The sequence below is a fragment of the Momordica charantia genome, assembly GCF_013281855.1.
Source record: "Momordica charantia cultivar OHB3-1 chromosome 10 unlocalized genomic scaffold, Mcharantia_2.0 BLBB01000010.1, whole genome shotgun sequence".
In the NCBI taxonomy this organism is placed as follows: domain Eukaryota; kingdom Viridiplantae; phylum Streptophyta; class Magnoliopsida; order Cucurbitales; family Cucurbitaceae; genus Momordica; species Momordica charantia.
Genome location: NW_028275158.1, coordinates 5,300,592 through 5,415,334, shown reverse-complemented (window position 1 = coordinate 5,415,334; position 114,743 = coordinate 5,300,592). Strand labels below are relative to the sequence as shown.

General features: G+C 33.7%; 13 protein-coding genes and 1 long non-coding RNA gene across 20 annotated transcripts; 8 read left to right on the top strand and 6 right to left on the bottom strand.

Annotated features, from left to right (window-relative positions):
• The first annotated feature begins 6,150 nt into the window (after positions 1–6,150).
• Positions 6,151–8,590, top strand: LOC111008434 (mitogen-activated protein kinase homolog NTF3). Of its 2 annotated transcripts, none has more exons than XM_022281141.2 (3): positions 6,151–6,541; positions 6,635–7,155; positions 7,618–8,590. In XM_022281141.2, exons 2-3 carry the CDS (start codon positions 6,733–6,735, stop codon positions 8,299–8,301), a joined length of 1,107 nt encoding a protein of 368 aa, XP_022136833.1. In that variant the 5' UTR covers positions 6,151–6,541; positions 6,635–6,732; the 3' UTR covers positions 8,302–8,590. The 2 variants fall into 2 exon arrangements, with proteins under 2 accessions (XP_022136833.1, XP_022136832.1); XM_022281140.2 differs by having other exon boundaries at positions 6,152–6,541; positions 6,729–7,155.
• An 18,172-nt stretch (positions 8,591–26,762) lies between these two features.
• LOC111008436 (bZIP transcription factor 44) lies at positions 26,763–28,001 on the top strand. The gene has a single exon (XM_022281143.2). The coding sequence runs from the start codon at positions 27,397–27,399 to the stop codon at positions 27,853–27,855; it is 459 nt and encodes a 152-aa protein (XP_022136835.1). The 5' UTR covers positions 26,763–27,396; the 3' UTR covers positions 27,856–28,001.
• A 3,377-nt stretch (positions 28,002–31,378) lies between these two features.
• On the top strand, positions 31,379–31,930 carry LOC111008439 (uncharacterized). The gene has a single exon (XM_022281148.2). The coding sequence runs from the start codon at positions 31,420–31,422 to the stop codon at positions 31,783–31,785; it is 366 nt and encodes a 121-aa protein (XP_022136840.1). The 5' UTR covers positions 31,379–31,419; the 3' UTR covers positions 31,786–31,930.
• Positions 31,931–38,188: 6,258 nt separating this feature from the next.
• Positions 38,189–39,182, top strand: LOC111008435 (uncharacterized). The gene is made up of 2 exons (XM_022281142.2): positions 38,189–38,601; positions 38,740–39,182. The coding sequence occupies exons 1-2, from the start codon at positions 38,272–38,274 to the stop codon at positions 38,956–38,958; spliced, it is 549 nt and encodes a 182-aa protein (XP_022136834.1). The 5' UTR covers positions 38,189–38,271; the 3' UTR covers positions 38,959–39,182.
• A 62-nt stretch (positions 39,183–39,244) lies between these two features.
• LOC111008431 (Pentatricopeptide repeat (PPR) superfamily protein) lies at positions 39,245–42,223 on the bottom strand. The gene has a single exon (XM_022281133.2). It carries the CDS (start codon positions 41,772–41,774, stop codon positions 39,822–39,824), a length of 1,953 nt encoding a protein of 650 aa, XP_022136825.1. The 5' UTR covers positions 41,775–42,223; the 3' UTR covers positions 39,245–39,821.
• Positions 41,826–44,230, top strand: LOC111008437 (uncharacterized). Its single transcript, XM_022281145.2, has 3 exons — positions 41,826–41,841; positions 42,902–43,266; positions 43,889–44,230. Exons 2-3 carry the CDS (start codon positions 43,099–43,101, stop codon positions 44,087–44,089), a joined length of 369 nt encoding a protein of 122 aa, XP_022136837.1. The 5' UTR covers positions 41,826–41,841; positions 42,902–43,098; the 3' UTR covers positions 44,090–44,230.
• Positions 44,231–52,525: 8,295 nt separating this feature from the next.
• On the top strand, positions 52,526–54,289 carry LOC111008168 (peroxidase 72). The gene is made up of 4 exons (XM_022280770.2): positions 52,526–52,838; positions 53,054–53,245; positions 53,372–53,537; positions 53,640–54,289. The coding sequence occupies exons 1-4, from the start codon at positions 52,593–52,595 to the stop codon at positions 54,053–54,055; spliced, it is 1,020 nt and encodes a 339-aa protein (XP_022136462.1). The 5' UTR covers positions 52,526–52,592; the 3' UTR covers positions 54,056–54,289.
• Positions 54,290–55,979: 1,690 nt separating this feature from the next.
• LOC111008493 (putative ubiquitin-conjugating enzyme E2 16) lies at positions 55,980–59,146 on the bottom strand. Its single transcript, XM_022281225.2, has 6 exons — positions 58,988–59,146; positions 58,718–58,821; positions 58,407–58,509; positions 58,233–58,296; positions 56,633–56,721; positions 55,980–56,332 (listed from the first exon to the last, which is right to left on the bottom strand). The coding sequence occupies exons 1-6, from the start codon at positions 59,015–59,017 to the stop codon at positions 56,237–56,239; spliced, it is 486 nt and encodes a 161-aa protein (XP_022136917.1). The 5' UTR covers positions 59,018–59,146; the 3' UTR covers positions 55,980–56,236.
• A 4,356-nt stretch (positions 59,147–63,502) lies between these two features.
• On the bottom strand, positions 63,503–72,898 carry D2HGDH (FAD-linked oxidases family protein). Of its 4 annotated transcripts, none has more exons than XM_022280951.2 (15): positions 72,668–72,891; positions 72,203–72,549; positions 70,617–70,718; positions 70,232–70,291; positions 69,777–69,847; positions 68,835–68,953; positions 68,519–68,614; positions 68,313–68,422; positions 67,864–67,944; positions 65,714–65,811; positions 64,980–65,088; positions 64,655–64,760; positions 64,490–64,575; positions 64,277–64,402; positions 63,503–63,948 (listed from the first exon to the last, which is right to left on the bottom strand). In XM_022280951.2, the coding sequence occupies exons 1-15, from the start codon at positions 72,780–72,782 to the stop codon at positions 63,841–63,843; spliced, it is 1,734 nt and encodes a 577-aa protein (XP_022136643.1). In that variant the 5' UTR covers positions 72,783–72,891; the 3' UTR covers positions 63,503–63,840. The 4 variants fall into 4 exon arrangements, 3 of the variants coding, with proteins under 3 accessions (XP_022136643.1, XP_022136644.1, XP_087975074.1); XM_022280952.2 differs by having other exon boundaries at positions 70,232–70,279; positions 72,668–72,889; XM_088118948.1 differs by lacking the exon at positions 72,668–72,891 and having other exon boundaries at positions 70,232–70,279; positions 70,664–70,718; positions 72,203–72,433.
• Positions 72,899–81,194: 8,296 nt separating this feature from the next.
• On the top strand, positions 81,195–87,726 carry LOC111008278 (beta-galactosidase 3). Its single transcript, XM_022280925.2, is given in 20 exon segments — positions 81,195–81,765; positions 81,856–81,951; positions 82,040–82,152; positions 82,243–82,309; positions 82,401–82,493; positions 83,735–83,878; positions 83,984–84,072; positions 84,214–84,319; positions 84,396–84,483; positions 84,655–84,773; positions 84,868–85,032; positions 85,134–85,312; positions 85,455–85,564; positions 85,632–85,741; positions 85,882–85,992; positions 86,068–86,181; positions 86,268–86,470; positions 86,585–86,921; positions 87,090–87,211; positions 87,213–87,726. Coding segments are annotated over 20 exon segments (2,568 nt in total). The 5' UTR covers positions 81,195–81,585; the 3' UTR covers positions 87,235–87,726.
• Positions 83,953–85,513, bottom strand: LOC111008281 (uncharacterized). Its single transcript, XR_002601091.2, has 5 exons — positions 85,376–85,513; positions 85,103–85,248; positions 84,974–85,024; positions 84,845–84,889; positions 83,953–84,543 (listed from the first exon to the last, which is right to left on the bottom strand). It is a non-coding gene; the product is annotated as an uncharacterized LOC111008281 (long non-coding RNA).
• A 347-nt stretch (positions 87,727–88,073) lies between the features above and the next one.
• Positions 88,074–90,076, bottom strand: RTH (RTE1-homolog). The gene is made up of 3 exons (XM_022280928.2): positions 89,937–90,076; positions 89,369–89,660; positions 88,074–88,550 (listed from the first exon to the last, which is right to left on the bottom strand). Exons 2-3 carry the CDS (start codon positions 89,636–89,638, stop codon positions 88,140–88,142), a joined length of 681 nt encoding a protein of 226 aa, XP_022136620.1. The 5' UTR covers positions 89,639–89,660; positions 89,937–90,076; the 3' UTR covers positions 88,074–88,139.
• Positions 90,077–90,218: 142 nt separating this feature from the next.
• Positions 90,219–98,838, top strand: LOC111008279 (protein MICRORCHIDIA 2). 3 transcript variants are annotated; one of them, XM_022280927.2, is made up of 18 exons: positions 90,219–90,435; positions 90,531–90,605; positions 90,736–90,770; positions 91,304–91,382; positions 91,449–91,538; positions 92,069–92,144; positions 93,054–93,132; positions 93,245–93,373; positions 93,999–94,097; positions 94,643–94,750; positions 94,843–94,989; positions 95,956–96,048; positions 96,256–96,307; positions 96,406–96,517; positions 96,802–96,943; positions 97,206–97,303; positions 98,075–98,117; positions 98,283–98,838. In XM_022280927.2, the coding sequence occupies exons 1-18, from the start codon at positions 90,219–90,221 to the stop codon at positions 98,379–98,381; spliced, it is 1,773 nt and encodes a 590-aa protein (XP_022136619.1). In that variant the 3' UTR covers positions 98,382–98,838. The 3 variants fall into 3 exon arrangements, with proteins under 3 accessions (XP_022136619.1, XP_022136618.1, XP_087974959.1); XM_022280926.2 differs by having other exon boundaries at positions 90,528–90,605; XM_088118833.1 differs by lacking the exons at positions 98,075–98,117; positions 98,283–98,838 and having other exon boundaries at positions 90,528–90,605; positions 96,802–96,989.
• Positions 98,839–108,955: 10,117 nt separating this feature from the next.
• LOC148208434 (protein SHORT INTERNODES-like) lies at positions 108,956–110,803 on the bottom strand. Its single transcript, XM_088117621.1, has 2 exons — positions 109,582–110,803; positions 108,956–109,440 (listed from the first exon to the last, which is right to left on the bottom strand). Exons 1-2 carry the CDS (start codon positions 110,039–110,041, stop codon positions 109,109–109,111), a joined length of 792 nt encoding a protein of 263 aa, XP_087973747.1. The 5' UTR covers positions 110,042–110,803; the 3' UTR covers positions 108,956–109,108.
• Positions 110,804–114,743: the final 3,940 nt, after the last annotated feature.

Genomic DNA, 114,743 nt, shown 5'->3' with positions numbered 1-114,743 from the left:
ATGATAAAAAGAAAATCTGAGGAAAAAATTAAAGAAAAGTACTTATGTTTTATTTTTAATGTATACTAAAGATATTTGTTTATGTAATAAAATTAAGTCTCGGTCAAATCTAGACAGGTGTAATATATTGTTTGAACGTACAAATGAGGAATGACCTGCACAAAATATGCAAATACTCCGACGTTTAATTGAGTTTAAACTCGAACTTAATAGAGAGTTCGAAATAGAATACGATATGTGAAGGTGTGGCTCTCCTATTTATACGCTGGGGTACGACAGACAGTTAATTATATGTGTCAGTTCAAAGGTTGGATATGTCGGATGCCTAAGATCAAATTTGAATGATGTTCAGGCTACTAGTAGACATCTCCATTGCGTTTTGTGGTTGAGTATGACTAGTCGAATATGTACGAGATAGTTCTTAGGTAAGACCTAATCCGACACTTGCAGCTTTCTCTGTCTTCCACGTACAAAAGATAATTTTCTGCCCTAACAATATTAATACCTAATCTGATAACCTATGTTCAAGACCATCGGTTATATTTGCATTATTAATCATAAGTTTCGTAGGAAAGAAAAAAGGTAGTTATTGGCGGTGGCTTAAAATTCAAGTGCAATGGATTCCCCCATTCCCAATTCCATGAATTTAGGCTGACGGGAAAGTGACAAATCAAAGGAATTGAAATCGACCAAATCAAAATCAATCCATTGTCTTTACCACACGAAGGAATAAAATGGTACAAAAGCTGACCAGAGGAAAATAGCAATGAAAATTTTTAATTTCTTTTTTAAAGGGAAAAAAAAAGGGCAAGTGGGCAGGGGCTATTAGGGTTAGGGTTAGGGTTAGGCCATATAATCAACGGAGGAAAAAAAAACATTATTATAGGAGCATTTGTAGATATAGTAATTTCAAGAATTACAATAATTGAAAAAGTAGTCAATGTTTTATCTAAATTGAGTTAATCAATTATTAATCAATAATGTATAATAACAACAAATTAAAAATTCCCACCATCAAATTTCTCACCCATCTACCCCTAGTTTATTCGAACTTACCTACTTCTTCATTGTGTCGCAAAATCGCCACTTATTAATTCAATCAACATGCATATAAATATTTAGATATATTAATCATTTAGACTTGTTAGAATCAAACTCAAAAGTTCAAGACGTACATGGTACTTTTTAGTTTGGAAAATCAAATTAAATTTATACAACTATTAAAGTTGAGTGAGTAAATTTCCAGTTAAACTTTATCATTTTTTAAATATATATAGATTCAATATTACCCCGTCTTAACAAGCTCTATATACTTAGCTTTGATATGCCATTTAACTTAAATTATCATGTGTATCAACCATTAAGAATATATTTAAGTTACAAAATCTTTCAAGTTTTTATTTAATTGTTCTTTGAACTTTAAAAAGTATCTAATAAGCTTCTAAGGTTTCAATAAATCTTTTATACTTTAAAAAATATTACTATCCAAGAGTTCCTGAGCTTTCAATTTTATACTCCAATAAGTCTCTAAATTCTAAAAATGTTCAAAAGATCAAAAATCTATTCGACCCAAAATTAAAAGTTCAAGAACATATATCAAATACTTTTTTCTTTAATTTCAAAGAATCAATTAGATAAAACTCCAAAAATTCAGTTAACTAAATTTGTAATTTAATCTTTACAAAATCCAAGAAGAGTATAATGTTAACCGTCATAAGTGCCTCATTTGTTCAAACGAACCAACTAAGCTAATTAAATCAAAAGGATTTAGAGAGAATGTATTCAAATCCATGATGACCACCTATGAGATTAGTCTAAGTGTGTGCAAGTTGGGCCGAACACTCACGAAAATCGAAAAAAAAAAGAATAATATTTTGGACAAGGTTAACAGTTTTTGGTTTTGTGTGGAGGTGTAGTGTATAATGTATATGAGTGATTAGAAGGTAAGAAATATTCAAAGCAGGAGGAGGCGGCAAAGAGGCCACCTGTGGGCACGTTGAGAGGGAATTAGAGGCCTGCTTTTGCTTTTGCTTTGGCGCACCAAAAATACAAAAGACAAGAATTTTGTTGTTTTTGGGCTCAAAATTATATATATATATATCCATTTTACTATACATTGCATGCATTGCGGTGTAAGCAAAGCCAACAGAATCTGATTCCCCAAAATCTCTCCATTTTGTGACTTGGATTCGACTCTAGCCTCTGCCTCTGCCTCTGCCTCTGCCTAATTCACCTCCCTTTTTTTACTATTTCATTTTCTGTCACCTTTCTTTTACTTTTTGGTTTGCTTTTGGCGTAGCCATCACAAAAATGTGGATCAATTATTCATGACATCACTCTTGCTATCTCTCTTCACAATCACTTCGAGACCAAACCCGTATGATCAATTACGCTTTTGTTTCTTAAAATTTATGCTTGCTTACACATGATCATGCCATGCTCAAACTTATCATAGGCCAATTTTCACATTCTTTACTGACATGAAAAGTATGATTAGAAAATGTTATAAAATTGAAAATCGGGATAGTCGCTACCAATCTTCTTGGGCCTGGGGCGTTACATTTAGCTTGAAGTAGTCTCCACATTTTTATAATAGTTTGAAATACTGTCCAATTTGACATTAATCCCTTTTGAATACTCAAAAGACTTGTCGTATTAATAAAATGATATCGCTGACTTATATACACATAATCATTCTTTCCATCTACTCAATGTGGGACTTTAGTCCATTACAAATGAGATAAGTAGTTTTTATGTGTGGGTTTAATTTTTAGAAAGGGAGAACGAGAGATAACCGGTTGAGACCATATTAATTTATTTATTTAAATTTTGTGTGTTTTAAAGTTTATATTGTGGTTAAATTTTGACAAAGTTCATGTTTGGACTCATGTTTCCGATTTCATGAAAAATTATCTAATGTCTAATTTCGCTTTCGCTACATAAGAGTGGTTGTCTTATGAAACATCACAACATTATTAATTCATATGAATAACTCGTTAAACTCGATTAAGAAAAAGCGTTCTGTACTGTGACACGTGTTATTACTAACAAACTTCATAATTTTTAATACGGCTGGTTAATACTAACACTCTTAATATTATAACTATTTTCAAAACAAAAGAATATCTGAATATTATCAAATGTGTTTAACTTTTAAAAAGAAAAAATACAATCACAAGCCACGTGGTCAAATTAATTTATTACAAAAAGCAAAACCAAAAATCCACATAATATATGTAGAAATAAATTGATTCATGCACTCTCCAGAAAGTACATGATGCGCAAAACGCCACCGGAGGCCAGGAGGTCGAATCAGATAACGACACGTCAGCCATAGAAATTGATAATGACGAGTGAGTTCTTTTCAACTCTCTCGTCAAAATGGATATGATGAATATAATAGCAAATGACATTAATTATGGGTAGCTATAAAAACACCTTTTTTAATTTTTTCATTCGTGGAATATTTTTGAAATTTTCTTTACACGTGGACGATGGGACCCACATACTTTCCCTTTCAAATTTCAATTTGGTCTTTACCGGAAAAAGAGTGAAAAAAAAAGTGCCATCATTAAAATTAGTGATGGTAAGTTTGTTAGCAAAAAATGTCCATCGCAATCCGTGTTTCTGCCAAATAATTGGAAATCATTTTCAACTTCCATTAACATTATGGTGGGTATTTACCCAAGCAATTCCAATAATATTCTCTATTTTGTTTTAAATACTATTTTCGTATATTTTAATTGATTTGGGTCGCTTTTAATATTTTAGTTTTTGTATTTTTAAAAATGGACTATTTGATTATTTCATTTTTATTTTTATCTTACAATGACCAAAATAAAAATATTGTGAAAGTATAATGACTAAAACAAATAGAAAGTAATTGACCAAAATGAATCAAAGTCAAAATTAGAATGACCAATAAACTTTTTTTTTCTTTTCTCAAGATACACCCAATAATCACTAATTCTTTTAGGCAAATACTAATTTGGTCCTTAATTTAGTTTAAATTTTCAATTAAGCACTTTTGTAAAAAAAGTACATTAATAAAAAATCCTTGTTTTATTAGTATGTTTGAACATATGAACATAGCGGATATTATTGGACACATAAATTCAACTCGTCTACCTTTAAAATCCATAGATGTTCTAAATAATATGTTTATATGGCATGCATACATATCTAAATATGTTAATAAATTGAGTGAGACGCAAACTTTCTCTTAACATATTTTAAGAACCTAATTTAGAATTTTCAATACATTATCATGGAAAGTTTTAAAATACTGAAACACTAAATTGAGAATTACTCAAAATAGTATCAACTATTGTCATTTAGTTTTTTTTTTCCCTTTCCTGATAATGGTTTACAACAAATGACCGAACTTCTATACCCAAATGAGAACGTATGTATTAAAAAAAATGTATACTTCAAATAGTTTATGGCGCAGAATGCTTCATCTACAGTAAAAATAAGTATTATGGTTACTGTGAAATATTCTTGATGATGTAAGAGTTTCTTGTAAGATAAGAAGTTCATACTTTTCCAGCAATCAACATAATTACAACTCAAAAATAAAATCAAAACAATAAATAGTTATAGATATTGTGAAAACATCATCCAAATTTAGTTTTTATATTGTCGACATGAACATAACTCGATCCTAAAAATATATAAGCTATTCTCTCAATATTCGACATTCAAATCTCTATATTCCACATTTATTGTTATATCAACAAACAGCGAACCTGGTTTTTTTTAGTTTGGGTAAGTTATTGGTACGAAAAAGGAATTAGGTAAAAATAGAAGGAGAAATTAGAAAAATGGAAAAGAGGAGAAATTAAGAAAGGGTTTGTGGATAAGAAAAAGAAGAAAAAGGTGAATAATGGGTTCCTTTGAAGATACGGAAGATTTTAGTATTTGGAATCAATGAATGAAAGGATTGCTTGTAAAAGGGCAATTACTTGAAGCTTCATTAAATCATTAAAAAGCTTAAACAAACTTTCCTTTTGTGGCCTTCTTGCTCCAATTATCATTAAGCTTTAACTTAACTAAATTTTTGGCAACTTCAGCCTAACTCCATACTCTAAACTACTCTCATTCAGCCTGATGAACTGAGCCTTTATTATTTAGGTCCCATTATTCTTTTTTTACTTCTTTTATTTTTTAAATTGTGTTTTTTAATAATTTATTTGATTTGTTTTTTAATTTTATTATCAACACGTTTAAATCCTTACCCAAATTTTAACACCGAAAACAAAATTTAAAAGCTAATTTTTTTAGCTTTAAAGGGCTTATATTTTGAGCTTGTTTTTAAAATGTAGATATATAAAATGGAAGTTGCGTTGGATAGGTTTAATTTTAAAAATAGAAAACAAAAATCTAGTAACTCAAATGAATAGAATAAAGTAGCACGTGTAACGTATCTCATTTTGAAAGTAGATCTATTTTATGGGCTGCATGAACCTATTTGGTTCAAATAAAAATACTTTGATCATATTTTATACTTAAAAAAACAAAGAATATTTTAAAAAATTATCAATTTTTCAATTTTTTAATGGTAGTGAGAAGAGATAGATTCTCATCTGTCATCAATCACAACCTAAGTATTTTATTTTTCAAATTCCCATTTTTCCCATCATTTTTTTAGTCAATAATATCAAGAACAATATTTGAGTACCATCTTTCTCCTGATCACTACTAAAATTTTGACAACTTCTTATTATTTTGAAATATAGAAGAAAAAGCCTCACTTTATTTATTTCTCTTTTCTATTCATCGAGAACTTAATAGCAGTTGGCACAAGATAAATATTTATCGATAAACATACAAATATTTTTCTAATATTAATTAATAATAATAAAACATTTTATTTCTAAATACAGCTGACCTAACACTAATAACGAAGGAAATCAATATATTTCTTTTTTCAAATTTATGTAGGTTAACTTCAAGAATTAAAAAGGAAAAAAAATATTGTAATGCAAACATTCGAAATGTAAGAATTAATCAAACGTGATCATCAAAACTCAGTTAATTAAAAAACTTTCCTTTTCCTACTTCAAACTGGAAAAGGTAAAAACTTTCCTTGTAGAAGTGTGAGACGGAGTGCGCGCCAGAGTGGGGCGTGTAGTGTATAAAGCCCGCGTGGGCTTCGTAGCCATCAATTTCCCTCCCCCATTCTTCCAACTTTTTTCCCTTTTCTCCTCTCTCTCATCTTCCTCAACTTCAAATTTCTTCTGATTGATTGATTGATTCTTCTGTTTCTCAAACCCCAATGCTTCTCTTCTCCCACTGAGATTCTCAGCGCTTTCTTTCGCTTTCTTTGCCCCTTTCTGGTGGTGGGTGAGCTTTTTCTTTTTCTGGGTCGATCAATTTTCCCCGAATTTCGTTGCTTCATCAAGACCCCCTTTCTGACGAAAGCCACGAGCCTTGACATTTGGATGATCGGTGGGTGATCTCCAAAACGTGCACGGAATTGGGAAGAGATCGTCGTTGAGAGAATTTCTCTTTTCTGAAGGCTGAAGAATTGCGGCAACAAGTAAGGATCAGTTCTGAAACCCTTTTCTCTTCTGCAATTTCTCCTATTTTGTTATAAATTTTCCCCGATTTTTACTCCGTTTTCTTACTTCAGCGGATTTTTTAAAAACCCCTTTTCGCGTCGTTGTGATTAATGTGTGTGTTGCGGAATTAGCGATTGATCAATTACGTATCTGTGGGATTTGAAGGAATATGGCCACATTCGTGGAGGGACCGAGCGGAATCAGGGAAATGGGGAAGCATTATTTCACAATGTGGCAGACTCTGTTTGAAATCGATACGAAGTACGTTCCGATCAAGCCGATCGGGAGAGGAGCGTACGGCGTGGTGTGTTCTTCGATCAACCGAGAGACGAACGAGAAAGTGGCGATCAAGAAGATCAACAATGTGTTTGAGAATCGCATCGACGCCACGAGAACGCTGAGGGAACTGATGCTTCTCAGGCACATAAGGCACGATAACGTGATTGCTTTGAAGGATGTGATGATGCCGATCCATACAAAAAACTTTAAGGATGTTTATTTGGTTTACGAGCTCATGGATACGGATCTTCATCAGATTATCAAATCCTCTCAGCCCCTCTCCAATGACCATTGCAAGTATTTTATCTTTCAGGTTTGGATTACTCGTCTTCTCTTCTCTGGGTTCTCTCTTTTCATCTTAGTTTTTCTTCTCAATTTTACTCTGCTTTTTACTGATTAGAAAAGCTCATTCAAGATATGGTGTTTATGTATTTTATCAGACAATTGACATTTTGAAGAAGTATAAACTTGGAAATAGGAAAAAGAAAAAGCATGTTTGTGAATGATTTGTTTTCTTTTCCTTATACTAACACACTGTTTTTGAATATCATACTTGTTTCAGTGATTTTCATGAAAACTTCATAATCTTCTTTCACTCGCTTGAGCTGAATTTCTGAGGCTTGATGTAGCTCTACCCTTTCGGTTTCGATTCGAAACATGTCCGATGAAATGGATGTTTAAGATCAAGCTGATTTATATGTATATGTGTGTGTTAAATGTGATGCCTTACTAAGCTCTGAGGTCTGATTAAGACATTTCTTTTTATATATTACAGTTGCTTTGCGGCTTGGAGTATCTCCATTCAGCTAACATTCTTCACCGAGACTTGAAGCCCGGGAACCTCCTCGTTAATGCTAATTGCGATCTGAAGATATGTGATTTCGGGTTGGCACGAACAGGCATAGGCAGTGGCCAGTTCATGACTGAATACGTTGTTACTCGCTGGTATCGCGCACCAGAGCTTCTCCTATGCAGTGACAACTATGGGACCTCCATTGACGTCTGGTCTGTGGGATGCATCTTTGCTGAGATTCTGGGTCGGAAACCAATTTTCCCGGGGACAGAGTGCCTCAACCAACTCAAGTTAATCATCAACATCCTTGGTAGTCCACAGGAAGCGGATATTGAGTTCATCGACAATGTAAAGGCCAGAAAGTACATCAAGTCGCTGCCCTTTACAAGGGGAATACACCTTTCACATCTGTATCCACACGCTGATCCTTTAGCTATAGACTTGTTGCAGAAGATGCTTGTGTTCGATCCCACAAAGAGAATTACTGTTGTCGAAGCACTTCAACATCCATACATGTCGGGGCTGTACGACCCGAAGTTCATCCCTCCTGTCCAGGTGCCCCTCACTCTCGACATAGACGAAACACTCGGGGAGCAAAAGATCAGAGAGTTGATGTTGAATGAGATGCTCTACTACCATCCTGAAGCTGTCTCAGCCTATTCTTGAGGTATTCTTCTCTCCGAAGGCGCCTCCACTCCAAAAATGATTCAGTCCATTTCTATAGTTTTTGAGATGCTGGAATCTGATGTTATGAGTTCATCAGTGTAGCTTCGAGAGCTTTCGATAGCGGTATTAGCGCATTGAGACGATTTCGGCCTTTCTTCCAACTTGTAAATATAACTATGAATAGTATTTTGATGATCCAGAAAGGGTCTAAGGTATTTTTTTTTTGTACTGGTGATGAATGTTTGGCATTTTATTCATCAGAATCAAAAAAATATTTGAATTTGGAGAAGCCTTTCTTGGGTTCCAATATGTGGAATTTCGGTGATGTTCATAGTTTTGTTTTTGTGTAAGAAATTGTTGATCCCTCTTCTTCCTACCATCAACGTTTTTTGTTCAAATTTAATTCTGTTTCAATTTTGGGAGAGGTAAAGTCACTTAAATTAAAAGCTTAATTTTATGTTATAAAAATAAAGTTGACATTTTTTAAAAATAAATATTAAATGCATGCCATGCTTATTCCGTTAACATAATGAGCTTTTTCTTAACATTTATCTGAAATTGATGTTTTTTTTCAAAGTACAGCATGTAGGGGTGAGAGATCGAACTCACAACTTTTTATTTAGACATATATGTCAATTATCGCTAAATTATGCTCGCTTTGGCTGTTAATTGTTATTTTTGTCTTAATATATTGAATATTGTTAACTTAACATAACTCAAATACTTTCCTCCAATTATCTCTACTCTATATGTTGTACTTTTATATATATACACACACTTTATAGGTGAACATTAATTAAATTATATTCCTAATATGTAAATATTAAAATGTTACCATTGTGTGTCTTTTTAATTAGTATTATTATATAATGAAATCATTTAACAAAATGTTGTTGGTAATACCATACGGTAAATCATCGGTAACTAATAAAAATATGGTTTATAATATAATTCAAGTTCAAACTCATCATATCAACTTGAACTAAGATCAATTGGGTTATGTGTTTAGAAAAAAAAAAAAAAGTTCAAACTCATGAGATGACTAATTCGATTCGGCCCAAAAAGACTCAGCCTTAGACTTTGACCTATGTCCAACAAGCCTAAACACTGTTTGGAGTTAGGCTTGGGCTGGGCCTCCGATAGATAATAAGCCCATGAACTTTGCTAATTGAGTTATATTTTAGATCGGGATGAGTACATTTTGGCATCCCATCTTACAATGTCCCCAAAAGTGTTGGACAAAAATATTTTCACTTTTTCCAACGAAAACATTATGGGGAGCTTTTTCTAGATCTCGAAGCAGACTCCAAGTCTGGTGACCTCATCAACTACACGTCGTTCTGGCTCAACTGTTGTCGACCACTTCTCTCTTTGTTTTCTAGCCAGATTACCATCTTATCGAATATATTTTAGGTATATACTACAAATACTTTGTAATATTAAATAATATTCTAGGCAGTTTGCGGTGTTATGTTTGATCTGAATTTAATGATATCAAGTATATTTTAGGTATATGTTTAAATAATATCGATATTGTTTTGTGGACAACTTACACTGTTATGAATGATATAAAGTTACTCATATGGAGTATATTTTTGGTATAATGTTAAAGTCAACTTATAGTGTTATGAATGACTCGAAGTTATTGATATAAAGTGTATTTTGAGTATATGTTTTCTTTACAATGTTAAATAATACTTTAATAGGACTATTTTATGGATAGCTTATAGTATTGTAAATAATATGAAATTATTGATATGAAGTATTTTTTTTTATATGCTGTTTTAATATATTAAGTACTGCGTGCCGTCAGATAAAATGTCAAGAAAACCAATATTCCTTGTTGTCGATGAAAATGTTGAGCTATTGCGTGCCACAGGAAATAACGTTATTATATCGATTTTTTAGAAAATTAATAAAATTCAAGAAAGCTTCGAGGAGAAACGATGAAGAATTGAAACAAAAAACGATAAATGATAACAATTGAAAGCTACAATATAGATGGTCAAACTTCAAAATTTCATCAACCCTTGAATTTTAACCAAAAGTTTTTTTTCCCATTAAAATTGTATTTGCTAAATATTATAAATTTGATCATCATATTAAGTCATAATTTGTTTTGTTTTGTTTTTTTTTTTCTGTTGGTGCAATTTGTTGCAATTAGTCCGTATTCCCTAAGCATATCACGCGTGAGTGAAGCTGGGTTTGGGAGACAAGAATGCAACAAAGTCAAAAGGGCTAAGAATTATAAAAACATTAACTTTAGAAATCTTAGGAAATCTTCTCACATTGGAACCGACTTTTAAAACCATTCAATGAATGTGGCCATCCACAGCTTAGCCGCCAAATTTTACACACCATCTTTTAAATATTTGATATCAATCTTCAGCCATTAATGAAGACCGAAATGCTCAATTATGAGACTCATATGATTTGGCCAAAGATATGGACTTCAAATATCTGTTCCATACTCTATTAATTGAGGAGTATCTCCGATAAGAAAATGAAGGATGTTGTGACTTTGAAAAATGTATTTCGTGGACTGAATTTGATTCATATTTCTCGTTCTTTGAACATGTAAGTCGTTTTATTGGTCAAACTTGTCATTTTTGATCGTTTAACCATCTTTTGGAAAACTTATCTTCTTTCGCCAATTCTGAATCCAGTGCGTGGTCACAATTTTTCTGCGTAATTCTTGTTGGTCATCTTTTTTATTAATGTAATTTTTATGTGATATATATATATATATATATATAGAATACTAGCTCAATTGTTGACTAAAAATTGATTAAAAGATTGGAGGTTTTATGTGAGGTTTAAGAATTACAAAAGTAAGAGATCCAAATAAAAATGTTAGAATATTTTTAATTCCAAGTTGGTAGGTGTAGTTGTGCTAATATTATAAGTTTATTTAGTTTAGTATAGTGGGCCAAATTAGAAGTGTTTTAAATGTGGTAGGAGGCCGTAGATCCACAACTTCCTTCGTGCTATGTTGAACTAGTCAAATTGAGCCCTAGGAAAAAGGAAGCATCAACCGTTGTTTATCACTCTTAAATCTAAACAAAAAAGTACAAAGAAAAGATTTCAAGTATCAATTTGCAGCTGAATCCCACATGACTTTTCCCCGCCCATTCCCAATCCCATTGCCAACACACAAAAAGTTTTATACAATGAGGCAAAAGAAAAAGAAAAAAAGGTCTCCCTTTAGTTTTATACAGTGCCTATATGGAAATTAAGTTTAATTTTGTTTATGCAAGGTTATGCACAACCGTGTGTTTCTGATTGCAGCTCGAACTCGGACTCCGGACCGATCTGAATACTTGGGCGGACCTGCACAAAAAGGTGAGCATTCCGACGATCAAGTTAGTATAGGTCGGATTCTCAGTTTAGTTCGAGGTCCGAAAATCCTCGTACCCGATCGTGGAGTGAGGTCCTCTACTTATGGGTGGTAGTCCCGCTAATCTCGCGACGGTTACACCCGATAATCACACCGCTGACAGTCGCTCACATCGGCCCCCACCGAGCTTCCCGGTAGATCAGACCTTGGCCAGGTCGCACCTCGGCCCTCATACTTAGAATCTGTCAACGCTAGTGGTAATCTCGGCGGTTCGAGCTGGGGCATGACTCATAGGTCACCAGAGCACCAATGGCTGTCCTCCACGTGTCCAGGGTATTCTTTCCCCCAAACATTGGCCCCCTCTCTGTCTGGTCCGATCTCGACCTGGCGGAGAAGTTCATTCGATTCGCTTCGGACACGTGGCGACCTCCCATTCGAGGGAAAACATCACTGTTGCGGTGCATTTATTGTCGGAATATTCAAATATTCCGACGCTTCGGATTTTCGGGAGGATCCCAGCCGCTCGTTGATTACACGTGTACGGTGGGAAAATTTTTCCCATGAGCTATAAATACCCCCAATCCTTCAGGTCATACCTTACGTTTCCTGAATTCTTGGAGTTCGATCTGAAGGCAACTCGAACCCTTGGTAGGTCGGTCTCTTCCCTCACTTTCTCTATCGAACGTAGTTGCCATGTCGTCCTCTTTTAGCAGCGACTTAGGATCCGATGAGGATTTAGCTCGTAGGTTAGAGTTCGAGCTCGAGGAGATAGAAAACTTTAGGTTCTCCGATGACGGGGAGGATAGTGATGCCTCCACCTCGGGTCAGGGTTTGGAATACCCTTCTAGGATACCTGAGCACTACCTCGGATCCCTTCGTAGGGGGTTCGCTATCCCTGAGAACATCCTCCTTAGGATTCCGGAGGAGGGGGAGAGAGCTGACAATCCTCCAGAGGGATGAGTCACTCTCTACTTCACAATGTTTGAGTACGACCTCAGACTTCCCCTTCACCCTTTTGTCCAAGAATTTCTCTTCCGAACTGGGTTGGCTCCGGCTCAAGTGGCCCCCAATGAGTGGGGTGTCATTTTTGCTTCGGCCATCCTTTTTTGGCTACGAGCTCGGGATAGTGAAGAGGCTGAGCTGTTGGACGTAGACCAGCTCCTCGCGTGCTTCGAAGCGAAAAGGATAGCTAAGAAGCCTGGTTGGTTCTATATGTGCGCAAGGAAAGGCGCAGGCGGTATAGTTAAGGGGCCGACCTCCATCAAAGGATGGGTGAGGAAGTGGTTCTACGCTTCCGGGGAATGGCTTGCAAAGGACGAGTCGGGTCGTTCCTTCTTTGACGTTCCCACTAGGTTTGGGAACCTAGGTACGGAGTAGCTCTTTTATGATGACTTTCTTTCTTCTTATTCGGGTCTAACTCGGGTTTTGTCTTGTGCAGTATCGATCCGGCCAGTTCCCGAGCTTACTCAAGCCTCCTTCGACACGCTGAAATATTACAAGGAGCATTTTCCGAGGGGTAGGAAGGTCGGAACCTTGGTGACCGACAAGCTGCTGCTTGAGTCCGGGCTGCTAGATTACAACCCTGCAGTTCGTCCCATTGAATCTTCAAGGCCGAACTCCGAACTTGGTATGCCGAGCTTGCTCTCCCCCTTTTTCCTCTAACTTTGTGTTGACTCCTGTTTTTGTTTTGCAGCTATGGTTTGCGGATTTGCAAGCAACGTGAAACGCAAGTCCAAGGGCCGAGCCCATGCTCTCGAGGCCGCCCAGAGTTCGGAACCTGCCACTCCTGCTGTGGCAGGGCCAGCCTCGGAAGATCCAGCCCCAGTGATCGAGCTGGAGTCTTCTGGGGGCCTTCGAGGGAGAAGCGCCCCAGAGGTCAGACCGAGGCGGTGGACGTCTCGTCCTTGGGCGAGGAGGCGAGGGACAAGGTCCCTCTGAAGAGGAGGAAGAAGAAGAAGACCACCTCCTCCTTGGAGGTCGGAGCTCGTGGGGCCCTGCCTTTGAGCTTCGCAGATCGGGTGGACGATCCTGAGGCCAGGATGGGTGGGACGTCCGACGTGACAGCACGGTTCAGAGTTGAGCCGTCAAGTTCTGAGGTGAGGGACCATGTGTCCCGCATCTCGGCTGCAAGTTTGGACCGCTGCCTCAGAAGAGCTCCAAGTTTGTAAGTGACCCGGGGTCCGTCCTGCAGAGGACCATCGACTACGCCGCTGAGGTAAGATTGGTGTCTTCATTTTTGCTCAATTTACCTAACATGTAGCTCGGTCTAACTTTCTTCTTTGTACTTTTTCTCAGGCGTTTGTTGCTTCCATTCAATCGGCTCTGGCCGTGAAGGCCGAGCTGGATGGGAGGGAAGCTCTGGCAGCGAGGGAGAAAGAAGAGTTCTCTGCTGCCTTGGAGGCTGCTTCCTCCACCATGAAGGATGAGCTGTTGAAGGCTCACTCTGAGGTGGAAATTTTGAAGGCCGAGGTGGAGGCCAAGGCCGAGCTGCTGAAGAAAGAAGAGGACAGACGCAAGGCCCAGCTCCGAGCTGCCCATGCTATCACCAAGGGCTTGGAGAAGGAGAAGTTCCAACTCCTCAAGAAGAAGGACGACATGCTCCAGGCGCTTGAAGCGAAGGAGGAGGAAGTGAAGCATGCGACTGCCGAGCTGGAGACGGCGAAGGAGCGTCTCAGCAATGGAGCCCTATTGGAGGAATCGTTCAGGCAACATCCTTACTTCGATGGATTTGCCAAAGACTTCTCTGATGCGGGCTTCAAGTTTCTCATGAAGGGCATTGTTTCCGACATGCCTGACCTTCAGATCGATCTCGGTGGTCTGAAGAAGAGGTATGCTGAGCAGTGGGCGTCTGGGCCTAGCGGCACCCCTGGCCTCTAAGCGTTGGTGGATAAGTATGTCAGAGATCTGGACTCTGACTATTCCGACCTCGAAGAGGACCAGGTCGGCACCACTCAGAAGGGCGCTACTCCAAGCAGGCTCTTAGGTGATCACCCTTCATGAGGCCTTTCTCTGTCTTTCTTCTCTTCTTTTGTTTGTAAGTGTCAGGGCAGAGCTGCAAGATCTATAAGCCTTGGCTCTGCTCTCCATTCAATAAAGAGGCTTCTCATTTGTTTTTACTTTGTTGCCTTCTTTCTTCGCTTTTTCTTTAAGTTGAAGCCAATATCACCTCACGCCTCGTACCTTTGAGGTCGCGCCATTAATTAAAATACTTGAAATTTTGAATTCGAATCGCTGTCTAGTATTCAATGCATTGCACCAACTCTGGACTTTTTAACATCACACCTTTAACTTAAAAACGTTAAAAGGCTAAAATCCTAAGTCCATAACTATTCTTCATATCGCACCTCGTACCCTCAGGTTCAAAGGCTTGATCATTCTGAACTTTTCACATCGCCCCCTTGCCTTGAAGGTTTGAATTTTAAGTTCACCAACGGTTTTGGCATCGCACCTCGTACCCTTAGGTTTTGGAGGATTGAATTTTAACCGACTGCTGGAATGTGATCGTGTGGGAGTCCGTGGCCCCCATTTAATTTCTGGTCGAACTCGGAATCATGAAATTAAATCATCACATTTATTCCGATCATAATTCTATTGAAACAGTTTTTACAGATCCATTGAAAACCATTTTGGCATTTCAAGGTTAATAACGCTTCAGGTGCTCCGCGTTCCACGGGTGCGCGAGGACGTCTCCTTTCAGATCGGCCAATATGTACGTCCCAGGTCGGACTATTCCCTTGACCTCAAACGGCCCCTCCCAGGTCGGATCAAGGGCACCCACATGGGTTTGGACCTTCCTTAAGACCAGGTGTCCGACTTGGAAGGTCCGAGGTCGAACGCGGGCGTTGTAGTGTCTGGCCATTCTGCCCTGATATTCCACCAGGCGTAGCTGGGCCATTGCTCTTCTTTCTTCCAATAAGTCGAGGTTGAAGAGCAGCTCTTCCTCATTTGCTGTAGGCTCGTAATGCTCTACTCTGTCAGATGGCATGCCGATCTCAACCGGGACTACAGCTTCGGAGCCAAAGGCCAGGGAGAACGGGGTCTCACCCGTCGATTCTCTTTGGGTGGTTCGGTATGACCATAGAACCTCTAGTAGCTCCTCGGTCCACCTGCCTTTCTTGGAGTCTAGTCTAAGTTTGATGCCTCGCTTGATGATCTTGTTGACTGCCTCCACCTGCCCATTTGCTTGCGGATGTGCGGAGGACGAGCTAAGGTGACTTATGCCAAGCTTGCTGCAAAAGTCCTTGAACTTTGCATTGTCAAACTGCTTCCCATTATCTGTCACAATGGCCTTCGGTATACCAAAGCGACATATGATATTTGTCCATACGAAGGACGTGACTCTGGATTCCGTTATGTGGGAGAGTGCCTCGACCTCGGCCCACTTTGTGAAGTAGTCCACAGCAACCACAGAGAACTTGGTCTGGCCTTTGCCCAAAGGGAAAGGACCAATGATATCTACCCCCCACTGCGCGAATGGCCACGGGGCCGAGATGGGGGTGAGCAGCTCGGGAGGTTGGTGGATTATGTTTCCGTAGCGTTGGCAATTGTGGCAAGTTCTAACGAACTTCTTGGCGTCCTGGCTGAGGGTCGGCCAATAGTATCCTTGTCGGATCACCTTGGCTGACAGCGACCAGGTGCCTGAGTGATTGTCGCACACTCTTTTGTGGATTTCTCTGAGGACGTATAGGCCCTCTTCAGGGGTTAGGCATCTCAATAGAGGCAGGGAAAAGCCGCGTCGGTACAACGCTCCACCTCGGACCACGAACCGAGCTGCTTGCCTTGCCAACTTTCTGCGCTCCTTGGGGTCTTGTGGTGAATTGCCCTTAATGAAGTCCACAATCGGGTCCATCCATGAGGGCTCTGGAGCATCGATCTCCATCAGATCTGGCTCCGAGATCGAGGGATTATCTAAGATCTCGACGGGGACCGACCTGGCCAGGTCGGTCTCGTACGCTGATGCTAACTTGGCCAAGGCGTCAGCATTAGAATTTTCTGCTCGGGGAACCCGGCTTACTTCGTAAGTTCGAAACTGGGCGAGGTACGATCTGACCTTGCCCAAATACTTCTCCATTCGGGAGTCCCTGGCTTGGTATTCTTCCGTGATCTGGCTCACAACCAGCTGTGAGTCGCTGAAGATCTTAACACAAGAGGCCCCTAATGCTCTAGCGATTCGCAGACCGACAATAAATGCTTCATGCTCAGCCTCGTTATTAGAAGTCCGGAAGCCGAACCGCAAGGCATACTCAAATTGCTCGCCTCCTGGTCCGAGCAAGAGGACCCCGGCCCCACACCCCTTCTCATTGGAGGATCCGTCGACATAGATTGTCCACGGTAGGTCGGACTCGCTCGGCTCGGAAGGTGGTGTGAGCTCGGCTATGAAATATGCCACTGCTTGTCCTTTTAACGCAGTTCTGGGTTCGAACTGGATGTCGTACTCACTCAGCTCCATTGCCCATTTCATCAGGCGTCCAGAGGCTTCTGGCTTATGGAAGATGTTTTTTAGGGGCAAGTTAGTGAGCACCACCACGGTATGGGCTTGGAAGTACGGTCTAAGTCGTCGGGCCGAGGTGACTAAAGCGAAAGCCAACTTTTCCATTTGAGGGTATCTGGTCTCGGCTTCGGTCATGGCCTTGCTTGTGTAGTAGACCGGGTTTTGCCGCGCTTCCTCTTGCCTGATTAGAGCCGAGCTGACGGCACCATCAAACACTGCTAAATACAACTGGAGCTTGTCCCCTGGCAGGGGCTTGACGAGCAAAGGTGCCGAGCAGAGGTAGCTCTTCAACTGCTGAAATGCTTGTTCGCACTCCGCTGTCCATTCAAACGGCCTTTTCTTCCGTAGGACTTTGAAGAAAGGAAGGCACTTATCTGTTGATCTTGAAACAAACCGGTTCAGGGCAGCAATCCTGCCATTGAGGCACTGAAGCTGTTTCAGCGTCTTGGGTGCCTCCATCTCGAGCACGGCTTTGATCTTTTCGGGGTTGGCTTCGATCCCCCGGTGGTTCACCATGAAGCCAAGGAATTTTCCCAAAGAGACTCCAAAGGACATTTAGCTGGGTTGAGCTTCATTTGATATGTCCTCAGAACCTCGAAGGCTTCGGTCAGATCGGAGAGATGCGACTTAGACTGCTTGCTCTTGACAAGCATGTCGTCCACATACATTTCCATATTCCCCCCGATCTGCTTGGCGAACATTTTGTTCACCATTCTCTGGTAGGTCGCTCCTGCGTTCTTTAAACCGAAGGGCATGACCTTGTAACAGTACAGACCTTGGTCTGTTATGAATGCGGTATGATCTTGATCTGAGAAATGCATCTTATTTAGTTGTACCCAGAGTAGGCATCCATGAAAGTGAGCAGTTCGTGCCCGGCTGTGGCATCCACGAGCCGATCGATCCTCGGCAGTGGGAAGTAATCTTTCAGGCATGCCTTGTTTAGGTTTGTAAAGTCTACGCACATTCTCCACTTTCCGTCAGATTTTTTAACTAATACAACATTGGAAAGCCACTCGGGATACAAAATTTCTCTTATGTATTCAGCTTTCAATAGTTTGCTAACTTCGTCAACAATTACATCACTCCTCTCCTTGTTTATAGGTCTTCTTTTTTGTTTTACAGGTCGGAATGATGGATCTATGCTGAGGCGATGCGTCATAATCTTTGGGTCAATGCAAGGCATGTCCGCATGAGACCACGCAAAGACGTCCGAGTTGGATCTGAGGAAGTGGATTAGCTCCTCTCTGTCGGTGGCCCTCAGCTTGGTTCCTATGCTTACTTGTTTCTCGATACTAAGCAGAGGAACAAGCTCGAGCTCCTCAGTGGGTGCGGCAAACTTCCTCCTCGGCAGGTTGGCCTCGAACTCGAGCGTCCCATCCCCACTGGCGAGAGTTTCGAGGGCGCAGATCGATAAGCCTTTGAGTGCGGAGGCATAGCACTCCCTCGAAGCGGTCTGTTCTCCTCAGACCGTGCCCACGCCATTGGGGGTGGAATACTTCAAAACGTGATGAAGTGTTGAGGGAATGGCCCGAAATGAGTGGATGATGGGTCTCCCAAAGATGGCGTTATAGGCCGATCTACCGTCGATCACCACGAACTCGGCCATTTGGGTGACCTGAGTTTGGTCCTGCCCAAATGTGACCGGCAAGTCGATGCAACCCTCTGGGATGACTGATTCTCCAGAGAACCCAACTAGTGGTGTCGGGCTTTTCTTCAATTGAGACCTCGTCCATCCCAGGGCGAGGTAGGTCGGTAGGGATAGGATGTTAGCAGATGCGCCTCCGTCTACCAGCACCCTTCTAACCACCACATGATCAATCAAGGGAGCGATCACAAGTGCATCATTGTGGGGCAGGTGGACCTCCTCCAAGTCTGCACTGTCGAAGGTGATTGGGCAGGTCGGCCTCTGCTCCCTGATGATGCACACCTCGCGTCTGGCTGCACGAGCTAACTTCTTTCTTTTATGTCCGGACTGGCCCCCGCTTGGCCCTCCGAAAATGGTATTGATGACCGCAGGTCGGTCAGTGCGCCGGGGCGGCGTCCTCGAACGCTTCCGCTCTTCCTTTTTCTCTGCCGAGCTGGTCCTGGGCTTTCCCACGAATTTCTTGAAGTAGCCATCTTGAATTAGATCCTCAATTTGGCGCTTCAATTCCCAGCAATCCGACGTGTTATGGTCGTGCTCCCGATGGAAGCGGCAATACTTGTCCTTGCTGCGCCTCTCCGGGGCTCCCCGAAGCTTCTCAGGGCGTTTGAGGAGTTTTTCCATTCCGGACTCCTCGATGTTCATTAGGATCTCAGAAATTGGAATCGTGGTCGGGGTGAAGCGTTCGTAAGGTCGGCTCCTGGTAGGTCCGTTCTCCGCCCTTTGATACTCAGCTCGGCCACTGGAGAAAGATCCCTTGTCCTTGGACTTGGGATCCGCCTTTTCTATATCTTTTCCATTTCTGCCCCGGCCGATCTTTCGTTCTGGTCGGCCGATTTTGGTTCGGAGGAACTCCTGTCCATCGATGACTTTCTTCGTCTTCTGCAGCACTTCGACGAAGGTGGCCGGGGCCTCCTCTCCAAGCTTCACCGTGAGGGCTTCGTCGGCTAGACCGGTGAGAAAGTAGCACATGGCCGAGTCGTCGGAGCAGTGTGCGACCTTCAGTTGTTCCTCTTGGAACCTGGTGACATACCCCCGCAGCGTCTCACCTTGCTTCTGCCTGATGGTGGCGAGATGGGTCGCTGTCTTTTTGTCATAATGCCGAGAAGAGAACTGGGCGAGGAACTCCCTTCTCAGCTGAGAATAGGTCGAGATCGATCTGGCTGGCAGTCTCCGATACCACAAACGCGCGCTGCTAGTAAGCGCGATCTGAAAGGCGCGACATTTGATTGCGTCTGATGCCGCTTAAAAATCCATGAGGCCTTCAAAGACCTCAACATAATCCTTAGGGTCCTTCGACCCATCATAAGGTTTCACGGTAGAAGCTTTGAACTTCGGAGGGATCGGTGTTTCCAACACGTCCGAGGTGAAGGGCGATTCTCCCAAGTCTCCATCGTTCAGTGGACCTTCTTTCTGCTCACATTTGGCCTTCAAGGCCTCAACCTGAGCGTCGAGCTTGCCCCTCAGCTGGTCGAACTCCTCCCTTGTAATCACTCCTGCGGGAGTTGCTGGGTTGCGAGAGGATTCAGCCTGCTGGTTGGAGCTTCTGTGTGAGCGGGATGGTGACTGTCCTTTTCGGAGAGCTGAGCCTCGCTTTCTGTTGAGGTGTTCACGGAGGTCTTCTCTCTGGCGAGTGTGTCCCTCGCTCTCGTTGTCTTCGGGATGTTCCTCCTCGACTGGGCCGAGGTGGGAACCCCTTTGCTCGCGTATGCCAACGCGTGTCACTCGGTTCTCAGATCGGGACCCTGCGCCTGCAGCTAGTATCATTTCGTTATACATTTCCTCCATGGACCGCATTTGCATGCGCATTGCCTCCATTTCTCTCTGGAGTGCGTCCAAGTTCTCACTTGTTGGGGCCGGGGCTGGACCCCGAGCGCCCTTCTTAGAGGTCCCACCTCGGCCACGGGTGGCCTTGGATGTCCTTGGGTGGGCAGGTGGTAGAACAGGCGCGGTGATTCGGGCCGACCTGCGGAGGGGTTCTGTTGCTAGGTCGTCGTGACCTTGCCCCTCTACCACTACTGCTCCGACCTCCCTCTGGTGGGCATCGCTGGTAGCTAGGGTCCTTCGATCTGTCGTATTGGTCGAGTTTGCGGGTTGAACCATTTTCGCTTGCGTGTTGGTTTAAAAGAATTGGGATGACTTAGGTTGTCGAATTCCCACAGACGGCGCCAAATGTTTATGCAAGGTTATGCACAACAGTGTGTTTCTGATTGCAGCTCGAACTCGGACTCCGGACCGATCTGAATACTTGGGCGGACCTGCACAAAAGGGTGAGCACTCCGACGATCAAGTTAGTATAGGTCGGATTCTCAGTTTAGTTCGAGGTCCGAAAATCCTCGTACCTGATCGTGGAGTGAGGTCCTTTACTTATGGGTGGTAGTCCCGCTAATCTCGCGACGGTTACACCTGGTAATCTCGGGACCGTCGGTTATACCCGGTAATCTCGGGACCGACGGTTACACCCGATAATCACGCCGCTGACAGTCGCTCACATCGGCCCCCACCAAGCTTCCCGGTAGATCGGACCTTGGCCAGGTCGCACCTCGGCCCTCATACTTAGAATCTGTCAACGCTAGTGGTAATCTCGGCGGTTCGAGCTGGGGCATGATTCATGGGTCACCAGAGCACCAATGGCTGTCCTCTACGTGTCCAGGGTATTCTTTCCCCCAAACAAATTTCATGTTGTTTTTCTTGACAAATAAAAAACTAGAAAAAGGATAATGATAATTAATATCTTGGGAGCCTTACTTCGATTATTTCATGGTTCAACCCATTAATACTTGAACCTTGTTAAAGACAAGGATACCCAGAGTATCCCACGTATTTCCATAATTGTATGATATTGTCCGCTTTGGACATAACACTTACGATTTTACTTTTGGTTTCACCCAAAATGTCTCATACCAATGGAGATGATTGTTCTATCTTATATATCTATGATCACTTCCTTCTCTGGTCAATGTGAGACTTTATTGTTTGCATTTTCCTTATAAACCCAACAAATTATCTGATGCTTAACATTTAATCTTTTTCCTTGGACAAAAAATTAAAATATATAATATATATGAATATATATATATATATATATATATATATATATATATTCTTCCTTTACTTCATGTTGATGAATTTGACATCCTTGAAGCTTTTTCTCTTTTCTCCCGACAATTGAGTGTGTGAATACTCATCACAAGTGCACTAAATTTTAGTGAAAAGAAAATCATTCTTCCAAAAAAGTTTCTTTTTTTAAGTCAGGTTGTTTGGTTTAACATCAATAATATATGAGGTGTGAATTTAAATTTTTTTATTTTTTGATGAGTTGTATTCAAGTTAGTTTTTAATTTATTGTAGTTAAAAATAATAAACGGCGAAAATCTCATATAGACTAGAACTAAGAGAGAAAAATGTTTGTTAAATAAAAAAAAATTCAATGTAAACTTGGTCAAAAACTAAATGGGAGGTGGGTAGTTCTATGGTATCATTTACTTTCCAATTAATATTTATAGGTGAGAAAAAATATGAGGTATTAATTAAATTTTTTTATTTCTGATTTAAGAAAAGTATGAGCATATCTTGACACTGAAATCATTAATCTTTGATGATGTGGAAATTACCTTTGTCAAATCAATGGATGCAGTCATTTGGAGAATTAGAAAATAGAGTAAAAACATACTTGAAAAAAAAAGGAATTGGATTTTGAGATCTTGACCAAGTTGAAGAAAAGTTCTGATTGTCTAAATCCAATGGCCACCAGACAAACCCATGGGGGGCTCCTATTGGTCCACCATCTCCAACTTTATCCAACCCTCTCTCCCTTTTGCCCTTTTGGGGCCCATATTAATTAATTGTTTTCAAAATTAGTGAGCTTCTTAAAATTGACAGCTTGGCAACTCTAAATGGATAATGCTTTAAACATGTCCCAAACTTCAAATAAATATTTGGCAATATAAAGCTTTTCAATAATACCTCAAAATCTCACTTTCAAACTTTTTTTAAGAAAATTATTTTTCTTCTTTTTTACTTGGCGACTCAATTGAGGTGGTTTGGAATTATTGTTTTGGTTTAGTTTAACTTTTTACTTTAAAGATTCGTGACTATATGTGTGATTTTGTGACCAAGCGAGACAACTTTTAGGATGTTTTTCTAGAAGGTGAACGAAGGAGGAAGGAATTGGACGATCACCCACGGATTCATCTCAAATATCTTTTTAAAAAATTTTCTCCAATTTATCCATCTTTAAATTTGAAAATGCACAGATTATATATATAAAAAGTTAAAATGTAAAATATTGTTCCTCCCTGTGAAAATTTATGGCTCCACTTTTTGTTATTTTCTATTTTTTGTCTTGAGTGCAACAATTACAAGGTGGAAAATCTAACCATCTATCTAACCATCTACCTTTGGGATGATTGGTGTTGTTTTTCATGAATTTTTTTTAAGCATTACAAATAAAATATCCTATGATCAGGTCAATTTAGATATTTTTCTACTGTTGGATTTTAATGTTGGGTTTAAATATTTTAGATTAAATCCGGACATGATTTTGAAGTCATATTTTTTTAGTACAACATGTTGGAGAGGAAATTCGAACTCACGACTGGTTAGTCGGAAATAGATGCTTTAATAAGTTGAGCTATGCCCATGTTGGTATTTTATAACGAATTTTAGATCTTTTGTTGAATAGATATTGAGTCATTTATTAGTTAACTTTTAGTAAAGTTTCTAATTTTTGTCTTTAATCTTACCACTAAATTATAAAATTTTTATAACCTAGTTTATTGAAATTAAAATTTTAAGCTTCAACTTAATTCAATTCAATCAACTTAATTTTTTTGTATAAAATTATGTGGTGGGGGATTGAGTGTGTTGGAATTGGATTAAAAGTGAATTTTTAAAAATAACAAAAAGCGAATATTAGCATCTCCCATGAAGAATATTCCATTAATGAAATAAAATAAAAGGAGTTTGTGTATAGCACCAATAGTGAAATAAATATAAATCTACATTTTTTTCCGAGAAAAAATAAATCTAGAAGCTTAATTGTTCTTTTATAATATTTTAGATAAATAAGTTTACTTGTTATTTAAAATTAAAATCAATACAACTTAAATAAAATTGTTTATTCAACAGCAAGAATTTTCGCGTATTTTCGTTCAGATTGTTTACGAGCATTGCATTATTTTTACTACAATGCTAGTAACAAGTCTCTTATAAGAATTATTAAAAAAAAAAAAAAGAAAAAAAGAAGTCTCTTATAAGAAACCGTTTTAAAGGAACACTAGAATATTATAAAAAATAAATTATTTCTTGAACAACAATATTCAAAATGTTATATTAAAAAAACAAATTCAAAAGTTTAAATTATAAGTTTAGTTTCGAAACTTTTAGGTTTCGTGTCTAATAGGTTCTTCAACTTTAGCAAGTGTCTAATAAGTCCTTCAGCTTATAATTTTGTGTTTAATTGATTTTTGAATTTTAAAAAGTGTCTAATAAATCATTAAACTTTCAATTTTTTGTTTAATGTTGTTGATTTTGAAAAATTCAAATATATAAGAGATGTTAGAAACAAAATTGAAATTTTAGAGATTTATTAGATATTTTAAAATTTATAGACGTGTTAGACACTTTTTGAAGTTGAAGAACTTATTATATAAAAATCCAATACAAAAATTGTAATTTAAACCTTCAAAAAATCATCTCAATACTACAATAGTGGATAATACATCTTTTAGACTAACAGATAAAAGCCAAAAATATTTGGAGAGGACACTTTTTTTTTTTTTTAAATGGAAAGGGATAGAGGATTTGGTATGCATGCGTCAATTAGGTTGAAACTCAATCAGGAAAAGTTAAATGGATAGCTCTATTTTATAAAATATTTTTTATTGAGATATTATATTATATAGGGGCGGATCCAAAATTTGATGTCAGCCCAGATACAAATACATATAAATATAATACAAAATATCAATGTTAAGTGTGAATTTAGCAATGTGTATGTATCAATTTGTACATTGGATAATTGTTGTAATTTTTATCTCTCGAGACCAAGGACAGTACAAACTTTCACGGTGGGAAGAATGCCAATGGTCCATCTATGTTAAACAACATATACTATTTACTTATTTAGAGGATACTGATTCCTAGTAGATCCGCTCTTGATTACGTAAGTAATGACAAATATGATATTTTAAAAATATATATAGTACTTACTTTTAAAGTAATTATTAACCATTCATAAATTTATTGATAATAAATCAATTTATTTTATTTTACGTAACAATCATTAATTTATATATTCTTTTTGAAAAGGAAATCATTGATTTATGTAAAACAAAGAATAACCTTTATATTTATTAACTATAATAATAACAATCATTGATTTACCCTTATTTTAATTTTTAATATATTTACAATTATTTTTAAAATTATTATTATTATTTTGAAACCATTTTTACTATTGTAATATTTTTTTGTTAAAACTATACTCATATTTTATTACTTAAAAAAATGTTAGAAATCATCGTCTTGAAAAAAGTCAATTTCATTTAATCCACATTAAAAATAATTTTTCTCGAGAGATTATTTAAATTTTAATATTTAATTAACGTGGATGGGCTAATTTAATTTTGAAAGGATCTTTTTGTCTCTTAGAGACGTGAATTAATGAAATTCTCATTTGACATTTGACAACGAAATGTTATTGTCATACTAGCAAAAGCATTATAAAATTGGAATAAAGTTTTGCTTAGCACCTTAATCAAAGCTTAAGCAAGTTAAAAAAATTATGATACTTTATTTTATTATATTATATCATTTTTTTTTGTAAGAAAAAAAAAAGTCTTAAATGTAGGTCTGGCAATTTCAGTTCGTGAGCAGCATTTTGCGCGTGCTCGTGAACATGAGATGACTCCCATTTCCACTCCTAAACTTTTCCAACCACTTTTTTTTAATCAATTTCTGACCACCGAACCTTAGCTGTCAAATAGTTTTTTTTGAAGTGTAGCAACAAATTTAGCATAATTCAAATTATCAATTTAAATCTTTTTTAAGTTTGGATTTCAATTTAATCTATAGGATCCTAAAATTTCAATTTCATTCTAATAGTTTAGATATAGTTTTAATTTATTTTTTACACTTTAAAATTTTTAATATTATTGGGAGAGTTGAGGACAACGGTACCCTAAGTAACATCTATATTATTGGATCACTCAATTTTCTAGCCAATATGAGACTTTACTTTGTTAGTATGGATGAAACCCTCACGGATTTGTTTTTGGTTTCACCCAAAAAGCGTCACACTAATATAATTATCCTCATTTATATATCATACATCACTACCTCACCTAGCCAACGTGAAACCTTGTTTGCATTCCATTTACAAACCCAATAGGGAGGTAAGTCCAAGTGCAACTAGTGGCCCTCCCCTGCTAGGACATATGTATTATGGCTTCAACTTGGACCTACGGAAGAAGAGGATGAAAGGTCTATGTCTATTGAAGCTGAGGTTAGCCTGAATCGGTGAGTCTGTGATTGGTAGAAAATTCACTAACATTTGACAGAATGACGATTCTATCATTGAAAGATCTTCTAATTGCCATGAGAAAATCTATTAAATAACATATACGACCGTTGTTATGACAAAGACACAATTCCTAATGCTCATTTTGTAGGAACAACAGAGTCCTACATTCTCTAAGATATGCAACGAAATCCTATATTCTCAAAAGTATACAATCTCTTGCATTGTAGGTAATTTAGACACGAGAACACATCTTGGATTAAGTTCTAATGAAGAATCACACCACTGCAGATTTTATTTGCAGATAGCTCGATAGCCCATGTCATGTCAGATTCCCCTCCAAATTACCTAACGTATCACTTATCATGCATCAACAAATGGCCTCTATAATTTAGTAAAATTTCACCGATTGTCAAACTTGTGATGGCGTGATTCATATCTTTATTAATTAATTGTATCAAGATTTATGATGGGAGTACAAAATTATTAGGATGAGAATAAACTATTTACAATATTGTAGAATAAAATACAAAGCTATCCATTCAAAAATTTATTTCCTTTGTTTAATCTTTTGTGATGCAACGCAGCAGCTTCCTCCATTTTCCTGATTATTCTATCCATTTCCAATGGGCGTTTCTGGTCTATAAAAATCCACCACCATTTCTTCCCTAAACCTCTCCTCTCCGATTCCTCTTTCAATTTCCCTCTCTGTTCTTTTCTCTGTCTTTCCCACGTTTTCCCGAGAAAATTTTCAGGTGTTTTAATGCTTCCATTCTGTTTCTTTGATTCTTCGGATTCATGTCTCCAGTAGTCAGTGAGGTTCTTCTCTCTGGTTTCATCATAAACTCCGCTCTCCGCCGCCGTACCCATCTCGTCCAATCCTTCTCCGTCGTTTTCCTCTACTGGTTCTACGTTTTCTCATGAACTAGCCCGGCCCCCAGATCCCAATTTCTCATCTCCAGATCTTTCGATTCATCGCTGAAATCATCATCTGGGTTCCTCAATTCGTGCCATTTCGAGCAAAACCCATATCGAATTTCACCCCCTTCTTCACAAAAAAAATATTGCTCTGTTTCTCTCTGGCTGAGGCACGGCCGGTTTCCATGGCTTCTCCGGTAGGAAGTTCATTGGGATCTCCGAGCTCTGACGAAGATCTGCGGCAAATCGTGGATCAGAGGAAGAGGAAGAGAATGATATCGAATCGCGAATCGGCCCGCCGGTCGAGGATGCGGAAGCAGAAACAGCTGGACGATCTGACGGTTCAGGTGGCCCAAATCAGATCGGAGAATGAGCAAATCCCCGTCAACATCAATTTCACCACCCAGCTTTACCGGAATCTGGAGGCGGAGAACTCGGTTCTCCGGGCCCAGATGGCGGAGCTCCGCCACAGATTGGACTCGCTAAACGAAATCACGAGCTTCATAAACTCCAGCACCAGAAATCTGTTTGAAACTGAACAAGATCATGATGAAATTTGTGGCATTGATGGGTTTGTTGATTCGTGGGGATTCCCCTTTCTCAACCAGCCAATCATGGCGGCTGGTGACATGTTTATGTGCTGAAAGGGAGAGCAAACCAAAACCATGGTGGGGTTTCATCATATTATTATTATTATTGGTACTTGGTCTTTTGTGTAATGTGGATATCTACTCTTTTGAAATGTAATCAATGTACCTTTAATGATGATTAAGAAAAAAAGTATTTGAAAGATGGAGTGCCCATCCCTTCTCCCTTTACCCATTTGCTCAATTGAAAATTTTTAATTGATTCAGAGAAAATTAAGATCAAAATTGAGAGATTGCAACCATCTATCAGATATGAAGAATGGATAGATGATTGAATTGTGGTCAGTGGTAAAATGTAACCTGAATTTAAAAGTGGTGTGACCATGTTAAAAAAGACAATGTTGGATAAAAATAGGATATTATAAATAAGAGCTATTAATTTGATTAATAATTAGTAAGAATTTATTTTATTACCCTATAAAATAAAATAATATATGACAACTCGAATATAACTTAAGCGTGAAGACATCATTTATCCTTTGGAACAAATTATATATGAGGTGAAATTATAATATTTTAAAAAAGTTACTATTTTCTTTCTTTAAAAGATTTCTTTTTGAAAAGATAATTTCCCACTTTTAATTCTCAATGGTCCATTTTGTACCAAGAGGGAGAGACCTAAAAAAATGAGCATTATTGGAGGGAGAGAGGGAAGAAAAAGATAACATTGTTACTTGGTCATAATTGGTTGGCAAGGGATGCTCTTGGCTTGGATTTTTCATGGAAATATATATATTAAAACTTGAAAATTGTGTTTGTTTCCTGAGAAAATGAAAGGAATTCTGCCTGTACAAGTATTAGGTAAAGGAACAAACTGGAATAATTGGGCATGCCTAGTGGAGGAACAATAAAACAAAATCTGATTCCAATTATCAATTGTTTTTTTGACATTATTGAGAGGATGATGCAAAACCAAATTCTGATCATGGTCCTTTTCCTTGCCACTCATTTTTTTTCTCTCTCATTACAATAATGAACAAAACTTTATATTAAAAAAATTAGCGGTACTGTCTACTTGAGTATATGATTTACTTTTAAATTATGTTTAAAATGTCTCGTATGGATGGCATTGTTGAAAAAGTTTAGCAACATTGTCTATTTTAGGTATGTCTAAAATGTCCGAGGTACGTAGATGAAATCGTGGTTTTACTTAAATATTAAAAAATCTTCCCTATCTCTTAATCCATATGAGACATTGGGAATAGATTTACACGATGACCTCCTACCTTACCAATTAATTTTTATGTGTTTCTCGACATCTAATGTTATACGATCAAATTAAATCAATATATCTCAAAAGTATATCAATATTTTTGACGTACCTTTCTATTACAATTTTAAAGATGAGTAAAAAGTGATTTTAATTGAATTGAAAACACCTTTTGAAATTTCCGAAAAACAAAAAATAGTTTTTTCAAAAGACATCCCAAATTCATAATTGGGATTTTTAGTGAAATCAAAAACACTTTTATCATCCCTAAAAATAATCGACACTCATATATTGGATCACGTAACATGAAAATAATTTTTAAATTCAAAATCAAACTTAAACATTACGTGATAAAGTATTTGTTGAGTGCACTCTAATGACTGATCTTGAAGCATTTTTAAAGTATTAAAAAAGTAATAACAAACCTTTAGATTAGAGAAAATTAATAACAAAAATTGCTAAAAGCTTTTTGTTCAGCAACATCTTCCTTAAATAAAATTATGGGAAAAAGTAGTTGAAGGATTAAATATATAGTAATGTCAAACAATAGTGTTAAAATTAATATAGAAGAGGGATATTTAATTTTGCGTAGATCTGAATGTCAAACATTAATACTAAAAATAATGATATTATTGAATAACAGAGAGTGAGGGCCGGCTACCTGTCTCTCTCAAGTGATATTATTATTATTAACATCAAGTGTGATTAATTTTATAAAATTACAACATTGAAAAATTAATTTTATATTTTAACTTTCCACAAAGAGTCACCTCCTTTCCTACCTTTTTTTTTTTTTTGGTAATATTAAAAATTCAGGTTTTGCATGCTTAGGTCAGAAGTAAACAAACCTTTCACTCTCATGCTGTATTTGTATCATCTTTCTAGTTTTGTATTGTTCAACATATTCAAAATTGATATCCAAATGTGTGTGTATATATATATTAAAATTGGAACTGCTTTTTGTTTGGAGTATTTTTTTAAGTTAAAAATATGTGTTGGTAAAAATTTGAACCTTTAATATTTTAATTAAAAATATATATCTTAACCATTATGTCATGTCTTAATCAATTCAATGACAATAAAAAGATAGGGGATGATTTAATTGAATGTATAGTAATTTATTATTTTTCCTTTCAATTTTGTTTAATTCTCCCTCTTTTTTATTTGATCATGACTCGCGCCCAAAGTTTAGAGGGATGTTTATATTTACACTAAAGAAATGAAAAATGGCAAAAATTTTCATAAATTCAATATATGGCCAAACCGAATTTTAGGTAGATTCTATCATGTTTCTTTTTCCTTTTTCGCCCTCCATTTGCATACAAATATGAAAAACAAATGTTCCTAAATTTTCAATTTTCAAAATTTAAAGAGAAACTATATTTCTAATAATACAACTAACATTTTCCAAACTTAGGTATAAAAAAAACATTTTCAAACGTAGACATGATTTTTTTTTCTCTGTTTTTCTATTTTTGGTACATTTGTCAATCCTAGATTTGATTTGGAATTCGTTTTAATTTAAGCTTTTTCTCAATTTGTTTTTTGAATATTGAATTTGCACATTATTACATGTGATTTTTTTCAACCTTATATATGATTTTAGATCGTTTTAATTTAAGATTTGTTTGTTAAATTTTGAATTTAGTATGTAACATGTAATTGTAAATTTTTTTTTTATTTTAGTTTAGTACACTAATTTTTTTTTATTTCCTACTTTAAAGTTCCAATTTATGAAAAATATTTTACAATATATAATGTAATTAATCAATCCTTTAATCGGATTATCTTATCTTTTAGCATACACTCTATTGTTAGGTTTAATCACATCAAACGGTTCACAAAACTTAAAAATCGGACCAAGCCCAGTTTAAAATATGAATGTTGATGGGCTGGGCGGCCCATTATCTTTGATTCTCAAAATATTAATACTCGTAAAAATAGTCGGAAAAAAATTGTAAACTTCACCCCTCGAGGATATATCCATTATCCATTCCAATCCATTCCACAAGTTACCTAAGTAAAAAGTTTAAATTTTAAATCATGAAATGGAAATGAAGGTTAAAATTGAGTTAGTATGGGTAAAAATAGAATTTTGGAGTCCTGTTATTTTATCCCCGAGTAGGCTACGCCTAGTCATCATTGCCGTCATAAACAAATCTCACACGTGTCCCTTGCTCGTTGACGGCCACGTGGCGTTGTACGTGTCAAAATGAAGGCCTTCGTTTAGAACGTGTATTCCCCTAATTCCACACACGAATTTCCTCAAATATTATCCGCTAACAATTTCCCTCTATATTTATTCAACTAATTTCCTTTCAATTTTCACTTTCGGCAAAAGGGAAAAGAAAATGGCACATTACCAGAATCCGTACGGCGTGCAATCCGGAACCGACGAATACGGCAACCCGATTCGGCAGACCGACGAATACGGGAACGTGATCCCGGAGTCGGGCCAGTTCGTGGACCCGCTCCGCCGGACCGGCGAATTGCGCGACACCGATCCGTACGGCGTGGGAGACCCGGCCGGGCGAACCGCTGGGACCGGTGGACAGACGCAGCAGCATAGGGGGGGCGATCAGGGACAGGGAATGTTTCATCATGATAGCCAAAGGGCGGCGACGACGGGGTACACGGCGGCGGAGCAGGGCGGGGGTCGTGAGAAGAAGGGGATGATGGAGAAGATCAAGGAGAAGCTGCCGGGAGCGCACCACTGAGGCCATTTCGCTTTTCTTTTAATTATATAAATAATATGTGTGAGCTGAAGAATAAGCGAAAGGTGGTCGGTGTGCGTGTACCAGTCTGCATACAGTAATTTTTTGTTTCCTAGTTGGAGTACTAATGAATTTTCACTGTTGGTTACTTGTTTTTTATAATTTTGTTTTACTTTTTATTCCATTTTTGTGCTTAATTGTCAAATATTCAATAGTTTAACTTTAAGAAATCAAAGATTTTTTCCCATTTGTATAACCAACTTGAGCCTAAGCAGGCACCTATTTTGAATTCTCACAGATAAATCTATACCTTTTTTATTACTGTAATTTTTTTGGGACTATTATTTTGAATTCTCACACATGCCGCTTTTATTATTATTATATCTTTCATTTTAATAGTGTGTTTAAATTAAGAATATATTTCTTAATCAATTTGTTCATGAAAGACCTGCCATTCTTTTTTCTCTTTCTAGTAGAGGTATAGAAGATTAATTTGGTCTGTTTACACTGTTTTATTATTTATTTCTTCATGAAAACAATTTTTTTTCCGTTTTTATAATATATATTTTTTTTTCTTTTTAAATGTCTTGTTTATCCAGGTTTTGAAATATTAATTGATGAAATATTAATTGATGGAATATTAATGGAGGGAAATATCTGAAGAAATGTGTTAATTATTGAAATTAATATAAATTATTTAAATTAGTAAACCAGAGTTCAATAAGAAAATGCGGTAATTATGGAAATTAATATAAATTATTTAAATCAGTAAAGGAGAGTTGAATGAGTTAATTATGAAAATTAATATAAATTATTTAAATTAATTATAGAAATTAATATAAATTATCGTATAATTGGGTTAGTCATCATATCTTAAGTTATAATTGATATTTTTAATAGTAATATTTAAATTGAAATATCAATGCCAATTAATTGATATTTTTAATCATCATAGTAATATTTATTTAAATTGAAATACCAATGCCAATAAAAATTTTATTATAAAAACTGATGAAGATCATTTTTAATCATTATAGTAATATTTAAATTGAAATACCAATACCAATAAAAATAATTGATATTTTTAATCATCATAGTAATATTTAAATTGAAATACCAATGCCAATAAAAATTTTACTTTTATAAATAACTGATGAAAATTAGAGTTTAATCATGTGGTTTAATCTATTAATTAATTAGTAAATGATGGTTGAATGTGTTAGTAATTGGGTTAAGTCATTATAATTTTAATTGGGTTAGTCATTATGGGTTAGTCATCATATCTTAGGTTATAATTGATAATTTTTAATCATCATATCTAAACATATAAGTAATATTTAAATTGAAATACCAATGTCAATAAAAATTTTATTTTTATAAATAACCGATGAAAATTAGAGTTTAATCATGTGGTAAAATTTTACTTTTATAAATAACGGATGAAAATTAGAGTTTAACCATGTGGTTTAATCATGTTATAAGTTGAGTTATAATAAAAAATATATTTAAAATAAGATTTAAAATGTCGATATTATTTTTATAAATAACTGATGAAAATTAGAGTTTAATCATATGTTTTAATCATGTTATAAGTTGAATTATAATAAAAAATATATTTAAAGTAAGATTTAAAATGTCGGAAGAAAATATTGAGCTCCCAATTTTACAACGTACGTATTGATGTTGGCAAAAATTTTGTAAATATTTGTGGAAATCACGAACAATATAAACAGTTTAGGTAATAAATAAATGAAATTTTAAATAAAGCTTAACTAAACTAAAATTCAACCATATCAATCATGAAATAATTTTAGTATATAAATAGTTTAGGTAATAAATAAATGAAATTTTAAATAAAGCTTAACTAAACTAAAATTCAACCATATCAATCATGAAATAATTTTAGTATATAAATAGTTTAGTTAATAAATAAATGAAATTTTAAATAAAGCTAACTAAACTAAAATTCAACCATTTCAATCGAAATCATTTCATTATAAATATGAGTAGAAATATTTGAATATCTAGTAATTTAAAAACGAACTATACAAATTTAAAAGAATTTTTTTAAATTATTAACTTTAAAATAACAAATAATGCAAAAATTAAAATTGAGAAATAAGAAATATAAAATAATAGAAATGTTGAGGGAGATAGGGAAGAGTTAATTGAAACTAATCCCATGTAAGTCGTGAAGGATGAGAAGTAGAAATTCAAATTATGGTCGAAAAATATATAAATTAAAAAATGTAAATTTCAAAATGGATAGGTAGTGAATTTCTTCTTTCTACATTTCAAGGGAGTCCTAAGAAGACATGATCCCAAACAATCAAACAAATTTTCTACAAATTTAATTAGATTATATCCTATATTTAACCTTTTGCTAAATATAAATCATTGCTAAAAATAAGCCACGCTATCCAACCCTCTACCCCAAATACACGCTATTCAAACCCAGCCTACACAATACCCCGACATAAAAACCCCAAGCTTAACAAATCTAGGCTACTGATTTCGAAGGACCAACGCCCCTTTAGAGGGTTTCTCTGTGTTTTGTTCAGAAGCTGTTCTAAGAAGTAAGTAGCATGAATCTAAATATAATATAGACCTCTCTTACTCTTGTGGAGGCAGAAAGAAGGGTCCTTATTTGCTGGTTTTTGTGGTGGCCGACGGTGGTCGGATGTCGAAAATCTTTTGTTGGATGTTGATAGTGTTGTTGTGACTAAACCAAAAGGAACATTGTTATGTATGGTCCGTGGCTTCGTCATCTGGACGTTTTGAAGAGTTATCAGACATTTGGATGTTTTGAAGAGTTATCAAACACATCATTGTTCGCATTACATGCTATCTCTTGTTATGACTCTTTATCTCATTGCATCCTGGTTTAGAAACTTTCATGGTCCAATGCAAGTAAGATGGAGCAAAAGATGGACGACGACAGAGGTGTAGCGGTGATAAGCTCAAATATTGTTTTGGAATTTAAGGAGGTTATCGGCCTTAATTGTATTGATATCATTGACCAACATGATTTGGAAAATTTACCTAATCCTTCCTTATTTGTCATGGTGTCGAATAAGACAACATTGGCAATTATTTCCATAGGAGTGCGATAATTGACAAAATACCTTTATTAATTGAGGAGTCTCTCCAGACATCATTGAATATGGTTGATGATGTTGTGATTTTGGAGAAAATGTTTAGCGGGCTAAAATTTATTTATATACTAATTCTTTGAGCAGTCAAACTATTTTATTGGCCAAATGTGCCATTTTTAATTGTTTATCTGTCATTTGGGATGCGGATCACCGCTCTTTTGATGTAACATTTAGTCTTTTTATGCTCCAGTATTTTTTGGTTTCAAAGAAAAAAAAATTAATTACTACTAACTTTTAGGTGAGAAAGTAAATTAAAAAAAAATCTTACCTGAATCATTTTAATTTTTTTTTTCAATATTCAAATTGAGTTGGGTGAGACGAAAACGAGATTCATAAATTGAATTCTCTCAGATATATTGTCGTAATAAGAAAAATAAATCAATACGTTGTTTATTAAGAAAAATAAAATAAAATAAATAAATATATTGTTTTTTGAAGAAAAATAAATTAAATAAATAAAAAGAAGGGAAAGAGAGGAAAATAACCCAACATTTTAAAAAAATAAATAAATCTCAATCTATTTTAGAGTGATACTCAAATTTAGAAAAAAAAATACATTTTGTCTCTAAGATGGGAAGGATGTGTCTATTTGGTTCTTGAAATTTCAAAATCAACACCTTTAGTCACTGAAGTTTGAAATAAGTATCTATTTAGTCATTGAAATTATAAAATTGACTTTTTTGATCCCTAAAATTTAAGACCTACCTTAAGAATTAATAATTCCTATGTATTTCTCGACACCAAATATTATAGGGTCGGTTGTCCAGAAAAAAAAAGTTTGAAAAATGGTTCTAAATAGTCTTTAAACTTACTTTGATCATTACTTGACTAACCTTGAGATGATGTGGCGGTTAAATGGATGATTGGGTAAAAATATATTAATTTAATATTATAGTCGTGGTTTCTATTTTGCTTTGTCTTCCGCTCTCATTCTCCCCCATCCTCGGTGAAAGTTGCTGCCACACCCGGTCGTTCCTATCCTTGTCATGGGAACCGCTTTAAGAATGGAGAGAACTTTATCGTCAATTTCTTTTTCTTCAAGAGAGAAAAATGGGATTTTTTTTCCGATGGTTGGGTTATTTCTTCTGTGGGTTTTTTTCGTCATCTACAGATGCCGGAAAGGGATTGATTCCGGTGACATCAAATCCATGGTTTCCAACTTCTCCTTTGTTGCATTATCGATTTGGGGTTATAGCGGCGTTGATTTTCTAAGTAAGTTGGCTATTTTGATCATCCATGGTGTACCATTAAAACCTTCCTCAAAACTTGGAGCTCCCCGTAAAATTTCCTCTGTTTCTTCCAATTTCACGATTACCCATCAGAGTGTACCCACAGAAGATTCCAATTTCACCCAATTCATCTCCTACAAACCCCAAAATTACTTGAAGTCTGTCTTTATCGAACTTGGTTCCGCCGCACAAAATTCCATTAAATCTCGATGGAGTGAAGATGAAGCGGTGGATGATTTTGATGGGGTCTAGTTCTGATTGGTTTTCAGCTGAATTTGAGCGGAAATTTACCTCCAATTTACTCAGTTACTCTATGGATATGGCCCCGACGACGAGCCTTGCCGAGACCCCAAGACGGCGAAGATGACCATCACCGACATGGAAGGTCTGAAAAGGGTAAAGCTTTCCAGGGGGAAGAAGAGAGGAAGACAAAGCAGAGTAGAAACCACGATTATAATATTAAATTAATATATTTTTACCAAATCATCCCTTTAACCGTCACAACATCTCATTAGTCAACTTTAAATTTAAAGACTATTTAAAATTATTTTTTAAATTTTAGTGATATGTCAATATTATAATTTTAGAGATTAAATCGAAACAGCCAAAAATGTATTTTTCTCTAAATTTAAGAAGTATTTTATTTTCAAATTTAAAAATATCTTATTTTTTTAAAAAAAGCTACCTCGATAAGTGGTTATTATGGTGTAGAAATAGAAAAAGATTATCTTTCGTTCTCGCTTCATTTTTCATTCTATTTTCACTTTTGCTCTTCGTCTCTCCCTACTTCTTTGCTCTCCCCTTTTTCACTGGATTCCCACTCTCTCGCTTCCTACTCTCTCACTTTTTCTCGCGCACTCTTTTTCTTACTTACCCTCTAATTCTCGCTCATCTTATTGAGGAAAAATATAGGTAATAAATTTTCTCTCTCATTAATTAAGAGTGGATCTAAGAATGAGATGGAAGACATCATTGATCATTGGGTAGAATTTAGACTACCGCTAATCACCTACGGAGGAGGAATTTTGCGTGAAAGAATATCTTTTTACAAAAAATTGATTTGGAAAAATCCAAAGAGAGAAAGGGAGGGAGAGATCTATTTCCTGAATTATTCTAAATGAACTTGTCAGTTTTACAATTGATCCAATCTTCGATTTCTAGTCCGTATAACTTAATTTTAAAAATAAAAGATTCTTTTAGTCGTTGAAGAACGAATCACCTTATAACATTATTTATTTTAATTTTATCTAAACTTGTTTGAGCTAAATTACTACCTACCACATATCGATGTGAGAGATTATTTTCTCCATGATTATTAGAAGAGTCAAATGAACCTTTCAGATTGGCAGCGAAAGCAGAGCTAAACAACATATCACCATCTAGTCAACCTTCATAAGATATAAACCGACCTTTAAGAACACTCGTAGGCGCAAAAAGACAATGAGAATGTTTTTCGACAAGGTATCACGTTTTCCAAACAGTTCGAGAATCGTTAGCGTGCTGTTGAAAACTTATCGAGAATTTACTTCTATAAATAGAGATCCTCACTCTTCACTCAAAGTATGCAGAATATTGTCTCTTTCGAATATGGATCATATTGTATACTGACTATTCTATTTTACAAGTAATTGGAATATCAGTGTATCGACTACGAGCTTTGTGAATCCGAACTTGAACATTTCGTAATCAAACACAACTAGTTAAACTTTTAGTGGTGAGTTCATCCGATTTCCATTTTATATATCAAACAAACTTTCTTTCAGAAGTATAATCTCAAAACACATCACGGCCTAGCCTTCTAACATCCAATAAAATCAGTCCACTTGTCAAAGTGAGCCATCCCCAACATCGCACCAAAAGAAAAACCCTAATCTCCATTTGCCGACATAAACCCTCACACCTGTCCCCGCCATCACCCTCCACGTGGCATCCAAATCCACGTGTCAAATTAACGCCACGAGTTTCTCTAAGCTTGATCTTCTTTCGCTCTCTATTTAATCCACACTGTCTCCAACCTCCAACCTCACTAAGATTTCGAAACTTATCCATCTGTAGTTTTCTTGACTTCATCTCTGGGGTTTTTTTTTTTTTGGGTGTTTCAAAAAATGGCACATTACCAGAACCAGTACGGTGCACAATCTGGAACCGATCAGTACGGCAACCCGATTCGCCGGACTGATGAGTACGGCAACGTGATCTCCGACACGGGAGTGGGACAGTACGGCGACCCACTTCACCGGACTGATGAATTTCGCCAGACTGATCAGTATGGCAACCCGGTTCGCCGGACCGACGAGTTTGGTAACCCGATAGGCACCGGTGGGGCCACGTATGAGGCTGGTGGATATGGTGGCACCGGTTACGGCGGAGGACACCACCAACATAAGGAGCATCAAGGGGTACTTCGTCGATCTGGAAGCTCCAGTTCCAGCTCGGTAAGCCCGTCTTTATTTCTCCTTTCTCTTACTAATATTTACAGGTTTCCATCGAGGAATAAAAATAGAAATGAAAAGTGCAATGCAATGATGCATTATTTGATTTGATTTGGTTGTGGGTGGTTTGAAAAATTGCAGTCGGAAGATGATGGGCATGGAGGGAGGAGGAAGAAGGGGCTGAAAGAGAAAATAAAGGAGAAGCTGCCGGGTCATCACGACCCTCAGCAGCAGTCGCACGCAGCGTCAACCACCACACCCGGCGGTTACGGGTCGGCGGAGTACGGCAGCGGTGGGTATCAGGAGAAGAAGGGAATAATGGAGAAGATCAAGGAGAAGCTGCCAGGAGGACATCACTGAGCTGGCTGGCCTCCCATGTTTATATATATTATGTTTATGTAATGTATTAATAAAGTTTTAGCTTTCTGATCTTCGTATATGGCAGCTTACATAGAGCTCAGCTGCTGTGACTAAATAATAAGGGATGTTATGGCTGTATGGCCTGGGTGTGTGTATTAAGTAATTTATGGATTGTGGTTTTGACTTTCTTTTAGTAATTTATGTTATTACGAGCTTTATGGCAACTATGTCCCATCTTCCATATATGCCTGTCAACATTTAGTTAAGACTGCATTTGCATCTAATCTCCTTATGGAATTAAATTAGGCAACTCATGTATTGATGAAACAAAAAGAAAAATACTAAATGAGATGGATTCTACGTGTATGCGAGCATGAAGGATCAAAAAGAAGGAGAGAACTCGGATCCTCTAGCCTTGATGCTTCTTTGATGGCAGTCTTCTATCTTTGGATGTCCCATTTCTGAGTGCATAACATCGGGGCTATCTCCACACAACTAAATCAAAATAACCTTATTTTATACTTTATAATACACGATGATGGGCGTCACATTGCTGAAGCTTCCATTTTCATTCTCGGTTTCCAATCACTGTGCAAACTTACATGACCACAACGGTTTTTCAAATTTCTGCACCTTTTGCTGTCGATCCTTAACAAGTGAGAGTTACTCTTTCAGCTAAGAAAAAGCTCGCGACATTGTCATAGGTTTCTGAACAACAGAGTCAAAAGAAATGACCTGAGATAGCGACTCCAGTTCCCTTTCTGAGCAACTGTAACCATAGGTGTGAGAATTTGGACACGTCAGGATGTATGACATTGGTCCACAATGTGGCATTCGAAGGAATTCGGAGGATTTGGCTTGGATCACCAGAAGTTACCACAAGAACAAGTCCCGTTGTGGAAATGATGAAATCTCATGTTATCTCTGATAATGATCTCCCTTCCTGTGATCTCGGATGCAGCACACATGACAGTGTGGCAATCCTCGCATATCCTAAGGTTTTTCATTATCTTAATGGTGTCACCAGCATCAGTACTTAGTAGCCCATATGCCAATGCAAGCTTTTCACTATGACTCATTAGTATCCGTTTCTTTTCATCATCAGTCAAGTCATAAGGCACAGAACTCAAGTTTGGCTTGTATCCATGAGCTCTTAGTCTTTCCAGGAGATGCTCCAAGGCTTGTTTTATCTCATTTGACCGAGGATGAGTCGTATCACCTGCAAAGAACTCGTGAATTTCCCCCTTCTTACCTTCAAACCAGCTGCAGCCAGGATTCTTCTTTAGACCTTTTTCTCTCATTACTCTCCTCAGTTTTGAAACTTCTTCCCACCTTCCCGCCGATGCATATATGTTCGATAGCAAAATGTAGTTCCCAATACCATCTGGTTCGAGCTCAAATAATTGGCTGGCAGCTAACTGAGCAATGTCAGGATTCCCATGGATGCGGCATGCTCCAAGTAGTGCTCCCCATACACCTCCATGGGGATCCATTGGCATGGTTTCAATGAGTTCAAGAGCTTCTTCTAAACATCCAGCTCGACCGAGGAGATCTACCATACATGCATAGTGATCGGGTGAAGGAGCTACACTAAAATACTTCTCCATCTTAGCAAACAGCTGCCGACCTTGTTCAACCATACCGGCATGGCTGCAGGCTGTAAGCACCCCGATAAAGGTAACCTTATTCGGCCTAATCTCAGTCTTCAACATCTCATGAAACAATTGCAAAGCTGAATGAGCACGACCGTGCATAGCATATCCCACAATCATTGAACTATATGAAAATACGTTTCTTTCCTGCATTCCTTCAAAAACCTTATGCGCCTCATCAGGACTCCCACATTTTGAATACATATCAATAAGAGCAGATCCCACAACTACATTTTCAGAAGGCCCAAAACCTGATTTTTCAGCAATATCTCTAATCCAGTTGGCGTATTTAATTGCACCCAACTGTGCACAGGCGGAGACAACACCAACCAATGTAACTTCATCGGTCTCCATACCTACATCCTGCATTTTTTGAAAATACTCCAATGCCTCCTTTGGCCTAGCATTTTGGGCATAACCAGTGACCATTGCCGTCCACGCCACCATATCCTTCACAGGCAATCCATCAAACAGGCCACTGGCAGATTCCATATCCCCAAACTTAGCATACGCCACAATCAGCTCAGTCCAAGAAACCACATCTCTCTCAGACATTTCATCGAACACCTTCCGCCCACAACTCAAAAACCCACATTTCACATACATATCAATCATCGTATTCCCCACATACAAATCAGAAGCAAATCCCCCAATCAGAATCGTCTGGGCATGCACCTGCCTACCCAAACCCAAATCGAGAACAGCACCACAGGCCTTAAAAAGCGCCGAAAACGTAAACGAAACAGGACTGACGCCATCCCTCCTCATTCTAGTATACAAGTTAACAGACTCAGAGAAGGGTCCTTGAAGAGCGTACCCGCGAATCATAGCAGTCCAAAGGAACGGGTTGGGGTACTTAACCTGTTGAAAAACCAGACTGGGGAAGGAATCCATTGGCACATCTATCTTCGTGAGCATGCGAATGAGTTTGGTGAGGACGTAGCAGCATTGGCCCAAGCCGTTGCGGATGATATGGCCATGGACTTCCTTGATTTGAGAAAAGTGGGTGCAGTCGTGAAGAATGGCGATGAGTCGCCATTCTAGGAGTTTCCGCTGCTGTTGAAGCTGAGAAAAAGGAACAAAATTTGGCGTGGCCTGTGTTTGGAGCTGCTGTAAATGGCTGAGCTTGGAGACTGTGGAGAAGTTGCGGGAGAGACCGATCATTATAAAATTGCAGCACTGGGGGCGGACCCTCGGCCGTTCACTCCAGCGATTTCAAAAGCGCTAAACGGTGCGTTTTATTGCTACACAGCCCATAGGTAACAGTATATATATTATATACACTTTTAAATATTACTTACATAATTTTTACTAACCAAGATCTGAGGTTTTAAATATTGATATCGATAGAAATGTCGATGTCTCAATTTAATAAAATATCGATAAAATGTCGATATCCAGAGATATTTATGTAAAAATTACATAAAATAAAAAATTGTAAAAAATATTTAAATTAACAACTAATAAACATTTTCCTATTTCCTTTTAGTACGACACGTGAGAGAGATCAAATTCACAACCTCTTGGTTTTAGATATATGTCAATTACTTATAAGCTATACTAACTTTGGCAATATTTTTCTATTTCTAAATATGTTAAAAATAATTAATATTAATATTATGTATATATTTGTGACATTTTATTAACATTTTTTATATTTTGTCAAATTTTTTTATTATGATGTGAATATCGATTTATCTTACATGTTAATATAAAACATGTAAGATAATTAATATTAATATTATGGATGTAGGACATGTTACTAACATCAATAAAACATTAAAATAAAATAAATTAAAACATTAAAAATATTTTTTTTCCAAAAAAATAAAACATTAAAAACTACTGCAATTTATTAAAAATAATAGTAACAAAGAAGAAAATACTAGAGGTCCATAGATGATTAATGTAACTCAAATTTATTGGTAAATAATGGAGGAATAAAATTCTATTTTATAATTATTGTTTTCGAAAAGTTATAGAACTTTTGAAATTCAAATTAAAGTGATAGGACGTACGTTAATTCTAAATTTTGCAATGTGAACTCGATTTAAAATATTAATAGATGGTTTTTAAAATTATATTTTTAAAATGTTTATAAAAAGTTTTTTTTAAACAAAATGGTCGAGGGGAGTATTAAAACTTGTAAATTATAGTATTTTTGAAATATTGAAACTTGTAAATGGTAGTATTTTTGAAATATTGGATAAAGTTATGGGTATATATATATATTTTTTTCCTTTTTGTAATTTAACCCTTAAATTTGTAATTATTTACTCCGGAGGGTATAGGAATCGTATAGCAATTTCACCCTCCGCTTTGCAATTGAAATTCCCGAATCCGGCCAATAGTCATCGGAGCTCCCCGCCTGCGACCATTCTCCTCAATCCCAAACCCTACGGCAGGAATTTTCCGACAAACGAAGCACATACGAGAAGAATCAGCGGGATTATCGGTTCCGTCTGGTTTTCTGAGTAACAAAATCAGTATGTTTGGGACTGCAATAAGGTATTTCGCGACGAAGCCAAAGCCGAAGATGAAGCCGATAGAGCTAAATACTCCACCGGAGCAAACGCAGACGATTACTAGAGTCATCTTCGACATCGTTAAGGAGCATGGTCCGCTAACCATAGCCGAAACTTGGGACCGCGTTCAGGTAAGCTTTCCTAATAAGCCATTCTTGTTTCTGTGCCGCCTAGTTATGCCGTTTTCTTCAACTTCTTACCACGAATTGTAGAAATTTCTGATTAAATGTGAATTAGATAAATTGATTGATGGAATTCCGCTAGATACTTTGATCATTTCTATTGGGGTTTGGATGTGGCTGGAGAATAGTTGGGAATGTGGACTCTGTTTTGCATTCTTGTCGAATTATTGGTCTGGGGCATTTTCATCTTAGGCAAAACGTTGTCCCTCTATAGCATTTTTTGGCTTCGAAATTGAGGAAAAATAATGTTACATTTACTAAATCCTAAGGTCTTTAAAGAGGATACTTTCCATAGACTGTATTGAGTTGCTTAAATCCTAGTGGAATGACCACCGTTTTTCTCTCAACGCCTGTTAACAATAGGAAAGATTGATGAAAATGCTTTCAACTTTGAGTTGTCTATTATATTGAAGGAGGCAGATATAGTAGCATTGTAGCTCAACTAGAGTGAGAAATGCCACAATTCTGGATCCTTTTTGGTTTTTTGCTTGCTCTTGGTGCTATTTTGTTATAAAAAAGTTCTGTATGTAATTGGCTTGTAATTAGCTGATTAGTGTCTATTCCTTGCCAGGAGGTTGGTTTGAGAGGATTAACAAGCAAAAGGCACATGAAAATAGTAATGAGATGGATGAGGGAACGGCAGAAGTTAAGATTAATGTGCAATCACATAGGATCTCATAAGCAGTTTCTTTATACTACCTGGTTTACGAAATCCAACTTTGGGCAGTCAAAGCCACAGGGGCGTAATTCTTCCCCACCCAAAAGCCCTTGAACGCCTATAGATTACTTGTAAAAAATCTTGAACTGCGTTGTTTCTTTCTTTATTTTTCATGGAAGTTGTACTTTGATTCTTCCATTACTGATATGTAGAATGGATGAACATTATAGACAAGGATTTAACTGCTGCACTTTATTTGTTTAGTGTCAAATCCTTAATCTTAAAACTTTGGTTAGATAATATATTGAACCTTGATGTTGAAATTTATTGTCTATTTCCTGGTGACTTACAAACAGAAAAAGAAAAAGAATACTTGAAAAACTCAACAAAAATATTTGTGTGTTAATGCTTCATTGATGAAACAACTCCAATGCTCAAGTTAGTGTAGATGCTAAAAGAGCTCTATTGTTGGGTCGTTGATGGCTGACTTCAGCCTACGAAGCCTCGACTGTTAAGTTTGCAATTTTACTATATTCTACCGGGGTTGTAGTGAAGTCAAAGAGATAACGAATAACAATTAGATAATTCGTGTACGATATGTTGAGAGATTATTTGCTGTTTAAAATCGCACATCACACTAAAAGAAAAATAGTTCGTTAACGAACTTCTGACTTCGAGAAGAAAGAAGGTTGAAACTCGATTTGATGTGCACCTTTAGCTATTAAAAATTTTTCCAAACCCCTCTTAACCAAGTAATTAGAAGTGTGGTAAAATATATTTCTGCAAAAGAGAAAAAAATTGACATATGAAGAAAGACTTGTCATAAACTAAAGATATTGATTGACAAGAAAGTATTCTTTATTCTCTTTTCTATGTGTGAAATTTCTCTAATCCAAGATGAATTGATTTCGTCTCTTTAATTCATATTACTAATATCATGCATGATTTTTTAAACTAAAGGAACCTGACATAAAGTGAAAGTTTCATTTATTCAAGAATTTAGATGAGTTTATATGTGGAAGCTATTGGAACCTGTTATCTTGTTTTGATGTTCTAGAAATATTATTTCTTTTTTCAATCTTTTACCTTATGGATATGCTTTTGATACTTGTGATAGGGAACCATCCCCAACGGCAATAAAGTATTTTCCATATCACTAAAATTGAAAGTACTCATAAGGTAAAAGCTTAGAAATGAAAATGAGGTTGCTAGTAAATGAAGGGATATATGAAAAAGGTCTTTTCTAGATATAAAATAAGGCCAAAATATCACACAATTTTGCAGCTTCCAAACATGATGATTTTGGATTTTAAGTGCAAAGTATTGTTTGGTATGAAAAAAAGTGATGCCAAAACCACTCCTAGCATGGCATCTATATACTTGATTAAGAGGTGATTTTCTTTTCCCTTGTCGTAAAGGTTCACTTTCAATCTTTATGTGTAATACATAAAACTTTTAATGGTCTGTATTCAAAACGATGTGAATCATAAACGACTCATATATCTCAATGCAATGTCTCGTATTTTCATTATGTGACTCACATGTTTTCCTTTGATCAGTATTAATCAATTATCATGATTCACCGAGGTATGCTGGACTTTTCGATGGTTGCTTAATAATATCACGATAATCCTTAAATTTAGCACAATCTATAATTGAACCACAAACACTTTTTCCACACATGAGACTTATAAGTATCATACTTAAATGAATGAATCTCTCCCACCATTTATATGCCGCTTTTCATATCGGATGTTTGATTATATAGGTGTATTGGTGGCTACCGTAATTTTATTGTATGAGATGATTCAGACAATAAATTTAGCACAGCCTTAATAAAGGGAATATGAGATGGTTCATGATTGTTATTTCACGAGTGGCTACTGTATTTTTATTGTATGAACTATATGGAGTTCATCTCATAAGCAACTACAGGAACCAAATTTAATCTTTAAATTAAACATTTAGAATGATATTTCTTGGGGTGGTGACCAACAAAAGATAAATAAAAGTATACACTATGATCATAGAACTCTTAGAAAACTAACTAAAATCATGTAAAAAGAGAAGTTTTGAGTATAAAATTCATCTCTCATGATTCTATCTAGCTAAGATCATTTGGCTTTGTTGTTTTTTTTTTTCTTCTCCTTTTTCCCTTCTATTCTTCCTTTTGTTGGATGAGAGTTGATAAAGGCTGCTCTAACCCCTATATTCCTTATTTAAGCCATGAACTTAAACAGAGAACTTCTAGTACTATTGAATAGTGTGGAAGAGCGTTTTAACCTCAATTAAATCATCTATCATGATTCTCTTTAAGAGTGTGTCAAGTTTTATTCCATCCTCTTTAATTATGATGTACACAATTAAAATCTCTCTTATTTATCAAAAACTTAATAATGGGAAGCAGAAGATTCTTATTGATTAGTCATTATTTATTTAAGTATTGTTATTCTTCTATTGACTTGAAATTAAACTTGCTTTGAACTCTTAATTAATTTAAGCTATGTTCAACTTTAGATTATTTTTCCCTTTTTAGCTATGAACTTAGTGGGAGAAAATAAACATTATTATTTATTTTCTTTATCCTTGATGCTATTCCAAAGCAAAAAAGAGTATAATTCCAATAGTCTAATCCAATGGTGGGGGCAATTAATCTTCTTTTTCTTAATTAAATAACAAGTGCAATGTCTTTATCGGATTTAGGATCACTTAGAGGCAAAGCAAAGAGAGATAATTAAATAGAATCTTAACCCAATTGTCATAATTAAGAGAGAGAATTTAAAAGAAGGTTCCATCAAAATAATAATGAAACTCATAACCCCTTTTTTCCTTTTCCAACCTAATATATATTACGTTGCATGGGGTTCATGTGGGAATAATTAAAGAGCCATCTCTTTTGGACCTTAATAATTTGAAGAGTCTATTTTCACATTCCTTTTTCCATATTATGTGATAATTTTATTCCAAAGAAATCAAAAGCTGAAAGGATATCCTTCAGTTTATGCTTTGGTGCTTGTTATATGTTTAAATATTACATCAGTCTTTAAATTTTTTTGTTTAAAACTTTATGGTTAATTATCAATCTAGAGACTTCAATTTGGTATTTATGATCCATATTATTTGGTTTGATTAGAAATATAGTTGTTTTTAGAGGATGGTTGATAGAATAATTCCTATGTGGCACATTTTCTATATGACCTCTAATAATTAATTGTCGCTCTATGTCACATGTATATAGAAAACGTATACCACACAAACATCTTGTAACATTATGGGTGTTTCGTGTGGTCGAGCTATAAAAGCGTTCAAACCTAGCCACCTAGCCATGAAATGCTGTAAACCTAGCTAAAAATTTGAATGGAAGAACGAACATTCACAAGAATTATTATAAAAAAGAAACCTAACTAATCGAAGGTATTAATTTTACTGCTTATTCTAATTTAAGGTTGAATTGGGTATTGAAATGAAAAGTTGAAAGATTTAGGTCAACTAACAAAATTGTGAATTTAGGAAGTCGAACAAAATTTAAATGGCTGAGTTTGAGAAATGGATCAAACTCACAGCCTCGAGAAGTTGGTGATTATTATGTCTTTTTATTATTCAACGAAGGAAGTCAGCATAAGAGATGAATTGCAAATTAAGAAACATCATTTGTTTTTAGTTACCTTTAATTTTATTTTGGTGATTGTTCAACTTTAAGCCTATTTCTCTATTAGGCGATTGGTAGCATTGTTCCATCACGGGGTTATTTTCTTTCTTCTATTTTCCCCATGGTAATTATAATTTTACCCAACGTAAATTTTCATGAAAGCAACACAGCCAAAAAAGATGCCATAATCTTCTAAATAACATTCTTCAATCACATTATGATTGCAACTTCACTGTAATTAGTTCCCAAATTAACTGAGAAAACTAGGCTTAGGCTGGCTCGTCTTTCATACTTGTCAATGAAAAAGTGAGAATTAATAGTTTTCAAGTTTTAAGTTTTAATTTTGTGGAATTAAAGTCTAATTAAGTTCAAATAATTAGTATACTTAGACGATTTATTGCTTTTTGAAGATTAGTAATTAGGTAATTGGTTCATGTTCTCGCGGTTGGATAAGCCTATTTTTTTTATCCATGCTGACTTTTTGTCGCTAAGTTATTATTATTTGTTAGCGAAATTTTGGATTGTATTATTTGTTTTGCGGTAATTTTATAGTTGAAACTTATTAATCAGAACTTTAAAGTTAAAAGAAAAAATTAAGAGGTATTCAAATTAAGTTGAAAGACACTTTTTGATCTTTATACTTTAATTCTTTAATTGAAGTAACGGTTCAATCTGAACATGTAACAATTTTGTCCATGTAATTTAAAGTTAGTAATAATTTAGTCTCTACTATCAATATTGTCATTGAAATCAAGAATCAGGTTTTATTATGTAACACTTTTTTTAGTACAAAGTCTTTGTAATTTATAAACATATTTGTGTTGAGGATCCCACGTTGAAAAGAAAACGTACATTTATTTATTGAGGTACATAATAAGAAATTCCATTAAATCTTAACATTTTTTACGATATGGACTAAAATTGTTATAAATATGAAAGTATATAAGTTAAATTGTTATAAACTAAAGTTAATTTTAGTCCCCCATACTATGAAAATGTTAATTTTGGTCCCTGTACTTTTAACTTTGATTCATTTTAGTCCCTATACTTTGAAAATGTTCATTTAAATCCCTATACTTTTAAAAAGTGATCATTTTAACACAAATTTTACACATAAAAGAAACTATTTAGTATAAAGTAATGTTTACATTGTAAGAAATATATTGATTATAATATAATGTTGAAATTGTGATTGAAAAAATGAGATTTAAAATAAAATGAAACGATCAAAATGGTCACTTTTTAAAAGTACATGAACCAAAATGAAGATTTTCATAACATAGGGACTAAAATGAACTAAAGGAGAAAGTACAGGGACCGAAACAAACATTTTAAAAGTATAAGGACTAAAATGAACCAAAAGTGAAATATAGGGAGTAAAATAATATTTTAACCAACAAATTAAAATGGACGTATTTAATTGCACTATCTCAATGAGTTCCAAGTTTTCATTCTTCTGCCTTCCATGTATGGATTAAGAGTCAATGTAGAGTAAGAACTATCCAACTATATTGTCCCATTATTGACTCGATTTGGTCGGTTTTGAATATCCATAGTCATATATAGTCATATATACATTTTTCTTCATTAAAAATAAAGAAATAGAAATAAGAAACAGAAACGTTTTACTAGACACAGGTCCTTAGTGATCAAAATAGAATGAATATGAAAGTTCAAGGACTAATATAAACATTTTGAAAGTTTATAAACACCATAATAAAATAACCTCAAAAGTTTTAAAGATCATCCAAATGAGATTTAAGAAGGTGTAGACCTCAAGTTAAATTCAAAATAGAACTCTAAAGAATTGTTATTTGAAGTCTTAGAATTAGTTGGTTTGGTAGTAATTCTTTTTATACAACATCCTACATAACCCAATTAAAGGCGAGTTTTGGGATACTTTTAGGAAGAAAATATTTGTAAGTGAGAGTTTTTATTTTATACACAATTTTGAAGGAACAGTAGCAGGATATGTTTACGAGTGATTTTACCATGGTTAGAATCACTTTTCTTCGGATCAAAATCACTTCTATCTAAAAATAGAATATTTTTGTAAGGATTCATAAGTGATTTTGGAAAAATCCAAAATCTAAAATCACTGTAAATGATTCTCCGTCAATCACTTAGAAGGTGATTTTTTAAATAATTTTTTACCAAAAAAATAATAGAAACTTAGTTTTATGGTTATTGTTTTAATTTTTAAAATTATCTTTCTATTCACCTTATTTTCACTTAAATTTTTAGAAAATTTTAAAATTTTTGTCACTCTCTAACTTTATTTATCTTTAATTTTATTTATGCTCTCTCTAACTTTTATCTATAAAAATTTTGTTAAATTCTCTTTTTACTTTAAATATTAATCATTCAAAATCATTTTCAATTATATAAAAATCACTTCAAAAAGTTTATAAAACATTAAAATAATTATATAAAAAACACTTCCAAAAAATCATTTATCATTAAATTTTTTTACGAAAGCTACTCATTCTAAAAAACCATTTCCCAAGAGACCCTAAATGGTTCATCTGAAACCATTTAAGTGCTTTCTAATGTTTATTTTTTTTTATTTCAAACTACTTTCAATTAAAAAAAAAAAAAGAAACCACTTTTAATTTGTTAAAACACTGTTGAAAATTTTAATCAAACCATATCGTTTTTTATTGTGACTATGTCTTCAATTCCACTCTTCCATTTCCCTCGTTGTTGGATACTTACTCAATCCAACATGTATTTTATAATGTAGTGGTGCGGTAGACACGCACTACAGCTAGCACATTCGAGTAAGAGCCTTTGTCTTTCTTTGCAATATAAATATGGTCAGAACAAGTACAATATCCTTGATAAAAGAATGAATTAAGGCGCTTTTTAACCATTTGTAAACATTTCAAAAAGCATCTCCAAACACGAGGTTTTATATGGCTTTTCTTCTTTTGCTATATTATTTTGTAATCATTATCCTTGTTGGGTATGAAATTTAGGAATGGCGAACCAAAAAAGAAAAAAAAAAAAAACTTTAGATTTGGTTGGATTAGTTGAATAGTATTATCTGTTGTGCAAAAGGGTGGCTTGGAATATTCTTACTTACCTTCCAACGTTGAAACTTCAAAGATGAGATGCAATTTTCAATTATGATTTGAAGAGAAATTTGATTGCTTTGTGGTTTAGGTTTTTCAACAAAGTTGTTGAGTCTGCCCCTACTTTTTGGTGCCTTCCCTTCAATCCCCACTAATAATTTACATCTCATTATTGCCTAATTACATGGATTAAAAAAAATAATAATAATAAAAAAGGAAAAAAGCAAAATTTCCCTATCTTCTTTCTGACCCAATCAATATATTTTTAATTTAATAATGAATTTTAAAACAACATCAACCTATACATAGTTTAATGGGTTAAGATATTTAACTTCAGAGCAGTTTACATGTTTTTTTTTTATATAAAGTATACTTTTTATTACTAGACATGTGAAATTTTTTGATAGAAAATCCTAGAATAACAAAAATAGTTTTTAAGTATTTTTAGAATTTCTCAAATTATTTTGATTGTACAATTAAGTATAGGATAAAAATATTTTTCATAATTTCAAAAACCATACCGAACTTACCCTAATATCACTACTAATGCAATTAAATTATAAAGGGAGTTATTATTATTATTTTTTAAAGTTTAAATTATAAAGGGAATTAGGTGGTGTGAAGTGAAAGAGCACCATTAGAAAATTTTAATTAGAAAAAAAGGAACATTTTAAAAGCTAAATGGCAACATAAACTCAATAAGACCTCCTTTTCGGTGGATGGGGAGAGGTGTCCTATGTACCTAAACCAAATGAAAACTTCAATAATTCTCTTCACAATTTTCTATAATCTTTTAATTAATATTATATCCCAAACTAATGATATCTTTCTTTAAATACATATTATTTTTCATTGGATAAATTATTTTCGATTTTTTTCTTTCTTGAGTTTTAGAGTGAAAACTAAATGAATTAGACTCGGGCGTGAGATTGATAACTCTCTCTATTTGATGGTACTTGTTGAGCAGACCATACTTTTAAACGAAGAGGCTATGAACTCATAATTTCGAACCATCTAATATTCTCATTTAATAGTTTAAATATAATCTTATTTTAACAGGGTCGCTTATAAATTAATTCCAACATGCAATTAATTACCCAACGAGCATTGGGTTTGATCAGAACAATCTAGCACTTGAGATCGATGTGTTTCGAAATGGATCTCTCCGTTTACGCTGGGAGGACAGGTTGGAACTAGTTCTAATTATTTTTTTTTTTTGTAGTTTATTTGCTAAAAATTTAAAAAAAAAAGTTATAAGAAGAGAGCTTTGACAAATCCTTAAAAAGTACCTGATGAATAAAATAACTTGTTTTGCTTAAAATTTTTCCAAACAGCCTTTTTAATTATTAATTATCTTTCTAGAAGAAAAAAATTCTACTAAATGGAAACCTAAGAGTAAGATATCTTGGCTTCCAAATTAATTAAACTTTTTGTGTATAAATACCCTATAGTATATAAAAGAAGGAAAAAAAATACATCACATGTGTAATATATGCTTTTGACTAATTTAATAACCAACTAGCAAAAAACAATGAATGATTGTTATTAATAAACCAAAAGCAAAAGTGGGTTTGCTTATCCTTTCATTATGAGATTAAAGTTAATTAATTAGAATCATCAAAGTGAAGTAAAAGAAGAAGCAAGCACTCACTCATATATTTTTACCAACTCCACTTTATTTCTTTGTTAAGTAAAGCTTTAATAGTGAGCTACATATACCAACTCCAACTTTTTGGCTTCTTCATTGCATTATTTATTCTCTACTTTGATTAAAAATCCAGATATAGAAGACTATTCCACAAAGTCTCCCTCTATAAATTAACACTCCAAATCTTCATTGTAGCAAGTTTTCAAAGTTTCCTTTGTGAGGTGAAAAAAAAAAGAAGAGAAAGTTATGGCTCGATCTCGAAGCTTCCTCTTTGCTTTTGCTCTTCTTTCCTTCGCTTCGGTTTGTTTCTCTCACAAGATCGGCAGTGGCAGTGGTGGTAGCAACGGTGGTTATTTGTATCCTCAGTTCTATGATCATTCTTGTCCAAGAGCTCAAGAGATTGTGAAGTCCATAGTGGCTAAGGCATTCGCTAAAGAAGCTCGCATGGCTGCTTCTTTGCTCCGCCTTCATTTTCATGATTGTTTTGTCAAGGTTATTAACAAACAAAGCCTCGTTTTTACCTCTCTTAAACTCTTTCATCAAATGGATTATTCTTCCGCTCTTAGCTTTTGTTTTTAGAAAAACAAGTTTATTATTATCAAACGAGTTGTCATTTGAATATAGATTTAGAGTTGAACATGGATATTTGAGCCACGTAATGTTTGTCATGTGAGAAGCTAATAATTAACATATCAAACATTTTTCAGGGGTGCGATGCTTCACTTTTGTTAGATAGCAGTGGGAAAATAGCTAGTGAAAAAAGGTCCAATCCAAACAGGAACTCTGCTAGAGGCTTTGAAGTCATTGATGAGATCAAATCTGCCTTGGAAAAGGAGTGTCCCGAAACGGTTTCTTGTGCTGATATCTTAGCCATCGCTGCAAGAGACTCCACCGTCATAGTAAGGCCTCTACCTTTTCATTTAAATGTATGCAATTCAATTATTTTAAACCGAACCGTAATTTAACAAGATATAAAAATAGGAAAAGCGTGAGTTCAAACTCAAAAGATTTTTGTGGTAACTTAGACAGGAGGACCTGGATGGGAGGTTCCACTTGGGAGAAGGGACTCAAGAGGAGCAAGTTTAAGTGGGTCTAACAATGACATTCCTGCCCCTAACAACACGTTCCAAACCATTCTCACCAAATTCAAGAGACAAGGCCTTGACATTGTTGATCTTGTTGCTCTTTCTGGTAAAATTTCTCTCCATATCTCATGTTGTTGAAAATATAATATAGATAAAAAAGATTAAATATACCGTAACCTATCAACTGTATCAATATAAATGATTGCAGGAAGCCACACCATTGGAAACTCTCGATGCACGAGCTTCAGGCAACGACTCTACAACCAATCTGGTAATGCCAAGCCTGACCCCTCTCTCGATGCATCCTATGCAGCCCAGCTGCGCATGCAATGCCCGAGATCGGGGGGTGGCCAGAACCTCTTTTTCTTGGACTTCGTCAGCCCAACGAAGTTCGATAATCACTACTTCAAGAACCTTTTGGCCGCGAAGGGTCTGCTGAACTCCGATCAAGTTCTCTTGACGAAGAATCAGCAATCCGCGGAGCTGGTGAAGACATATGCAGAAAATTCTCAGCTGTTCTTTGAGCAGTTTGCCAAGTCCATGGTTAAGATGGGGAACATATCTCCTCTCACTGGCTCAAGGGGTGAGATCAGAAAAAACTGCAGGAAAGTCAACAGAAATTAGGAAGAGAGGAGTTGGGAAAATGAAGATGTTTCAATCTATTGTGTGAAGTTTCTGTCCCTTTGTTAAATTCTTGAATGTATTTTTCTGCTCTGCTTTTACAGCTCATAGTTTGTGAGTTGTGCTCATTGCATCAATGGTGACCAGTTTGGCCACCAATCAAAGTTCATGTATTTGTGTTCCCTTTGCACATGAGCTCTTGTCTAATAAATTTGATAGTCTTTATTTTCTTCTTTACTTCAAATGGATCTATGATGTTCTTTTAAGCCACTTTTGTCATGATTATTAAAGGTAAAATAAATGTTTTTAGTAGTTTAATTACAAACAACTCCATCAAAACAGCTCAACAACTAATAATTTGGGTGCATGGTTCTACGATCTTTGAAAGTACTCCGATCAAATACTAGGGGTACAAGTGCTTTCTCGTAAAACACTTTAAAGTACTTTTAAATTTCTTCGAGAATATGATTATTTTGAAAAACATATTCACCGCATCAAGCATATAGATTTCGGTATCGTTAATTATTCACTGTTACCATAAATCTTGCTGAAAAATTCAGGGACCAACTCCCACAACCACAGCTCCGGGTCCATACCAGTTCATTTGGTTTGGTTATTTAAAAAAAGTGGATTCCCTGATGCCAAATTTGAGAAAACCAAAGATTTTTTATTTGGTTTAGGTGGTGGAATCAAAATAACAAATTGAACGAAATTGTATATAAATTATAAATAAATATTATATAACCCAGCCCAATATTCATTTATAGCCATTACACTCGAGCCCAAACCGATGTTCACTCCTAAGCTCAGCTCCTCAGTTTATGCTTTTCTATTAACGTATTGATTTCATTTCTAATAAGAAATTGATGTTTTAATTTCGTGTCTAAACGGTCTGTAAATCTTTTTAAAACAAAAGTTGAGTTCAGATCGACCAGAATATAGTTCAACTGATTAAGATGTACATCATCGACTAAACAGAACTTACTAAACATAGAATTTAAAGTTTATAAACCTATTAGATACAGTCTAAAAATTCAATAACTTGTAATTCAAACATGGACTGCAAACATTGTAACCATCTGGGTCAACCAAGGTCAAAACAAAAGAAAATTAATTTCAGCAATGAAAATGAGCAACAAAAGTTTGACATTTTATTGATTAATTGATACATTTCTAGAATGTTTGTTTTTTTCTCTAATCAAATCCAGACATTTATTTGGACGGTTCCAGGTCGTATCATAAAAATCTGGGTGAGTGAACTTTTCAGTTGTCTAACGTTTGAATAAATTTAATCATACAAAAACCAAGGACTATATACATACAAGAACTTTTATTTTAAAATTTCTTTTTCAAATTAAAAGAAAAAAAAAAAAAAAAACAAGGTTGCCGAGATTGTTATGGCTACTTATAGTACTACAAAACAATTTAACTTTAAATGTCAATTAAAAATATGAATAAATTTTAAGAACTAAAACTATATTTTAAGTTTTTAACCTTAGAACTAATTGGAAATCCGCCACAAAGAAATTAGACTTTAGTTGGACTATATAAATCCATACCTACCATAAACATTAATTTGATAACATGATCAAACTTAATCTGATATCCTTACTGTTCATAGAAACTAATTACAAATATACAAAAAACCAATATATTTGCATGACAATTCATATAGAAAAGAACTTGAAACTTTTTACTTAGAAAATCTAATGAAGCCAAAATTCAAATTAAAAAATTTGAGAAAATCCAAAAACAAAACAAATAGATTTTCAGGGTTTTTTCACATCTAATGTTATCTTTGAAGGAAAACAAGAACTTGAACAGATAGATTTTGAAAATAATTACATGAACAATCTTCCTTAAAGGGTGAGATTTGATAATTGAATTTTTAAAAAATCATAGTAGTGAGTGATACTATAAAGATCCATTATGATGTTAAAAGGAAGGAGGCATTACTAATTTATGAATTTGTAACAAGAGGTTCTCACCCAGGACGGATAACCCACCGGCAAGGAAGGACAGCAGAAGTTGTTCTTTAGACATTGGTAAGAAACACAAATTTATCTTCCTTTACAAATGCCAGGCCTTACCACTTTACTTGGTTTTCATTTCCAGAATCATTTTCTACTTCTTTCGCCTTACAAACGAGGGAAGCCACAGGCATAACAATGGAAGATAATTACGTTACACCTTATCGTCATGGAACCACCACCTCGTCTCTTTTGGAGATCTTCCGTTCCTACAATTCTTTACATAACGGTCGTTATCGTCAGGGCGTTGCTGCAACAGAGAAAAAAAATCAGAGTATTAGGGAATGGGTTATGGTTGACACTTAACACCTGAATCTGAATTAGACAGTACTATCTCACAGCCCCCCACCCCCCAAACTTCCCTATCTTTAGGTATTAGAGCAAATAATAACAGTAGATCTTGAATTTCAAAGCATATCATCCTATGCAGAACACACGACCATTCTTACATCTTAACTTCAAAAATGCAAGAATTTTCCTATTTTCAACACGTCCAAGAAAAACAACTAACGTATTAGATAGAATCAAAGTGTAAAGGAATGTATCAGACCTTTGCCGTGGAGCTTGACAGCATGGAGAGAATGCTGATACAGATAGAACTTACAGTCATCGCAGGCGACCATGAATCGTACAAAATATCTACACAGTTTCAAAGTGAAGGAAAATAACAATGATCAGTCATGCTATGGTGGTGCTTGACAAAGGCTCTCAGACAAAGCTAACCAATATCACAGTTATACACAAGTAGGATAGAATTCAAAACTCCAACATGTATTAGTAACAAACAGTGAAACGCTGGTTAGAAACATGTATGAGAGGAAAAAGTAACAGATGTAACTTTTAAACCACCATATCAAATTCAAGGAAAACGCATCATCTCAGTTGCACATATAAAGAGCATCCGAGAGACTGGCAAGTTGCAGAAAGCATGTTCCCAACTTTACCTTGAAACTACATCCACTGCAAATAATAGAGGTGTCCAAAACCAAACCAACGATCCAAACTAAATTGGTTTGGTTTAGATTTCTCTTTCTTTATGTCTAAACCAAACAAACCAATCACTGATAGTCTCATTCAGTTCAACATATTTCTGTCTAAACCAAACAGATGAATAGAACTTAGATAGCTAAAATAACTAAATAAATAATCCTAAAATGATTTTACATAATACATGATTAATGATTTCTTCTAAAGTCTAAAGTCAAGTTTCAAAGACTTTAAATCCGACATGTTTGTGAATTCCTTTACGTTATCTTTATTTGTTAGCTTAGACTTTTAAATTAATTGGAATTAGTTTTGTTAATATTGCAGGTAGGCTGTCAGATTTAAGTGAATTTTATCATATTTATATTGCATTTGAAAAGGCAGACGTAATGAAAGAAGTTACAGATGATACAAATCAATATATTGATGGATTGGATTGGTTTTTAGTGATGAACAGTTTGGTTCTGTTCTTATTCATTTTAAATATAAAACCAACTGATTTCAAAGATTCCATAACAAACCAAATCAACAAACACCGTAGCAAATACCCTTATGCAATAAACACTGATCTTAAAATAAATTCTCAGCATAGGTCTTTTCATCCGATACAAACTAGCTATTACCAAAAAAGGGACGAAATCCGACATCAAGCAGTACTTTCTCTGTAAACTAGTCTATACTTCAGTATTTGTGTATTTCAAAAGTTGTAAATGGAAAAATAGATGTAAGCCACACGTTGTCCCATCCAACATAAAGTGATCTTTTTTCTGTTGAACTAAGTGGATAAGGTATATATCAAAACTTTTTGTAACATCAATTCATTTAGGTTTTTCATGACGAGTCACTGCTAAGTAGGCCTACAGGTAGCATCACACAATATGGTAGGAAAATCTATTAATGTCTACACTTGAGATATTTACTAGGGTGAAATTCAACTAAACATAATTACTTAAAACCTCTGAAATCTACCCTCTGAAACAAAAATTATAAACAAAACTCCTTATAGATAGTGTTAAGCTCAAACCTAGGCAGATAAAAATAGGGGGGAAAAAATCGAAACAGATACTACAGAGTGAAGAAAGCAATAGATTATAAACTTGATATTCCTGCAGAACTGAAATCTCTTAAATAGAGTGGTCTAGTGAAGCAAAACAATATATACCAACCTAGACAAATGTGACCATTGCTATAGATATGAGGGTGCAGAGGGGCTGGATGCAGAAATATGACCTGTAAAACGGGCACGACAAAATGAAACACAAAACAATCAATAAATATAGCCGCTAAAGGATTATGAAATAGAAGTGATCTCAGAACAGAATTCCATGATTATGTTAGACCTGTGGGGCTTCCATTGGGTAATGCTCTGGAAAGTCCACCTGAAGCTGGTAGGTTTCATTTGCATAGAGAGTACCTGGAGCTCCGTTGACTTCAATCACCCACCTTCCAACAAAAACCCCCAGAAATAAATATAAAATTCGTACTAGGAGCAGAAGAGAGTAAAATTCCTTTCAGAACAATCAAACCTAAACCAAGCCCCAACAACACCAATTCGACGCAATTACATCAAATTCTAGCCTTATTTTGCTTTCCCGAGTTGGAACGGCAGAGACGAATTGAAAACCCTACGAGGAAAAGGAAGAACAAATACCTCTGAAGATTATCGGTGACCTTGTGTTTGAAACCAGCGGGAGGGTTGACCTGCCACTCAACAAGTTCTTTCTGGAGCCGATTGCAAGCAATCTTACTCAGAGCCTGTGAAAATCAATCAAATCAAACACGATAGGAAGAGGAAGAGTCGGAGGAGCAGAATTGAGAAACAGTAAATTGATCGATCAAACATGGCGATGATTCTGATTATGAAGATGAAGATGAAGATGAAGATGACGATGATGATGGTGAAAGAAAAAGAAGGGGCAACCTTACGAGCGGTGTCGGAGGAGCTGGTCATGCTTGGCTTCGCTCCGCAATGGCAGAGGAGAGAGAAAGAGAGAAATGTGACGATGATGTTGACGAAAGGGGCAAAATGGACCGGCCACGCCTTATAACGCCACTCCACTCTCCACCGTAATCCTATTTATTATTTCTTTTCAAAAAATATCTTTCTCTTTTCTTTCTATTATAAATAATAATATTTAATCATTTTACACTACAAGTCTACAAGTCACGATTTCTAACCTAACTTACTATTTTAATAATTTTTTTTCTTTAAAAATAAGACTTAGTATTTACTTCTAAATATAACCCCTTTTTTTTAACCTACCATCTATCAAACAACAAAATTTGAATGAGTAAATTGATTTTTTTATGTATTTTTATATGTGTAATTTCATAAGAATATATAATTACACTTATATTATTAGAGACAAACTTAATTATAAATATAGCATGTTTAAGACATGTCGAACTATATAATTTTTTTTGGTTGAATACAATAAGATGTAGGGTGAGGGCTCGAACCCAAGAACCTTTTGATCGGAATATATCAAGTTGGCAAATTATAATAATTATTAATTAACTTAGATATCAATTATTAATAATTATAGTGATCGCTGTTAAAGTGAGCATAAATTAACGATAATTGGTATATATCTCCAACCAAAAAACTATGAGTTTGATCTTCATCCCCACATGTTGTACTAAAAAAAAGATAATTATAGTAATCACTTATTAGTGTTTATTCTACTTCTTACTATATATTTGTCCTTTTTATTTTATTTTTGTAATGTTTTATCTTAATTAAGCTAAATTTTAGACCATTTTGTTTAATTTTATATTATAATATTATATGACACCTATATCCTTTTTAATTATATAATCGCTATATTTTTAATAATATAATGATACGTCCATATGGTTAACAAATGAGAAGAATAGTGAATACATCTTCTTAATTTAGAAATGATATTAAATTATTCTTAGTCGATATATTTGGCTTATGTTTAAAGTTGCATATCTCGATGTTTTTTTTTTTTTTTTTTTTTGAGAAATGTTGCATATCTCGATTAGACTTAGTAAAGTGTCTAGGATTTTGTAATAAAAAATCTTGTCAATTTTAACAGAAAGTCCTACTTACATAGCTTTTCATATGGCCCAATAGCCAATAGACTCTTTAAATCAACATGTTCTATCTTCACAAATCATAGTTCATTGTATTCCTTCGATAAAAATATTCATCTAACTATACCATTTTTCGGAAACAGGTGTATAGAAATCCTTACCATATATTTAAAGAATGCATTTGTTTGTATGATCATAGAAGGAATTTGTTTGTTTTTATCTTCATTTCGTCCTCACCACTAACTTGATAGTCGAGATCATTTCAACAAATAGTATATTGTGTTGGATCTCTTAGACAATTTTGAAAATCTAAATATTATTTTCTTTGTTATTATTACTCACTAAGAAGAACATATATATGATATCATTTTTATAAGATATTATTTTTTTATTAGTCATTCTAAAATTTCATAAGAGCACTTTTCTACCATTTTTAAGACAATGCATTGTTCTTTAAACCTTTTTACAATAAAAAATAAAGTTCTTTCTTTTTGTTATCTTCTTGTTTTTTAATCTAATTTAGCACAACATGATAAAATCGTTTAAGTTCAAAAGTTTATTTAGATCACAAATTTTCCAAATATTTTTATCAAATTTGTCATACGAAACCAAAGGGGAAAAAATGGTTACTTTTGGTAATTGAATGAAATAATATTCAAAAGGAACATTTGGACTATTATGTCCCTAACGTAATGTACAATTGGACTATTAAAATGTAACACCTTTTATGTTTAAAATAAAAGGAAAATTTGAAGAAATATTTTATTTTTTAGGTCATCATGTTATCAAATTTCTAAGGTTATAAAATAAGTCATTCACAATTAATTAAATAACTATTTTAATTTTAAATAAAGTGTTTTCTCCCTTTATCTAATTAATACTTAACCTATTACTAATTCATTAAAATTTAAGTGTCTTAACCACTTGAGCACAGCTATAAAAAGCACATATAATTTAATTTAATTTATTTGTAATAAAAAGCATGCATTAACAAATTCCCCTATAATGCCTAACATAATTAACAAATTGAATTTAGATTTGAATCTTTTAAACCCACAATTAAAACTAGCTGCATAGGTCTATTGCAAAATTAAAACAAAAAACCTTAACATAAGTTGTTAGTTTAATTTTAAAGCTTCAAAATTTCCCCCAGTTGTTTATTTTCGATAGGCAATCTAATAGAAATTATTAACATAGAATTTAAAAGCGGCTCATGAGGCATTACATAAGTTGAGGGCAAATTTGAAACCAATTACATATATTATCGACATCTTGTATAATTCAATGTTTAATTAAAAAAAAAAGCTAAACCAATGTTCTACAAAGGAAAACATATCAAATGAAAATAATAAATAAAGTAAAAAATAAAATAATTATCAAATTTTATTGCCCCTTTGACACATTAAATAATTGTTTTGAAGGAAGAATTTGATGTGAGATTCACTCTGCTTGCTAGTAAAGTTATATGCTGTAATGCAATAATATAACTTTTGAAGGGAGAATTTGATTCTATTTCCAAAAATCTTATTATCTCTTCAAGAAAGGAGTCAAAATTCCAAAGTTAGGTTGAAAGAGGGACTTGGTACATATTGCATATAATATTGCCAATTTCCAAAGTTTATTACTTTATAATTAATAATTGTACATTGTTTCTTCAATCAATTAATAATAAAAATATTATTTCAACCTCATGTAATCTTTTTAGGTTCCAAGGGTGTAGTAAAAAATATGGGAAAGTATCTTGATTTTTTTTTTGTCAAAATAATATTTAGAATTATGATGGGATGACTTGTAATAGTTAATATCATTATACACAATAAAATCACCATTCATAAACATATGATTTTGAGAAGAGTAATGATTTTTATTTCTTTAAAATGAAAATAGGATATTTGTGAAAAAAAAAACACTAACAAACAAGAAAAAGAAAAGTTAATCTAAACACCTTTTTGTTGAATTTTTATTCTCAAGGAACATTAAAAAAAAAATAAAAAATAAAAAATGGAATCAATTCCAAACCATTTAAGATTTTCTATTACCTTTTTTCTTTTTAAATTACTATTTTTAAAAAAAAAAAATCTGACGAGAAGATGGAAATTCAAACATCTAACTTAATAGATTCATCACCTCTTGTTAAACATATTCGTATTATAAATTATTTAATTTAATGGTACTTTAGTATTGTTATAGATAATTTTACTTGTCAAACCGAGACATATATCTCAAACCAAGTGGTGGTTAGTTCGATTCCCCACCCCCACATGTCGTACTAAAAAAAATGATAGATAATTTTACTTGAATTTTCTTTTTCTAGCGTATTAAGGCAGAGATTGATGCTTGCTAATTAATTGTCTTTCCCTATGACTTCTAAAAGCTTTACAAAATTCTTTGAGCCCCCAGTTGGGATGGGCATATTCCAAACTTGATTGATGGTGATGAGTTTAGGTGAGCTTGTTCTCCCACCGAGAAAATCGTATGCATATTTATTTGATTATCTTCAATTTTGTTTATTTTTTTACTCAAAACGTTCATTTTGATTTTTTACTTTTAAAAAATGATCATTTTTTGTCCCTGTTTGCAAAATTTTGAACACATTATATACACATAAAAGACCACGTTTTTATTCTTGTACTTTTAAAAATTTGCAAAATTTTAGACACATAATATACACATAAAAAACCATTTAATATAAAGTCATAACTACATTTCAAGAAATATATTGAGTAGTGACGTTTTGAAGGGATCAAGATGATCATTTTTTCAAAGTACGGTGAACAAACGAATATTTTGAAAATTAGAGGTTAAAATACATGGATTAAAATATACATTTTGAAAGTATAGATATCAAAATGAACTAAAATGTGGTCAAATACGGTTACCTTTTTAGAACATACTAGAGTGTGCTAGTAGATGGCTCAGCTTCCAATCCTAGATTGACATTTAATTGTCGTAGAAAGAAACAAAATGAAACCAAAAGCCAATTTACACGCATGCAAACATGCGTCTATCCAAAGCTATACACACAACTTAGAATTGGTGCACACCATACTATTTGTAATGGAAAAAGCAGAATAAAATCCTACATGGTTCCAGAAAGAGGATTTGGTCAACATCATTCCAATAGGATAAAATTTTCAAACATTTTAGAAAGTAAATCAGATTTCAAGTGTGAGGTTCTTATAAAAACAGTTCTTTAATTCTTTAACTTTCAAAATATTAGTCAAATTTTAAAAGCAAAAAACAAACAAGTTTTGGGAAGCTGCATTTCTTTTAGTTTTCAAGCAATTTCATAAATAAATATTTTTGAAATTTTAGATTGTAAAAGCAAAAAAAAGAAAAATATTCGTAAATGAATATGATTCTAGAAACAAAAACATGATCAAACAAGCACTGAACTACTTTAACTATACATTTTCATGCTATTTTCACATATACCAAAGTCGCATGAAAGTTGGGATTTCTCAAACATTATTGATGCTTTTCACTACAATCTAACCAGTTAATGTCTGATACATCCATGGAAGCTATAAATCACAGAACTGATTTCTTATTTTTATGATTAGCTACTTACAACATCCCTTCAGTTAAGGAATTGTCATCTGTGCATTTTGGATTTGCCAAGGCGTCATTATGCAAACCCCTTTGTTCTGGATTCTTTATTTCACAAGCAACTGTCAAATGCTCTGCTAAAACTCAAACACTTGAGACATTTATTCAAGAACCTGCTTCGGGTGAGGAATCAAGGGAGTGCGGCAGAACTTTATAGGGGTTGAGTATGCCACGAGGGTCCAGCAATTTCTTGATAGAAGCCATGATTTGTACCTATGTAGGTTGTTTTGAGTTAAAAAAAATGTTATAAAGAAACCTACATAAGTCAAAAGAACCATTTTTTGTAATCCCTAGTCCCTAAACTCTTTTTCGGTCTTGTATAATAATAGGTCTCTAAACATTAAAAAATATCTAAAGCGTGAATTTTGTGTCTAATAGATCCATGAGTTTTGAAAAATATCTAATAAGTTTGAGACTTAATAGACACAAATTTGAAAAAATTTAGGGACCTATTAGATACAACTCTTAAAGATTAGGGACTAAACTTGTAATTTAACCTTAAATAAAATCGGAAAACTTCTCAGGTTTTTAAAACACTAACAGTTTCAGGTGACTTGCTATAAAAAATCTTGTTGGCTTTCATCAGTCCCAAGCCATGCTCTGCACTGATGCTTCCACGATGGTTAGAAGTCCATTCATAGACAAAGGGTTCAATCTGTGCTAAAACCTGAAAAGTCATCATCACACATGAAAAACAAAACTGATGCCAAATACCTAAAGATCTCAGCTGTACAGGATAGACGGATGGCATTACCGCATCATCATATTGTGGAGTTGAAATATTCAGATGCAAGTTACCATCTCCAAGGTGGCCGTAACCAACTACTTTAACGGAATCACCTAAAGAAAAAGCAGATATTAAAGTGTTTATAAATCTTGTAGTGCAAAAACCACAAGTTCCTGTGAGAATACCTCTTACCAAGTCTTGTTCGCATCACTTCAACAAGATCGTACATCTTCTCAACAGGTAATGACAAATCATACTTGTAAACAGCTCCTGCTTTCATCAATGCCTCTGGAATGCCCTACAGTTGGACAATCAAACTAGGGAAGATAAATATACGATAACTTGAAAGTAGAACATGATCCCTTACGTTTCAAAATAATACCTAATGCCTCATTTTCTTGAAGAGAATGAAATATTAATGAGAATTAAGTTGTGCGAAAATATTCAAAGTCCCATATGGCATTCACTCCATTAATTGCAGCAGATTGAAGATCGCTGTATTGCCAGGTATAAATACCTCACGGATCTGCCAAAAAGAGGATATTTGATTGATGTCTTGTGCAAGGACACCGTCAGAGATCAAGCCGCCTTCCATCGAACTAAGTAGAAATGCTTCAAGCTTTTCCCTGGTAATCCAAATATGATAGCACTAAGCAGAAAGTAAGATTGCAAAAACATGCCACAGCAGCAACAGTTTAAAATTTTAAGCATGACTCTGAAATGTGCAAGACAAATGTTTTATACAATTTGACATTATGTCAATGAAAAGAAAATGCAGTCAATTCTTTTCGACAATGCATTTCTATTTGAGTTTTTTATTTCAGCACAAAATTGACGGAATGAATTTATTAGTTTTACTTACTATTTACTATTTATGGTTTTTAGAAAATGGCAAACATTAAATTCAGTAAGCCCTCAACTTTCTACAGCATGTTTTACAGTTCAAACACCTTAAATAGAATTTAAGAGCACGAGCAAACAGAGTTGTATAAGCAACCCTCTATGAAGAGCTTTTGTATTGTCATTTTAGTCTTGGTGGATGTATACATGAAGATCTCATAACTTTGTTGACCTTCATAGATCTTGACAACTCAATACTCTTTCTTTTGTGCCTTTTCCCCTTTTTTCAACTTACATGTGGTCCAAATACATTCAAGAAATGATGAATCGCCAAGGAGATCATTTATTACACCAATAAAAGAACTGTCAGTCTTAAGCAGATAAATGACTATAAGCTGGTAAAAGAGTTACTTGTCATATGATTCATCATTGCCAGTCGTCTCGATTAGAACATAAAAGTTGTGCATTGGAGGCAATGGATTCCGAATACCTTCTAAATGATTGAGAACCTGTGCACATAAAGTGAAGTGAGTGTGGCATTGGAAGTACAAAAGTAGAAAAGATCTCTTTCAGAGATTACAAGCAAAGCCCCCAAATACTTCCCTGAGAAAATCAATACAGCTAAGTGAAAATATGATAATTAATTCAAAATTATTTTTTCACTTTTAATACAAACATTCCTGTCAAATAAATTTATATTTCAAACATTATCCAAAATGTAAACCGCTTTATATTTGTATCCACCAGCTGTCAGGACAAAGTTATTTATAACTGTGAACGTGAACACAATGTGAAGTTTTTCTTTTTGGTACAAGTTTTTGGATTATGTTTTATTGACCTATTGGCTAAACACTATTTTTACATCCTTCGACAGTCGACACTCTTTCTGCCTGTATATGCATGGGATAGTTAGTGATTGCTCATTTACATATATCTCGCTTTCCAACTGGAACATATAATAAGCTGAAAAATAAGTGTGTTGAACCATGGAAAGTATTAAAGAAAATTGTAGATAATGCTTACACAGTGGAGCTTCCACATCACTTGAATATTCTATATTTAGTGTGTTGGACCATGCAAAGTATTAAAGAAGATTGGAGATAATGCTTACTCGGAGGAGCTTCCACATCCTATATTCAATTTTTTGAATCTCTTAAGAGTATTATACGCCATATCATGATTAAAATCTGTGTAACATATGGACGAGTTATTTTCTATTGCGCGGGTGAGGGGAACGAACTGATGTAAGATGTGTTCTTAGGGAATATTAATTCTTGGGATGTTAAAATTGATTCGTTCCATGGAATTTATTGTTTAACTTTAGGTTTTTTATTTTTTATTTTTTTTTTAGGTTGAGAAAATTAGATGTTGGTAAGGGTAATTTTCTTAATTGATGAGTGGTATTTTTTAATTAGAAATGTGTGGCAACTTGCAAATAATGGCTGCTATTTGGTCGTAATCAGTTTTCTCCGATCCATAATGGACTCTAATTTTTAGTGTTTTCCATAGCTCTATGAAGGGAGAAATACTGTACGAATGAACTCTAGAATTTCTGATGCCATTTTTTTCCACAACAAATTTACTCCATATAGCCCTCCTTGTCCCACTCTTTGTGGCTCCTCGAAGAAAGTCACTGAAGAGCTCTTCAATCAAGTTAGCAAGCTTTTCAGGCATAGTAAAAAGATATAATATAGTAATTAGAAAATTACGAAATTAGAGAGAAGCTTGGAGAAGGGTGATTCAGCATCCTTTAGAAATGAAGCTATTCTTCCACTCTTGGAGGTTGTTGTCAATTCTTTCAATAACGAGAGCCCAAAAGGAGAAAAAGACCAAGGATAATCATTAAGGGGAGCCCCAAATAAGCAATAGGCCAATTGCCTAATTCGCACCCAAAGCCTAGAGCAATTTGTTCAGCGCGGGAGGCCTCACAATTGATGCAAACAACCTTCAATTTGCCATAACTAATATTTAGCCTAGATGCCTCTTCAAATATCTGGACAACATTAAAGAGATTGTCAAGATTTTCCTTGAGAAAAGAATAGTGTCATTTGCAAGTGATTGATGACAGGGAAAGGAAGTTATTTCCCACAGGAAAGTATTTCAACAAGCCCAAAGAGGACATCGAGAGAGAAGTCAACTTAGACAATTCACAAAACTATTTATGAGAGAGGACCCGTTAGGCAAATACTCCTAGTAGCTTGGATTTCGCCCCTAGGATTTTAATTTATTATAATAAACTGATTTGCATTAGAGAGGATAGGCCAAATCCAATTTCTCCCCTAGGTACCAAGTACCAAAGCCTATAGCAAGTAAAATAGGATCCAAGAATTCCCAATCTATTTTGTTCAAAGCTGTCTCAAGATCAATCTAAATAACATGTATTCAATTTTTTATTGTTTCTAAAAATTCAAAATAAATTATTCATTGGATTATGTATCATACAGGCCCTTAGGTTTCCAATAGTACCACCGTATCCAAATAAGAAAACTATCCGCGACTAAGATCTCTCTGACAATTAAGTTATCCATGATTGAAGAAGAAAATAGTGATTAAGATCTCACCAAATCCATCGACATGTTATCCAGAAATTCAAACGCTGAAAGAATCTCCCCAAGTTTCCTCTTTGCATCCACTAGAAGTTTCTAGTTAATAGATAAATACATAAATGTCAGAAGAAAAAATACATACTTTCGCAAAGCAAGAAGTAAAACGGGTTTTTCTCAGAGAAGCAAAAAGGATGCACAAAAGCCTAAGCGAGAAGTTTATAATAAAAAACTAGACTTAATAATTGGCAGATATTTGTTTGAAGCCTTTTTAGCTATTCCTTTTGTGTAATCATGCAGAATGGAGATTTCCAATTCAAAATAATTTTTATATAACCATGCATATTGAATATTTTAAAATTTGTGCTGCCATTGGTCCCTACTTTATAATTCGAGAGTGGATATGAATCAGCTAAAATGATTTGAAAAAAGGAGTTATGGTGAACAGAAAAACCAGAGTTGGGTACCTGGCAGCTCGAGTAATCTTTACAACCAAGAAATGCTACGTTAGTAGCGGGTAGTTTAGGTGGGGTAAGAATTGAAATCTTAGTTATAATTCCCAAGGTACCTTCACTACCTAAAACATAAAACATTATCAGTGCTGATACAACGTCTTATGGAGATAGTCGATCTATAGATTAAATGTGAAATGGATAACATATTAAGCACACACCTATAAACAAATGTTTTAAATCATATCCAGTATTATCTTTACGTAAAGTTCCCAGCATGTCAAGCACACTACCATCTGCTAAAACAACTTCAAGGCCTGAAAGAATAGACAAAAACTTGATGAAGACTTACACTTCCAGAGATACAAAAATATGTATGTAATTTAGCTCGTTTATGATTCTCTTCTTCAAAAAGAGTGGATAACAGCATCAAATGCTGCTTTTCTATGTGATTAACTCGTACCAATTACAACAAGAGAGACAAAATTATGTATGTAATTCATGAATCAGAACGAAATGGACACGTGAAGTCCTTACCAAGTACACTTCCATGAAGAGATCCATAACGAACAAGGCGCAAACCACCTGCATTAGTGGAAACATTTCCACCAATCTGGCAGCTTCCTTTAGCACCCAAGTCCAGTGGCATGATAAATCTGAATGGAGACGTAAAATATCATGAAAAGAATGTAATGCTTATTCTCTACCAAAAAAAAAACAAAAAAACAAAAAAAAACAAACAAACCACTTCAGGAAGGCTGGGAAAAGCCCGGGAAAATGAAATAACTGGTAAATTTGACCTCATGTTGTACTGATTGCCCCGTTACATCAATGTATATCACTATCGGTATCGTTATTTAACATAACCATTTCTACACACTATTACCCAAACTTTTCAATTAGTAATTTCAGTGTCATTAATATAATTTTTTTATTTGATTCATCAATTATATAATTTCTTTTATAATAGTGTCAAATATATTTATATACAAATTATTGACATTTAAAATCAAGGATGATTTTCATTAGAAAAAGAAAGGTTAAATTACTAGTCCTGAACTTTTGGGTTGTGCGAGCCTCCCTTTTAAATTGCTTCCCAATTCTATTATGACTTATTTTTCTATAAAGACTTCTAGTTCTAGAGCCTTAGAGAAGAAAAGTGAAGCAGATAACTTATCTAACACATTAAATTATGTCATGCGTATAGGGTTATATCCTGAATAAGTTATGAACAATTAAACTATTAAAGAAAACTATTGCACCATACCACAAAACAGGCTCAGCAAAAGCACAAGTTAACATACATGCATCAAAATCAGCAGATAATTCCCAGTAATTATTAATGTGATAAAACATACTAAACAATTGTTACTGAGAATAATGAGACAGTCAAGCCATATTTATGTTGTGGAATGTGGAACTAGAAAAGGATTCCCAAAGTGTATGTTAGCAAAGGAAGCCTAGTCTGCTGAAAATTACCCTAGGTTGTCCAGGAAGGAAGACAAGTTTTCTAAGATGCCACCGGCTTCACAAACAAGTATGCCACTAACCTGAAGAACGCAACAGAATAGCTACCCAATAAGTACGGATCACATAATTGCATTGAAAAGGAATAGTAATAATTATTAACTAAATGAGAATTTCATTAAAAAAAAAATGACATGATAATGATTGCAAAGCAGGAAACAGGAGCTTTTGTCAGTTTCTCCAAGAAACTTTCAAGTGGTGATGGATTATGCTATGTCTCGAAGTACTGGTATATGAAGATCGAACTTTGTCCTTTGGCTTTTAACTTAAACTTCAGATAAGTTATGAAACAAAATCTTGCCTAAAATGGTTAAAAGTAGTACTTCCAACTTGTCGTTAAAACTTAAAATAATAAGGGAGAGAGGACAGAGAGGGGAACTAGTGAACAAATGAAAAGGATTGTTCACCTTGTCAAATGATATGATGTCATTCAACAATCCAAGGTTGATAATTACCTGCAAAGAAAGCTATTCTTTTTTGTTAAAATTTCAAAAAGAAAGCTATTCAGAGACGAGCTATCTCCATTGGATTTTCTGCACTTAATGATATTACTTTAACGTGAATTCATAAATTGTCCATAGAGTCCACAACATTTGTCTAAATTAACAAGCAATCTTGATATGAAAATGTTGTTAGACTGGCTACACCTTAAAAAGCAGACGTTTATTGATAGGATATCCATAACTTTAGAATCAAAATAATTATCTTGATTATAAACATGTGAAAGGAAATATGTGCTTCACTAATCAGTTGAAGTACAGGAACCAAATAAAAAACTAACAACTACATTACTTCATCAAAAACTGGAACACTTCCGCCAACAAGACCAGTATTTCCACCTTGGGGTACAACAGGCAAGTATCTGGAGTTACAGTATTTAAGAATCTGAGAGACCTGAGATAAGATGTAAAACAACATATCAATCCTTAGTTAACTAAAGATATCCAAATTTCAAAAGGCACCTAAATAGGGAAAAAATTTGGAAAAATACACAAAATGTATAGAAATAAGAACAGTGGGTTGGTCCTTAGATAAATGAAACATGTTTTTAGAGTAAAAGGGATTGGAGCTGATAATAGATTGAGCAATAGAAATTAGGTTGCCTTTTTGTTGGGTTTTTTGAGCTCAAAAGGTATTCAAATAAAGAAAGAAAGAAATAGCAATCTGGAAACCTTGAACCAAGAAAATAACTCAGACGTCTCAGATACTTCAGAGCATAGATGTTTCCATTTGAGCCTCTTTTAATGATGATATCACATATGTAAACTATAATATACATACAAGTACGACCAGTAAAAAGAGTAAAGGGTTTTGATTTGTCTTTGAACTAGTGAAGGATAAGACCAGGTTTGAGCGTCTGTTTTAGGCCATATATTGCTTTCTGCAGTTTACAAACCAGTGAATTATTACCATCATTTACTTGAAAACCTGGTGGTTGTTCCATAAGCACTTATTCTTGCAGATAACCGAAAAGGAAAGCCCATATGTCTACTTGTCTAAGATTCAAGTTATGAGCAAGAGCAAGTGCCAATAAAGACAGATTGTTATGGGTATCACGATTAGGCTGAAGGTTTTAGTATAAACCAAATTAGCATGTTAGTGATAACCTTTGGCAATTACTCAGGGCTTAGAACCATGAGAAAGTTTCGTCAAAGTGCCTTTTTATTTTGAAAACCCACTTACAAGTGACACCTAATTATTTGTCTTGAGGAGTTTCGGAACCAAGCTCCATTTCTGGTTATTTATCAATGCCAGAAACTCATCCTGCACGGCCTTCTTACCATTCACTAGGTATGTTACAAGCATCATTTCTTGGATTTGAATACCCTTTTTTCTCTGGTAACCATAAGATTCGTATTTAAAGAGGTGAAACTGAGTAAGAGCCCGTACAGAATAACGAGGGCAAGATTTTTCTGGAGATGGTTGGATATCTTTGGAAGCTCGTGGCAGACATATATCAGTTGAGGATGTGGAAAAAGAGTCATTGAATGTAGCTTCAGGATAGAAAAGAACGGTACTGATCACACCAAAAAGTGAATGTTGTAGAGTAAAGAATGTGATCGTGTTTCAGGACTATTTAAAGAAGTTGCTGAACTAAAAGAATAACCAAACTTTGCATAACTGTCTACAGAACTGTACAGCTCAACAGAAAACTTAAACAGCTATTATTGAGCTTCCTTAACAGTCAGGACATGGCAACATAAAATCTATGCTCTTCTAGAAGACCAACTAGACCATGACATCACTTTTCACTATATTTCAACATTCTATAAACTATAGGCATTAGTTATTAGCTTTAGAACTTTGAGTTCAACAATGAGCATTGACCATAAAGAACAAAAAAATAATAGCCTCAACTCAACGAAGAAGAATTAAACCTCCTCAGTGCTCCTAGGTTGTAGTAAAAGCTTACTCGACCCTCTATACTTCCGCATCCAATCTGTATTTGCATCCAAAAGCCTGTCCTCATCCTGAACTACATTTTTCTCCCCCAAAATACTCCGGAAAAAGTCGATATCATCAGAATTTAACCTCGAAAATGAAGGATTTCTCTGAACCTCCGACGATAATGAAGTAAAGCGTCTGAACTGAAATCCGCCTCCCACTCTAAAATGATCGAGCGCAGAAGCGTTAAGAGCATTTCTGCAACCTCGAATTGAACCAAGAAATGGTGAATTTGGCGTCCAGTCCCTAATGCCAGGCGTTTTGGAGCACGAGGGAATTCCTACAAATTCCGGGAAAATGAGACCAGGTAATTAAACAAACTAGTAATGTATATCAATCAGATGGATCGGCATGAAGAAGCATACAGCAAATGAAATCAGATAGACGTGGAGCTGAACCTGAAAGGAGAAGCGAATTCTTGTAATTAAGATTGAAACGTTGATCCGAGTGGAAAAATCGAGAGTATCTGAAGAAATAATTCGTAGCTTTGTTCTTCATCATCGTCGTCATCATCTAAAGCTTCGTTCTAACTCGTTTTAACTTCGAAATCTGATGCGCTAGGATTAGGAATTCATTTTCATACAAATTTAAGATAAATATCTTACTAATCGTAAATAGTTACGTACGCTAGGAGAGCACTTCATTCCGTTTCATAAATTAAAATTTAAAAATAATAATAAGAAGAATTACGAAGATATGCCGCGTAAGAATTGCTAACGTGAATAGTTGAAACTTGAAACGTCTACAATAACAATAAAATAAAATAAAAGAATTAAGGACCGTTTATAATATCTCAGACTCGTTTTCTATTTTTCGTTTTTGAAAAATCTTGAACAATTTTTCGTTTTCTATTTTCTAAAAATAATTATTCTTAAAAAGTCCTTTTTAACTGTTATTATTTTTCTCTTTTATCTATTAATATCTAATAAGTTAGATCAAAATAATGATAATTATACTTATCTCTAATCATGAGATTGTGAGTTTGATACTCTATTCTAATCTCTTGTAAATATATATATATATATATATAAATAAAAAAATTTCTCTCTCTTATTTTTTTTTCCATCAAAAAAGGTTGTCACCCTCTCAAATTCTATATCTTTATAATTTTTTAGTTCAATCCTATAAAGGTAGACATTCCAATCCAACATCCAATTTCTTAATCAAAGAAATATGAGTTATAACTTTAGGTACCTTTTATTTCCATTTTTCTTAATTTTTCTTTTTCTCTCTCAAAATTTAATAATTTCTCGAATTTTTCTCTTATGAACTTTTATTTATAAGAAATTTATTCTCTAAATTTTCTTCTCTTATTAATTTATTTTTTCTCTAAAATTAAATCTTTTAACCTTTTTCTATCTAAACTTCTTTTTAAATTGTTCTCTAATTATAATTTTCTTTTTGTTTTATAATTTTTCTTTTATTTCTATAATAAGTCTTTCGTTCTTAACTAGTTAACTTAAAGTGTTACACAAAACATAGTTTAATTGGTTAAGAAATCTATCTTTGACCAAAGGATAGTGAGTCAGAAACATACTCGACTCCGCCCCTTTGCTATATCTATTTTACATAAAATTTTCTTTTTCTAACATATATAACTCTCTAGCTTTTTATCAGAAAAATAAAAATTAAGAAACAAAAAATAAAAATAGAAATATATAAATAGTTATCGAGACCAGAGTTTTCTTAGTTAAATAATTATTAGATGAAGATCAAACTATAATTTTTTTAGGGAGTGTCCCTAACCTATAGATTAATATGATTTTAGCTATTTTAGGAGTTGACTTTCTAAAAAAATCGACTAAGTTTGATTTTTAATTATTTTTCTTAAAAATAAATAATTAAACTAAACTAATGGTAATAGTCAATAAGGATGGCAATGAAACTAGGTGGGATCGAGATGTACTCTTCATATCTACAAACCACATTAACTTCTAATCTTGTATTTGACACATTTCCCATTTTGAATAAGTGGAGTTGAGAAATCTTTGCATTCTAGGATAATTATTTTTTTCTTTCTAAAATAAATTGGGTTAAAACATACGTTTCATCCCCATATTTTCACTAAAGTAACAATTTAGTTTCTGAACTTTAACTTGTAATGATTTAGTCCTTATACTTTTCCTAAAGTAACAATTTAGTTCTTGAACTTTAACTTGTAACGATTTAGTCTATGTAGTTTAAAATTTGTAACAATTTAGTCCTTGTCGTAAAAAATTTTATTAAATTAAGTTTCAAATTTTATTATATAATAATTTAATCTTTCTAATTCATAAACATATTTGGTCACTCTTTAGTTTATCAATCTATACATACAAGAAACTTAACAAAAAAAATTTCACGATAAAGACTAAATCGTTACCAACTTTAAATTACAAGGACTAAATCGTTATATATTAAAGTTCAAGGACTAAATTGTTACCAATTTGACTGTACAGAGATTAAATCGTTACAAACTAAAATTTAGACAGTACATGAACTAAATCGTCACAAACTAAAGTTTAGAGATTAAATTGTTACCTCAGCGAAGTACCTGAACTAAAAGTATTTTTTTAACAAATAAACTATTATAATTATATGATCAATTTCTCCCCATGCTGATGGATTGATACCTCACAATTTAATTTGACTAGCGTATATTAAAAATCTCTTCTTCTTTTTTTCACATCAAATGCAATGTACCTCACTTAAAACATAAAACTTTTTATATAAAATTGGAATTAACTTTTGATGAAGGATGAATTCCTAACTTGGCACGTGTCATCATTAAAAGAAGCACAATAATGTATCTGACCGAATTAAAGTCTAGTTGGCCGAACACTCTCAATGCCTTAGATGGTTCCAATTGCACCACTAACTTAGTGATTCTACATGGAGGATCCCGTGATATAGTTACTTCCGTGATCTCCAACCGATTGCAACCAACTGTCTCATCTTCATAAATCCCAAAGCTAACAATAAAGCGAGGTACGTCCGAATTTGATGAATTTGAAAACGACTTAAAACTGATTTAAGTATTGAAGTACTAATCTTCAATTTTGTGGGAATCAAATTTCCTACCGTCTGAATTTGAGTATTTTGGCCAAATTTTGGCTCAAACAGCTTGAACATTAAAATGAATACCAAAGTAAAGTAAATGTGCAAATTATAAACACATAACAGAAATACAATACACTAATATTATCATTGTGAATGTGTGAGTGCAAATCATTATTCTTATCCACACAGAGTAATGCATATATATGATTTCTCTTATTGAATGGTCTCTCAAGTCTCAATAATGACATATGGTCGTTTACGGTTTACCTCTTTTTCATCAAACGGTAAACGACATTTGGGCAAAATGATGAAATCAACGGCTCCGGCATGCCATCATTTATTCCATTGCAACCCGCCAAACAAGGAATAATAAGGGCTCTAACTTTTGATCATTCATCATGAAGGGGTTGGGGGTATTTTGACCCCTTTTTTACGAATTACACGTCTTGAGGTTTGAATTTGATCTCGATTAAATTTTGAGGTTTCAAGATCATTGTTTATCAACAAAATGTCATTACTATATACACAATATTAATATTAATTATTTTTAAATCAAGAGTAACATTTTCATTATCAAAATTTAGAAGATAATTATATGCTAAATTATTTTTTAATAGACAGAGTGACAATGGAACTCTTCGCTACTTTGTAATTACTACTTTTTATTGGTCTGCAAGAGATTTCAAACATTGTTTCAGTGGCTTAATTTTTTTAGAACCAGAGGGCTTATCCACCAGGATCTTAAGAAATTTAAGAGTCAAAGAAAAGAATAGGATTGATATTATTTAATTTATTTTCAAATTTCAAATACATCCAACGTTGATCCAATTTTTATATATAAAAATATTTATAAAAGTAAAGTTTTTTTTTCTTGACTGATATAAAAGTAAAGTTACTTCAAATGTGGAGTGAATCATTAATTCAAATAATATTTTGTACTAAGAATAAAGTCTACCATGCTATTAGTAATGAGAGCAAAATGTGTTGTCATTGGTAGAAATTGTAGTTCATTATTACAATATCAAATAACTCAACTCATCAATATGCTCTCACCTTTACAACAAAAGGAAAAAAAAAGTTTCACAGAATTACTCTTTATTTTACTTAATTAAATTTTGTGTCTGATTTTGACATCAGAGTGTCGTTGGGTTTAACACCACATCGATGTATAGATATAATTTTATGTGTATATGATCATTCAAAGTTTTGGACATCGAAATTTGAACCCAAAATCCTTGCGTCAACGACAACCATATCAACATCGTAGTTGAATAAATTAACGTCGTTTTTTTCTCCTAATTAGTTATAATATAATTTGATTATGGTAATTGGGTGATATGTATGATTTTTAGGTAATCTAATATGAGAATAACGTGGTCTTCTACACAAGAATCTTACATCTCATGATCACTCAATGCAAAAATTTTCAATTTTCATGCCAATTAGGTTTTTTCTTTTCTTTTCTTTTTTCCTAAATCCTTCTTAAATGTAAGTTCGTGAATAATGGTGCGCACATTAATTTTGAAAAAAAAAAACTCAATTTGGTGAATGGTGGAACAATCCACGCCCCATTTGACTTTGCGAATTTTAATTCCAATTAGCAATTAATTGAAGTATGCATTTGCTGTTAATAATTACTTGTGAGACTATGTATGGCCTTTCCTCTTTTAATCAAACTTTCATCATAATATTTCCCTTTGGTTGAAAATACGATGAAGACCAACAGCGACAAAATACTCTTGACAATCTTCAACTTTGAGAGTGGGGGCTATTGTTATTGATGATTTTCTACTATTCAGATTCCCTTTATTTAAGGAATTCAAATGGACTTGATGGCCTTATGATTCTGATATCCTATATTCAAGATATATTGAGATTTCCTAGATGTATCAAGATTCGAATTCCACAATCCTTAGCGATCAGGATTCAACTCCTATAAATAGGGAAGTAAGTCAAAACCTAAAGGAGGCTCACAACATTCTACACTTTATGCTCAACTTACTCCGATTCTGACTTAAAGCATCTGAGCCTGTTGGCGAGAGCCACACAGGTCTTTAGTGCTATTCGCGGAATCCCAGGAGGCCAAATTTATGCATCAACATTCATCAAAATGAGTATCAAGAGGTTATGAGTTCGATTCACATCCCCACATGATATATTAGAAAAAAAGTTAAAATATATTCAAATGGATGTCAAGACCTTAAAAACACCCCTAAAATATGTAATACCTTAATTTTGAAATTGAATTATCTCTTCATTTATGTGTATAAAAAAATACTTTTCATTATGCTAATGTATATATTTGCATGTCAGTATTTCCATCTACTTTTTAATTTACCAAGGAAAAAAAAACATCACCAAAATATAACATTCGTTAATAAAAGATCAAGATTTTTCAATTTAATTAATTTTTTACTTTTACAAATCTTCTAAAAGTGCAATTTTTTTTAATACAACAAACATGGTATAAAATTTAAACTTCGAATTTTAAGAAAATAAATAAATATCACTTTTTTTTTTTAAACGAACTAAATATGACATTTATCGTTGGAAATGGAATAGGTTCGCGTCCACCAAGTTAAAACTTTTATAAAATTGAAGGAGGGACCAAAAAGTTTTACTCCAAGTCCCAACGCCTGATAGTGAAGCATTATAATGCTGAGATGGCGGATACCATGTGAAAAACTGTGAAAAAGTTGGGAAACCTTTAATAGGAAAAAAAATAGTTACCATTTTGAATAAATGTATGTTTTTATCTTTTATAAAAACCCAGATATTTCTAATTTATTCAATTATATATTAAATTAATTTGAAAATTTATACTAAATAATAAATTTTTTTTATAAGTACTAATTAAATAATTCTAACTATACATAAATTTTTAGAACAAAAATAGTAACCAAATTGATTATAAAATAAGATATATACTTTTTCAATGATGAAAGTAACTTTGAAATATGTACAAGAGACATTGATCCGCATGTGTTTCAAACTAGAAAAGAACACTTAGAGGGAATGCACAAATTTTTGTAGAGAAAGAACATAGAAGAGAGAGAGTCCGTTATATAGTTGTAGATGATTTTTTAAATTTAAATGTGCTATTTATTAAAAAACAATTAATTGTTAATGGCATGCTTTAGTTATTAAATTAAGAAAAATAGAGGAAGGACAACAAATTAGAAAGAGAAGAATTCAGATAGGTGGGGGAGAGAGAATTAAAGGTTAATAAAAGAGACAAATAATGAGAGGATTTTAAAGAGATAAATATTATATTGTACTTGGATAAAGAGAGGAAGCAAATAATTATAGAGGTGGCCACCTCTATAATTATTTAAAAAAATCAAGATCAATATTGTTTCGAAAATATTTCTTCTATATCCATACTCATATTTAATCCATGAAAAAATTTCGTTCCACATTCCTACTTTATATATTTTAGGTAAGCTAATTGATTATTAGTGATTTAAAAAGCTTTAAATCTTAAATGTTAGCGATTATTTGGATAAAGTTTGACGTGAAATATAATGTCAAATAAAAAAGGGAAAGAAAGATTGATCAGTAAGGTAGAATTGTCTATATTTTATTATTATTATGAGATTTCACAAACGTTAGAAAATAAATATGTAAATTATTTTGGTATACTATTTACATAGCCAATCTTATTCATACCATTTGTATACTTGGTATGACTGTTTATACAATTAGATCAACATCTCTCAGAGTATGTTACATGCTCTTCATGTGACAGATGATCTATTTAAGAACAATTCAAATGAGCAAACTACTTTAAAGCATGCTATTACTCAATCATAGCCAATATCGCTTTAAATCAAATTATATTTTTGAAAATAAAATTTTTCACCCGCTTTACATTCATTGTTTCTCTCAGCATAGCTTAATGAAATGAAATAAAAATCAGAAAAGAGAAGAAGATCTAATTAATTAAAAATCAAATTTATCAATGTGTGGAAGCAACATGATAAATGTAGAGAGAAGATGACCCTATATAAAATAAGATTCGGATAGACTTAAACCGTCAAACAACTCAAACTTTAGTTATTTCAATTACATGGATGTTTCAAAATGGACAAACTTTCCATCTTATGACCAGTTCTCTGAGGCACTAGCTATCTGCTTTATTAAATGTGCTTCATTAATAGGTTCACAATACATGACAATGCATTGATATATATTAATAACAATATCAAATTTTGGACAAATAAATTAAATTTTAACAACAAAGAATGGCAACAATGATAAAACGACTTCTTTGTCAATATCATACCATTTGAGATGTCATATACATTAAGATTAAGATGGGAATTTTTTTTTTCTTCCACTTTTTCATCAAGTCAAACAAAGCATTAAAAATAAATAGTCATATTAAAATCTTAAATTTTTATTTATGGCCACTACATAGTCAATTATATTTGTTGACTTTTAATTTTGATTCTAATAATTAAATTCACACCGTTAATATCCTCAATCATCATCCTACATCAATATTTTAGCAACAATGTCATTAGCTAGTGTAATCAGGTAAAATCGAGGTGTCACGCATAAAGGTTCATCCAAACTACATCGGATGAATCTAGAAAAGAATCGTAAATGGTCGAGTGCATAAGACAAACTCTCAAGCGCATTGGTAAAAGAGTAGAACGCACCTGAACACCCCCGTACAGAGGACAATCAGTAGGTAGGGTATTGACACCCTATATCCAAACTGCGATAAACGCCTTATAGGACCACCAAGGACCCATACCTCTTAACCGCGACAGAAAGGGAAGCAAAAAATGTTAGTGATTTCCATGGATCCTATACGTAACATATCGAAGACGTGTGTGAATTGTACTTATAAGAAAGATTAGGGAGTTTAAAGTTGATATATGTTTGGGGAGGAAAATTGTCGTGCCACATGGAGGACAGTGATACGCCCACGTTGGTGTAACATTTTTGACATGTCCACCTCGAACTTTCCAAGATGGAACACTTAGCTAAATGTTCCTGAATAGTGTTTCTCCAAAGGTTTGATCTGTTCAGGTTCGATCTACTGAACCCGACAAGTTCAACCTACTGTCCGACAAAGAGTAACCGTCGGTCGTGAGGTATGTCAAATCTCATACCTATAAATAGAGGGTCTCATTTGTACACCAGGTATAAATTTTTCTCCTCGAACTTGATATTGAGTCCGAGTTGTTTACTGACTTGAACGTCGAAAATTTTGCCTTATTGTGCAGGTCTTTCCTTGATGTTCCTAGTCAAGTAAGTTTCGAGTTTGACCTTGACCAAGTTTGACCTCGATCATTTTCTTGTATAAACAATATATATATATTATTTAGTACATCAACATGTGCGTGTAGAAATTAGAATCTACAACCTTTTGTCCTAAGATTTTTGTCCAAAGATACATATCTTAATCAATTGAACTTATATTCCGTTTAAAGTGGATGTTAAAACGTGTTATTTGCACTAATGGAAAAGAGAACAAAGAAAGAAAAGAAGGAAAGAAAAAGTGAGTGGAATGTAGTATAGAAAGCAATGAGTCGGTAGGTGGTGTGGGGTTTAATTAATGAGTTTCCATTGCAATGCCGCCTTTTTGCCTCCGCCCTTCGCGCCGATGAAGCCTCACCCAATTCATTCAACAAACCATAAACACCGCACCACACCATTCATAATTCTGTATGCCCCTCACGTGCCACTCCCACCGAATCTTTTACTTTCTTGACTCACTCGACACTACAACCAGCTTACCTTTTTTAGATCGTTGAATAAATATACCCTAATAAATACTCACTCAAATACCATAATTATTCTTCCTCATCTCAACATATGTAATGTAATTAGTGGACTAAGTTTTGGGAGCGTTAGCATTTTTCTCTTTTTAACTTTTTTAAGAGCTGGGCTCATAGTCTTGATCCAACAAATTTCAAAGATTTTTTATATTAAACTTACTGGAAGATTCAAACTTGAAAACTCTAAGCAAGTATGATCAAATATCTCGAGTACTTATTAATTGAGTTCTCCTTCAGGAATCTTTGGGAAGGTTAATTTTTATGAATGCCAACTAAACAAATTACAAAGTTACATGATATTATAAGAGAGAGAAGGGCGGGGGTTGTATTTAGTGTGTGTTTTCCGAGTGTCTTAGCGCCACGCAGCCACGGCGGTTGACACTTGTTTTCCATTTCTCTATAACACACTCTTCTAATCTCTGTCTGCTCTGTTTTCCTCTGCCTCCCACCGCCGCCACCGCCACCGCGCATCTCAATCGCCAGCAATGGCAATTACGGCCAACAACTCAATTTCCGGCTTAATTTTTGCAATGGTTGTTGCTCTTCTGTCAATTTCCCAGTTCAGCCACTGCACCGTCACATACGACAGAAAGGCCATCCTCATCAACGGCCAAAGAAGAATCCTCTTCTCCGGCTCCATTCACTACCCCAGAAGCACTCCTCAAGTCTGTATTCAATTACCTTCCACTTTTTTCTTTGAACTCTTCAACTTATAAATTCAAATAAATATTTGAGCTCTGTTTTTTGTTTTTCAGATGTGGGAAGATCTGATTCAGAAGGCCAAATTTGGAGGCTTGGACGTCGTTGAAACCTACGTTTTCTGGAACGTCCACGAGCCTTATCCCGGCAATGTAACTTCAATTAATGAACTTTTTTTGCGTAATTAATTAGTTTATTAGCAGTGATTTTTATGAACTTACTTTTGTGATTTGGGTTCAGTACAATTTTGAAGGGAGATACGATTTGGTGAGGTTCATTAAGACGATACAGAAAGCAGGGCTGTATGCGCATCTTCGCATTGGGCCTTATGTTTGTGCAGAGTGGAATTTTGGGTCATTTTCTCTCTCTTCTCTCTCTAGATTTTTTTGGGGAAATTTTTGGTTTGATTTGATAATGTGTTGTGGATTTTTTGTTTGGAGCAGAGGATTTCCTGTTTGGTTGAAGTATGTTCCGGGGATTAGCTTCAGAACAGACAACGAAGCTTTTAAGGTTTTAATGTCTTCCAATTCATTCTTTATTTAACTTTAATTATAATAAATATTAATTAAGTTAAGGGGAGTGTTTGGTTATGGGGATACAGAACGCCATGCAAGGATTCACGGAGAAGATAGTGGCGCTAATGAAGAGCGAGAACTTGTTCGAGTCCCAGGGTGGCCCCATCATCCTCGCTCAAGTAAGTACTATTTTTTCTATTCTTTTTATTTTAAATATATATATTTTTTGGAGGTGTATTTGAAACTCTAGTGAAACTTTAAAAAATTAAAAAAAAAAAAGTAGTAGTTTTAACTTTTAAAAGTAATTTGTAAATTTCCTAGACTGGTCAATGAAAATAAAAATGTAGAACTCCAATGAAAAGCATTCAATAGAGGTTTTTTTCTATTTTTTTTTAATAAAACAGATCGATTTAATTTACTTAAATCTGCTAAACAAAATTATTAGTTTAATTTTTCAATTACTTTTTTATTTTATAAATTATTGTTTAAGAAATATTTCCCTTCTTAAGTCAAAAAGATAGATGACTAAGAATATTCACACCTGTGGCCTCGGTGGCCAACACCCCTATTGAATTTTATATCTTTTCCTTCATCTTTTTTCTTATTGTTTCTCAATACGATCCTTTAGACTTTAGTCCAATTTCTAAAACTATTTTGCAATTTTTTTAAAATTTAAAAGTTATATAAGTGTAGGAAAAAAAAAACAAATTGTCGATGATATACGAGCAACTAATTTAGAAGACAACTAAATAAATAAATAAAAATTGTCATAACCACCATACAAATATAATTTCTCTAGCACTTTTGATTTTTTATTTTGAATTTTTTTGTTTAAAAGTGTGGGTAAAAATGTGATTCGATAACTTGTAAAATTTTTCTTTTTTAGTACAATATTAAGGTGAAGATTTGAATTTCTAACCTAAGAAAAGAAAAGAAGTAAATATCTTTCTTGCTTGAAGATTTATAAAGGTTTTATAGAGTGATTTATTTGTGAAAGAAAAATAACTTCATTTATTTTAATGAATAAAAAAATAAAAAAATTTTCAAACCAAGTTACTTTTTCCACTTCAAATTCCTATATGAATCTAATCTTATATGGTATAGAATGCAGTTATATTACATTCTTATTCTTATTTTTGTTATTTTTTTAAGTTCAACTACATGTGAGATAAGAATTTGAACCCCCGATATTTAGGTCGAAAATATATGTCTTAACCAGTTGAGTCATACTTAAGTTGACAACATATTACATTATTACAACTTTGTTTATTTTTTTATTTTATTTTAGAGAAAATAACTTTGGTTCGTTAAATTTTAGTTGCCCTAGGCTTTGGATTGTGTAATAAACACAGCACTTTGGATTGAAATTTTCATTTATTTAGTAAAGTGAGTATGAGAAAAAGAACACTATATGGTGCAGATTGAGAATGAGTATGGTACAGAAAGCAAGTTATTTGGTTCAGCTGGTCATAACTACATGACTTGGGCAGCAAACATGGCTGTTGGTCTGCAAACTGGAGTTCCATGGGTTATGTGCAAGGAAGAAGATGCCCCTGATCCAGTGGTACTCATTCCACTCTTTGCAAAAACAGCAAAATAAAAATACGATAGTTATCGAACACGGTACCGATACTATAGTTCGATAACACTTGGCTTTGTTTTCTGATAGATAAACACCTGCAATGGGTTCTATTGTGATACATTTTCTCCCAACAAACCCAACAAACCTACAATTTGGACAGAAGCTTGGACTGGATGGTATGTGAAAAATCTCTAAAAACCTACTGTTTTAGTTTACTGCTGGACCATATCATCTATTTACAGGGATTTTGAATTGCTGCTTACTGAGTAGTCAAATCACTCTATAACCCAAGAATTTTGATTATTGCAAACATGAAGGTTTTCTGAGTTTGGCGGTCCGTTACATCAACGACCGGTTCAAGACTTGGCATTTGCGGTTGCTAGGTTCATACAGAGGGGAGGATCCTTAGTTAACTATTACATGGTTAGTTGTCTTCAACCAGAATCTGAAAGTTTAGGGTATTTTGGATTTAATCCTTTGTTGTTTTCATATGAAACAGTACCACGGTGGGACGAACTTCGGGCGCACGGCCGGGGGACCTTTCATCACTACCAGCTATGACTATGATGCTCCAATTGATGAGTATGGTGAGAGTTCGACATCATATGCTTATTTCCAATTTACCACATATCATTTCACTAAGCTTTCTGTCAGAAACATAAGACAAATAAACTCAGCATATCAGCTATCAGCTTTAGCAGCATTTTCAGCAGACTTGTAATATTGAGTAAGAAATATTTTTCTCAATTGCTTTACAGGGCTATTAAGGCAGCCAAAATATGGTCATCTGAAGGAGCTTCACAGGGCTATTAAAATGTGTGAGCCAGCTTTGGTTTCAGCTGATCCTATTGTTACTTCATTAGGGAACTATCAACAGGTTTTCAACCCTGCATATCTTCTCATAGTCCATATTTGTTGCATATTTTTGGTCAAAAGTTGAAAATTTACCTTACTCATTTTCTCTGCATCAGGCTCATGTATACTCCTCGGACTCTGGGGGATGTGCAGCATTTTTATCAAACTATGATACAAAATCATTTGCCAGAGTTTTGTTCAACAACATGCACTACAATTTACCTCCATGGTCGATCAGCATCCTTCCCGACTGTAGAAATGCAGTTTTCAATACTGCAAAGGTTCAACCACTTGAGACCATAGTAGTGTATCTTAGTAGGATCTGTAATTGAGGTTGAACTTACGACTTACCGACTGTTTTCGTTTCTCCACATCCCTATAGGTTGGAGTTCAAACATCACAGTTGGAAATGTTGCCCACAGAATCTCCTACACTTTCCTGGGAGAGTTATTTTGAAGATATGTCTGCATTAGACGACAGCTTGACGATGACTTCTCCTGGTTTATTGGAGCAGATCAATGTCACTCGAGACACTAGCGACTACTTGTGGTACATAACTAGGTAACACTTTTTTTCTTCATCCTTCTAAATGTAATGTAAGAAATCTTTGGTAAAATCTCATACCTCATAGTCAAGAAAAACTTGGTAAGGGAACTTCATAGAAGTGTGATTCAATAAACTGACCCGCTAAATTTCTTTACAGCATAGATATTAGTTCATCTGAACCCTTCCTGACTGGAGAAGAATTGCCCACCCTGCTTGTTCAATCCACAGGCCATGCCGTACATATCTTTATTAACGGCCAACTTTCAGGTATTCCCACCTGCCAATTGCCTGCTTAGCATTTATGACCAATAAAACTCATAATCTGCTATATTAGGTTCCGTCTCCGGGACGAGAGAGAGCAGGAGGTTCACATATTATGGGAAGGTTAATTTGCATGCTGGGACAAACAAAATTGCTTTGCTTAGTGTCGCTGTTGGTCTGCCAGTAAGTGTCTAATATACTTCAAGTTTCCCTCTTAAAATTATTAAGGAGCATTCCAATCTCAAGGCCCAGATAGCATAAACCTAAACATCGGATATAAAAGTCTTAACCTTTTCTGCTAATCTTTGTTGATTTTTGTGAAGAATGTGGGAGGACACTTTGAGACGTGGAACACAGGAATCCTTGGTCCAGTTGTTCTCTACGGGCTTCGCCATGGAAAATGGGACCTATCAACACAAAAGTGGACTTACCAGGTACCTAAACTTCACTTCCCAGGTTTACATTGGTTCAAAGGAAATATTTCTTAATTCATCGATGCTTCGTTACAGGTTGGGCTCAAAGGAGAAGCCATGGATCTCATATCTCCTAATGAATTTTCTCCTGTTGAATGGATACAAGCATCATTGGCTGCCCAAAAACCTCAGCCATTGACTTGGCACAAGGTAACAATATAAGGAAATATAGGATTCGCGCTTATAAGGGAAAGCAAACTTGGTTCAAACTATTGATACCTCTCGAACTTTGGCAGGCTCATTTTGATGCCCCTGAAGGAGAGGAGCCAGTGGCCTTGGACATGGAGGGTATGGGAAAAGGTCAAATATGGATCAACGGGCAAAGTGTTGGAAGATACTGGATGGCTTATGCTCGTGGTAATTGCAGTCGCTGCAACTATGCTACAACATTTAGGCCTCCTAAGTGTCAGCTAGGATGTGGCCAACCTACCCAAAGATGGTAATCCTCAATAATAACTTATAAATTTATAAGTAAAATGGAAAAGTATGATTCAAACCACCCTGATTTAAGCTAAACAAGTGCTTCCATTGAACGACCAAATTTTGGTTTTAGGTACCATGTACCTCGGTCTTGGCTAAAGCCAGAACAGAATCTGTTGGTGGTTTTTGAGGAAGTTGGAGGCAATCCCTCAAGGATCTCTATTGTGAAGAGATCTGTGACAAGTGTCTGTGGTGATGTTTCTGAATTCCATCCGACTTTCAAGAACTGGCACACTGGAAGCTATGGAAGATCAGCAAGATTTCATACACCTAAAGTACACCTTAGCTGTGATCCAGGCCAGTTCATTTCCTCCATCAAATTTGCAAGCTTTGGAACCCCATTGGGAACTTGTGGGAGTTACCAGCAAGGAACTTGCCATGCCACAGTCTCACATGCCATTGTAGAGAAGGTTCTAACAAACTCCTTTCGATATTATAGACTATTTCGTATAGCTTCTAGAAAAGTTCGAACTATTCAAAAGCTATCTAAACAGCTCAAAATGGCACATTGAATTAATCAAAGAAGATCTAGATCACTGGATAAATACAGTTACTTATACTTTGCTCTTTTTCTGCAGAAATGCATAGGAAAGCAGAGATGCGTTGTTACCGTATCCAACAGCAACTTTGGGCAGGACCCATGTCCAAATATGATGAAGAGATTATCAGTTGAAGCCGTATGTACTCCCACAACTTCTACAACAACCCAACTGGAGGGGTTAACTTGATAAAAATAAAAAGGGGATATTTAGCTATTTAATCAATCATGGATTAAATGATATGACCATACACACAGCACTAGCAAGAGTAAGCAAGCAAAGGAAGAGTAAAAGAAAGGAATGAAGCAAGAGTAGCAGTCTTCTGTCTTCATCCTGGTTACCTGTACAGCAAAAGGAAATTAGTTTCAAATGGTTTAGCAGCTTTTATACAATAGTGTTTGTTAGGAAAAGGAGTATTTGTTTTTGTGTGGGTGATTGTTCATTCTAGGGCCCTGGCCCCAAGTTTAATCTCAAGCTACCTTCCATTCCATTTTAGGAGGAAGCACAAAGCTTAAAAGTGAGGTGACATATACCTTTATCTATTTGTCTTCATTCTGGGAGCGGATCCTGGTGTGATGTGACTGATTTTATAGCATAACAAGAAAATAGTTGCTTCTCTTAGGGAGCAAATGTAGAGCAAAACAATATATATCACTACTTAATTTAGAAATGCAAATTTCATTGGATAGACTTGTTTTTTTGGTGAAATACTTGATTTAAAATTGTACATTGAATGGATGATTTGTCCACCACCTGAGCTGTATCTCTATCTCTCCTTGTAGGTGTAATATTCTTAGAAAAAAAAAAAACCCTGAAAAGGAAAAGATGGACGGTTTCAAATATCCGTCAGCATTATTTATATAACTTTGACCACATGTTGATCACAAATTGTTTAGATATTTTACTTTATATAACTATCACGTATCTGATCAACAATTCATGAATTCTATTAATTAATGACTTAAAGAGATTGCTAGGAGGGTGACAGCACAATAACAATAACTAAGATTTGGACAGAAACAATGAGGAAAAGCAATTTACCTTCATTCAACTCATAATATCTCCAACGTATACAAGAAATTAGAAACATTACAACTGAACCAAATTTTTGAAGACATAAGTACCAAGAATGAACCAACCAACAAGGAAGAAAGTGAAGAATGCCAAGAAGGTTAGGAACGTAGTACCCCCCAGTGCGAGTCCTATGCTGAAAACCACAACAAATGGTAAGAACGTCCGGATTACAGCTCCTGTACTGACCCACCGACCCTTGAGAAAGATCAGAGTGGCAAGGTTCACCACATTCCATCCACCTGAGCGAAACCCAAGTCTGTTCAGATTATTAGCCACAAACGAATGACAATTGCAAGTTAAGAGATTGTAGGATCGGTGTTGGAACTCTTGAGTGCTCCTCCGCAATGCATCATCCCATGTTGATATTTCTCTACCATGATCAAATTCCCTCATCTCATCTTCACTTCTATGAGTGGAAATGCAACACTGCATACAAATTACAATCAAATCAGTTAAGGAATGACCCAGGAAACAAAATAAGAGAAACTTCCAAACGGGAATGAGATCCCTACCAATAAAATGTCTAGAATTTTAAGATTGTAAAAGATTTCATCGAGGATGGATGCTACTTATCTAGGATTTAATATCTTACTGTTGGGAAAATAATATAGATAAATCAATCGATCCTCCGGTAAGTTCTTCAAACAGGAACTATTTAACTTTCCCTTTTCACAAGCTAAAAGAAAGAATAAGAGATAGAGATAGAAAAGCTTAACACCACAGGGATTATACTGGTTCGCCCCTATCTTGGGACTATATCCAATCTTCTGCGAAAAAGTAGGTTCAACTATAGTTGAGAATATTACAATGGAGATCTCACTCAAGATATTACTATCTTGTTTTTAAGTACCCTAACAATGTCTACCTAGGATTACACAATTGAAAATATCCTCACTAAACTTACGAGATACAAACTCATTTTTTCACACACTGCCCACAAATGAAACCTTAACAAAAGAGTTATATTTATAAGAGTTCAAATATCTCAATCCTTATAGAAAAATGATATTGTAATCCTTATAAGACAATTACTCCTTATAAGAATTGGTAGTAGTGTTTGAAAATCCTTTTCCTCGTAGGACACGGGTCATCTGTTTCGGCTCAATTATCCCAACACTTACGAGTTTCTTTAACAACTGAATATAGTAAGGTTTGACAATTATCCCATGAAATTAGTCGAGGCATTCACAAATATGAAAAAAAAAAAATTGATCTTTGGGTAAAATATGGAAACTGGCATGTACCTTCTCTCCGTTGATTTGAAGATACCGTGCGACTGCTCCAAATGTGAAATTGTCCACACACACAAAATTGGGGCCTGCGAAGTCCAAGATTACTCCATCCTCTCTGCCAATGCCGATGTGACCAATGAAAGGAACAAGCCACGAAATAACAGGAAGAGGTGTCCACACAATGCAACATGGAAACCGAGCTCTCTCGGGATCAATTTTCATATTCTGAGCGATATTACCTTCAACCATCAGCTGATTCTCAGGGTCGTTATTTGATTCCATTTCCAAAGTCGTAAAATGCTGCCTGTAATGAAATGAATACCCCCTCAATTTAACATAGCTCCAACGAGAAATTAACCTAAACTCAAGAATCCTATCCATTCTCTGATAACGTTAATCAATCAGCAATTCGAACCAATGAAGCTCTCAGATATTCTCAACTTCGCGTAATCAAGCACACCACCCAAGTGCAGGGGATAAACAATCAAACTAATAAAACGAGCAAACTATACGAAGAAATTGAAGTACCAAACGAGCAAACTACATGAAGAAATTTAAGGGGAGGATAAATGGAAGTTACCTATCGGAACAATTTCGGGGACGAAGGATCGTCTCAACAAGCTACTGATCACCGATCAAATTGATCGGTTTGCACTGGCGGAGATTGCCCGCCGCACCACGCAGATCAAGACGAGATCGGGTCAACCTGGCGCTTTAAAAACTGATCCGAATATATTATGTCCAAACGACGTCGTTTCGCGTGCGTTGCACTTTTTTCCAAGAAGTGAGAAGCTTTCTCGAGTTCAGAATTCAGAACATTCTGAACGGCTTTTAGGTCCGATTTAAACTCCGGCGAATTCCGATGCCGCCGAAGATGGGAAGTAAATCTCCGGCCCTAGTGGATTTAACCGGCAGCGACGATGAGGAGGCGGCGGCAAACACAACGCCAAACAAAATATCCTCGAATTCTCAGACGGCGATTTTATCATCACCGGACGATAAAGCCCTTGATTGCCGCAGTTTCTGGAAAGCCGGAAATCAGGATTTCGGCCCTACCACGAGGCCTCAACCTGTTCATGGTTAACTTCTCTTCTTCTTCTTCGCTTCTTCTATTGTAGCGTGCTATTAAGGTTTTTATTTGTTTGATTTGGACTTGATTATGAAAACAAAGCAGGAGAGTTGGAGCATGCCCGAGTTCATCCGAAGTTTCTTCATTCTAATGCCACTTCTCACAAATGGGCCTTTGGCGGTAAGCTTCTGCTTGCTCAACAATGTTGAATGGAGGAACTTGTGAAAATTTTCTGATTAAGAAAACGGAACTTCTCGCTTGTCCTTTCTCGTTTGCCCTTTGTAATCTACTTGTTTTTTATTTGATACAGCAATTGCTGAGCTTCTGGATAATGCCGTAGACGAGGTAATTCTAGCTTATGCAACTTGGAATACTTCTTGGACGTATTCACAGTTAACTTATTAGCTACGGTATACACGACCGACGGTTTTTGTTGCTGAATAAATGTGGACACTTTCTATGAGTGTGTTGCTACCTTGTGTAATTCCTTCCTGTACTTGAATTTTGTGCTTCAAGCAGGGTGAATAGTAGAATATTAGTTGATCATGTAAAACGGGAGGCATAGGGTTCTTAAGTTTTATCTCGGGACCAATAGGATGAAGTAGTGATTTGTACTCAACTTTTTCTCTCTTCAATATTAAATCTGGCTAATGGTGCTGCCAAATTGTAATTTATTCTGTGTCCTGTGAGGTAAAATAAAATACTTACGATCTTACTTGAACAAGATCTATTCTATAGGTTGTACAACTGTGTCCTTAAGTTCTAAAAAGTATAAAATACTTGACTATAGTGCGGCCTCCTGTAAACATAACCCAGTGAATTATATCATTTTCTTTCCAACCTCCAACCTCCTTATAGCAGCCATTCATCAATTTCAGATGCATAACGGCGCAACATTTGTGAAGGTTGACAAAGTTGATATAATGAAGGACAACTCTCCAGCCTTACTTTTCCATGGTATTCCAATTATCTTTATTGTTTATTTTTGGATATAAATACAAGAACAAGTCATATTTTATGCAGATGATGGTGGGGGAATGGATCCTGCTGGCATTCGGAGATGTATGAGTTTGGGTTATTCTTCAAAGAAGGCAAACACAACAATAGGACAATGTAATTTTTTTTCTTCTTACTCTTCTAGTTTGTTGTTTTTTACTTAATAATAAATTCATTACGGAGGAGTCCAAGTTTATTAGTCTTGACTCAAATGTCACATCTTTTAGTTTTTTAATTTTTAGACTTTTTTAATTAGATTAGTTTTTTTCTTGCTTGTAAATTTGAATGCATAAAATGATTCAACTGTCTCTTCACGAATTTAGTGGTACCAAACACATATTTTTCCATTATATTCAATGTTTTCTAGAATGTAGAACCACTTTGAAATCTCAAACCAACAGACCCTTAAAAGCTTGAGGTTCTACTTCACAAAAATTCTAAACCTCCAATTGCCAATATGTGATATTCTTCTAAAAGAACTCATGATATGTGATTATTTTATTTATGGACATCTTTATCTTATGATTATAATCTGCAAATTAAGAAAAGATGTTCTAATTCCATGATTAATCTTATTAACATACTTCAGAATCTAGGTTAGTGCTTTGATTTGTTGTTTATCCTGACATCCAACTTGTGTATTCTAGATGGGAACGGATTTAAGACAAGCACCATGCGACTAGGAGCTGATGCAATTGTTTTCACTCGTGCGATTCGTTCAGGGTACCTCTTGTTCTAGAAGATCTAGTAGAATACTAATTATGCATTGCCTTTGCACTATGCCCCCTTTTGAGTTAAATGTTAACTGGTCATTACAATTCTAAATTCTTGATTCAGTTGCATCATTTATTCTGCTTAGAGTTCCTGCCTGTACAATTTGAATTAGTATTTCCTAGTGATGCTATACTGTGAGTGAGCAATAAAAAAGATTTTTCGGGTCCTTTTCCAACCCAAGAAAAATGGGAGAGACCTTGCCGAGGTGATAATTGGATGTATTAAAACATCGCTTTTCCAGAACTATCATGACTGTTTTTCTTATAATAAAATAATGAAAAATTATTAGCCTTATTCTAGAGTTTAAATCAATACCATGATTGTTTCAAACTTTCAAGTTTGTTCAGTAGGAGGTGACCTACTGCCCACATCCTACAAAATATTTAGCGTGATTAAGACATAGAAAGCATGTATCGTATTGCTTTCTCCTTAATTGATTTATATCAGGCAAAATTATGCATAAATACCACTGCCTGCCTTAATGATTAAGTTAAGAATTTAGTCTAATCTATCTTCTCAACTTGCACTCTCTCCTTAATTCGCTGGTACGAACATGTTCAGACTTGATTTAACAATGTTGTGCTAGAGCTTTGATGTCAGGACTGTGTGAAGCCATTGGTGGCAAGTTATTACATTTTTGGCTGCATAAAAGCTTACGTTTAAACTCAAATTTCCATGACCAATATTAGTTTCCTCTTCCCCCCAGCCTTTTCCGCCCCCTCTTTTTGTTATATTTACAGGTTTCTTATCCAAAAGATAAGTTTAATGAGATCTGAAGGATTTTGATTTTGATTTTGATTTTATTTATATGCTGACTTTTAATTCTCATGTTTTCCCTTGTGTTCTTATATAATTTAGCCTTGCAACCCAAAGCGTTGGCCTTTTATCCTACACCTTTCTACGGATGACTGGCCAGGATGATGTTATTGTTCCAATGGTAATATTCTTTTTGTCTTTAATATTTTAGTTGCCCCCTCTGCCCTCTGCATTGGCAATCAGCCCCCTCATACAGCCAAGACTTCTTACTTTCTGGTTTGGTTGTTTTGCAGATTGATTTTGATGTTTCACAGCATTGGGCAGAACCAATAATTTATACCTCCAAAGAGGACTGGTCTTCCAATTTGGAAACTATCCTTGAATGGTCTCCTTTTGAATCAAAGGAGGACCTCCTGATGCAGGTTCGAGTGAATTCATTCAATTTATTGAACTTCCACTACTAAGTAATGTAATTATAAGGGGAAAAAGTCCCAAGAAACATATTTACACCTTTTAATACTAGTCTTTTATCATGTGTAGTGCATAAGTGCTTTTCAAAACTTCGAACACAATATTATAAAGGGTCAAAATGATTATCTAAAATAAAGAGATAGAGAATGTGTCAAAGGGGTTAAAATGATTCTTTGACGTTTTCTCTTTTATTTTAATCAAGATTTATATCATATATGTGCATGAATTTGGAATTCTTGTTAAAATGGTGATGAAGGCATGCTGTCGAATGGACTTCTTGAAGTGAGTGGAAAGCAATTACATAAAATCTGGAATTACCTTTGCCCTGAGAAATTCTTGTTGAAGTGCTGCTGAAGGCATGCTATGGCTCCTGCGTTGCCATATATCATTAGTGATACACTTAAAAGTTTGTTTTTCCCGTGGTTCTATTCTATTTCAGTTTACCTGTTATTTTGTTTCTGATGAAAAAGTTGATATTAAATTAAATAAGATAAAATAGCACTCCTTTATGTTGTCATGGATCTCAGATGCAGCTTAGAATGAGGGTACTTTTCTTTTTTGTGGTGTTGTCAGCAGTTTGAGGATATTGGACGTCATGGAACAAAAGTTATTTTATTCAATCTCTGGTTGAATGATGAAGGCATTTATGAATTGAATTTTGACGACGATGATGAGGTATTTCACCTTTTTATTATTAGCTTCATTTCATGGGTTGTCGTGTTTGTGTTTTTTTTTTACTTTATTTTTTATTTATTTCTTCTCCGATTGGTGCCAATTCAAGACCTTTGCTTCCCTATTTGGTAGCTTGATTTGCGATGAGTAATTACAAAATTAATACATTTTAGTTTGATCAAACAAATTTTTTCAACTCATTGCATCTAAACTAATGAATGTTTGTCCAGAGTTTATATTTTTGCTGTGTCCTTCAGTTATGTCATTAATTATAAAACTTTAATTTTCTTAATTGTGATTATTTAATCTCTTGGCCTTACTTTTAATATCTTAGAACTTTATAACCATATTTGATGAGATTTATTAGATTATTTTTCTGAATGGTAATTATATATTATTTCTGAACAAATGCGAAACTTTCTCAATTGGCAAGTTGGCTTGAGATTTTAGAATACCATGTTCGATTTATTGGTTATGGCATAGTTGTTTTACACTTAGATTGAGTTGCATGAAAAGTGTTTGTAAGCATCTTTTGATCTTTGATATAGGATATACGGTTGAGAGATGAAGCTAATCAAGGAGGTTTGAAAAAACTGCGCAAAAATGTGGCTGAATTGCGATCACATATTTCTTATCGCATCCGCTATTCATTAAGGGTAACTTTCCATTTTAATTCTCCAACTTTGCTTGTGTATTATAAATCATCTCTTCTCCCTAAAAACTTCCAAATTTTCTCATTGTTTTATAGGCATATGTTTCAATATTATATCTGAGAAGGTTTACGAACTTTAACATCATTCTGAGGGGAAAACCAGTTGAGCAGTATAATATTGCAGATGAATTGAACTACTCAAAAGTAGTTACATATAAGCCTCAACTACACACAATAAAGGAGGTTAGTTTTGATTTATTGTGCCGTGAAAAATTGGTTATATTTCTCTATTAAATCTGTCTTAAAGTGTCAAAAAAATAAGTTGCCACTAATGCTAATTTATCACTACAATCATTGGACAGTAATCTTCTCCTAGAGTAAAAGTGGAGGCTGTGCTGCTCGTACGATTTGATTATCATTGTGTTTAGGGTTTTGAAGACCTGGGTGTACCTCTGATGTTTTCCCTCAAAAAAACCTAGGGTAGAGAGTAAAATGTAGGAATTGGGTGAATATCCTTCACCATTACAACTTTTTCCTTCTCTCTATCCTTATTTTTTTCTTTTTATAATAATTCTCTAATATTATAAGAAATTCCACCATGAATCCATTTGGTCCAGGAGATTTATTTCTCCCTAATAATTTGACAGCCCCCCGAATTTTAGTTGTTCACTTATTTCCACAGTAATTAGCCTCCATTCAACCCCTAGAAGGATTAATCTTTGTTCTTCTTTTTCTGTATAACTTGCTAATGATTTGATCATCTGATTTATCTCTTTCGCTACATCGCTTCACTTTAGTGATGCAATTTTCCTTATTTTTTGATAATAATTCTGAACAAAGTACTTTATTTTCTTTGCTGCCAAGAGCCTATTGGGTATTTACATTACCTTATTGAGTTCTTTCAGTCATGCACTCTATATTTTTTAATCAAAATTTTTTCCTCCGAACTAAAGTCTGAGAAGTTCTCTTTCCAGTCTTCTATCTATTGTGTCCTCTCTAGCTGCCTTGCTCTTTTCTGTCAATGGCTACCATAGAATATGTCAAACCCACTTATGTTTTTCTTACACACAAAAGTCAGATTGGTTGTAGTTCTCTAATGTTTTGAATCACGAGGTTTGTAGAATTAAATAATCCACTGGCTGAAAGTATAAAGTCTGCTTTGGTAGTTTGGTTATTCATTGTTTATTTATTTATTTTGTGTGGTTTAAGGTCTTGGTGGATACAACCATTGGATTCGTAAAAGAGGGACCAGCTCTTGGAGTTTGTGGGTTCAACGTGTATCACAAAAATCGACTTATTGTGGTAAGTGTGAAAAGAGGTTACAATTTTTATGCGGAACTTTTAGGTATTCCAAGACTTCTATTGGTGTTTTACTCATTATGGAGAAAACCCAATTTATCATATTGAACGTGCCAATCTTCTGCAGGGGTTTTATAGTATTTCGACGTGCTTTGTGTGATAATGTACAAACAATCATTTTACTGACAAGTAAATCTACGCCTTGTACAGCCCTTCTGGAAAGTTACTAGCGATGGTTCTTCAAGAGGGAATGGTGTTGTGGGTATTGCAAATTTGTGCTTTCTGCTTATTCTTCCCTGATTGTTCATCAGATTTTTCTCTGAAGTCTTATTCTTTTTTGATGCTGCATATATATTTTAGGAGTTCTTGAAGCAAACTTCTTAGAGCCAGTACATGACAAACAGGGTTTTGAGAGATCATCTGCATTTATCCGGCTTGAAACAAAGCTGAAGCAAATGGTTATGGAGTATTGGTATGTTAATTTTCTTACAACTCTCCAGTTCTTCCTTTCAAATGCATATGGATAATTAGTGGGATTATCTACCAAATTGTTTATACTTTTTTACTTCTGTACCATTGATTAAAGTGATGATGATATTTTCTTTTCTAATTAACCAACTGTATTTGTTGTTGACCATTCCTCTTAATTGAAGTGGCATATAATGTACATTGGCTTGCTTCATCTCATATTTTCATTCTAACTAGTATCTGGGCAAAGATTATTTTGACTGGTAGACTTTGCATTATATGTGGCAGGAGATCCTGCTGTCACTTAGTGGGAATTCAACCTCCAGGTTTATATTATCCGCAGAAGAATCTGGCTAATCAAGCTTCTACTGGACCTGCACCTGATATTCAGAAAAATTTGGCCAAGGAACAATATGATAGTCATCCCAAAGTTGGTATCCTAGAATAAATGCATATACACTAATTCATTCTTTATGGTACATGAAAATCACCGTTCTTACTATGTTTTAAGTAGTTTGTGGGTCTCTGATGATAATACTCAAAAGAATTGTACGTGTAGGCCGTTACACGTTTCAGTTAACTATCCTAATGTTTGAAATCTTCGACAACTAGTCTTGCAGCTCCTGTTTTAGTGATCAAATGTTGATATGGCAGAAGTAACGCATATGTCTTGCTTTTCTATACTATTCCAGGGTTCCAACAAAGAAGTGAACACTACCGAAGATTTTGATGTCTCAGAAACAGCATCTGCTAATCGTATATGTGAGGAGAATATTAAACTATTTATGAGGTATTTTATATCCCAAACCTTTCTTGCAAGTTGTTGCATTATTTAAATATTACGCGGCTCCAAATTCTTATCCAAAATCTTAGGGAGTACATTTATTTACATTATACAACACCATAGCTGGACCAAAATTGTCAATTGAATCTTCTTTGAGGCCTGTGTTGGATTTAATTGTTGGAGCTCCAAAATTAATTGGTCTGAGTCTTAGATAACGTGTCGATTGATGTTTGGTTTCATTGATTTTCACGATGGAATGGTCTTCCTTTTATATCTCATGCACAAACAATGTTACAATCCTAGATTTACGGACAGGCTATTGAACAAAAAAGGAAACAAGAATTAATGGAAACAAAAATTCTAAGGAAATGGAGGTAATGAAGGGATAAATAAAGGATATGTCGATTCAGACCGAACGGCTACTGTTCTCTTGTTTTGTTCCCTAAAAGTAATAGAGTAAGACATCGATTTCTCAATAAGATCAACTTTTTTGATTACATGATGTACTTCTCTGAAAAACATTGGCGCGCGTGTAAACGAGGTGCTCTACCAACTGAGCTATAGCCCTTGTGCTTGTGATACATATCTTATCATGTAGATAATTTCTTGTCAAGATGAATATTCTACTTCAAGGAAATTGTTCACTTGTTTCTTCTACGAAAATTTTGTCCGCCTTTTCCATCCCGGTTTAAGGTCTCCTCAATAACTGCTTATAGGATCATTCCTTATATCTATTTTGCTATCAGATTAAACTCTCTGAGACTCTCTGTTCCACAGGTGTGAAGAACATGCGAAGAAAGAAATTGAATTGCAAGAACTGGTGGGTAAATATATATAGTTCTACACTTTATATTATCAATAATGCCCTTTGTTTCATAACTTGAAGTGACGTTCAACTTTTTCAGGCCATGTTTATTTTGTTAACTTTATCAATATTGTGAGTTTTAATATTAGTGAATCTTCTATCTGCTTTGTTATAAATTAGGTTGACAGCTTAGAGAAGGAACTAAAGGAAGCCAAGAGGAAGCATGCTCAGATATTATCAGTTGTGGAGAACAAGAGGAAGCAGAAGAGTACGAAATAGCTAACTGAAATATTTGACGGGGCTCGGTCGAATTACCGCAACACGCCACTGTTAGTACATATAACCTCTCACTTTGCCTCCTTCCACATTCCAGTTTTTGGCTAATGAAGGCTCCACGTTATGAACCGGTTCTTCATGGAGAGTATTCACGGCATCTTTCCTATATTCTCCGTTCGCGATATGTAAAGATGAAAGAAGTCGAGATGTATCTTTTGAGGTAAATGATCATCATTTAGAATTTTAGATGCATGAAGGTCCCAGCAATCTTGAAGGCTTATGAACCAGATGATTGCTTTGGCTACTTAGATTGCAATTGGTTTTGAGTCTGTGGGGGAGAGAAAATTGGCCTCTTTTGCTTTTGGTTTAACTTAAAGATCCATAATATCAACTAACTTGGAACTAATTTGGATTAGGCAGGGATTAATGTGAAATGAGAAACTAGTTTGGAAGGCTTAAATTGTTGGTTATTATATATATGGTGAAAAATAGTGAAAATCCTCATCCCATTTGATGGTGAAGATTTTCTAAGAAAATTCAATTGGTAAATGTGAGCTTGTCAAATCAGAATAACATTATATATTTAAAATTTTCTTATTGTTTTAATTATCAAAATGAGGTTGATTAATTCAATTTGCACTAAGATATTTTCCTAAACAGTAAATGATTTTATCATCAAATAACACTATAAGATAACAAAATATATTTCAAGCTTCTTTTCTATGCATCACCAACTTTTTTTAAATTAAGAAAAAAGAAATAATTCTTTCATTCTCTCGTTTAATGATGATTTAATTTTTGGGAAAGTCCACTTGGTTAGTATTTTTTTTTTCTTAAAGAAATTCCTTTTTTTTTTTTAATGTGTGAGTATCTTCTTTAAGAATAAATCTTTTACTTTTGTAACCAAAATTGTTTTTAAGAGTTGATTAATTAGATGCTTCCTATAAAATAAATATAGATATCGTATGCTTGGAAACTATAATGAAAACAAACAAAAAACCAGGAGTGATGTTCATAATTCATACTATCATCTCTTTATCATGAACAAGGAATCATACACAAATGATGATCAACAATAAAATAAACATCGTCAATCTCGATTTTTCTTTTTTCTTTTTAATTTTTTAAATTCTTGATTCAGATAATTTGGAACTCATTAAAATTTGAGGGATTAAAACAAAAACTTCTCTCCAAATACCACGTTTGAAGATAAACTTTAGACATTAGGACCAAAACTATACTTTTAACCTAAAAACTACATATAATGTTAAACCTTTTTGTTGCTTCCCCCAAGAAGGTAGCAATTTGACATAAACCGTAGAGTAGAGTGTGTAAGAATAATGTACAATTATTTGTTAAAATGGGGTCAGATTCAGACCAAGAAAAACAGTGAAAATTGTTTGAAATGGTACTTGTGTTTGTATTAGTTTGATGGATTTGGCAGGCGGCAACAGTGGGAGAGCTGATGAGAATTGGCCCCCAAAACAATTGGGATTCTGTCAAATAATGTTTTACGTTTACAAATTCCAAACGTCATCTCATTAATTTTCCCTCAACATATTTTATTTTCTCTGCAACCAAACAGAACAGTGCCTAATTTTCCCACTTACACTCAAAAGTGAATCTCAAACCAAATTATAGGCTTTTCTTTTGGAGCTTTGGCCTCAATTATTATATCAACTAGCAGTGCTGTCAACTCAAAGAGAGGCTTGTGAAAGTTTTGAACTTTTGTTATAAATTATTGGTTTAAAGTTTTTAAACTTCAAACAAGCATGCTCTCTTTTTTTTTTACTTATCAAAAAGGAAAAGTGTCATCAGTACGGAGCTCATCTTTGAAGGAAAAAAAAAAAAAACCCCTCTAATTATCGTTAAACAACTCTCTAAAAATTAACTTTTTCCCCCTAAGATTCGAACATTGAAAAAAAAAATTCAAGTATAATTGATTTTTCAAAATCATCGTGTGATACCTTAAAAATCAATGTTAAAGTGATTTTAAACTTTCTTAAAATTAATCTTTTAATTTGTCAAATATGATCAATGAAAATAAAACGATTTTGACAATGACACCAAAAATCACTTTCAAACACATCAAACCTGGTCCGTTTCAAGATTTTGGTTAGATATATCTCAGCCAAATCAATTATAAGACAGAATTAAAGCCTCCCTTTTGGTTGATACCGATGGTCCAACTGCAGCCCTTAACTGCAAAGCAATCAAATCAACACATAATAATAATCTCTTTTGATTTCAATCTTTAAACTACTAGTTGTAATGTATGGTCTATTTTTTAATTAAATTAGTGATTCATTATCTTTCTATAATGGGTAGATATTCAAACATTCAACAAATAAGGAATAGCTTTATTTAGGGATAATAACAAAATATAAAAACAAGGTAAAGTACATTTTTAGGTTTTTGTAACAAATTAGTTTCATTATTTTCATATATATAAAAAATGGGTTTTGAGCAATTTAACTATTTAGGTTTAAATGCTTTTGTGGTGTAATGATGATGAACACAATTGTTATTGCAAACTTTCCAATGGTGTCATCATAATCTCTGTTAATTAACAGTCCTTAGATTGATAGGTTTATCAATTTCAAAATGTTCCAATCCCAAAAGTCAATATCATTGTTTTTTTTCCTCTATAAATCTTAATGCTCTCATAAATTAAAAAGATTGAATAAATATAATCGATACAAACAATCAATAATCAACATTTTTACAGTATTATATAAAAACATCAATAAATTGTAAAGGAAAAAGAAAAATATAATTATCAATGTCAATAGACATCATATAATTATAAATAGGAATTTATAACTTATTTGAAAAGTGGAAAATTTATCTTTCATAAATTCAAATTATTGTTTTAAAAATCTTTATATTCATAATATTTTTTTCAAGAATATCGATCAATATTACTAATACTTATATTATTATATGAGATCTCAACATTTCCAACCTATTGTGTGAGTCTGTGACCACATTAGAAAGAAAGAAAAGAAAAATAAATGAAACTACATTTATTTTTGTTATAATATAAAAAGGATACATATATTAAAGAAAAAATATAAAAAGGCCTACAACTACAAGTAGATCATAGAAGCTTAGCCAAAGATTTTCAGTTCCACCCCTCAACTCTTTTTAAAGATTTTTCAGAAGAGTTGCTAATTATACCTAAGTTAAAACATATTTTATCCCTCGTTATTTTATTCATCTACATAAACACGTATATTAGAAACTAGACAATATTTTTTTACGATAAAAACTAAATTATTGCAAACTTTAGATTCCAGAAAACTAAATTGTTACCTACACCACTAGTTGAAGGACTACATTGTTATAAATTTGAAAATAATAGTTACAAACTAAAGTTTATGTCTCGTGGAACTAAAGGGTTGTTTGGGAGGGCTAGAATCGCTTTTACTCGATCTTGTTAAAATCACTACCGTTTTAAAATGATATGTTTGGTAATAATTCTCAAGTGATTTTGGAAGAATCCAAATTAAAATAACTTTTAAGTGATTTCGGGTAAATCACTTGTTCCCAAATGATTTTTGGTAAAAAAAAATTAATAGGAAATTAGTTTGTGAAATATTCATGGTTTTAAATTTTAAATTTATCTTTCTATTTCAAATGTGTGTCACTCTCTAACTTTATTTGATTTTAATTTTGTTTATTCTCTCTAATTTTTTCCGCTAAAATTTTAGTTTTAATCTCGTTTCTAGTTTAATTATTTCTCTGTCTAAATTTTTGTCTCTCACCCTCTAAAATTTCTCTCTCTAAGATTTTTATCCCTCACCAACTTTTGTCAAATTCTCTCTTTAAACTTCAAATATCAATCATTCAAAATAACATTTAACTATAATTTGAAAAAGTGTGTAACCAAACGTTAAAATAATTCAATAAAAATCACTTTTAATTCTAAAACCATTCCCAAACAGACTCTAAATCATTACTTCAACGAAAGTACATAATAAAAAGTGATTTTTAACCTATGTTTTACGAGGTAGCTATAGAGCGCGTTTTTAGGACAAGTAAGATAAGTCAATAAACCCTAATAATGGTGGGTTTTAACCCTCAATTATCTCTAATAATCCACATATCTTAAACCCAAACCTAACCAATTCAAAATAACATGATCACACACACTCCTATTTCTCAACTAATTCAGCCATTATTTGGATCATCCCATTAATTCATCAGAAAAAACAATCCAATAAACATAAAAAAAATACTCAAAATCATCAGAAAAAAGAACAATCTTCTCACACTCCCCCTCCTCCTCCTCCGCCTTCCACTTCTTCTTCTTCTTCTGCTGCAGAAAAATGTTCCTCACAAAAACCTAAATGCAACACAGAGACAAAACTACAAAAACAAGAACTCATTCTGCAGAGATCAGACCAGATTATTAATGAGAAGAAATAGGAATTAGATGGTATAAAATTTTGGGTACTGAAAATGCTATAGCCCTATGTACTCTACTTACTACACACCATACTATACAATAAAGATGATGCATTATTAATTATTAAAGTCCACTGCCTGCTGCCACCACCCTAATTCCCTAACCCCAAAACCCTATTTCCTATTCTTCTTTTTCTATTTTCTTTCACGTGATCCCTACTCTTTAAGTTACTCTCTTTTCCAACTTCTAGGGTTTTCTTCAATATGTATTTTAATTTGGGTCTCATCCTTTTTTTTTTTTTTTTTAGTTTTTGGTTATTTCCTTCATGGGTAACTTTTTTTTTCTTTTTTTCTTATGGGGTGGTGAAAAAAGTATCACCTTGGAAGAGTTCTTATTCCTTTTCGTTTTTGTAATGAAGCTGTTAAAATATGATGTAAAATTAATCATGTACTCTACGAAACATTAACCACAAAAAAAAAAGAAAAAAAAAAGTTTTGTCTTTTTTTTCTTTACATACCCAAGATAAGTTGTCTAAGTGATAGAGACTAGTGAGAGTTGAAGGACCAAGGAACTTTATGATCATCAAAGCAATTTAATTTAAAGTTGTCTCTTTTAAAAAAATTAGGTAAAATATGATTATTCTGATCAGTATCAAACAAACTTTCTAGAAATTCTTTACTACCTTGAATACAAATAAGACCCTTTACTCATTAGCGAGTGATTCAAAAGATGATAATATTTATTTTCAAAATTTGTACTAATTTGAATTATAATTTTTTAAAAATAATAGTTGAATTTTATTTTTAATTTTTGAGATTTCTGTAATGTTTCAAAAACTATTTTAAAAAGTAAAAAACAAATAAACAAAAAATCCTTAATAAACAGGAGGCTTTTTTTTTCTCTCTTAAATTCAAAAATTGGAGCAATTTCAAAAGGATCAAGGAAAGAAAAAAGTGAAGAAACTCATGATTGGTAATGATGCAATACGAGAAAATAAAATATGGTAAATTTTGGGATATTTAAAAGAAACCCTTCCAAATCCTTCACCGTCTTCATCAATCACAATATTATCGATTTCCGTTCACTCGCCGGAGCAGCAGCAGCTGCCGCCGCTGCCGCTGCCGCCGCCGCTCTCACAATAATGCAGGTTCCCTTTCTTCTCTTCACTTTTCACTATTTTTCTCGTCTGCTTTTTGCCATTATTTCCCAGTTTAGTTTTAAGTTTAAATCCTAACATTTTGAATATTTTGATTTATTTCGTTTTACTGTTTAAGTTTTTAAATATTTCTAAATAATGTGGTTTTGTTCTCGATTTTTGTATATAAAAAGTATTTTAATCCCACCATTAACCTTTTCAATCAAAATCTGAATTCGTCTTCAACCCTAAATGCTTATTTGCAACTAATGGGGAAGTAAAGTAAATGATAAAAGAAAATGTGTAAAAACACAAAACTGTGCTTGTATTGAATAATTTTATTAAAGAAAATTGATGACAATTAATAAAAAATATATATTATTTATTAAATTGGAAACGACACTAAAATTATTTATAGATAAAAATGGGAATTTTTTAACTTTGATTTTACAATAAAGTAATTGTTAAAATCGAGAAGTTTCTCGAACCACTTGTTAAATTTTGTGGGAGTTTGAACCTTCGATTATTAGAAAAAGTGTATGTCCTAATTACAACTGAATAATGTTCATGTTGGTATTAAACTTTGATTTAATCTCGGTCTCAAATCGATTTATGTTTATCTATATATATTTATGTAAGTAAGTTCCATTATTGTTCCTATCTTTTCGTGAGTTACATTATTGACCCTATATATCTTTTTGTAGGCTCTATTATTAATCTTTTATCTTTTGATTCATTTACAAAATATTTTTATCATTAGTGAGAAACAACACACCTCATCGTCACAAGTCATTTAGGTGTGAACTAAATATATTGAAAAAAATATTATCGACTCATCTTTTCGCACGTGCATTTCAATTAAAATAGACATAATAGTTTTGGGTATTTAAAGTTAGGGAACCAAATAATTATTAAGACTAACAACTAGAACTATAGAGTACCAGTCAATCCAAGTATAGTTTAATGGATAAATACACCTATTACCATCGTAAAAATCGCTACAATTGTTAAACAAAAAAACAAAACAAAAACCATATATTACATCTAAAATCACTAGTACAACTATTGCAACACACGATCACTAGAATTAGGACCACAATCACCAACTAGAGAATAAGTAGAAGAAAAGGAAAAAAAAAAACAACCACAAACAAATGTTATGTCACAAAAACAATCATTAAGTATAGTTAGATCAAAACCACAATTCCCAATTAGACCATAGTAATTAAAACTATAAGAAATTTAGGATGGATTGAATAAATATTATGAATTGTGGTTAAATGCTAAGAAAAATAACAAAAATTCAAGATTAGTCTTAGCCCTCTTTCCACTTTTCAATCCAACGTAATAATTTCTTAACACCATTTATTAATGAAATTATCTCTTTGAACTAGATACCATGTATATATGGATCTCAAAGTGATCTGTTAAAACAAAATGTCACATATACACGTTTATTGTAGAACTTGTTTGCCACCTTTTCAAATAAATTATCACGTTAACTTTTTATAAAACCTCTCATTTATAAAAAAAAAAAAAAAAAAAAAAAAAAAAAAAAAAGTCTAATAAAACTTTAGTTAAAGAAGGTGACCCAAACGAAACTTTTAAAAGCTGTTTAGAACCCGATTAAGGATGAAAATTACAATGAAACGTATGTAATTTAACTCACAAAATCCCAATTCACTGTGTTATAAGTTTCACAACAAGACCTAAGAAGTTGGTATATCAGCTTACTGTTAACTATACAACTGACATTTCCTTCTGTTGAAGCTATAAAGTTGCAGTACATAGGAATGGAAAGGGAATTTTTTTCCCTCAGCTTCATGTGAATTTGAATTCTAGAAGTTCACTTCAATTTGAATGGTCAAAATTTTTATCATTAAAGTTATAATATTTAAGTTTAAATATTATTTTGATCCCCGTACTTTTTAACTTTAGTTCAATTTGGTTGTTGTAATTAAAAAAAGTTCAATTCTAACTCATCTGCTTTAACTTTGGCTCACTTTAGTCTACTTTCTACTTTCTACTGTATGTATTTATTTTAGTTTTTGTACTTTTAAAATGTTCATCTTTCATTTCTATACTTTAAAAAAATGACTAATTTAATTTGGTCACTATTTGCAAAACTTTAACACAAATTTTACACATAATAAAAGTCATAATACAAATTTATGACTACACTTTAAAAATTTTAGTAAGTGAAGTGTCATATGATAAAATTTTGATTGAAAAAAAATGAGAAAATAAAAATAAAAATAAAAGGACTTAAATATGTGTTTTTAAAAAGTATAGGAACTAAAATAGATGTTTTGAAATTGTTGGGACTAAAATTAACAAAAGCTGAGAGTGCAGGACTCAAAATAAACCTCTAGAGAGTACTGGAACAAAATAAACTAAAATCGAAAGTAAATGATAAAATATTTTTTAAACCTAATATTTATACATATAAGCAGTTAATCCGTCTCAAGTTGCTTTGGAGAAATTTGTTTTTTATAAAAGACTTTGATGGATTGATGACGATTTAATTTTAGTTTCTATTTTCAATAATTAAATTTATTTATTGATTATTTCTCTCTTTCTTCAATTTTTTTTAGTGCAAACAACAATTGGCGGGATGTTCTCCCCTAATTTTTTTTAAAGAAATTATCTTGATAAAATCATTTACCAATTTTAGACGAGCTTAATTTTAAAAACATCAAAAGTTAAAAATATGACCATTATAGAATGGGTGAAGAATAATGAAAAACAAGACTGTTTATAGAAGGAAAAAAAAAAGTGCTAAACTATTTGTTCCTATTAATTATTCCGATTGATTTTTTAACTTTCGAGAATATTACAATTCAAATGAAAGAGTTTACTAACTAATATATCTAGGTAGAATTCTATCTTAAAGCCAATAATAACAAATTGAAATTAAGATTATTCTATGTCATGAATAATAAAGTTCTTGAAGTAATGCACTAAATAATAGAGAATTTAAGCTATAAGATTTCATAAGATTTTAATAAGTAGCATAGGCAGGCATCAACGGATACTTAAATTGAGAGAACTTTCAATGTAATTATGCAGCTTTTTCCTCTTTAAAATATTGTTGTCAACTTTATTCTATAGTTTTTAGCTTAACATGAAGCTTCATGTATTTGTGTGCTTATATTATAATAATAATAATAATAGATTTCAAAGCTCCCTCATTTTAAAGGTAAAAAGAAAAACTACAATGCATAATTGGAGTTCCAAAGATTCCAAAAGTTCACTTTATATTCGAACAACTATGTCTTAATCATGTCAACTTGGACAGAAGATTTCTTTGGATTCTGCCATTAATTTCATCCCTTTTGTAATTTGTAATTATTAAAATTTAACCTCTATATTTTAATTAGTCCTAACATTTAGAAAACAACTCATTATTAACAGGTTGATTATAAAGATCATCAACCATCTTAAATTTTAGCAAGAAATAACATAAATTTAACGTAAAAAGTTATGTGTGAGTTAGAAATAATCACAAAATTAACTCCATCAAACATTGTTCAATATTGCAATCAAAGACAAAATTAGCCCTAGTTCTAATCTCTTAAAACCTTACACAAATTAACTTTTTTTTAACCCATGTCACTTGTCAAATCCATGTGTCATTAAAATAAGTTTGTCATATTCATACATAACTTGGATCAAATTAAGATTAAAGCTAAAAATGGGAAACAAATTAATTTTAAGAAAAACAACAAAAAAACAAAAATTTTAATCTCTTCCAATGTTGTATTCTAATATTCAATGCCATTGGTAGATAATGAGATAACCTATTTAGCGATCAACAAAAATTGGCTAAACACACCAATAAATTTGGAATTTTACTTATTCTTTAACGTGGTCTATTTGTATTAGTTTATTTATATTATATTAATAAATATTTAGATCCTATTTTTTTTATCCAATAAGAATGAGACACATCAATATGTAGAAGAACACCCCCTCCCCCATTTGTTTTTGTGTAGCCAAAGGGGGGGTTTTTTTTTTCTTTAGATGATTGAATTAAGTAAGTTTTTAGTAATTCATTAGGCTCAAAATAAATTATCAGGTGTCATGAAATAAAATTATATCCTAAAGAAAACTTAATAAACTATTTAAATTCTACAACGAAAATAATATCATCCAAGGACATAAGTAACACAAAAGACTTGAAAAATCAGAACTCAAAAAAAAAAAAAAAAAAGAACTTGATAAATTATAGAACTACCAGAATAATATTCTCAAATGATAAATATCGATTGAACTTGACAGACATATATCTATATAGTAGCTTGAAGAAAATTCATGAATCACATATTATATTATATTATATCAATATCTTTTTTTTTTTTTTGCAAAATTACATTAGAATTGATATTTTTAAAAGGATGGAGATCTTTTTTTTTAAATAATATTTAAAAATTTTGAAATTGTTGATGATGAGAGGTAAAAAATCAGTACAAAATAGTAATATACATATGTCACATTCATATGGTTGACTAGCTACAGCAGTTCATAATTTTTCTTCAATAAAGACATTAATTGTTCCAAACAGGCATTGCGATTGACGATTGACATGCTAATTTCATTTTCAAAATTAAAAATTAAAAAGAGAGACAAAAACACAAAACGAAGAAATCGACATCAAATAACATAATCAGCATAGTTTTCAAAATAGTTTAAGGAAAAACAAAATTATTGATCATAAAAAACACAATAGAACAATCCCATCTTATGGATTCATTTTCTATTAAATAAAAAAAAATCAGTCGAAATCATTTGTTAAGTCAATGTTAAGATCATTCAAATGGAAAAGAATTGTAATTTGTCGAAGTAATAAAATGGGGCAAAATACTAAGACAAGGAAAATCAAAATCATGTACTTTTGAAGATGAATAAATTAATTAATTAAACACACGTTTATATGAAAGATTGTTTTTTTAGTATTATTTTGCCGAAACAAATTCGAAAACAAGAAATTTCAAACCACTGCAGCCATACAGGGTAACCAAAAAAAAGAAATGAAAAGAAAAAAGAAGCATCGGAATTCCAATCCAACAATGGCGGCATTAATGAAAATTAAGCTCTCCAAAAATTACAAACTGATAAAAATTATGAAGAAGAATTATATACTTTTGCACATAAAGAGAGAGGAGAGAGAGGGGGTTTAATTTTCTAAGATGTTGGGGGAAGAAAAAATTGCGTACCGGCGGCGGCGATGTAGGCGTTGAGAGGAGTAGGGTACGGCGGAGGAGGATCGAGCAATGCGGCGCTGATGGGCGGGAATTCATGGACGGCGCCGGCGGGGATTGGGGCGGTGGAGACGGCGGAGGAATTGGGTTGTTCAGGGCCGTGGTCGTAGAGAATGCCCTTGAAGATATGGCCTCCGATATTCACCGCCGTTTGATATGCATATTGCTCCTCCGTTTCGTCCAACGCCGTCATTCGGACGCACCGAAACACCGCCGATGAGCTCACCTCCGCCGGAAAATTCCCCATTTCCAACCCTAAAACCCCAAACACCCAAAAAAAAAAGAAAAAAAAAGTAATAAGTCAATAATTTGATTTCTCAATTCCCAAAACCCAAACCCTCCCCTCCCAAGAATATGATCTCGAAAATTAAAAAAAAAATTATTAAAAGTGATTACCTGACGGAAGTGTAGAAGGTGAATTCGTGTCGTCTCGGAGTCGTTTGGGGTTAGTGAGGCTGCGGAGTTGGCGGTCGCGACGTTTGGAGGCGGGGATCCAGGTGCTTTTGACGTGCGTTTCGCAGTCGAAGCCGCGGCTTTTGCAGCAAGTTCTACACCGCATATGAAGGCAATCTTTCTTGGCTTGATTCCCACAATCTTGGCAGCTGATCACCTGCCCTCCTCCCCGCCCGGATCTCACCATCACCAGCGACGATCTCGGCGGCGATTCATCGCCGGAGCTCACCCCCGGACCCACCACCGGCGAGTAATTAACAAACCCCCCTTCCTGCTGCTGCTGCCATACTTCCAAGCTCTCATGATGATTTTTGTACCAAAATAACCCGTCCGCGGCGGTGCTGGCGGTGGTCGGGAGCTGGCTCGGTCCTGTTCCGCCGCCTAATTGGAAAAAACCGGCCATATTTCCACCGGAGATATTCCTGATTTTGAATGAAAATCCATATCAGAAGCCACCTCTCCGGCGCGATCGATCGGAAGCCAGATCAGTAAAAAGGGTATGATCTATTGAACTCTAAACTTTGAAGTACTAATTTAATTTCCTCTGATTTTTTTTTCCGCGTTTTGGGTTACCTAATAATCAATTTCTCGAAAGAAAAAAAAATTCTTTAATCAATCCCGTAATTGGTACAATATTTTTTCCTCGGAAAAAAAAAGAAGAGAAAAGGGAGGTCGGGAATATCGGAATCTGTGGCATTAAAGAGATATACGGCCGTTTTTATTTTCTCTCTCTTAAATCTGCAACTGCAACGCCGCCATGGGCATGGGTGGGCCTTTCTCTCTCCTCTGCCGAAGCGGCGGTGCTGCAAACAGCTAAATTAAATAAAATAAAAATCAGCTTCTTCTTCTTCTTCTTCTTCTCTGCCCCTTTCCCTTTCTCTATGCTCTGATTTTGTTGCAGTTGCAGAGATTATTACCTTTTTTTTTTTCCTTTTTTCTCTCTCTTTTCTATACCATTTTGTGTTACAAAGAGTTCCGGGATCTCTCGGCAAGTGGAGTTGATCCATCTCGCTACAAAATTCCTCCTCACCTTATCCAACGGTTGGCATCGAGATACGTGTCGTTTTCGGAGTTGCTGTATTTTTATTTTTTTTATTACTTTTTCCTTTTTTACAGTGGAAAATTGTGTTGCTTTAATTGTGTGTGACTCGGTTGAAATTGAAATGAATCAACCCAAAAAAAAGGAAAATGGATTTATTGTTAATGAGCTTGCTTAGTAAGATCCCATTCCGGAAATTTTTGGCTTTTTGTCTTTTTTTTCGTTAAAAATAAAGTTGTTCTGTTCATTGATTATTTATTAAGTTATTTTAAATCATTTTCAAAATTTAGGCAGACCTAATCAATTTAAACTCGAATAAATGGTGCAATTTTCTTTTTTTTTTTAATACCAAAATAAATGATGCAATTAGTACTCTTGATCAATTAAATTTTCATATTTTTTTAAAGGTTTGTAGTTAGCTATTAGTGTTTTACGATTGGTGATACTACTTTGCTACTATTTGTTTTTCCAATTTTATTGAATTATTTTAATTAATTTAGTTTAGGCATTTTATTGTTAAGCTTGAACTTGATTGTGGGGTTAGATTCGAATATTTTGATTTCTTTAAAAAGAATTATCGAACACTTTTATAATTAGATTTTGGCACTCTTATGACATGATTTTGAATATTTTGTTAGTTAAATTTTATATGATTTATTAGTTGGTTCATCAAGATCTTAATGATAAACTTACTCTAACTTCAAAAAAAGTTTGAAGTTAAACTTTGACTCACTGCCATAAATTCTAATGTACATACGGAACTTTGTACCCACAAATTAAAACGCTCACTTCAAATAAAAAAAAATGAAGGTGGTGGCTGAAAATCTAGTATATTGTTTAAGGATAAAATATTGAACCTACAAAAAAATGATATATATTATTGGAACTTTAAAAATTATATATATATACAACAATTAATAATTACTATGAATATAATCAATAAAAATTATTATTTGATTATCATCTTATACTAGAGTCTAATTCTCCTTGATTCAATTGATAAATGACGAAATTATCTAGTTGGATGGATTGATGGTCCTAAGCTAACAAGTTTGGCAACGTCAATAATGTTGCTCGTACATAATATATCAACAACTATCACATGTAATTTTAAAATTACTATCTTTTTTAATAATTACATATATCCTAACCTCCTTGTAATTTTGTACTAAATTTTTAGTATAAATAAAATTACTATATTTTTTAGTATTTACTCTTGTCTTTGTATTACTTAGACGTTCCTTCATAAGTGGACATAATTTTAAATAGGATTTGTATTGTATTTATAGATGTTATTAGAGAGACTTTATTCTAAAGATATTGTTAATTCGGTCACAAAATTGTTCAAATAATTTCTATAGAAATGAATAGGATATTATCTACAATATAGCTATATAAGACTAAACCACTATATCACACTTTCATATTACTGGATGAAAGTCCAATCTTAGATTCGTTAATAAGAATAATTAATTAATTAAATTGAGACATTTAAATATTTTAAACCTTTGATATCCATGGTGATAAATAATGTTGATTATTTAAGAGGCAATTAAATAATATTGACTGTATAATGAATTTATAATTAATAATAAATTGAATTTCTTATTGATAATAAGGAGAAGTTCAATTGGATTCAATAGCGCTCTAATTGGATAAGGGTGGCCTACGTATTTCATGGAGGAGTATATGGTTTGTTAAGGGACATATAAATTTTGTTCAATTATTTTTTTTTTTCACAAGAAACAAATAATAAAGCAAAACTAAGATGCGAAGGGAAATTCCCCTTCGTTAAAGGAATGAAAAATATCTACAGAGGTATTCTTCACAAACAGTTTTCAAGAATTTCTTTCATCCAACCCCTTTCTATGCCTGTTCCACCGTCATCCTCACCACTGAATGCATCGTTTTGATTTGCGAGATGTTTGAACTTAGAACCTCCTGCTCTGATACACATGAATGAATAAACCACCACTCAACCCAAAAACTAGTATACTATCCCTACATCAGTCATCAAGCTTATAAAATACGTTTGCAAAATGTTACCTTTAACCTTGCTTTTTGAAAAATACCATATTACAATTTTACTTTCCAAAGAATATATTGTAAATATTTTAGGAAAAAATACCAAAAAGAAATACAATTATCAATAATAATAAAGAAAAAATTTTAGTTACAGTTAACAGTAATTGATATATATCTCCGACTCAGAGATATTGAATTTTGAAAAAAAAAAATAAACAAACAAAAAAACTTTGCTCCAACACTAATGTGTGTGTGTGTTTTTTTACAGAATAACAGGTCATGTGTTAGTTTTTATATTTTTAATTATTTAATTAAAATTTAATATTTCATATCTTCTTTTTTTCTCTCTTCCAGCACCAACTTGGGATTTTTTTTAATAATATTATTTTTAAAACTTATTCTAAATATATGTCATTATTCAAAAGACAACTGCACTATTCAAGATAGATGACCAACTAAGGACGAATTTGTAAGTCGTCTCCTAAAACGTTATGTTGTAGATAAATAAAAAAAAAAGTAAGATACATGTAGTATTTTATAACATAAAATAGCTCTTTAAAGATATGATTGTATTTTGTCACAGTGGACTAACTACCAACCTCCCTTCTTGAGTTCAAAACTTATTATGAGCAAAAATTAATTTTTCTTTATACATTTTCTTTTATTATTTTAAAAATAATCGACTTTCTTTTTTTTTTTCACAAATAAAATAACCGATTTTCTACACCTTATTATTATTATTATTATTATTATTAACTATAATTTTTCATTCATTTTTTAAATATAATTTATTATATACATAATTAAATTTTCTACACCTTATTATTATTATTATTAACTATAATTTTTTATTCATTTAAAAATATAATTTATTATATACATAATTAAATCTTATTATTGTTGAGCTATTATTATCTTTAAATTAAATAAAATAATAATCATTATTATAAACTAAAAAATAATTATTTTAATCATTTAAAGATAAATAATATAATATTATTATTATTTTCTTTTCTTTAATTTAATTTAATTTAAATAAAATAATAAACTAAAAAATTATTATTTTAATCATTTGATGATAATAGCTCAATAATAATAAGATTTAATTATGTATATAATAAATTATATTTTAAAATGAATAAAAAAATTATAGTTAATAATAATAAAAATGAGGTGTAAAAATTGATTATTTTATTTAGAAAAAAAAAAAGAAGAAAGTCAGTTATTTTTTAAATAATAAAAAAAATGTAGAAAAAAATTTTAATTTCTATTCATAGTAGGTTTGGAACTGAAGTAGTCAAAGAAAGAGGTTGGTACTTAGCCCTAGTTTACAAAATACAAATATTTATTCACTATTTAAATATACAACACAATTTGTTGCTTTTTATTTTTCTTTATCATTTATAATTTTTTTATCTTCTAAACAAAATAATACCATATATTTTTATTCGTTTAATTAAATTGGGAGATCTAGAGTAACAACATAGGAAAGACATCTCATGATTGAGAATAAACAACGACTAATTTAATTACTTTCGACCTTACAATTTAGTTGAACTATTGAAAGTAGATGATGCTGTTTAATTCTAATCTAAGATTAGGGGAAAAGATAAATGGGAAGACAAAAATTTTTTTTTTAAGAAGTTTAACTTTACCGTGTTTGATTGCGAAAATCTTGATCCTATCTATTTTTTATTTTGGTCATTATATTTTCAATTTTAATTCATTTTAGTTTCTATATTTTAAAAACATCGGGTTCCTATGCTTTTAAAAAACGATTGTTAATTCATTGTTAAAAAGGTAGTATAGCCACATAATTTTTTTAAATAAATTTCTAAAAAATTGAAAATTTATAAAATAAAAATTCATTTTTACAATTTTGTACTTTTTTTTAGATCTTAATCAATAAATTTGCTTGATCTATATTTGAAAAACCATCGTCCTCTACAATGTCAGAAAGCCAACGAAGCTACAAATTTGTACTTAGTTCAATGGCCAAATTTTAACTTTATCCCTCTTATTTCATTAATTAAATTCATAC

What these genes read in the sequence shown, in the direction of transcription:
- LOC111008434 (XM_022281141.2), top strand. Translation starts at nt 6,733, where the DNA reads ATGGCCACATTCGTGGAGGGACCGAGCGGAATCAGGGAAATGGGGAAG. An exon ending in GCAAGTATTTTATCTTTCAG is followed by an intron (nt 7,156 to 7,617) that starts GTTTGGATTACT and finishes TATATATTACAG; the next exon opens with TTGCTTTGCGGCTTGGAGTA.
- LOC111008436 (XM_022281143.2), top strand. Translation starts at nt 27,397, where the DNA reads ATGGCTTCTCCGGTAGGAAGTTCATTGGGATCTCCGAGCTCTGACGAA.
- LOC111008439 (XM_022281148.2), top strand. Translation starts at nt 31,420, where the DNA reads ATGGCACATTACCAGAATCCGTACGGCGTGCAATCCGGAACCGACGAA.
- LOC111008435 (XM_022281142.2), top strand. Translation starts at nt 38,272, where the DNA reads ATGGCACATTACCAGAACCAGTACGGTGCACAATCTGGAACCGATCAG. An exon ending in GAAGCTCCAGTTCCAGCTCG is followed by an intron (nt 38,602 to 38,739) that starts GTAAGCCCGTCT and finishes GAAAAATTGCAG; the next exon opens with TCGGAAGATGATGGGCATGG.
- LOC111008431 (XM_022281133.2), bottom strand. Translation starts at nt 41,774, where the DNA reads ATGATCGGTCTCTCCCGCAACTTCTCCACAGTCTCCAAGCTCAGCCAT.
- LOC111008437 (XM_022281145.2), top strand. Translation starts at nt 43,099, where the DNA reads ATGTTTGGGACTGCAATAAGGTATTTCGCGACGAAGCCAAAGCCGAAG. An exon ending in AAACTTGGGACCGCGTTCAG is followed by an intron (nt 43,267 to 43,888) that starts GTAAGCTTTCCT and finishes ATTCCTTGCCAG; the next exon opens with GAGGTTGGTTTGAGAGGATT.
- LOC111008168 (XM_022280770.2), top strand. Translation starts at nt 52,593, where the DNA reads ATGGCTCGATCTCGAAGCTTCCTCTTTGCTTTTGCTCTTCTTTCCTTC. An exon ending in CAAGAGACTCCACCGTCATA is followed by an intron (nt 53,246 to 53,371) that starts GTAAGGCCTCTA and finishes GTGGTAACTTAG; the next exon opens with ACAGGAGGACCTGGATGGGA. An exon ending in TGATCTTGTTGCTCTTTCTG is followed by an intron (nt 53,538 to 53,639) that starts GTAAAATTTCTC and finishes AAATGATTGCAG; the next exon opens with GAAGCCACACCATTGGAAAC.
- LOC111008493 (XM_022281225.2), bottom strand. Translation starts at nt 59,017, where the DNA reads ATGACCAGCTCCTCCGACACCGCTCGTAAG. An exon ending in CCTCCGACACCGCTCGTAAG is followed by an intron (nt 58,822 to 58,987) that starts GTTGCCCCTTCT and finishes TGATTTTCACAG; the next exon opens with GCTCTGAGTAAGATTGCTTG. An exon ending in GTCACCGATAATCTTCAGAG is followed by an intron (nt 58,510 to 58,717) that starts GTATTTGTTCTT and finishes TTTTGTTGGAAG; the next exon opens with GTGGGTGATTGAAGTCAACG.
- D2HGDH (XM_022280951.2), bottom strand. Translation starts at nt 72,782, where the DNA reads ATGATGACGACGATGATGAAGAACAAAGCTACGAATTATTTCTTCAGA. An exon ending in GTGTTCCAGTTTTTGATGAA is followed by an intron (nt 70,292 to 70,616) that starts GTAATGTAGTTG and finishes AAAAAAGAATAG; the next exon opens with CTTTCTTTGCAGGTAATTAT. An exon ending in TCTTCATGGAAGTGTACTTG is followed by an intron (nt 68,615 to 68,834) that starts GTAAGGACTTCA and finishes CTATTCTTTCAG; the next exon opens with GCCTTGAAGTTGTTTTAGCA.
- RTH (XM_022280928.2), bottom strand. Translation starts at nt 89,638, where the DNA reads ATGGAATCAAATAACGACCCTGAGAATCAGCTGATGGTTGAAGGTAAT. An exon ending in TTCAAATCAACGGAGAGAAG is followed by an intron (nt 88,551 to 89,368) that starts GTACATGCCAGT and finishes ATTTGTATGCAG; the next exon opens with TGTTGCATTTCCACTCATAG.
- LOC111008279 (XM_022280926.2), top strand. Translation starts at nt 90,219, where the DNA reads ATGCCGCCGAAGATGGGAAGTAAATCTCCGGCCCTAGTGGATTTAACC. An exon ending in CAAATGGTTATGGAGTATTG is followed by an intron (nt 96,518 to 96,801) that starts GTATGTTAATTT and finishes TATATGTGGCAG; the next exon opens with GAGATCCTGCTGTCACTTAG. An exon ending in AATATGATAGTCATCCCAAA is followed by an intron (nt 96,944 to 97,205) that starts GTTGGTATCCTA and finishes ATACTATTCCAG; the next exon opens with GGTTCCAACAAAGAAGTGAA.
- LOC148208434 (XM_088117621.1), bottom strand. Translation starts at nt 110,041, where the DNA reads ATGGCCGGTTTTTTCCAATTAGGCGGCGGAACAGGACCGAGCCAGCTC. An exon ending in ACCTTCTACACTTCCGTCAG is followed by an intron (nt 109,441 to 109,581) that starts GTAATCACTTTT and finishes TTGGGGTTTTAG; the next exon opens with GGTTGGAAATGGGGAATTTT.